Consider the following 142,465-nt stretch of genomic DNA (forward strand, 5'->3'; position numbering starts at 1 on the left):
CCCTTGTTTTTCTCTTCATTTGGTATTTGGTGGCATGAACACTATTTATCATTTGTGTTGAACTTTGTGTATCGTGTTGAACTTGTTTCCTTGTAATGAACTAAGTGTGAGGAACCCTATTATTATTTTCTATGTCTGCAAGGTTGATGTTGCTTATGTTGGTTTAGTGCATAACAGTTACATTGCTTCCTCTCCTTGCTCATGACTAATTGTTCAACCTTCACACTTTAGTGCATTTGAGTCACTTTGATCAAACGATAATAATGGTTGAAAGAGTATGGGGAGTTCTCTCTACAAATGCATCTTGCTTTACGTCCAGATCTTTTATGCACATGTAGATAGGGGGCTCTCCTATTCTCAATATACCGCTCTCCTAGTATAACATATATCTGTCATTGAGAGCTATATGTGTTTTGTCATCAACAACCAAAAAGTGGTAGACTCGAAGTGCAATCATGCCCTTGATCGTATTTTGATGTTGATGAGAAAATATATATATATATGACTAATTATGTTTGCTAAGTGAATACACTGGTTATTATTCTCCCTGGCATGGTTGTGTGGGGATCATGGACACATCAAACGAGTTATGAGTCAAGAAGAGGACAACAAGCGAACAGGCGTAGATTATTCTTTATATATAACTTCAGTTATAGGGATCCCACACTATTAAGAGGGTCCATATGGTATGTTCAAGATTTTCTCAAGTTCAACTTATTGTCACCATCTTCCTACACGTACATTGACACAAACTAGGTTTTGGAAATACCCCACACCTTCAAAAACTCCTTAGCCAAAACCTATTGCCAAAAATGACTTCACTCTGCGTTCTCTACCGGATCATCCGGACCTAGTCCTAGGTCGTCCGGACGTTGCCCAGATCATCCAAACATTGTCTAATATCATCCGGCAAGAGCATCAGAAACCAACAGAAACTCACCCTCTGGAGCTGGATCAACCAGACCGGGTCTCGGATCATCCAAACCACGTCCCGAATAATCCGGCTAGGTGTCAAGGAACCAACAAAAGCCTCCTCCCTAGAGCTGGGTCAACCGGACGGGCTTTCGGATTATGCCCGGGTAGTCCGATTGTCCTTTCGGATGAGTCAGGCTCCCCACTGCACTTTACCTTCCCAGAATCATCCGGTGTCCCTTCCAGACATCCGGACTCCCTGGAGTGGTACATTGATCTGGCCAGATCACAACTACAAATACAAGGTTTAAAATAAACTTCAGTCACTACATGTCATGGAAAATAGTTCAACCACACATTGCTTCGTGATTAGGAGCAATTGTTCGACCACGTAGTTGAAAATTACTGGCACGGATCACACTTAGCCGGTTCATATCGAGGTGATCACATGAGTTGGTTATATGCATGCAAAGATACCCGTAAACTCCAGCGATGCCACACCCATGCACCTACTATAAAGAGTAAATTCGAAAAAAAAATAAAAAAAATTGTGGCAAACATTGGTGAAAGTTTTTAGTGCTTCCAAAGTTTCATTATGGTGACATTCGTGAAAGTTGTGTTAAAAAACCAAAATTGATGCTCAAACTGCTTTCAAAAATAGCACATTTTGACCAGTATTTTGTTTTGTCGTGACTTTCACAAATGTTATTCCATGTCAGACTTTGCAAGCACTCGAAACATTCATCAACGTTTGCCACAAAAAAACTCAGAATTTTTTACTTTATTTCTTGACTTTTTTTTTGGATTGAATGTTTATCCGAGCTCGAGCTCGAGCTATATATTCTGCGTACCAGGACATGACACGATCTGTATGTAAAAAAGATTAGGGCTTGAGGTACGTTGAAATTCAGGACGAGAGTTTTGTGGTTAGGAGAAAGCCACGTCTCGCTTTAAAAACAGTCCGTACCAATATGTCGTGGGTGTGGCATTTTTACTTTATCACGGATCAGATCGCTCGCGCGCTGTCTCAGCATTGCCAAGGCATCATTACGCGCGCGTTGTCTCATCATTTATGTGTGATATTTAGCCAACAGACATGACACACAGTTAATAAACTTCAGCTATTGGTTGCTGCCTTAAAGAACAATCGTATTTCGGTTGCTATCTTGCTTTTGGGATAAAGAAATAGTTGCATTTCCTTTAACGCCGTGCTGATCCATCTCCTAACCATGTGATGTATCATCTTATAGTTTTCTTTGAGAAGAGTGAATTTCCGTTTTTGCCCTCTATTTTGACATTTTTAACATTAATTACCCAACTTAGCGGGATTTCATCCGTTTTATCCCATTTAGCAAAGGTGTTACCATAATTTACCCTGTCTAAAATTTTGAGAGTGTTTCGACCGATGGGTCATTGTAAGGTCCAGCTGGCATGCCACATCGGCAGGGTTTTTTCCTGATGGTTTTTCTGCACGCCGAACAGCATCGCCTAGCTTCTCCTGACCGGCCAGGATTGATATGACGCATCGGAGCAGCCGGGCGGATAGCCAAGTCGCCCAGGTCGGCCACACCAAACTAGCCTCCATTATTCACGGCACACGTCCTCGCATTCCAATCACACGCACGATCGTGCCCCTAGTCAAGCCCAAAACCACTACTTCATTTGTTAGGAGGGGGTAGGACGACATAGGCGACGAGCGGCAGGCAAGACTTCAAGGCGTGGCCGCTGGCGACTGTCGGAGCGGGCGGTAGCCAGTACGGCAATCTTCTCCCCTCCCATGCATGGTCGCATCCTCTATTTCTCACCCATGGTGCTTAGGTTTTTTGTGGCTAGATTTTCTCTCAGTCTGGGATGTATATTAGAAAGGTTTAGGCTAGTCGTTTTTAGTTCGACAAAGTGTTGTTATGAAATGATTGTACTTGATCAGTGTGGCATGTTCCTGTTGAATAAATTATAGGAAAAATTGTTACTGATATAATCTGAAATCATGTATGTTTTTCTTCAGTATTATCATATACGACTTTAAGTATGCATGATTCTGTGTATCGGATTAAAAGTGGTGTAAGTATACCACTTCAATAACTCTGGTGCACATACATATCCGAATACCTAGTCAAGCATGAACTAGGTAAATGATGTTCTAGAAGTTTCCTTTCCCGTGGTAGCACATATGTTGACCGGTAGAGAGCTAGTGTATGTTTCTTGAGTTGCTCTGGTGCGATCATATCGAGCCTGAACGGTCAGGAGAAACTAGGGCGATGCGGTTCGCCGTGCAGAAAAACCATCAGGAAAAACCGCCGATGTGACATACTAGCTAGACCTTAAAATTGGGACCCATCGGTCATAACGCTCACAAAATTTTAAGCAGGATAAATGGTGGGAACAGTTTTGCTAAATAGGGTTAAACGGATGAAATCAAGCTAAATGGCATAATTACTGTCGAAAATGCCAAAATAGAAGGTAAAATATTTGGCCAACAGACATGACACACAGTTAATGAACTTCAGCTATTGGTTGTTGCCTTAAAGAACAATCGTATTCCGTTGCTATCTTGCTTTTAGGAGAAAAAAGTAGTTGTATTTCCTTTCACGCCGTGTTGATCCGTCTCCTAACCATGTGATGTGTCATCTTATAGTTTTCTTTGAGAATAATGAGTCCCTTTATTCGATTTTGAGAATGTTTAGAGGTACAAAAGTAAAATTCGTAAGGTATAAAACAACGAGACATGAGTATCGAAGCTAGTAGAAGCATCTCCACGAGTCCGCATCCCTGAAGAGCAAACAGTCAAATGAGGTGATTTAACTCTTAAGAGTGATGCATGAAAGGTAACATGCCATGTGCACCAACCCAACGCGGTCCCTAAGGTCAAGGCACTAACAACTAATCTTCGGGTATCAGAACAAGTGTTGCGACGATTTCACAGCAATATGTATGATTTGGTGATTTGGTGGAGGCAAGAATGCACATTGAAGAGTGAAGACTCGTGTCCTCGAAGGAGCCGAACTCTTCGAGCACCTCCCCCGCCTCGCTCCCGCGAGCGACCGAGGGGAAACCCGGCGGCGCGACGGCAGGCCTGCGGGATGGCGGCGAATTCGCCTAGCTGGCGACGGCGCAGTGATGTCTTGGAGACCTGGTGTGGTGCGGAGGTTTCTCCTTTCTTGGGCGGTGTCGTGTGGGACGGGCTGACCAGATCTGGCGGGATCTCGCTACGGTGGGTCGTCTTGTGGCGTGGGCTACGGGCAGCAGGTGTTGTGGGTGGCTGGCTCCGCCATGGCTTCCTTAGGCTGGTGGAGTGGGAGGCGTGGCGGTGGCGGGGTTGGTGTGTGTCCGGATCGGCGGATCCTTTCCTTGCCCATGGATGGCACGGGCTGCGGGACAACACAAGCTACGATCGGCAGCTTCCTCCATGGCTCGGTCGGGGGAGGCAGCTGCGTGGTGGCGATGGTGCTGGCCTGGTGGCGCCGGGTTGGTGTTGATGTTCTTCTCCACGGTTGCATGGCAACGGGGCTTTGCAGGGTACCGTGGAGGTCCTCGACTTTGCGGCGACGGTGTCTGAACGGGTCGTGGGGAGCCGACGGAGGTGGATGCTTGACGGCCGGAGGTACCGGCTACCACTGGGTGGCGAGAGGTGTCGGCTGCCACGGGGCTCCTTGTCTGGATCTGGAGTTGCCAGATCTCATGGAGCGATGCCCCTCCCTCCCGGTAGCACTTACTCGTAGATAGTCGACGGCATGTGCTGACCTTTGGTGACAGGGGCGGAGCCAGGATATTGGTATAGGGGGACCAAGTCAAGTTCCTAAAAAATTTCTAGACCAAAAAATAATAATCATCATACTGTAATACATGCCACACGATTCCAAAACATTGATACAATTGTATAAGTTCAAATTTACCTTTACAATTGCCAATAACATGACAAAAATTTAATAATTTCACTGGAAGAGAACTTACCTGTTAAAAATTTTCGACGTTTAACCCAAGTAAGTCTCTCGTTTGGCGATTAAAATAAAATCAATATTTTGAAGGCACTTCTTAGAGCTTCAACTTGCTTGTCTGGTGGCGGCTCCCAATTTGACATCATGAGTGTCAATTGGACCAGATTTATGACTTGCACATCAGCCTTATTAACATTTTCAATGGAGAACTAGAAGCAACCTGCTTAAATAATGAATTAACCTGGACAGTGTTTGACAACGCTTTTCTCTTCATAGCTGCTGAATTGCAGTGTGACAATTAGCTATTGGATAAGTTTGACATAGGGAAAATTTGCATCACAAATAATTACTCATACAAGATAATTTGCATCACGGTCACTATAATTTTTAGGACATGTACAGGATAGAAATTCTTCATAGAATCGTAGCATTAGAAGTCAGATAACCAGAACATGTAAACTAGTAAAATCTGATGTATATGTTCAACAATGATACAAGATGAGAACTGAGATTAGTAGGTGCATGGTGTGATGTGCTGATGTGCTAAACCTTGGGTCCTTGGCTAGTTTCTGTTGGTTGGAATCAGGCTGCGTGCCTGCGACACGCGGTCGCAGTTATGCCGTATGAATAGGATCGGGAGCAGTAGGTCAGGGAGAAGAGCTAGAGCTAGGGCGGGCGAGGGCACGGAGCAGCGGCGACTAATCCACGTACATGTTTTTTTATGAGCCTATTCCACGTACAAGCTAATATTTTTCTTGAGCTTTTTTGGAGCTAAACGTACGTACAGGATGATCACGCGAGAACGCAGAGCCCAGGCCGCTAGTGTGGGCTTGACATGGGCCGTCTCCCTTTTCCTTAAATTAACGCCATATAGGGGGCCAAATACCTATAAGTGTGAGGAATACATGCGTTCCTATCGCTAATTACACAGCATCGTTCGATCATTGGGGGGGGGGGGCAGGCCCCTGCTCGCCCCCCCCCCCCCCCCCTTGGCTCCGCCACTGTTTGGTGATGCATGGATTGGACTTGGCCCTCCTATCGGAGGTTCGTTGCTCCACACGCGTGCTCTGGTCTCACTCTGTCTATGTTGAGGCGGTGTCTTGTGGCTCGGTTTGGGTGGCGGTCGTGTGTTATGGCATCGGTGTCGAGTTCGTCTTAGGATGCCGAGGCGACGGCCCCGGATGATGGGTTACACAGTTGGCTTCTTCGGCAGGCTCCATGGTGGCCATGGTGGCCATGGTGGCGCTGCACCTCTCGGTCATATGGGCGGCAAGGGGTGTAGTGGCGGGAGGCTCTGGCTTGCTTCGACAATGCCCAAATTTGGTGTAGCTACGATGGCCCTCATTGCAGAGGTGTTCGAGATGCCTCTGGTGGTGCAAGCAAAAGCTTCGCGCTTGGCGCCGGCATCGGCGGCGCCCGTGGGTGTCGTTATCTTCTTGAAGGCGTCGTCACGGATCTCGATCATGTACCATAGCTCCGCGTGAAAACCCTTGTCTTCTTGCTCGGACTCGATAGCGGCGACGGTTCGTGCCATCACCCTCCTGAGGGCGTTGTCGTGGAGCCCAGGCATCGTCGTTCGGGCCTCGGCGAGGTGTTAGGCTAGTAGCTTTAGGCTTCATGTTGTATGTTTGATCTGCTTTTGTGAGGGTTTCCCTATCACAATGTATCATCCGGTCGTGTACCTTGGTATGTTGCTTTATATATAAAGCGGGGCGAAAGCTTGTTTTGAGAGATGCACATTGAAGATCTAGGTATGGGATTTCACATACTCCTGCTTGAATGTTTCTCTCTTATGTGAACCAGTGCTTACAACTTATTGGATCTAGCCTGTTGGCTTCTGAGTTTATGTTCACATGGCTCATCATTGTCGAGGTATCATCACACATGCGCTGTCTCGTCGGTTACGTGTGATATTTTGCCAACAGACATGACACACAGTTTATGATTTTTAGCTGTTGCTTGTTGCCGTCATGAACAATCGTATTCGGTTGATATCTTGCTTTGAGAAAAAGTAGTTGTATTTCCTTTCATGCCATGCTGATCCATCTCCTAGCCATGTGATGTATCCTCTTATTATTTTGTTTGAGAATAATGAGTCCCCTTACTCAAATTTTTAGAATGTTTAAAGGTACAAAAATAAAACATAAGGTATAAAACAACGAGACATGGAGTATCGAAAATAGTAGAAGCATCTCCACGAGTGAGCCTTCCTGAAGAGCAACTAGCCAAACGAGGTGATTAGCGACATGATTTTTCTCCGGCGAGTGAACTCTATTAATAATAGGATAGGTTACACGTAGTCCCTAGGTTCAAGGAACTAACAGCTAATCTTTGGGTATCATTACAAGTGTTGTGGGGTTTCTCAGCAATATGCATGATTTGTTGATTTAGTGGGGGCAAGATGAACAATGAAGAATGTTTCTTGTGTGAGCCGAGTGATTACAACATATCTTATCTAGCATGTTGGCTTATGGGTCTATGTTCACATGTCTCATCCTTGCTGATGCATCATCACACGCGCGTTCTCTCATCATTTATGTGTGATATTTGGCCAACAGACATGACACACAGTTAATGAATTTCAGCTATTGGTTGTTGCCTTAAAGAACAATCGTCCTCGTATTCGGTTGCTATCTTGCTTTTAGAAAGAAAAAGTAGCTGCATTTCCTTTGACGCCTTGCTGATCCATCTCCTAACCATGTGATGTACCATCTTGTTATTTCGTTTGAGAACAATGAGTACCTTTACTCAATTTTGAGAATGATTAAAGGTACAAAAATAAAACTCTTAAGGTATAAAACAACGAGATATGTGATGAGCCTTTATGATCCGGTTTTGGTCTACAGAAAGTCCCTACTTATTAACCATGGAGTGACTCTGGGTATCTAACCCACTGGGAAGATGTCCTCCATGAAAAATATTCAAGCAAGTAATTATTCTTGACAATTGTTCCAATTTTTCGGAGCCTTTAAACAACCTTTAGGTGTAAATAATGTTATGGAAGTGGGCCTGGGTATGAGGACTTACAGTCACAACCTTTTAGTTCTGTGTGGGATCTCGTCTTGATCAACAACATGGTTAATGTGCTCAAACGCGATGAAGTGGGGGATGTGTCCAAAGTTTGTAATTTTTAACAACCATTCACGACCTGCATCGAGAGTCAGTTGTCCAACCCATGGCCCTTACCGTCGCGCGGGTTACCTCGGTTATTAAGGATTTCTCCAGACAAGAGCACTGGGTGTTTAAAAACTACACCTCATATATCCCCAAGGAATTTCTTTGGGCTACGTTACTATTCTCTAATGTCATTGATTTTCATGATAGTGTTCCAGGCATCCTCACTTTTTATCTCCTTCTTGATCAATCTACGGGATCCCAAGTACCCGCGGAGCCCTAGAACGAGAAGAAGATAAAAGATAACTCCAATTGTGAATCACACATACAAATCACGTCAATAAGGCAAAGTCATCCAACAATAGCATGCACAAATACATAGGGTTGCAAGGTCTTGACTCAACCCATTTCCTTACTTAATTACTCACACATCATGATCGTATCGCAAGAAGAAATCATCGAAAACGACATAAAGATGAATGATTAATCGATGAATAGTCTTACAATGTTGTTGATTGCCATGCATCAATTACAAGTATGCATAACTTAGGGGATTGCCTACGATGGTGATGCAGGTGATGGCTATGGAGATGAGATGGGAAATGGTGGTGGCTAGGGTTTGTCAATGGCTTCTGGTGGTGGTCTGGCTCTCTGCGGTGTTTCTTGGTGCCTCCTTTGTGAATTAGGCTAGGCCCCCTTTATAAAGTGTGTTCTTTTGGACATTGCGGAGCTCCTGGCAGCTAGTATGAGCGGGTGTGGTCGTACCAACGTCGTCTTTTGTTTTTTCCTTGCTGGCGACTCCATTTGGCTTGGTTTGGTTCCCACACTTGGTACATATTTCATTGTATATGATGATTTTCTTCCACCTTTGGGTCTATTTCCCACGGAAACACATTAAATATTGGATTTCAGAATTTCTTACATTCATTAGTCATCAGTGGCAATATTTAAGTGCTTCTCTTAGATATTATGAGATTATCTAGTTTGAAAAATGGTGAAATGAGTGCAAAAGTATCACTCATCAACCTCCCCTACCTTAAACCTTGACCGTCCTTGAGCAAGAAACAAAATCACTCGCAAGAAACTCAGTTGTTTAAACCAAAATAATGAAAAGGCTTTGGTTCACTTACGATCGGTATGCCTAGATAGCCATGCGCTTCCTTCACCTGAAAACTTAGTATAGTTGTAGCGGTGGCATGGTTATTATTCAAGCTTAGATAAGCCAAGATAATCAACACAAAACTTTTCTTTGTCTAGACAAAACAATCAGCTAGCTTTTATTCTATTTCTTCTAGCTAACACGTGCTTGCTTGGAACACTTTAGAAGCGCTTCTCTTTTTGCAATAAAAACATCTATACCTCTATACCATTATATAGTGTGTGAATAAGAGTGAATACTAGTTGTTCGGTCTGCTGCATCCAATGGTTGAGAAGTGGCAAATCCGGACGTTATAGGTCATTGGATCATCTCCTCCGTAGTGCAGGGTTTCTCCACGCGTATGCCAATTTTTGCTATCCTGGGGTGTGAGAGGTGGGAATCTCTTCTCAATTTCTCCAGAACCTCTTTTTTTGTGTGTGACTCAAACAAGAGCTTCATCACTAACTAATAACATGATTACAGTCTTGTCTAGTACACAAAAGGATGTTATCCGGCACCTGGTGTATCCAGGCACACTCCGGATTTGATTTTGAAGCAAATTTGGCAACTTTGTGAGCTGCTATATTTGCCTCCCTCTTAACATGATAAACTAGGTGATTTTCCTGCGCATTGCTGCGGGATTTTAAAGATTAATTTTGGATACATTCTATATGAATGAAATGATCTAAATCGAAAGGTATTATTCTCAAAAGTAATTATATGTGAACAAAGAGTATGCATGTACGTTGGACTATTGGAGATAGAACAATTAAACTGAGGTATGCATGTGCTACAAAATAGTTCTAGTGGATGATGATGTGGGGGACTATTGGAGAATTAGACTTAGTGGGGATCAACTATTTATGTATTATAGATATCAAAACCACTAAATCCTTCTACCAGCTCTTATATTTCATTGATAATTGACAAGATGCTAGCTCTATGATGTTTCCTGGATCTCCAAAAGGACATAAGCTCCCGAGAACCAGTCTCCATTGTTCCTTGCCGAGTATTGAGAATCTTCATCATCTTAGCTCCATCTGCAGGGGCGAAGCCAGGATTTGGGTATAGAGAGGGCCAAGCGAAGCTAGTAAAAAACAGTGCAAAAAGTAACTATCATAATATTCCGCTTCATGTGAAGAAAACACAATTAAATTTGTATTAGCTTGTTCCAACAATGTATGAGCTTAAATTTGCCTCTTGATTGCCAATATAATGATTCTATTTTATCAAAAGAGATCTTACCTGCTAATTTTCTTACACCATACATTATCATGCAGTGTTGTAGTTTATCATTTTACTTAGAGACCTTAAAGCAACATGCTTAAAATTTGAATTCATCTTTATGCCGTTTGGCGGCACTTTTTTGTTCATATCTGCTAAACTACAACTCTCCCACTTAACACATGTCAGAAAACCGAAAGAGTTATAATCTGAGCTTAATATTTTGACACGCGAGATCAAAAGTGAGATGTGTTAGTAGTGGTATATTTGACACGCGCGAAATTCCATAAAACATGTTAGCGAAGGATCGAACACAAGACCTCCCACCAAGGAACCACGTCCATAACTACTATACTAACTAAAGTTATGTGTATAAAAGGGCAGCCAGGAGCATATGAACTATAATAGGCAGCAGACTAAAACTTCAAAAATATTCAAACAAGATTTAAAAAAAGGAAAAACTTATTAAGCGCAAACATTATTTGGGAACAAATATAAAAAGCAAATAGGAACATAAATTAAATACGAGAACATTTTTTGAAATTATGAACTACTTGTAAACGCAAAATATTTTTTGAAAAAATAACAAAATTGAAAAACTATACATTTTTAAAAATTACAAACTATTTTTACAAAACTCGAGCATGTTTTAAATTAGCCAATTAATTTTGAAACATGAACATTTTTCGAATTTTTGAAAACTTTTCGAAAACTGTAGCATTTTTTGAATATATGAGAAAATTTGGAAAACAAGAACATTTTTTGAAATCCACAGACAATTTTGAATTTGTGAACAAAAACTAAACATGCGAACATTGTTTGAATTTGTAAGAAAATTTTGAAACATGATATTTTCGAATATGTGAAAAAAAATTCGAAAAGGAAAATATTTTTTGAATATGTGAGAAAAATTTGTAAACAGGAATATTTCCAAAATTCCCAAACATTTTTCAATTTGTGAAGAAAATGATGTGAGCAAATTTTGGAAATGGGAACTTTTTTGGAATAAAATATTTTTTGTTCTGTGCACAAAATTTTAAAAGGTGAATTTTCGAAATTATTTGTAAACATGAACATTTTTCGAATTTGTGAAAAAAAATTAGAATCATGAACATTTGTTGAATTTTTAGAACTAACTCCGAAATGGAGAACAATTTTTAAAATCCCAAATAAATTTCAAACACGAACAATTTTGGATACATGAACGAAAATTTGAAAACAAGAACATTTTTTGAATTTGTGAACAAGTTTTCAAAACCGGGATATTTTGTGAAATTGCTGTCATAATTTGAATTATTCTGATAAAATTGAAAAAAACATTCCGAACAATTTTTTAAAAACATTCCGAACAAGTTTTGAAAAAAAAACATTTTTTGAACTTTCTGAATTTTTTAATGGGCCCGGCCAGGTGATCGCTTGACCATTTGTTATGATCAATTTTGGAAAACACGAACATTTTTAAGAATATTGAACGTTTTCTAAAAGCACAAACATTTTTTAAAAGTTTCCGAACAATTTTCAAAACATGAACTCTTAAAAAAGAACAATAGAATTTAAAAATAAAAATGATACAAAAAAGGAAAAGGAAAGTAAAAAGAAAGAATAAAAGTAAACAAAAAAACAAAAAAAGAGAAGCAGGAAAACCGGTTCACAGAGCCTTCGAGAAGGAGCCCAAAACCAGAAAAACCGGCTGGGAAACTCTAGAAAGTTCCCAAAACTGGAAATTGCTGCCACACTTTAATGGGCCCGGCCAGGTGATCGCTTGATCGCCAGGTCTTTATGCGAAAGGTCGACACCCTGACGCGGAAAATCCTACTTGACGCACATTGCATCAAGTTGTCAGGCTTTCGCACAAAGGTTTGCCAGCGAGGGATGACTTGGGCCGGCCTGCCCACCACTTCTGCCATCCCGGTTTTGGGAACCTTCCAGGGGTTCCTGAACCGGTTTTCCTCGGTTTTGGAAACTTTCTAGAAGGTTTAATCGTAGGAAACATGTCGAACAACGGAGAAACCGGGCCTTCTAACCACGATGCAAACAAGTGCAAATGGGCAAAAACCGATACAGGTAACCAAACACGCCTTAATACTCCCTTCATTTCACAATATAGTGCGTTCATGTTTCTCGAGATCTAAGTTTGACCATAAATTTAACTAACGAGACCGATTGCGGCGGAAGCAAAAATTATACGACTAAATTGTACCGGTTGATATATAATTTTTGCTTCCGTCGCAGTTAGTCTTGTTTACTAAATTTATAATTAAATTTAGATCTCGAAAAACGCGGACACACTATATTATGAAATGGAGGGAGTATATGATACTCCTTCCCACTATTAGAAACAAACGCTTGAATTTCGTGATGTTTCTTTCTGTCATCCGGCCGTTGGATTTTTCGCCCCACATCCAAATCCCCGGCTCCGCCACCGTCACGCTCTCAAGTCTCGCCGGCGGCGCCATGCTCCTCGCCAATCTCCTCCCGCCGGCGCGCTGCCCACTGGCCTCCCCTCTCCGCTGCCAGGCCCCGGCCCACCACCACCAGCCCGCCGTCTCCCGCGGCCTCCTCCTCCGCGGCGCCGGCTCCCCCGTCGTCAAGCGCCTGCCCGCCGGCGACTGGCTCCTCTGGTACCACTCCGGGGCGCGCGTCGCGCTCGCCACCTCCCCCGACGGCCTGCGCTGGAGCCCGCCCGTGGCGCCCGACCCGCTGCTGCCCTCCACCGACTGGTGGGTCTTCGACACCGCCGCCGTCCGCCCCGGCGACGTGCTCGTCATCTCCGGCCCCGACGCGCCGTCGTCCCGCCGCCTCCCGCCCTCCTCCTCATCCGCCGTGTACTGGCTCTACTACACCGGCTCCAACGACGCGCGCCTCGCGTCGTCCCCGTTCCCCGCCGCGGACGTCGCCGCGCTGCCCGGCCTCGCCATCAGCCAGGACGGTCGCCACTGGGCGCGCATCGAGGGGGGCCACCACACCGGCGCGCTCCTAGGGGTCGGGGAGGACCACCCGCAGGGGTGGGAGAAGCGCTGCGCGGCAGCCCCCAAGGTGGTGATGCACGCCGACGGGGACCTCCGGATGTACTACCACTCGTTCGATGAAATGTCGCAGAGGCACGCGGTCGGGGTGGCCAGGTCCAGGGACGGCATCCGGTGGGAGAGGGTGGGGAAGGCGCTTGAGGGAGGCGGGCCTGGGTCGTTCGACGAAGGCGGGGTGCGGCAGGGGCATGTCGTCCGTGACCGCGCCGCCGGTCGGTACATGATGGCGTACGAGGGTTTGGATGGCAATGGTGGGGTGAGCATTGGGTTGGCCGTGTCGGAGGACGGGCTGAGAGGGTGGAGGCGGTGCAGTGAATCACCAGCGCTGCGCCCGTCAGAGGATGATGATGAGTGGGACGTCGCTGGGGTCGGCGCCCCGTGCCTGGTGCAAATGGATGGGCCGTATGATTGGAGACTCTATTACATGGGCGTAAGGAAGGATGGTGAGGCTGCTATTGGGATGGCATATTCAGAGGGTCAGGGTCTTCCGAGGTTCAACAAGTGTGACGCTCTTCTCATGTAAGGTGAGCTGTGTTATCTATGTTTCAGGGAATGTATGTTGATGCGGAACTTCTGCATGGCTCATTTGACAATGCTGATCAAGTGATCATGATAAAATTTGATGTTGGTTTTACTTAGCGTCTTGATTCAACCTGCTTCGGTGCTTTGTAACACCAATGTATTTACACTACTCTCAATTTCCTAACATTGCTATCCCCCACATCCGTGATCCGTCAGAGCATGTCAGACAAGCAATGGTGTTTGGCAAAATAGTAAGAAAGAATTCCTTATATAGCACTATTTTAAATGTTGTTTCCCTATTTAACACTGAAAAACTTTTCCTTCCTCATATAACACCAAATCTAAATTTTGTCCCCTTTGTGACACTTTCATCCATTTTGAGTACTAATGGTGTTAATTGACATGAGAAAAGACGATTTTACCCATAGTGCATTATTCGCAGGAATAAAAAGGCAATTTTTTTTTCTGTGGTTACATGAACAATGAAGTTTCAGTGCGCCATGACACCGTCGGGTATTTCAGGTACATGGAGAAACTGTATACGTGTGCAAATGCTGAGGTACTATAGGACAATAGACAAACCCTTTTTTTTTCTACGAGTGTAGAGCATACCTTTTTGAGCTCGATCATCTCCCGCCCTTATGGACTGAAGCGGCCGGACGGAGGACGGGCATGTTGGTTTCTAAAACTCTAAATCAAGTCATCGGAAATTGTGTGCGTGCAAAGTTAGCTCAAAGAAGCAGACTAGCAAGCAGCTTGACTGATTGCTGTATCAATAGCACACACGATTAACATCATAAACTTTGCATACGTGCACGTGGCCTGGGCTGGCTAAGCTTGCTCTCTAGCGAGGCTATGGACCTCATAGATCCGGTTCACGCTAGTACAGGCCAGTTTCACGTGTACGTGTGTTTGTACGTGTGCATCAGGTATAAAAACGGCTCTGCTTTCGTCTGCCACCTTCCACGACCATGTAAATAACGGCTTCTTTGGTCATTTGAATCATTCTTTTCACAAATTGCAGCAGGGGTAAAGCCGTATTTTCAGGTGCCATTTAACACCGTTAGTAATCAAAATGAATGGAAGTGTCGCAAAAGGAACAAAATTTAAACTTTGTGTTATATAAGGAAGATTTTTTTTCCAGTGTCGAATAGGGCAAGAAAATTTAAGACAGTGTTAAATAAGGAATTCTCTCAAATAGTAATGGTATGCTTGGGTCTGAACTGTTACCAAGACCGGATGGAACCTGTCTGGGCACTGATTGTATATTCTGCCTAATAAAGTTCTACTGTCAGTTGTTTGAAAAGGTTTTACCACCATATTTGCTAGAGAGCATCTTCATAATCACAGGTGGATCTAGAATTATAGTATGCACGTAGCAGCGTGAAAGTGTGGAGTCTGTTCCTGTCATTTACCATTTGTTGTGCTCTTGTTTATCTTCTTCTACTTAGTTTTTGCTAATTCTTTTACACTGAATGCATAGCTGGTGGCTTTTATGTTGTCCGGAACCTTCCAGCTTACAATAAAATCAACTTGTGCATATCATGCTAACGCTGTATCATGCACAAGTGGCAGGGGTTAAAGTACGCACAAATTTCCACGAGTTCTTGTCTGTTGTTGCTACTACCATCTAATACTGGTTGTTGGTTCAGTATGACGCACACAAGTTGGTATTGGTCCATCGGCTTCTCTAGTCTAGATTACAATAGTCATAACAGCTGCCCTATTTACTAACATGGCAGGACACCAGCGTCAGTTCTCACTAATCAATTCTTCCTCCAGGTATGCATATCACTTCTTCACAACTTACATATTAGAGTAGAAGAGGTTACGGACAATGATATTCTGCAAATTAGATGTCTGTGCTGAAAAAGTGACTGTTTTATAAGGGCCTTTATGCAGTCATATCAAGGTTATGCATAATATCATGGCAGTCTGTCTGAGAGTAGATATTTAAGTGCTTTATTTGCCATCGGTACTTCTATCCTGCAGTGCATGTCTTTGTAATAGATGTATTTGAGAAGAGATATTTGCATTGGAATCACATGTACTTTTCCAAACCCATAGGATTACCATATTTCAAAAAATCACTTTATCTGTATGGTTGCAAATTTACTAGTTGTAGTTATTGTTGGTATGTCATCCTGTGCTGGAAATTTCAACAGTCTAGGACCATCTAAATTTAATGAAAATAATTTCCACTTATGCCTGCAATTTTTAACCTGATTGCAAATTAATGCCACCTGTCAAATCGCCATAGCTTCAAAGAAGCAGACTAGCAGTGTCTGATTTCATGATTTGTGTCATTTAGCAATTTCATTGTGATAACAGTTGTTAATTGGCCTTTATTTGAAATTGCAGTTAAATCTCTAGCTATATGCCACTCAAGCATTTGTGAACTTATTCATTGTTCCATCGACAAGTTTGGTTCAGGCCAACATGTTAGACAGCGGTAAACAACAGCTTCCCAGCAGATCATCCAAGCTTTCCTTTGCAGGAGGCAACCATGGTGATAAACAAGATGGTACAATCTTCCACTGGCACAAGGGGTTGATCTAGTCTGAAAAGCCATGTGCAGATGGAAGAACCTGTACCACAATCTTGAATAATGTAATGTTACATAGTTATTTCAATGGGGTCATGGATGTCCTTACTTCCTTCGCAATGAGGTAAGTGTTTCATCCCTGACCTGTCTCCAGTTAGTTTGTTCACATGTTCTCTATTCTAACACAGTGCAAATGTGCTGTTATAAACACAAATTATGTCTTTAAGATGTCATAATGCTTATTTTTCTTAGGCTGAATAATGATTCTTGCCATGAAATAGTTTTGGCATCCTTCTTTCCCCTCTCTTTGCTGTACTTCAGTTGAAGTATCCCCATATCTTACTCATACACTGGGCATGTATTTTTAGGTTGAGACTACATGTTATCCTGTCTACTTCTCTACAGTGGACAGTGCAGCTCTTATATCCATGTGTGCAGTATTACGTTTATTGACGGCTTCTTTGGATCACAGGATCTGCAAAACAAAGGAATAGGAAAAATGGAGGATTTGATTGCCATGCCATAGCCAATCCTATGGAATTTTTCCAGAGATCGGACCTCATGTGTAAATTCCTCTGGAATCAGCACCTTGGAGTCCCAATCCTAAGGAATTTTAATGACCCAATCCTGTGATCCAAATGCGTTTCATAGGAAACAATCCTGAGGATTGATATCCCGTGAAAATCCTATGAAAATCCTCCAATCCAAAGAAGGCCTGACGAACATTTTGTGTTCTTCCCATTTCCCCCACTATTCAGTAAGTGTTTCCTTACACAGAACTGCAAGTAAAGTTACTCATGTAGTTTGATGTTGACTATTCACTGCCGTAGTGGTCCCATATCATACCAATACATGTTTATCCAGGTGTCGTCTTTGTACTTTTTCATCTGCAATGCTTCCAGTATCTTCCTACATCTCACAAAAAACATTGATTTTTTTTTAGTTCATATAAGCTGTTCACACTTCAGTTTCAGTTTTTTTTTTGCATGAAATAAATTCAATTATCTGCGCTTCCAGTTTAGAATTAAACAAAAATGGAATCCATGATCAGTAAGGCATTGGTGACATTACTGAAAGCACCTTCTAATCCATGAATTACTTCACCAGTATAAATGGCATTTGCTAGAGAAACTTGCACTTCATCTACAGCTGTATTGTACACCAAACAGTTCACTCTGAGAGAGATTATAATTAAATCCTTAATTCCAAGCATTGGTAGACATTGCATGTTAATAAGCCTATGTTTTGTACTGGACTGCCAGAATGGCTGTACCAAATGGATTGCTCCTCTAAGAGGACTCATCCCAAAATGAAGCAACATACGTAACGAACATTGACCCTCAATAACTTTCAGGCAAAAAGAAAATTACCTTACGGTCTCACCAACCTGGACTTGGTGTCACAGTGGAGGGGTCCGGTCACCGCTTGGAGTTATAGCAGCTTTTATTTCGAGGGCCATAGCCGTGGACCTGAATGCTAAACTCATACTCAACTGAAAGTCACTTGCTTGTTACTCTTACATTCAGTCGATCGGTGAGGAGCTGTACGTCTTCTTGCACCCAGTAACCTGCACCAAAACCAAACCGTCAAAAGGGCATTTATGTCATCATGATAAGGCGTGGAAAGTTCAGTTTTCATACCTTCATATCGTGCTAATGACGTATAGCTCTAACCTGCCTTCTCCTGCTGCTCTATTTAGCTCCTCTGCACTCAGCTGTCAGCTCTTGGCTTCCTAAAGGTAGCATAGTACTCTACTCCAATGGGGAGATCACCATGCTGTGACAAGGTTGGCCTAAAGAAAGGTCCATGGACATCGGAGGAGGATGAGAAGCTTCTTGCCCACATCGAGGAGCATGGTCATGGGAGCTGGCGTGCATTGCCTTCCAAGGCCGGTGAGTCTACAAAAGCTTGATTTTCATCCGGTTGCTGAGGAACAGAGGCGTCTTTCTACGGAGTTGATGAGGGTTCGACCAACATCTTGCAGGTTTGCAGAGGTGCGGCAAGAGTTGCAGACTGAGATGGACCAACTACCTGCGGCCGGACATCAAGAGGGGCAAGTTCAGCTTGCAGGAAGAACAGACCATCATCCAGCTTCATGCTCTTCTTGGCAACAGGTGTGTAGTGTTTTTTATGTAGGTTTTTTACTCAGGTTATCACAGCACAGTTACCAACTTAAGCTCCCTTTCAGAGTAGTACAGATCCTTCTGTTGCCGCGTCATCAATGTCTTACCTGCATTCTTTTTCGGGTCTAAGATCAAGTGCAGAGTCTCTGACCTTGTCAGACTGCTGTATGAATATTCTTTTTCAGAGTCTCTCGACGGGTGTTTCGGATAATTTGTAGTGTTGAATGCACCAAATATCAGCGTTTTCATTCTGTGTATTCAGAATCCTCCTGATTTTTTGCACTTCCAGAATAAAGAATTTTGGCTGGCATTCTGTGTATTCTGTTCAGCAATGATAATGCATGAATACATATATGATCATCTCTTATTAAGTGTTGCTTCCTGGGACTGTGCAGGTGGTCTGCCATCGCGACGCACCTGTCGAGGCGCACCGACAACGAGATCAAGAACTACTGGAACACCCACCTCAAGAAGAGGCTGGCCAAGATGGGGATCGACCCCGTCACCCACAAGGCCACCAACGGAGCTCCTGTAGGCACCGCAGCCAGTCTCAACCACATGGCCCAATGGGAGAGCGCCCGGCTCGAGGCCGAGGGGCGCCTGGCTCGAGAATCCAGGATGCGCACAGCAGCCTCCACACCAACCTCAATCCCTCTGCATCCAATAAACCTGCCAGAGCCTACCACTCCCCCGTGCCTCGGCATGTTGCAGCCATGGCAGGGCGCGAAGCTAGACCTGGAGTCACCCACCTCCACACTGACGTTCATCGGTAATAATAACAGTGTCAGCCTAGGGGCGTCTGAAAGCAACTCCGCGATGTGGAAGTTGAGAAGCGATGATCCGGAGTGCGAAGAGAACAGCGTCCACAAGTTCCTCCGCGAGCAGCAGATGCAAGGACTGGAAGGCGAGGAGAGGGGAAGGCACATCATTGGCTGCGAGGAGCCGTGGTTCCAAGGGACCGTAGGCGTCGGAGCTGGCTTCACAGACATGCTGCACGATGCGTTAGATTGCTGGGGTGAGTCCAGCAATGGCCAAGCCGAGCTCAGCGGGCAGGTCTCCGGGGACGGAGAGAGCGGCAGCAGCAGCTACTGGAGCGGCATCCTCGGCATGGTGGTCACCTCGGAGCTGCCACCATCCCACCCCCACCCACCAGCATTTCTCTAGGACAACGGCCGTCTCTACATTCTTCTTCTTTTCTTTCCGGCCAGGGCTTGCAGCATTTCTCTAGGACGACGGCCGTCTCTACATTCTTCTTCTTTTCTTTCCGGCCAGGGCTTGCAGCATTTCTCTAGGACGACGGCCGTCTCTACATTCTTCTTCTTTTCTTTCCGGCCAGGGCTTGCAGCATTTCTCTAGGACGACGGCCGTCTCTACATTCTTCTTCTTTTCTTTCTGGCCAGGGCTTGCAGCATTTCTCTAGGACGACGGCCGTCTCTACATTCTTCTTCTTTTCTTTCCGGCCAGGGCTTGCAGCATTTCTCTAGGACGACGGCCGTCTCTACATTCTTCTTCTTTTCTTTCTGGCCAGGGCTTGCAGCATTTCTCTAGGACGACGGCCGTCTCTACATTCTTCTTCTTTTCTTTCCGGCCAGGGCTTGCAGCATTTCTCTAGGACGACGGCCGTCTCTACATTCTTCTTCTTTTCTTTCTGGCCAGGGCTTGCAGCATTTCTCTAGGACGACGGCCGTCTCTACATTCTTCTTCTTTTCTTTCCGGCCAGGGCTTGCAGCATTTCTCTAGGACGACGGCCGTCTCTACATTCTTCTTCTTTTCTTTCCGGCCAGGGCTTGCAGCATTTCTCTAGGACGACGGCCGTCTCTACAGTCTTCTTCTTTCCGGCCAGGGCTTGCGCCGAAATCGACCGAATCCTCCGAAATCGGAAGAAAATAGCAAGAGGATTCTACAACTACTACTGGCAACAGGTCGCTGTTTTTGGCTCATCCTCATGTGTAATTAGCCACTACGTACTACTGTATTGTGACCCTGAGGATGCAGTAAATAAATGCATATTGCTTTCTAGTGTTGACTCATCAGTGTAGAATTAGAAATAACCAAGATGAGTGCGTGTTAGGTGAGTCATGCAGGACCGACGACACCATAGTTAATGGCGCACGGACTTCACAGTTGGTTGGTTGAATGCTCGAGCTGCCGTGCTTCCCTTGCCTTCATCCAGATCAAAAACCAGAATGATTGACCGGTACTGCTCATGCTCAGATCGAAGCTTTCACAGTAATTTTGGCATAAATGAGGGAATTTCCACAGTAATTCAACTCTGAGATCTAGGACTGTTCGGTGAAGGTAAACAAACGCCTTTACTCCATTTGGATACAAATGTGCTGGAAATGAAGCAATTCGCACTGAAGCCATCAATACAAGATAATAGGGGTAATTTACAGCTCCAGTAACAGACCATTAGCTAAAACCTGTAATAGAAGAACATGTATCAGATCACCGCAGTCTACTCGCTTAGATCACCGCTCTTATATTATGGGACGGAGGGGGTAGCTTATAAGAAGAGAAGAAAAGAGAGAAATGAATATGATGATTGCAGCCTTTCTGGATGAGCAGTGCTATCGATGCTGTTTGCAGATAGTGCACTGCACACCATAGTAGCATAAATGTCCTTTTAAGGTAACAATATATGTTGTATCAAATACTAAAAAGGCAGGCTAGAAATATAATCATAGAAACTCACACCCTCTTCATTTTTATTTTTTTTGGAACTGCACCCGCTTCAGTTTTTACACATACTCCACATGCTACTGGTACAAACCATATTTGCCCCCAAAATTTACAGGTGTGCTTGCTCTTGCTCGGTTATATGCGGTATCTATTATATACAGTTAATTTCTTTTTGAACTTTCTAGCATCCCAGTGATCCTGCCTGCAACTCATTCTCTGTTCTGAATTTCCTGTGGCATGAGTTGCACTTGATGTTACAAATAGAAATAGATCCGGCTTTGGAGTTGCTATGTACTCCTTCATACATTGGATGAACTTCATGTCCTTTTCTGTACATTGGAGATTTCACAGTTTATGAAGAAAGTAACTGGGAACCAAGAACATCCATTATATATAGCCTGGTAACTCAGACGACTGCATACCATCTTATACCATCCATCCCTACACCACTCTAGTGTTTCCGGTCCACGTTTCCGTCTGCTTGTAACCCCCATCCGTTTCGTTTTACTTCGCATATTCTCAAGTTTGACAAAGCTTACAGAAAAAAGATGTCAATGTTCACAAAACCACATCAATGTATCAGTAGGTAATTAGGTCCATCATGGGATAGAATTGTTTTTTCATACTGTATTTATCTGGTATAGTAGATGTTGATATTTTTTCAACATTACAAATTTGGTCACCATACTGTAAAGACAAAACTAACATGCGAAGTAAAAAGATCAGAGTACTAATTCCTTCCTCTGCGCCTGAAAATGTAGCTGACAGCTTTTGCATCATCAGTTATAACACTGCACTGTCGACCAGTCATGAAGCAACAGTTTCACAGGACGGCAAGAGCAAAGAGGGGAAACCGGTGAAAGCTCCGCAATCCCGGCTGCCAATCTTGCCCATTTACCTTACCTGACTCTTAACCAGTGATTGACCGGTACTGCTCGGATCAAAGCTTCGGTCCCCAGAGACCTGGCTGCTGTGGACCTTTGTCTTGGAATAACTGAGGGAATTTTCACAGTAATTCAACACCGAGATCTAGGACTGTTCAGTAAAGGTACTGATCTATACTTTATAAAACCTAATAGATGAACATGCGTCAGCTCAATGCAGCCTAGCTTTCGAAAGGAAAAGGCTAGAGATGAATATGATTCCAGCCTTTTCGGATGAACAGTGCTATTCATGCTGTTTGCAGCTAGTGCGCACCGGAGTAGTATAAATCTCACTGAAATATTAAGGAAGCATATGCTGTAATCAAATATACCAGCTGTATAAAATCAAACTGAAATAGCCAGGCTAGAAAAATAATCATAGAAGTCGGTCGCCATCACGCCCTCTTGGGTTCTTACACATGTTCTGGTCTCATATTGTACCTGTTCCATGTCCCACATACTGATGCAAACCATGTTTGCCCCAAAGAATTTACATGTCTGCTTACTCTATTATATGCGGTATCTATGATATCCAGTTTTTTTTTGTGTGTGTTTGTGTGTGTGTGTGTGGGGGGGGGGGGGGGGGGGACTTTCTAAGATCCCAGCTGTAATGGCAGACCCAGAGCGCTGGTAACACGAGGCTGAGAATGATCCCGCCTGCAAATCATTCTCAGTTCTGAATTTCCTGTGGCATGAGTTGTACTTTTGTCACAAATAAAAATGAATCCCGCTTTGGAGTTTCTATGTACTCTTTTACACAGTGTTATATTTATCTGGTAATTCTTTTCGTAGTGTTCAGAATACCAAATCAACATCATTAGATCCATCATGGAACGGTATTCTTTTTCATAGTGTTAATATTTATCTGGTATAGCAGATGTTGAAAATCTTCAATATAAATTTGGTCAAACTGTACAGACAAAACTAACATGCGAAGTACTCTCTCCCTCCCACAATATAAGATGTTTTTGCAAACTGGAGCTCAATGCTTTTGTGTCATCTCGCAACAGTTGCACAGGACGACAAGAGCAAACAGGGGACAATGGTGAAAGCTCGAAGTCCCAGCTCAGCTGCCACTCTTGCTCATTTACCTACCTGACTAATAACCAGTGAGTGACCAACACGCAGCAAAAACCAAAAGACCAGCGCAACACATCAGGCAAATGAACTTACAAAAGGATATGAGACTAGGTATCACATCCAACAAGGCAAGCAGCCCTTCCAGCTGAAGAACTTGTTGCCCTTGGCCACAATCATCCTCCTCGACACCCTGGTACCGGCAGGCCCCTCGCCTCCTTGCACGCCCTCTCAAGCTACGCCACCCGCCCCTGCACCCTCCGGAGGTTCAGCCCCTGCACCAGCCCCAGCGCCTCCTCCTCGCCCACCACAACCCGCCTCTGCTTCGTCATTGGGGTTTGGAGCTTCGGCAGCCACTGAGAGGACGGACCCTTCCATGCCTCCAGCGTCGACTTCTTGTGGTTCAGGCACCTGCACAGCTCCCCCCTCTCCTCGGACGTCAGCGTGGGGTGTGGCTGCATTGCACAAGGTCACACCATTACATTGACACAAGCTAGTGCTAATTTCCACTTGTCTGACAGTTTCACTTAAAGATGCACACTACCAAGGCTGAAATCACTCTATTTTATGGCGTACAACTATTAGTCTTTAGATTTGAATGGTTGTATATTGATTAAGAAACAGTAGTAAATGAAGTGATCAAGGTTTAATGAAATTGCAGGTAAGCTATGAATAGAGAACCCGGTATCAAAATCCAGCAATTCTATACTCCCAAAATAAAACCAAGTTTTGTAAACATTTTTTCTTAATGGTACTAGAGCAGTTAAGCTCAATCATGAAGCAAACAAGGGCAATTGTGTAGTACCCTTCAATTTGTGTGTTTCCATGCTTCAAAGGAAGGGTGTGCATGAGAAAGAAATTAAAGGAGGAAGCACATACAAAAAGGAGAGGACGATGATTAAAGGAGAGAAAAAAAATTAACATTTGCACATAGAAAGCATCAATGGCAATCTGGTAGAAGGTTCCCAGGTTCAATTGCAACAGTAGGCTAAACAAAGGCAATATCTTGGTTGTAAAATTATCAGAGTTCAATACCAAAGAGGATAGATTCGAAAGACTAATGGCAGCATGAATCACAAAAGTGCACTGCCAACAGGGGAAGGTGTAAAAAGGTTTACATCTGCGTGCAGGCAAACAAAGTTGGGTTTTTGATAGAAAGTACTGATGTACGGGTGAATTTGTTTTTTGTGTGGAATCTTAGTAACTTACTATAGATAAAATAAAGTGCCCCAACATGCGGAGCTACAACTCAAGATATATGTGTGAATTGAAAACAATTGGCATTTCTAAGGAAAGGAGGTATTACTTTGCATGACAAATATTTTGTTTAGGGGAGATAAATATTGTGACCATTTGAACTGTAAGCTTTGTGATAGTAATATGAAGGGAAGGAGGTTTCTGGCATTCAACAGAAAGCTTACCACTTGACACTGTCGGTGACGATAATAACGACGGTGGAAAGTTGCAATATACATGAGACGGCTTGGGCAATGAAGCAGAACCACACACCCTCTCAAACTGGAATGTGTCGACGCCGCGCGTGTAACAACCTCGCCTGATTGACGAGCTTCCCACATGATATAGGAGCAAGTGCCTCCCCACTGCACCCGTGAGCAAGGACCCAGAAGGCAGCAAGATTGTTTCATTCTCCATCTGCCACTGCCACTGGGTGGAAATCCCACCATTGTTTCGCCAAACCGTAAAACTACGGCGAGCTGTGTTGGGTGTAGGCACAAACATCCGAATCGTGCCTTGGCCTGCCTCCGCAATGGCCACATCATCGCTCGGAGCTCTGGCACAGGGTGGGTGGTCAGCCATGGAGAACTCCATCCTCTGAATGTCAAGCACCAGCAATTTTTCACCTGAAATCCAGTAGAAGCAGCCATGGGCGTAATGGCGTGACCTGAAGCAAGCCATCCATGTGAAATCCGGTAGAGGTAACGACTCGCTCCGAGTCAGGGCTCGCCATTGCCCTGTGCGGGAAGAGAAGACAAGGGCCATCTGCTTAGCTTGGAGCAGCACCACCCAGATCACCCTGAATGACGTCTCCTCCGTAGCCGTAGCAGCTTCCTCCTCGTCGACGCCGGGAGGGACGAGGAAGGTCTCGGCGAAGCTCTGCCCATATATCATGAGGTGGTCCGCTACCGAAGCGGCCATGTCATCGGGGATTGAGGGGAGCAGGAGATACTGCCGGTGCAGGGGGTCGCACACCACCATCTCATTGAAGAGGGGTCCGAGCCCATCACCGGAGTCGTGGCGGCGGGGTCTGTCGAGGAGGACGCGGCCGTCGCGGACTTCCCGCACGGTCCAGTCCCGGGCGGGGGCGGGGAGGAAGGCGAAGGGGGGGCCGGGGGCGGGGAGGAAGGCGAAGGAGAAGTCGGCGGCGAGCGCGACGGCGCCGGCCGCCGGCGCGGAGGGGTGAGGCCGAACGGCGGGGTGGAAGCGGCGAACAACTGGGTCGAGGAAGCCGAGGAGGGGCGGGGGGTGGATCTTGCGGAAGCGCCGGAGGAAGGAGCGGTCGGTGATGAGGCGGCGGAAGGAGACGCAGGCGGCGGAGGCGCGGATGAGGTCTTCTGGGGTGGGGAGGCGGAGGAGGATGTCCACTAGTAGCTCGTCGGGGATCGCCAGCGAGGCCATCTTCCGGCCGCCGTCCGGCGGCGGCGGCGGCGTGTGTGTGGGTCTGTGGGAGTTCGCACGATGCAGCGTGTGCTGTTGGGGAAGTAAGCCCACGGTACACATGGGCTGCAGAATACGGGCCGAGAACTCAAGTGAATAAGTTAAGTTTAGTACTCGTAAAAAAAAGAGTTAAGTTTAGTTGTCTAAAAAAAAGTGTCCCGGTCGATTCTTTCAATCTTTCCTAGGGTTTACCTCCTCTCAACGGCGACGGCCGTCGTTGAGTGTTTGCTTCCTTCCTGTTGTGCCTCGCCGTGGAATCCACTCGGGTTGACCAAGGGACGGTCCTTGCACTGTTCCCCGGCCTTGGTGGTCCGCCGGAGGGGTCGTTGGGTTAGGGTCCTCTCACAGCCCGAAGTTTCTTCTCGGGCTAGGGTTTCAAGGATGGCAGTGGATGAATCGATCTCGACGGGGGTGCCCCACAAGGTTGATCCAGGGAAGCAAATTTCAGATGGGGTTGGAACCTCTGCGACGGATGGTATTAACAACAAGCACACAACTGTTGTTGGGAGTGTTTCTTTAGTTGCAATTCTGCTTGTATTCAGCGGAGACACAGAGGAAGGCATGCTTGCGCTTCCATCACCTGATGTACCACATCCCAAGAGATCAAGGACCAGTTTAGTTAGAAAGGAAGGCAATGTTATAGTGGCAAAAACACATCTGGCGGGCTCCCTAGAGGGGCGTCGCCAAGCCCATTGAGTGCACTCTATTGGAACTGCCGCGGCAGTTCGAGAAATTCGTGAGTTCACGAATAAATTTGCCCCTACCCTTTTATGCATCGTTGAAACTCAGATAAAAGGCTCAAGGGTAGATGCATTAGCAAGTACTTTTGGTTATGATAATGGTTTTGCAATTGATATTAGAGGCGGAAGTGGTGACAAGTTGATTTTCTTGGTTACTTGGAATATCATATCAATTGCTCAGTATTGGAAGAGGGTTAGGACCCGTGGAGGTGCACTGTTGTATATAGAGAGGCCCAGACCGATCTCAGACATCAAACTTGGGACACCCAGAAGAACATCAGTACCACTAGCAACCTTCCGTGTGGATGTGTTTAGGGGGGGGGGGATATCTGGTACTCCCACCCCTACGGTGCTCCCGGTGCTCCAAAACTCGGTAGCACATTTTTGTATCTCGAGCAATGTTTCGAATTTTGATTTAATTTTTTTTTGACAACATACTTTGATGTTGTGTCAATGTGCTGGATTTTTTTCAGAATTTTTCGAACATTTAAAAATGTGCTGCCGGGTTTGGAGCACCGGGAGCACCCTAGGGGTGGGAGTACCGGATATTTACCCGTGTTTAGGGGATTTCAATGAGGTTCTGCGCCCCGAAGAGCAGGAGGGCGTAGGAGAGAGGAGTAACGCTTAGCCTCAGGCTTTCTGTGACGCCATCGATGTTTGTATGTTACTTGACGTTGGATATATTGGCAGGTTTTGGACCTTCGAGAAGAAAGTAACAGGGGGAACGTATAACAGGGTGCATCTTGATCGAGCCCTCGCAAATGCAGATTGGCGAGCAAGATTTCCCCTAGTGGACCTAACCCATTTGACAGCGGCCACATCAGATCATTGTCCAATACTATTGAGTCTGAACAGAGAACACCCGAGATGCCAGAACCCTGGAAATTTTCGGTACGAAGTGATGTGGGAAGGCCATGAGACATGGCAAGACAACATCACTACACCGTGGACAGGGGGAGAACTATGCAGCAGGGCGAACCAGCTCGGAACAAAACTGCAGGCGATCTCACATGATCTTGGAAGGTGGTACACAAACACCTTTGGAAATGTCCGAAAAGAATTAAAAAAGATTGAACAAAGAATTGGAGAAGCTAAGGTCTGATCCGAGCCGGATAGCACCATCACATGTTGAACTAAAGATTAATGAAAAGCTTGTGGAGAGGTATCATCGAGAGGAGCTACTATGGAGGTAGAGGTCCAGGATTGATTGGCTAACCTCGAGGGACAAGAATACTAAATTCTTCCACCTGAGAGCTGGCATCCGCCGAAAGAAAATTTTGATGAAGGCATTACAAAATTTGCTAGGGGTAATGACTAATGATCCCGAGCAGTTGAAGGGACTAGTACACGATTCTTATAAAACTCTATACACTAGCGAGGGGGTCAGCAATATGGAGGCAGTCCTTGAAATAGTACCAACCAAGGTCTCCGCCGAGATGAACGAGGTGTCGGTGGCTCCTTACACAGCCGAGGAGGTAAAGAGTGCACTTTTTCAAATGTTTCCTACCAAGTCTCCCGGTTTGGATGGCTTTCCGGCTCACTTCTACCAGCGCCATTGGGATCTTTGTGGCCCCGAGGTGACTAAGGCGGTACTAAGGATTGTCAGATGAGAGGACAGTGTAGAGTGCATTAACGACACGGTTTTGGTGATGATCCCTAATAAGGTAATGAACTCGTCTTTATTGTCCCAATTTAGACCCATAAGTTTATGTAATGTGCTATACAGGATTGCATCCAAAGTTGTGGCAAACAGGCTGAAGCAGATTCTATCTGACATCATCTCAGAGGAGCAGTCTGCTTTTGTCCCCGGAGATTGATAACTGACAACATAATTAGCGTATATGAATGCTTCCTTTTATGAAACGCAGCAGAGCAAAGGTGAACAGTTACAGTGCACTTAAGCTCGATATGGTGAAGGCATATGATCGCCTTGAGTGGGACTATCTTCAGGCCATGTTGTTGAAGTTGGGTTTCACACCATCGTGGGTACAAATTTTGATGAACATGGCGCAGTCAGTTTCGTTCTCGGTGCTCATTAATGGTGAGAGGCTTGATCAATTCACACCTAGCAAAGGCATCCGGCAGGGAGATCTGATATCCCCTCATATCTTCTTAATTGCAGCAGAGGGCCTTTTCGTGCCTCATGAAATCCAGTTCTTCGGCATCTCAGTTGGGGGTATCAAGGTGGCTCCAACGGCCCCGACCGTCAACCACCTACTCTTCGATGATGACAACCTGCTGCTTTTTAAGGCGAACATTGAAGGGGCTAATGCAGTTTCAAACCTACTGGAGAGCTATTGCTTGGCATCAGGTCAGCACATAAACTGTGACAAGTCTTCTATATTATTTAGTCGTGGTTGCCCACGGGCCACTAGAGATAATGTCAAGAATATTTTGAACGTTCAAAACGAATCTCTTAGTGATAGATATCTTGGCATGCCAACTGAGGTGGGTCACTTGAAGAATGGGACTTTTAAGTACCTATGAGATCGTGTATGGGAGAAGGCTAGGGGATGGATGGAGAAGCTTTTATCTGCTGCAGGAAAGGAGGTATTGATCAAATCTGTAGTGCAGGCAATACTGGTGTTCTCCATGTCATGTTTCCGACTCCCTCGAGGGCTTTGTGAGAGTGTGACTTCTCTGATCAGGCAGTTTTGGTGGGGCAGCAAGCAAGGCAAACGTAAAATCGTGTTGGGTAGCATGGGATGTTATGACGAAGCCCAAACACTTGGGTGGGCTTGGCTTCCGCAACCTGGAACTCTTTAACCTAGCATTGCTGGCAAGGCAGTCGTGGCGGATCCTTCAAAATCCATCATCCTTGAGCGTTAGGATTTTAAAGTCCGTTTACTTCCCGGAACAAACATTATTTAAAGCCACTTTGGGCCCTCATCCTTCCGAGATTTGGAGGTCTATTCTTGATGGCAGAGATATAATGGTACATGGTCTTGTTAAGAGAATAACCAATGGAGAAACAACTAATATTTGGTCTGAGGATTGGATTCCCAGGGAAAATATGAAGCGGCCACCGACATCACTCATGCGTGCGCCTCCAAGTAAGGTGTCTGAGCTGATTAATAGCACAACCTCATCTTGGAACGAGCAACTAGTGCGATCAGTTTTCATCCGTATAGATGCAGAAGCGATCTTGGCTATTCCTCTCTGCACTAGGCAAGTGGAGGACTTTTGGGCATGGAGTGAAGATAGAAGGGGAATCTTTACTGTCAGGTCAGCATATAAGATGATCCAGCGAGTCAAACTCAGCAGGGAGGCGTGGTTAGATGGAGAGGAGGGTTCGCCTCACTTTGATTTGGACAGCATGGGATGGACAAAACTATGGGGGATCAAGGTCCCATCAAAGCTGAAAAACTTTCTTTGGAGATTGGCACAACACTCTATACCTACAGCGGCTCTGCGTTACCCTTTGGGCGCTGTGGGGAGTTCGTCGAAAGGCAATTCACGAGCAAATTTATCAGTGTCCTTTCTCCATTCATGGCTTTGTCCAGTCTTATTTATCCGAACTGAAATCCATCGAGAAGAAGTCAGTACAACAAGTTAACCCACGATGGACTCAACAACTACCTTGGATCGCACCACCTGCAGGTATGGCAAAACTAAACGTTGATGCAGCCGTAGGGAGAGGAGGAAGATATGGTGCAGTGGGGCGCGCAATAGCTAGAGATGCCGAGGCGTGTTCCTGGGGGCTTCAGCAATAGTCTGTCCCAACAATGGAGACCCAACTGTCCTCGAGTGTTTGGCAATAAGAGAAGGTCTGGCCCTATCAGATGATCTATATGAGCGGAGGATCAAGGTGGGGTCGGATTGCAAAGTGGTAATCGATGATATCTGTAGCAAGAATCTGACTTCTTATGGCGCAATCATTCATGAAGTAGTAGATCATAAGAGTACTTTTATTTCATGTATTCTTAGTCATGAATCTAGGAGTTTGAATGTCGAGACTCACAAACTCGCGAAGCATGCTTTATCCCTATCGGCTGTCCGGCATGTGTGGCTTGGGCAGCCGGATGGTCTTACTTTCGTCCGTGTAAACATTGTGACGGTTTGATTAAAGCTTCGGAGTTTGTCTAAAACAAAGTTGTCTAAAAAAGTGAATAAGTTTAGTTTCTCTCTGTCAAAAAAGAGAGTGAATAAGTTGTTATAAAAAAAAGCTATTATAAGAAAAGTGAATAAGTAGGTGCATTATAGTACTTCACTGATCATTTTATTTAACCAATGTGGATAGATAAAAAAACTGCACTTCCCTAAAAGAAGCACAGTACCATATCATCGATTAAGACTTAGTTTTCGGTTGCTTAACTATGATGTGATGTCCTTCTTTTTATGATCTGATGTAATAAAAATAGGTGTAAAAATAGGCAAAGCAGATCAACAAGACACTAAAGTAGTACTATAAAATAAGGAAAAACGACTGGAACAACAAGATTACGAGAATCCATCAAACACCAAGCGTAATCTATGTCTACACAATGGTAGCAAAGACGCTGGTGAAAAACTTCACATCCGGACAATCTTGCTCATATATATAGCTCACTCACTGCAAGTGGCAATAATGCAAACAATCAACACAGCACATGCACAAACCGAATGAAAAGTCAACCGAATGTAATCAACTTTACAAAAGGATCAAGAAAGATGGAGAAAAAGAGAGGAGGCACCCTACTTAGCGGTCTCAGCCCCAAAAATGTCACTCCCTTAGCTAGCTATTACTCCCTCCGTCCCAAAATTCTTATCTTAAATTTGTCTAGATACGGATGTATCATTTGAAGATCACATTGTACGTGGTAGCACATCCTAGGGAAGATCACATTGTCCAAGGACTTGTTGCCCTTGGTTGCAGTGGTCTGGACACCTCTGGTACTCTAGCCCCTCATCACCTTGCACATCCTCTTTAGCTCTGTCATCTAACCACGCATTCTTCGTAGGTCTAGACTCAATTGATGCCTCCTTCTCTTGTTATCGGTCATGACTCGCCTTGGCATCCATGCCAATTGTGGTCTTCGACACATAAGGTCGGTAGCTGAGTGATTTTTTTACGCAAATGTGCAAGGAATGAAGCAGTTAATTGACTTGACGAAAATGCTGGTGGCGTCTTTTTTAATGCCAAGAAAAATGCAAGAAATCATCTATCTATTCAGTAAACGTAGCAGTACAGTACAGTGCGTACTAAATTTGTAGTTTCAGTACCGAATCATGAGTTAAAACGTGACAGATGAACACGTGTCAGATAGATCATTGCTTTTCAATCATCAATCAAAAAAGAAAAAGAGATGAATGAATATCATTTGCATCCTTCTCGGGTGAACAGTGCTGCTATTGATGCTGTTTGCTTGCAGCCAGTGCACACCAGAGTAGAGTAAATATTGTCCTTTTAAGGTAACAGATGTTATAATCAAATACTCCCACCGTCCCAAAATAAGTGTCTCAACTTTGTATAGTAAAAAGTGTACAAAGTTGATACATTTATTTTGAGACGGAGGGAGTACTATGCTGCTAGTTGTATAAGTCAAACTAGAAAAGGCAGGCTAGAAAGAGTCATAAAAATTCATCGCCCCACACTTCTCAGTTTTTTTACACATTTTGTTTGGTCTCACCTGTCTTTTCCACATGCTGACACAAACCATATTTGCCCCTCAAAAATCTACAGCTGTGCTGATAACAACTTGATATAAGATGTTCACAAGTATAGCTTGCAAAAGCATCGTATATTGTGGGACGGAGGGAGTAAACGGGCAGTAACATCAACTTCATCCGCATGACATGAATACCCACACAAACTTCTGTGAGCTCCAAATCACAACAAAATAATACAGTACGTACTTGCCAAGTAGTACTGCATACCAATTCCAAAGCTGGATTTGTTTCCCACTGGGAATTTCTACTCAACTCATTCCAAAGTCCACTACAACTACTCAACTCATTCCAAAGTCTACTAAAACATATGCCACAGGCAAATGACCTTGATTTTACCATCAGACAAAAACTGGATGTTAACTCAGATGAATGTCTACTCACAACAGTGGGGGCTGAATACCAATCTTATACACCATGGACGAGCGTTGCCTCACGGCCCACAGCCACGCAATGCAGCTAATGAGTCGAGACCGCAACAAAATCGACGATGACACGGCGACCAACAGGGCAGCTAACGGTGAAAGCTTTGCAATCCAACCTTGCTCATCAACCTCATAACCAGCGACCAACACACAACAAACTTACAAAAAGGAACGAGTCACTCATCCAACCCTGACGCCCTTGGTCGTCGTGGATGCAATGGTACTGCTACTCTGGCTCCTTGTCTCCTCGCGCGCCCTCTCTAGCTCGGCTACCAGCCCCTGCACCCCCCACAGGTCCAGCCCCAGCGCGCCGCCTCCTCTGCCCGCCACGACCCTCCTCAGCATCACTGTCGACGACGAGCAAGGGGTTTGGAGCTCGAGCGGCCACTGCAAGGGCAGGTCCTTGCACGCCTCCAGGGTCAGCTTCTTCCACTTGGGGCACCGGCACAGCGCTCCCCGCTCCCTGGACATCAGCAGCATGGTGTGTGCCTGCATATGCACAAGGATACACCATTACATGGACACAAGCTCAGTTGTTGTCTGACAATTTCACTTGATGTTGCACACTACTACTGAGGCTGAACTTGCTCTCTTTTACAGTACGCAACTATTAGTCTCTCGCTGGGTTATATATGAAAACCTTCATATGAGAATGGTTGGAAGGCTTAGTAATGTGATTGACATTTAAGAAAACTGAAGGCAACTTATGAAGTGAGACCTGTCCTCCTTTCCCTCGCCACAGCACAACGCGCCTCGGCATCGTTGACGACGGCGAACAAGTGGTTTGAAGCTTGAACGACCACTGGGAGGACAGTTCCTTGCGCGCCCCCAGGGCCAGCTTCCTGTACTTCAGGCACTGGCACAGATTCCCCAGCTCCCTGGACGTCAGCATGGCGTGCGCCTGCATGCACAAGGGGCTCAATCTATTGCTAATTTTCTGTTGTCTGAGAATTTTCACACAAAGCTGCACACTAGCAAGGCTCAACATACCCTCTTTTATGGTGTGCAACTGCTAGTTAGGCTATATATGAAGTGACCTTTGAGATGAGAATGGTTGGATGTTGATTGAAAATCTTAGCTATGGGATTAATATTTAAGAAAATCGCAGGTAACTTTGAATAGAGAACACTATCTAGAATGCAGCGAAGTTCTGTAAACAATTTTTTTGTTAAGGATACTAGTACAGTTAAGCTCAATCATGCAGCAACCCGGGCAATTGTGTGGAGATAACTATGAAGGGAAGGAGGTATCTGTCACTCAACGGAAAGCTTACCACTTGACACTGTCGGTGACGATAACAACGATGGTGAAAAGTTGCAATATACGTGTGACGGTGCAGGAAATGAAGCACACACCCTCTCAACCTGGGATGTGTCGACGTCGAGGGTGAAACCACCTGTCTGGACCGACGAGCTTCCACACTGATATAGGAGCAAGTGCCTCCCCACCGCACCTGTGAGCAAGGACCCAGAATCCAGCGAGAACGTCCTCTCCTCCATCTGCCACTGGGTAGAAATCCCAGCATTGTTTCGCCAAACGTTATATTTAAGGCGAGATGTGTCGGGTTTAGGCACAAACATCCGAATCATGCCTTGGCCTGCCTCCACGATGGCCACATCATCGTCCAAATGTCTGGCACAGAGTGGGTGGTCGGCCATGGAGAACTCCATCCTCTGAATGTCAAGCACTAGCAACTTTTCAATTGAACCTGAAACCCAGTAGAAGCAACCATGTGCATAATGGCGCGACATGAAGAGATCCATCCACGACCATAACAGGAAGCCCAGCAACAACTCGCTTGAAAAGGCTCGCCATTTCCCTGTGCCGGAAGAGAAGACAGCGGCCACTAGCTTAGCTTCAAACAGCCCCATCCAGATCACCCGGAATGATGTCCCCTCCTCCTCGTCGCCGTTGCCGGGAGGGACGAGGAAGGTCTCGGCCAAGCAATGCCCTTCTACCAGGAGTTGGTCCACGACCGAAGCGGCTAGGTCATCGGGGATTGGGGGGAGCAGGAGATACTGCCGGTGCAAGGGGTCGCACACCACCATCTCCTTGAAGAGGGCTCCGAACCCATCGACGGAGTCGTGGCGGCGGGGTCTGTCGAGGAGGACGCGGCCGTCGCGGACTTCCCGCACGGACCAGTCCCGGGCGGGGGCGGGGAGGAAGGCGAAGGAGAAGTCGGCGGCGAGGGCGACGGCGCTGGCCGCCGGCGCGGAGGGGTGAGGCGGCACGGCGGGGTGGAAGAGGTGCCGACCTGAGTCGAGGAAGCCGAGGAGGGGCGGGGGGTGGATCTTGCGGAAGCGCCGGAGGAAGGAGCGGTCGGCGACGAGGCGGCGGAAGGAGACGCAGGCGGCGGAGGCGCGGATGAGGTCTTCTGGGGTGGGGAGGCGGAGGAAGATGTCCACTAGTAGCTCGTCGGGGATCGCCAGCGAGGCCATCTTCCGGCCGCCGTCCGGCAGCGGCAGCGGCGGCGGCGGCGGCTGTGTGTGTGTGTGTGTGCTGCTCTGTGGGAGTGAGTTCGCAGGAGGGTGTGTGTGTGCTGCTGGGGAAGTAAGCCCACACACGGTACACATGGGCTGCAGAATACTCCTAGTTCGTCGCGGGCCGAAACTTAAGTGAATAAGTTTATTTTCTAAAGTTTCTCAAAAAAAGTTTATTTTCTAAAAAAAAGAATATGCATATAGAGGACGGCGTTTCGATGCACAAGATTGAAATTTCAGAAAATAGCAAACAAATCAAAAGAAATTGAATTTTTTTGGCACCAAAGATGCACAAGTTTTCTAGGTGTATGCAATTTTTTGTGGTGATTTGACAGAGGATCAGTCCTTGACAAAAGAAAAATCGGACCCTTACCTTATAACTTGGAATTCCTCTCCCTATGATGGTGTTTGCGATGAATGAAATGGAAATGGAGTGAATGAGCAGGAATGAATCTCCGGATCGCTTCTCCTATATTCCAAATGTAGTGGCGTCGGCTCTCTCTGTCTTCCTCTCATGTCGCCTCAAGAATCTCATTTAAATCCCCGGCACAGAGCCAAAGATAATCATACTCTCTCCTCGAATACTTCAGCAATTCCCATCTATTTTTCCTTTTATATCTTGTCGACTCTTCATAGAAATTGGTGAACCTCCACTCCTTCTCTTCTACCTTTTCATTCTGGATCACTACATCAATGTGAGAGTTGCTAAACAAGTTTAGGCCAACCACCAAGTTGGTGTTCCAGAAGAGAACCAGACCGCCGCTATGTCCAACACTCTTAACAGCAAAATTGATAGAAAACCCAAACCTGAACTGCAAATCTTGAGCTCTCGTGGTAGACAACTTAGTGTTCGAGAGAAAAACTAAGCCCAAGTGATACAAGTTAACCAAGTAGTTTATTCATTAACTATCTCCGGCCGCTCGCAACCCGGCAATTTAAGCATAGGGTATTCATTGCTTTTGAGTCTCTCTTTGGTGTAGTACTAGAATTTTGGCTCATTGATCCTACTACCGAAGATCCCTCTAGATAAATTAGGGAGCTGCCTTTAGGAGCATTAGAGTCGGGAGAGTTAGAGCCAACAACTCCCTTCAACATCAAGCATATCTTTGTTACCCTTGTTTTGGCTCCTTTGGGTTGTATAATGATCTGACTATTCTTCCTAGCAGTCACAGCTTTCCATTGCCTAATATGATCTAGCCTTCTCTCCAATTCCTCCTACGATTCATCGTCCTGGCCTTAGAACTCCTCTTCATCTCCAACATAATCATTGTCCATGTGATCATGATTGCCGCTACTTCGGCCAGATCTCCCTCTGCCTGTTCCACAAACCCTTCCTCATGGTGTTCATATACTCCCTGAAGTTTTGATATCCTTGAAAACTAGCGCATTTGGATGGTGGATATGGTTGCCACACTCTTTTGTAAACATGACCTAATATACCGCAAACTGCACACCATTCCGGCAACCATTCATACTTCAACGGAGAAGATGGTGTTTGTTGTCTTTCACAATGGATGGTGTGTTTTTAAGCGGTTTCCCTAGATTCAATTTAACCCAAGCCTGAAAGAAACTCTCAGAGAAATCTTGTGGTGCTGGTTCAACGTATATGAATTCTCCCACTTTACTTGCAAGCATTTTTTAGCAGCCCCATGAAACCATCTAGGAGATCATAGATCTGAATCCAAATGGCTATATTGAATAGTTGAATTGAGCTCAGCTTCGTGAACTCATCGTAGGGTGCAAGAATGACAAAAAAATATATACATCCACGAGCCGTTGTCCATAACTTTCTCCCGGTTACCGAGACATGAGAATGGCATCGTGTACAAATTTTCGTCGAAAGATTTGATTTAACCTCTTGAGCAAGATCTCGAGCAGATCACATATTCTTATAGAACCAAAATTTACCATACTCCATGTCCGTGTTGACCCGAGTGATGGCCATCCAACGAGTAGCCTCAGTCGGGTTTTGATCCTCCTTTTTCATGTCATAATCCAGAGATCGTCCTCCGTCAATCCCAACTCCATCATTGGCTCAAGATCAAATTGTTCCTTCACCGTAGAAGTCAAAGATTCCAGCGCCATGGCTTCCTCTTCCGAGAAGAGATAACTGTTTATGGGCTTTGGAGAAATACTGACTCTCATATCTCCGAGGAAACCCACCAAGGACGGGAAAAGCGCTGCAAAGAGTGCCTCTGGGTCAGCCCGAGTGGAACCTAAACAGCTCTAGGGAGGAGGGAATTGGAGATCTCAACGCTGGCACAGTTGCGGCAAGAGAAGAGGAAGCCCTAATGATAGAGAACCGACAGTGTCGCTTGAACCATGTCATGTTGTGGATTTTTTACTAAGTGCATTAGAGCATCTATAGTCGGGTGCCCCAAACCCGCCTCAAACGCCTGGACGGACGGCTCGTTCACTGTCCCATCACAAAAATGCGATCCGGACGGGCACCTTAAACAGGTCTCAAACGCCCAGGCGGACGGCTCGTTCACTGTCCCGTCACAAAAATGCGACCCAGATTGGCGCCTTAAACGGGCCCCAAATGACCAGGCTGACCGGCACCCCTCATATCCAGGCCAAATATGTGGCGGATATGGAAGCGCCCGGCGCCTCCACCACGTCAGAGCCGACAGCCCGACCCCATCGCAAATTGCACCAAATCCACCCCGGACCTACCGGATCCATTTGCTCGTCAGCGGGCGAGACCACAACATGGGATACTATCTTGCGATGGTACCTATCCTTAGTGGGTGGGGTTTGTGAAGACCATATACGAACCATAGGGCGGGAAACAGAGCCACTTTACAACAATGCAGGAAGCAGGTAGGAAGGATGCAGAGAGGGCATCCGGAGTGCTTCAAGCTCGTTGGAGAATTGTTCGTGGGTCTGCAGCGAATCTGTGGCAGCTCATGACATGTTGTGTTATTTTGCACAATATGATTGTGGAGGATGAGGGTGATGGTGTTGCCCAAGCCAATGATTTTGAAGCATTTGGAGAACAAGTTCAAACCTCGGAAGGTCAAGATGCAGCTCAGCTTATGAGCTTTCTACAGATGTATCAGAATCTTCGAGATCATCATGTGCACGCGCGGTTACTCGATGATCTCGTGGAGCATATTTGGACCCATAATGGAAACCAAAAAGCTGATGTTTGAGTTGTACACTTCAAATAATTTTTATGCAACACTATTTATGTTTGGTACCAAACTTAGTCATTTACGTGTGACATTGGCTTGTATGATCGGTGTGAATGGATTTAAGAGTATGAATTTAAGACATGTGGATACCGGGAGTGAAATATGACTGCCCGTCCGGATGCGTCTGCGAATGTGCCCGGATGTGTCGCCGGACGTACGGGGGGCCGGATTTGACAAGTCCAACTGCTCTTACTGGTCTATACTTTTGGGTTAGTTCAATATACAGTTGCATCATTTTGGTTAGCGACCGCACGGGCATGACCAGTTAACAAACCGGCGCCCGGTGTTTCATCGTCGCCGGCTCCACTCCTCCCCTCCCAGACCCAGAGTCGAAACCCCCAAACCAAAACCCTAAACCCATGGCGGCGCTCGCCCCCTCCGCCGGCGCCCGCTTCCTCCGCCGCCTCCTCTCCACCGCCGCCGAGGTGGCACGGGAGGCGCCGGCCCCCGCCGCGAAGAACCCGAAGAAAGCGGCGCGCCCCGTCGGGAAGCGGGCGGCGCGCGCCGTCGCCCCCCAGGACGCGGAGAAGGCGGCGCATCCCGCAGCAGAGGCGGCGCCGGATGCGGAGGGCGCGAAGAAGGCGGCGGCGGCGGGGACCAAGGACTCGCGCCCGCTGTACCGGCGGCTGTCGGCCCTGGGGAACGCCGGGGAGGGGAGCGTGTCGGCGGTGATGAACAAGTGGCTGCGGGAGGGCCGGGAGACGCGCTCCGTGGATCTCGAGCGCTACGTCAAGGAGCTCCGCAGGTACAAGCGCCATTCCCAGGCCCTCGAGGTACGAATGACTATATCCCCTGTCGCGTTCTCTGCTTGTTGGTTAATGTCGGTGCTCTGCTTAGGACGGGATTGGTACCGGAAAGATGGTTTTTTGCAGCGTTATTCTGCAATGTGCTCAATTAATTTGGAACTGAATGAGTAGATGAAGTGATTCGGCTTTGCCTCCTCCAACTAATTTAGGTATTGGCCGTCCATTATTAGATTGCACGAAGGGAATAGAAGTAATCGTTGTGAAATCTTAGCTTTGCACGGTTCATTCGGCGCCCTTGGTGCAAGGACTTTCCGGATTCATGATGGAACTAAACTGTTTCCTCTGAAATTGACTTTCAAAAGCAGAGCTCTGTATTATGGGCATGTTTCGTTGATGCCCCAGTGCAGATTTTCGGCCAAGGAATCCTGTGCCCTCACTTGGTCAATTATTTTTAGGAAATTGTGAGGGGAATGGGTGGGCACTCATAGAAATCCAATTTTTCGCAACGAGCCAAGCAAGAATTGAAATATGAATGGGCTGCCAGAGGTTTGGCAGTGCTAATGTGAGCACCAACCAAACACAGCCTACATACGTACAATCCGCAAATAATTTCGCAGGCTATATCAGCAAATGGTTGGGCAACATTGATAGCCTCTTTCTTAGCTAGCGGTAACAGAAATATTTTGATAGAGCTTTTAAAGATCCTCTGAACTAGATTCTATGAGCATTTCTGCAGCACATCACACCACAGAAGCGGCAAACCAGTCTGCTGAGTGCTGACCCTAATTAGAATGCTTGTTCTGTTTCAGAGTTTTCTGATGTGCGTATAAAATAATATGTTTTCAAGCAGAGTAGGGAGGAGATTTGATATGTTTAATGTTCCATATTTCAATATCTGTAATAGTATGTTATCACAACTATGTGCACAGTTGTCTTCAATGCCAGAAATTTTTTACTTGTAGTATGGCTGGAGTTCTCAACTCATCTTTGTTTCATACCTTCTGTTTGTACTTCTGCAATTGGTGTTTAATCATGTCTGCTGTACTTATGCAAGGATTTGTCTTTTCTTATGGCAGTTGATGGATTGGATGGTTCATACAAAGGGCATGAACATGTCTTACACTAACCATGCAATACGTTTGGATCTCATCTACAAAGTGCGTGGCATCGAGGCAGCTGAAAAATATTTTGAAGGCCTTCCTGATCCAGCCAAAAACCATCGAACCTTTGGGGCACTTCTGAACTGTTATTGCTCATCGAAAAAGGAAGAGAAAGCAACAGACCTTTATCGCAAGATGGATGAGCTAGGCATCGCATCCAGCACTCTGCCCATCAACAATCTCATGTCCCTATACATGAAGTTAGGCCAGCATAAGAAGGTCTGTAGCCTGTTTGAGGAGATGAAGGAGAAGAATGTTAAGCCGGATAACCTGACGTGCTGCATTCTGATGACCAGCTGTGCGGCATTGAACAAGATAGATGACGTTGAACAAGTTCTAAAAGAAATGGAAGAAAAGGGTGGGGTTCTAGGGTGGTCTGCATACAGCACACTGGCTTCCATCTACCAGAGTGCTGGTTTGGTTGAAAAAGCAGAGTCTGCTCTGAAGAAACTTGAGGGCCTTGTTCAAGATCGTGATGGCAGACAGCCTTTTGATTTCCTTATGAGTCTATATGCTTCCGTAGGCAATTTGAGCGAGGTCAAGAGGGTGTGGGGCGTGGTTAAGGGCACTTTCCCCAAAGTGACTAACACGAGCTACTTCAGCATGCTGCAGGCTCTTCTTAAGCTCAATGATGCTGATTACATGAAGCAGGTCTTTGAGGAATGGGAGTCTAATCATGAGTGCTATGACGTGAAGCTGACTAACGTGATGACTCGAGCCCACCTGAAGAATGGCATGGCCAAGGAAGCAGAGCAGCTGTGGGAAAAGGCCAAGGAAATGGGTGCATGTTTTGACTCTAAAACATGCGAGCTGTTTCTCGATCACTACATGGGGACAGGGGACATGAAATCAGCGCTGAACTGGGTCGAGAATGTGACGAAGCTCCCCAAGAAAGCAGGGAAGCTGGATCCTGATAAGATCCCGAAGTTCTCCAAGTACTTCGAAGAGCAGAAGGACGTGCAAGGCGCCGAGAGGTTCTGCAACTGCCTGAGGGCGCTCGGGTGCATCGACGGCAAAGCATACGAGTCCCTCCTGCGGACCTATCTGGCGGCCGGTGAGACGAGCCGCTCCGTCCGGCAGCAGATCAAAGACGACAAGATTGAGATTTGCTATGACATTGGGAAGCTGCTCAAGAGGTTGGGCGACAAGGGGCGATGAAATGGTACCTGTTTCTGCCCCTAGTTTACACCGTTGGTTTCTTATGATTCCTTCCGTGAACGAATAGCAGAAAGCAGGTATTATATAGTCCGAGGGGATCTTTCTCCTACGTTTGGTGCTTCTGATGCCCTTGTTCTGGCTCATCGGCGTTTGGTGCTTGTGCAAGAAGAAGCAGAAAGCAAATAATTTTTGTATTAGTACAACTTGTAGCCTGAGGGGATCTTTCTCCTACATTTTTCCTTTTTCCTTTTTTGCCTTTCTTCTGTATGTATTGGCTGTTTCAGACTTTTGATGAGTACTGGAGCAAGGATGCTACTACAGGATCGTTCCTTGTTCTCTTTCTCTGCGTGCCATCAGTTTCCATGCTTGTGTCTTTGTGAATATCAGGTGATAACCACAAACAACAACCAGATAACAAGATTGTACTAGCAATGTTCATGTTCATAGTGAAAACATGTCTAAAAACCAAGGGAATAATATTGCCCTCCTTTACTTGAACTTCCATTGGGGTGCAGAGAGGTCTTTAACAATGAAATCTGAAAGAAACACACCAACTTGGGTTCTTCAGTTAACCCAATTCGGTTCTTATGTTCTCATTATGCTCAAGATTGCCGCCGGAGCGGGAGCGGCAAGGGGCTGGGAGCTTTTGCAATTTATGAAGACGAAGTTCATGTTACTGTTGTCGGTTACTCCCCAACATCAAGACCAGCCCTCTCCTCTGTACGTTGAGGTTGAGAGTTGCACAATGTATGAACTGAAGAGAGCAAATAATTCATCAGAAAGAAAGAAGCCCATCCATTACAGCCTGACAACTCAGATAAACGCGCCAGATTGTGATGTTATACAAACCATTGTGTCGCGTTCGCGGCGTCATGACTCGCAGCTACGCAATGCAGCTAGCGAGGTCGAGACCACAACAAAATCGACAGTGCGGTACTTGTTGCCAAGTAACAATGGTGAAAGCTTTGCAGTCCCAGATGCCACTCTTGCTCGTACCATCACGGCAAGGAGACAGGACTAGCTGGGTCCGGCATGGTGCTTAGGGATTCCGAGGGGGAGGTTATCTTCTCGGCTTATCAGTACCTGTTCAACTGCAAAGATGCCCTTGAAGCAGAGATTAGCGCTATTCTTGAAGGATTGTCAATGAGTATACAGCGGTCAGAATTGCCAATTGTGATCCAATCCGATAACGCGACCGTTGTTGCTGCAACATCCTGGACGCCTACTCTGGTCCTTGGTCTCCCCATCAGCTACCTGGCCCTGCACCCTCCGCAGGTAAAGCCCCAACGCCTCCTTCTGCTCGCCCCACCACGACCTGCCTCAGCATTGCCATCCTTGTTCACGACGAATAAGGGGTTTGGAGCTCGGGCAACCGCTGCTCGGACGGGCCCTTGCATGCCTCGAGGTCCAGCTTCTCGAAGTCGAGGCACCGGCGCAGTGTCCCCCGCTCCCCGGATGTCAGCATGGGGTGTGCCTGCATTGCACAAGGATACACCATTAAATGGACACAAGCTACTGCTGATTTTCGATCGCCTGACATTTTTCACTGGATGTTGCACTTGCACACTACTAAGGAGGAGCAGAATACTCTCTTTTACGGTGTGCAACTATTAGTCTGCAGCTAGGTTATATGTGGAGTGACCATCAGGTGAGAATATGGTTGTGTGACTATCGCAACTCCATGATGGCACTGAAATTCCATTCGTAGATACTCTCTCCGTCCCAAAATGTAAGACGCTTTTTGACACTATACTCATGTTAAAAAAACGTCATACATTATGGGACGGAGGGAGTAGATTGTAAGATCAGTTCTTTCACTTGTCTAATTACCTTCAAATGGCAAATAGAAATAGGCAAAATGGACGCCCCTATCCTCGCCGCCCATGGAGACGGCATGAATCTACACCGGAGCTTCGTCAACTACATCCAAGATGGACGAACTTGAGGAGGATTGGAGACTGAAGGACAAAAACTCAAAGAAGAAGTGTGGCCATGCGCCTGAGCATCGCACCTGCGAGGATTAAAAAAAATACTAATTTAAACTACTAGCCGGAGCGAAAGCGAAGGAGAAAGGCGAAGAAGAATTCTATGGGCACTGGCGACGACGCTAGTTGATGGAGCAGGGTGGGGAGAAAGGCGAAGTTGATGGAGCATCACACCTCATCATAGTTGTCTCTTGTATGGAGCAGGGTGGGGAGAAAGGCGAAGGAGAATTCCACAGGTGTTGGCGACAATGCTAGTTGATGAGTGTAATTTTTTACGCTCATCGCCCCGTTGTTTAAACCATTTTATCTTAGAAAATCATAGAAATACACTCTGATATTACCATTAATGACTAATAAATGCGAGACATTGCAAAATCCACTCTTCATTTTGTTTCCGTGGGAAAAGTGGTCATACATGTATAAAAATCATCATTTACAAGGAAAGAAGCAAAAATGGAGGAAGAACGAATTAAATTGGAGGCACAAGTCAACTAGAAGGGAAGTCGGCGTCTGGTACGAGCGCATGCGCTCGTACTATGTGCCAGGGGCTCCATGGCGTTGAACCCAACTTTTATAAAGGGGCCAACACCTGATCCGAAGGGCAGCATCATCGAAAACCTACATCGTTGCAACAGAAGCCATTCTCTAGCATTAGCCGCCATCATTTTCCATCTCATCTTCATAGCAACCACCATCACCGCAACAATCCACCTCCAAGCTAGCCATAATTGTAATCGTGTACTGCATCTGGCAACCATTTATAAGACACATTGTCAATAAATCATTAATCTCTATGTCTTCTCCAATGGTTTCCTCTTGTGATCCGGGCGCCATGTTTAAATAATTCGGTAAGGCAATGGATGGAATGAGGAATGGATGGAATGACTTTGAATTAAAATCATGTATGTGTACAATTGCATCATAGTTGTCTCTTGTCTCTTTCTCATTCTCCGATCCTGCAGGTGCCCAGGATCACGGAATTCAATCAAGGAGGAGGTTAGGAGCGCGGATGATGCGGAATGCTATTCTGAACATCAGTGACATACAAGTTTAGTGCAGTAGTGGAAAGCCAATCCTTGACGCGGGACAGTAAGGGTTGCGGTTGGACAACTGACTCTTGACGCGGGTCGCGAATCGGTCAAGCCGTAATATGGACACATCCCCCGTTTCGTCTCATTGCAATCACATCTTAATGGGTGTCCTCCAGAGCACAAATTAAGATCATGATGAGCCAAATGACAAATTTGGTTGTAAGAAACAAGTTCTCATACTCAGGCCTATTTTAATTATAAGTGTTTACACCCTAAGGCTGTTAAGGTTCGGTTATAAAAACTAGAATTATTTCACTTGCAAAGACTTGGTAGAGCCTCAGTTGTAATAGCCATCCACTCATGGGTCCTGAGAACTCATGGCCACTCCTTGGGGAAAGGGCGGGAATACCTTCGTTATCCAATCGGATCCCAAAGGGCAAAACTAGCTACCGGCGCGCAGGTGTGAAGCAAGATGGCAGGGTTGAAGTGGTTTCGGTGAAGCTTTGGTTAAGGAAGCTGAGGAGGGGCGGGGATGGAGCTTGCGAAAGCGCCATGGGAAGGACCGGTCGACGACGAGGCGATGGAGGCGTGGATGAGATTGGTTGCGGTGGGGAGGCAATGGATTTCCATCAGGAGCCTCTCAGTGATCGCCTGCAAGGCCATTTTCCGGCCGCTCTCCGGTGGCGGTGATGGTGGCGATGGTGGTTGTGTGCGCTGCCTTTTTCCTTTTCTTTTTTGAGGGGTAATGTGTTGCTGCTAGGTTGCGACCTCCTATTTAACATTGTACGCGTTGGGAAGATGCCGAACGCACCCTCTGTTTTTTTTTCTTTTTTCGTCTTACATAAATAATTAAGGATTTAAAAAAGTTCCATGTTTTTAAATTTGATTTTGGAAAAAAAGTTTGAGAAACTATAAATGTTCATGAATTAATTTTTTTAGGATTTGAAATAAGTTTGGGAGATCATAAAATATTCGCAGATTAAAAAAATGTTCATAATTTTGAAAAATTGATTGGGGAATTAAGCAATGTTCATATTTCTCAGAACAAATTCATGTATTCAAAAAATGTTCGTGAATTTCTATAAATGTCCGTGAATTAGAAATATGTTTGCAAGATTCAAAAGAATTCATTGATAAAAAAAATGTTCGCTGATTCAATAAATTTTCATGAATTTAAAAAATGTTCATGCATTTCAAACAATCTTTGTTAATTTCCAAAAATGTTTGTCGTCTTAGAAAATGCTCCCTGATTCATAAAAATGTTTCTCGAGTTTCAAAAAAAAACGTTCATATTTCATCAATTGTACGCAAATTTGCAGAAAAAATGTCCACGGATTCAAAAAAATTCATGATTTAAAATAAATCACGATTTTTTTCAAAATATCATGAGTACTTAATTTTATAAATACTAAGTATTTTAATAAAAAATGTTGGGAAATTCTGAAAATGTTCATGAATTCAAAAAATATTAGAAAATATGAAAGATGTAACCAAAATGAAAAATAAAAAGTAAAAAAGTTAACGAAAATAAAGGAAAAACAAACATGAAAATAAAAAATAAAATAATAATTAAAGAACAAAGAAAGGGAAAAACAAAGGAAAGAATGAAAAATTAAAAAGCGGAGACAAACCAAAAGAAATTACCTTCTGGGAAGGAACCTTCCCCAAAACGCAAAAAATTAGTTGGGTCGGTCCAAATGTACCCTGGGGAGGGGGGCTTACACGTTTTGTCCTAGTGCGCGACCTACGCGCCAAATAGGAGACACGCTGCTGCTGTATTTCAAATGGGTTAAGTGTTGGAAGTGGCAATGGGCTCATAATCCTCTTTTTTCTATCGGCTGAGAACTTTATCCTTGTTCTTTTAGATAGTAGAGCTGAGGCCTGGATCTAAAATAGTGATGCTCTTACAAATGTTCATCATACTATTAGTGGAAGTAATTTTGCATCAACTGTTTGGACTGTTAATTTTTTGCAATGGATGTTCTGTTTTTTTTTTTTGAAAAAGATTCATGTATATTATAAAAGTTCATCACAAGTATAAAGCACCTCAAACACACAAAAAATTACATCGAAACCTCTAGAACACCAAACGACCACTACCACTTGAATAACGACCCGCCGACGCGCCGTTGTCACCACTCCCCTATCGGAGCCTTCTCGACCTTGTCGATGACAACATGGAAGTCTTCGTGCACGCACCCTAAGGACCAACACCCTGAAGCTGCATTGATCGTTGTTGAACCCTTGAATCAATGACTGCCCAGAGCCTCTGGACACCATGTGGTCAATGACAACATGGAAGTCTTCCATTCCATCATCTCTCTACCTTCACTATGCCCATAGAGAAAGCGCAGAGCCCCTGGACACCGTGTGGTCAATCTAGCCACCAGTGAGTAAGTATGAAGGAAATCTTCGTCTTTTTGGGGTATAACCCTTGTCTACAAGCCATGCCTTGTACTTTTCAATAATGACATTGAACTTAAGCTTTTTCTTGAACACACATTTATATCTTACAGGTTTACATCCATAAAGACGGTCAGTAATCTCCCATGTCCCATTAGCTATGATGAAATCCATCTCACTACATATACCTTCCTTTTCATAGTCAACATCAGGAGATGCATAAACTTCTGAAATGAAAGCGGGAGTATTATCTACGAGGTACACAATGAAATCTCCACCAAAATGCTTTTGCAGTCATTTTCCCGTTGCTCTTTCTTGGAGCTTTATTGTTATTATCCTCAAGGATCTCATCAATGGAACAGAGGGTTCATAAGGTGTGGATGATCTCTGACTAGACGAGCTAGACATATCTTCCGTAGAAAACATATTCTCAAAGAAAATCGTATCATTCGACTCTATAATCGTACCAGCATTCATGTCACATATCTCATATTTCACCATGTACAAGCTGGATATGTGAACCAATTCACCATTATGTGCGCATCTATTCGAGTTGAACCTGCATATATGCGTCATTTCTTTTTTTCTTTTTTAGTTTAGCTCTGTTCGACGCGGCAAAAAGAAGTGACTGACCCAAATTAGAAATACGGTGTCGCAATTTGTAACGGAGCCGGCAAAGTGGCCTTGATTTGATGGATCAATGGCCGATGACCAATGTTTAGGAGGGTTGTACCGAGGCAGAAGTGATAGCTCGCTAGGGGTAATTTTGGGCTACCAAATAGCGTTGGCGTACATTTTCTTAATAAAAGAAAAAAGATAGCGTTAGCGTCCCGCGTCGGGCCCAAAAATTTCTGTTCAAAAAGAAAACAGCACGGGCCGGCTGAGGACTGCTCCTCTCGAGCCAACCCTATCCCCACCTCTCAAGGCAGAACGCTGGCGGCGGCCGGCCAACGAGCAGCCACCTGCGACTGACCTCCCTGGCCACTTCCTTCCGGCCACGGCGAGGCAGCTCCCGGCCAGTTCGTTGCGGCTGCTCCCTCCTAGCAACTTTCTCCGGGCCGCCAGTCCACACTGCCGCCGGCGACGAAGGCATCCACCAGGCGACCATGACCTAGCACATCTCGTCGGGAGGCAAGCTCCTCTACCCTCTGTTCATCTCTTCTTGTGAATGCTCGCTAGATCCATATAGGAATAAATGGTTGCTTGTATGCTCAAATGATATTGCTACAGAACAATGGTGAATGCTCCTGATTCTAATGATTCGCCAGAATAAAAATGCTCTATAACAAGAACAACTACTGTAGTTCTTTCGTAGAACAAATAAGAGCATCTCCAGGCACGCCCCCAACAGCCCCCCAGGCCTTTTTTAGCGCCGGTACCGAAAAATCGGTCCAATCGCGTCCCACGAGCCTGTTTTTTGCCGGATTGGGTCAAAATTGGCGCCAGCGCACCCAACCCGAACCCGGCGTGCTGGGGGGCGTCCGGAGGCGCCGGCGCGAACGTTTTGGCGCGAAAGAGTGGCGGGACCGGCGCGTCAGCGAGACGAAGGCTGGTCGTCCTCATCGTCTCGGTTTTCTCACGGGGAATCAATGCCAAGGCTGCCGCTGGTCAGCCTGCCATTGATTCACGGGCGGCGAAGTGCGGCGACGCCGCCCCGCCTTCCGCCACGCGTTCGCATGCGGCCGCCCCCGAGCCGCTATAAAAGGCGCCCCTGGCCGCGTCGGTGAGGCACCCAACCATCGGCAGTCCTCCCCCTCCTCGCCGCCGCACTTCCTCCCCTCTCTTCGCTGTTCGAGCCCCCCCCCCCCCCCCCCCCCCCGCAACCATGAGCGCGAGGTACCCCGACGACGAGGCGGCGGCCAACGGTTTCGGCCGCCGCTCGCTGCATGCGTGGGAGGCCTACCTCCTCCACGAGGCCAACTACCCCGCGCCCCCCGACGTACGCACTCCGTCGCGGTGGAGGCTCAGCGCCGGCGGGGTCCCTGTCCCCCCTCTGCCCGTCCCTGAGACGCCCTATTTCCACGCCGAGATCGAGCGGGCGCGGGCGTCCCTGACGGCCGCGGAGCGGGCGCTCCCGGAGTACGCCGCCGACAACCACGCGGCGTGGGCGGCGTACTTCGAACGCCGGCAGGAGGAGCGGCTCGTCTTCACCAACAACGCGCCGATGCCGCGCGGCCGCAACAACAGCGAGGGCCGCCGCCTGTGGTGGGGCGTCCCTGGCCGCACGCTCAGCGGCGTCCTCGGGCACGTCGAGGGCGGCAACAACCCGCCGCTCGAGTGAAGCAGTGCGCCGGGGCGAGGGGTCGAGCAGCGGCCGTGTCAAGGAGGAGAAACATCGGCCGTAGTTTAGGTTTTTTTTCATCCCTTTTATTCGTGTAAAAAACGCCTAAATTTCGCCAAAATTTGGCCATGTTTATTCAAATTTGATCGTGTTTGTTGAAATTTGGACGAACTGTGGGGGCGTCTGGGGGCGACCTGGGGGCGGCGGCTGGGAACGTGCTCGCCCTCACACCGAAAAAAACGCCGGCTCGCCCCCAAGCGGCACTTTTTCGTGCCCTTGGAGGGCCGAACGGTTGGAGATGCTCTAACTCTGCCAGTACAACTGTAACAGTTCTGATTATCATCTTGGCGCTTTTGCTTGAATGAAAAAAAACACCAACCATTGTGAGGCCTTAAATTAATCAGCACATGATCCTGAGTCCGGTCTGCAATCAGGTCTGAATCGTTAGGCATGAGAAATCACACCTCCTTTGCAATTGGCTGATGCTAGTCCTCTTTAGAAGCAGGCCCACTGTTTATACAAATTCAGTTGACTTAATCTGCCTAAACAATAAAGAAATTCAGCAGTATATGTTAAATTGTTGCCTGATTGTATGTTTGTTTCCATTTTTATATTGATTTATGTTGAAACGCTAAATGGGGCTTAGCACGCTATAGCTGCATTTCATAGCTTTTGGCCGAGCCGCCGCTAAGAGGCATAGCGCGCTATTTAAAACTTTTGTTTTTAGAAATATTTTACTAGGAACACTGCTGGTACAATCTTATTATATGGTTGTTATTTGTAGTTTTCATCTGCTGTTCACACAGTCACGAGCATGGAAATTAATATCATAGAATAAGAAACAATCATGTAGTAGCATCCTTGCTCCAGCACTCAAAGTCTGGAACAGCCAATACATACAGAAGAAATGAAAGAAGAAGAAAAACATGTACTGGAAATTGCCTTTGGAACTCGGCCTCCATGGAGGCCTCTAAATTCAATTTTCAAAGTTCATATTTGTACATTTCAATTTTTTTAAATACAGATATACATGAAGGCATAACACACATGTGTGTAAATTTTCAGGGCAAAATATGTTGAAATGAGGGCTGTGTAAAAAAGACGAATATCTGAGGCTTTTTAACACATAATACTGTTCATCCTCCCAAGCCATGAATTTGTCTTTTTTGTACAGATCACATTTTAACGTATTTCATCATGAAATTTTACACACCTACACATAAGATTCTTGTTTACTTGCACAAATTTGTTCATATTTTTTTGAAACCAAAAAGTTTGAATTTTAGAAAAATCTCCGTGGAGACCGAGAGCCAAACGTACGTTCTAAAAAATTGTAGTCCCTTTATATCATAATATAAGACAGCCTTTTGACATTATGACCGTGTAAAAAAACATTTTATATTATGTTACAGAGGTAGTAGGAGAAGCATCCTCAGATTACAAGTCGCACTTGTAAATAAAAATTCTTTGCTCCGGCCGGGTTCCGCTTCGTGCAAAAGCACCAAATGCTGATGCGTCAGAACAAGGGCCGGCAATACTTCTCACTTACAATATCTACTTTCTTTTATTCGTTCATGTAAAAGCATCTATAACCGGACTCGGCAAATTCGACCCCTTAAAAGTCCGACGGTTTTTCGGGACTTTTCTACAAGGTCTGCTGGGACATAATTTCGCACGATTTTATGGCGGTAATGCTCGAGTTGCACAGGAATAAGTTTTTGTCCTTTGGCTTATTGAACTCTTCCATCATCACTTTGCTGCACAAGAAAGAGTGTTCCCTGGAGGTGGCTGATTTCAGACCGATAAATTTGATTCATGGTGCAGTGAAAATCTTTGCCAAAGTGTTGGCTGTTCGGCCCGCTCCCCTACTGCCGGCCCTCGTCTCTCAAGTGCAGAGTGCGTTCATTAGCCGTAGGAGCATACATGAGAATTTTAAGTTTGTGCACAATACAGCCAGAGTGTTTGCACAGGAAGAAAGTCTCGTCGGTGTTGATGAAAATTGATATCTCTAAGGCATTTGACACCCTGTCTTGGGAATTCATTATTCAGATTTTAAAGAGGAGAGGTTTTGGGAACCGTTGGTGTTCTTGGATCTGCGGCCTTCTACGCACTGCTTCCTCCTTAGTGCGGGTTAATGGTGAGACTAGTGAGCCTTTCTCTCTGGGCAGTGGGGGTGAGGCAAGGTGACTTGCTATCCCCAGCTCTTTTCATCTTAGTCATGGACGTCCTACAAGTCATGATCAGTTGGGCTGCACAGAACAACCTGTTATCGAGCTTGGGTCTCAATACCAATGTGCCGAGGGCCTCCTTTTTTGCAGACGACGCGGTTCTCTTTTTCAGAAACTGCCCTAGTGATATGGAGGTGATTGCTGCCATTCTGAAACTTTTCGGAGAGGCTTCCGGGCTTCGCATCAACCTGCAAAAGAGCACGGTTACTTGCATCAGATGCGATGAGTCCTCCTCGGCGGCTGTGGCTCAGTTCTTCGGCTGCCAATCCAAACTATCCCCGCTGTAGTACCTTGGACTGCCCCTCTCTATTTACCTCTTAAAGAGACAGGATGTTTGGCCCCTCATCGACAAATATTCCAGCAAGAAGAAGGGGTGGAAACCAAGGTTGATGGCACCGGCGGGGCGCCTGACGCTCACTCAATCAGTTCTCATGGCGTTTCCAATCCATTTCCTCTCGGTTATGCAGCTGCCGGCGTGGGCGTTGAAGATTATTAAAAGGAGATGCCGGGGCTTCTTATGGAAGGGGGATTTGGATATTAATGGGGGGCACTGTCTCCTGCCATGGTCACGAGTTTGCATGCCCAAAGAATGTGGTGGCTTGGGGATCTTGAATCTCAAATGGTTTGGATTCGCCCTCCGTTGTCGCTGGCCGTGCTTGAGATGGGAGGCCGAGGAGAGGCCTTGGTGTATGCTGCCAGAGGAAACGGGGAAGGGAGTCTCTGCCATGGTTAAAGCGGCGACGCTAATACGTTTGGGCGATGGCCAGAGGGCCAAATTTTGACGGACAAATGGCTGCCAGGTGGGCGGTCCATTGATGAGCTGGCCCCTGCTTTGTTTTCCTTCGTCAAAGACTCTGGTCGCTCGGTGAAGGAGGCCCTTGCTAATAGGGGCTGGATTAGGGTGATCTCAGGAGGCATCTCGGCACAGGCCATGACGCAATATCTACAAGTTTGGGACCTCGTTCAAGACACAGTTCTAACTACGGAGGCTCCGGATAGTTTGGTTTGGAGGCTGACGGGTGACCTGAATTTCTCGGTCAGCAGTGCTTACGGTATGTTCTTCGCTGCAAATATGCGCTTTGCTTGCCATAAACCAATCTAGAAATCAAAAGCTCCACCTAGATGCAAAATTTTCATGTGGCCTTCGCTGCAAATATGCGCTTTGCTTGCCATAAACCAATCTGTAAATCCAAAACTCCACCTAGATGCAAATTTTTCATGTGGCTGGTCATTCATAAGAGATGTTTGACTGCGGATAACCTGCAAAAAAGGGGCTGGCCCTCAAATGATGTATGCCCGTTGTGTCTCTCGGTGGCCGAAGACTGCAATCATCTGTTCTTATTTTGCCGATTCACACAGCAGGTTTGGTCCAGGTTCAGAGACTGGACGCGGGCTTAGTTCTCGATCCTTGATGATCACTATGACAGCTCTGAATCTTGGTGGATCAATACTCGAAAGGAAATTCCCAAGTCAGCTCGAAGAAATTTTGACACCATCACCATTCTGATTCACTGGAGAATTTGGAAAGAAAGAAACGCGAGGATTTTTGAGCATGTGGCCAGCAATGTGGACAGGGTGATGGAGCTGACAAGAGAAGATATTTCTGTCTGGAGAGCTGCTGGTTGTGTAGGCGATGTGTACTGATGTTGGGCCCTTGCTGGGTTTCATTTTAGGTTGTTTCTTCTCTGCACGGAGCTTCGACTCTGCCGATTAACAGCTCTAGATTGCCTAGACCGTGGATCGCTGTTGTACTCTCTTTCTTTCTAATAAAATTCGGCCGATGGCCCTTCGTAAAAGCCCGTGGATGTGTCTAGACGCGTCCACGGACAGTGACCGGTCAATCCTCAGTTTTCCTCTCTCACAATCGGACATCTCAATTAGCATATCTTAAATTCATACAAAGTCATGCAACTACGTAAACGATGCAACCCACACCGTGTGGCTCAGGACATGCCATTGGACTACCAATATTTGCCATGTTTTCCCTACATACTAGCTATGGAGAAGATCATCCAAGGTTGTCCTTGCCCTTCCCGGCATCCTTGCCGTCCATCTCGCGGAATTAGCGGTCGAAAGCAGTATGGATCAAGCTGGATCTGCTCTTCGCCAGAGCTGTCTGACCCATCGCTCTACTCATTCTCCTCCTTGGGGGGGGGGGGAGGGGGGCAGTCCGGCTATGGCACGACAACCCGTTTCTGCTTTAGGGTGATGGCGCGCGTGTTCCTTCGCTGCCGCTTTAAGATGCTAGCGTGGATGGCTTCCTCCTCTGGGCACCGCGCGGTGCCACCTCCGCCATGTCGATAGCGACTAGCGAGGCAGGCCTCGACCATTCTCATCCTCTCCTTCCCACCGTGGGCACACTGGTCCCGGTAGCACTCATACTCCGATAGACTGGTGATGGGAAAAAGGAGATTGGAAGGCTCCTGAGAGGACCGTGATGATCCAGCCTCGGAGGATCTGAGCGTCCAATGTGCTGACACAATGGACTCGCGCCAGATAAATCTCGCCGTCCGTCGGGCGCACTCCTCCTGTAAGCGGCGGAGTGCAATGCGGATGGCTATTGCCTCCTTCAACCCGCACGGAACGACACACCTAGTCGACGGGTCTGGACTGGTTGTGGTCAGATCCGTTGCCCGCCATGACGGGGAAGGCCGGAGATCGCTGAACGAGAGCTTAGGGGGGTGAGGGGGGAGTGCAGTGGAGTGGCTAGGGTTTGTTCGGGGAACGGATGAGGACGAACATAAATGGGGTCCGGTGGACCAGCATGGGCTGGGTACAACGCGCTGACACGCCTGGTCATGTCCGAGCCTCCTCATATCCGCCCTATATTTGGGCTTGATGTGAGGGGTGCCGATCAGCCCAATATAAGGCGTCAGTCTGGGTCAGCTTTTTGTTTACCAGATAGTGACCGCGCCGTCCGCCCAGGTGTGTGAGAAGGGTTTGAGGTCTCCGGCTATAGATGCTCTAGGAAGATAAATAGAATCAGTCCTGGGTTTTCTTGACCACTAACATGACACACGTACGTGTCATTTTATCGCTAGTCTCAGCGGTCCACATACGTTCCCACGCCGTGCTACTACAGTTGAAGCTCCTGGACTCAATTCACTCCCATCATGCATATAGATAGACCAGACCAGGAGAGAAGAAACACCTAGGAGAAGAGCAGTTTAGAAGAGGAAAACGTGGAAGTGAGCGACGATGATGGTCCTTCTTCCCTGGCACCGGCGGGACCTGAAGCTTGCAGTAAGTCTGCCGTTGCCAGGTCTGTTGCGCTGCATCCTTGTATTGGTGACAGTCTTGAGCCCCTGCACCGCAGCACCACTCTTACTCCGATGTGAAGGGCGGCGACGTCTGCATTTTCCAGCTCGACCTGCCCATTATTGGAGTTCTGCAGAGCTCCTGGGACGCAGGAGTCATAGACGGCGCCCTCCACCTCACCACCGACGACGTCTACCAGCCGCCCGTCTATTACCCACCTGACCCCAAGAGGCGGGCCGGATGTGCCATCCTCCCGGTGGAAGTCATTCTGTGGCAGCCGGTCGGTGAACCATCCGACATCAACTTTAAGTGGCAATGGCCGTGGAGGTACGACGAGCCAAAGCTTGAGGCGTCCTTCAACGCCACATTCACCATGAGCGCCAACACATCACGCGAAGGCGACGGCGGCCTTATGTTAGGGATACTGTCTCCCATTTTGGATGGCTTCCACAGAGCCACATACGCATCCTTGGCCAGGTCTAGGACCACATTCCCCGACGGCCGCCGCGTCGCCGTCGAGGTCAGTCAAGCAGAGTACTACTATTCTCAAGGTACCACCAGCATGTACGTTTCCATCGAGCCGGAGCTGAACACGACGTCCATGGCGATCTACACCGTCTGGGTCGATTACAACGCCGCCGCTCACAACCTATCGGTGTATGTGGTCGAGGGCGGCAAGCCCAAACCTGAGGAACCCACGCTTCACATGCCCCAAGGCGCTTCGGGTTACTTCGGTTTATTCGCCTCAAAGAGCAGATTCTTGCCCACTTGTCAGGCGGTGGTCTATAGCTGGAACATCACCATGGAGAAGCTCCCGCCGGAACCCATCATACTCCCGGAACCACCCATGCTCCCTGAACCCAACCATGGTCGTGAACTGCGAAGAGAATTCTTGGCCATACTGCTGACGGTGGTGCTTCCTATAGCCGTTATCATGGCCATCGTTTTCGTGGCGGCCTGCTACTTCTCGTCGAGGTACAAGGCTCTCAGGACGAGGCTCAAGCTCTCAGAGGTGCTGAGACAGCTCCCGGGTGCCCAGGGAGTTCAAGCACGCCACCATCAGGAAGGCGACCCACAACTTCCATGAGATGATGAAGTTGGGGAGAGGCGGTTTCGGCGCCGTGTACAAGGGAACGCTACGGTCAGGGAAGCGCGGCGAAGGGCGAGTCGATGTGGCTGTGAAGAAGTTCACCCGGAAAGATGACCGTGGCTACGAGGACTTCCTCGCCGAGGTCGACATCATCCACCGGCTCCGTCACAAGAACATTGTCCCTCTTCTTGGTATGTCATTACTTGGTCCATGCATGTCTACATCTTATTAGACACTACCAATGTTGACTCTGACTAGTATGTCTTTGGAACTTTGAACCGTCTTTACAAACTTAGTCCTCCTCCTCCTCCTTTGCTTCATAAGATAGAAATATGGTCGAATAGAAAAGCTATAGCAAGTAAGATGACATGTATCTCAAATCATATAAATATGTATAAGAAAGAGAAGTCGTTTACTAGTTCATAGTGTGTATGGTAAGTGTTTTCCCATTGAGTCCGAGCTTCTTTTCAAATATGAAGGATAGGAACCATTCCCATGTATAGTACTCCCTCCTCCAACTGTCGCTGGTTTAATACAGTTTTCTACTAAATCAGCAACAATTAATATGCATCGGAGAGAGTTTTTTTCCCGAGAGTATGACAAAGACGTACCGTATCTTTATAGAAGGGAGCAAATAGATTATAAGAGTCCAACATTCGATGCGAACATCAAATGTGGATACACTCGCATCACACAAAGAGCACAAAACGATCTAATCCTCCACACCTACAGCGGCACGCTCCAATCTTTAATTTCATCAAGAATTTGCACGGTAAGACCAACAAGCGACTTGAACTGCTCTGGTCTGCATCGGAGAGACTAACAAGATATTATTCCTGTAAAATAAAGGTCTCTAAAGAAGAAATTTCTTACAGAAATTCTATCTTATAGAATTCCTACAAAATTCTTGTAAACCAAATAAGGCCTTAACAATCTCTATTCCTTGGTGGCTTGGTTGATGACGGCAGCAGACGGAAGCCCAGCTGCCCAAGATCACTCTGTAAATGATTTTTTTTAATTCCTGTTTTTTAATCTGGTGGCGAACTGCTTGTCTTGGAACCTTTTTTGTTGTAAATTGACTATGTACGTGAACATAGATTTCAGCAAAGAAAGTAATGCGTTAAATAGACTATGCACTATGCCTTTTCACGGCAAACTTAGCGTCGATCTATTTTTGGTTGCAAATTTAGATTCCATTTGAACTTCAATTGCAAGCAGGTTTAAATCTATTTAATTTGATTGATACATAGAAGTTACTTCCTCCTTTCTAAATATATGATGTTTTACACTTTGGCACTGGCTCTAGCAAACTTCGCTGAGCATTACATTTGATGCATATATACACAGAAATTGTGAAACGATGTCATGAAATTATCGTTCCCTTCCAATTAATAATTTATTAATTGATCTTATAAATCAAAACAATTTCTTTTAGTTAGGATCCAATGTCAACAAGTATTATTATGTATAGTTTTGGCCATCATCTACTTTGAAATTTCATACTACTTTTTTATATTTTGTTAATATTATGTTTGTACAACTATACTATGCGTGCCTTGATGCACTGACGTAAAAATTAGTGGTCCAGATTAGCAACCTGAATATTTGACAAGGTTAAAAACGTCAAGTAAAATGGAACAAAGATAGTATAATTTTATCTAATTTGAACTGTGGTATATATGATGAAAATAGCATAACCAGATTTCTTGTTCGTAATATTTTCATGTTACTCTATTTACAAAAATTGTCATATTTTATCCCTTAACTTCATATATTAGTGCCACTGCTTGCTCCACTTCTTTTGTCACAATGCCCCTAACTTCACATCTGTGGCCATACTTGTAGTATTTTTTTTAAGTACTCAACTATAAATCTGACGTTAGATTTTTTTATCATGGCAAATTGAACGTTTTTATGACAATTTATATTTGTCGAGGATGGCAAGCATGACAAATCCCTTTCAGTTCATTGTTTTGCCAGAAAATTGCCATGCTTGCAAACTAAATTCTCCATCCTCGCACCAACATAAAATTGCCATTAAAAACGTTTGATTTGTCATGCTTAAAAATCTGAATCAGATTTTAGCATTACCGTTTTTAAAATCTTGTATATAAGAGTACTGTATATGAGTTATGACGTAGCAAATTTCAGGTTGGTCTTACGAGAATGGAGAGCTGCTACTGATCTACGAGTACATGCCCAATGGCAGCGTAGACAAGCACCTGTTCCACGAAAAGCAGCAGCACCGTGGCCACCAACAGCCAGTTCTGCCCTGGGGGAGACGCTACGACATTGTGAAGGACGTCGCCGCTGGTTTGTGCTGAAATCTGAGATGGGCTTTAGGCCCATATTGCAATTTCTGAAAAATCTCTAAGGGTCCATGTGGGTTATATGGCACTAGGTGTGGTGGGAAGTTTAGTCCCACCCCGGAAGTGGAAGGAGAGTTGGAGTGGTTTATAAGGGTTTCTCTTCTACATGCTATTGGAGCTTGAGAAGAGAAGAGCCCTCGCGCACTCCTCCTCCGCCGCCCGCCTCGCCACGCCACGCCTCGTCACGACGCGCCGCGGGTTGCGGGATTGAGCCGAGCCGAGCTCACACCTACGCGCTTATTTTTGCCAGTCACTAACGGAGAGTTTTCTGACAGCTGGGCCACGATCTGAGACGTCGGATCGTGGGCTGTCACGGACTCGGACGTGGGTCGAGCCCACGTCTCTCCACGCGGCTGCGCCTATAAGTATGCGGTGTCTCCTAACCCTAGCCGCCACGAACAGATCACATCTGCTCACGCGCACGCCCACCGTCGTTCCTTTGCTGCTGCTGCCGCCGGTGACTCCATCCCGTCCGCCACGTACACGGTCGACGGGAGAGCAGGTCTCGGAAACCACGCCCTTCTGGTTCCTGTACGGGGTGAGGGGCGAATAGGTTTTTGGCAGCGATTACGCGACTGCTCGCTTCCGATCGTCTACTTCCTCTACGTCCGCGTCGCCTTCGTCATCACCATGTCCACCGACGCCGACCGTGCCGCCGCCGAGAAAGCTGAAGCCGACAAGAAGGTCGCCGAGGACGCCGCTGCTGCCACCAAAGCCGCGGCCTCTGCGTGGCCTACTGGAGGGTATAACTCGTTTATCCCGCTCCTGATTATTTTCATATTAGCAGTACTAGCAGTATGTGTAGATTTGTCTACTGTTTGCTTAGTACGTGCATGTTTAGATCAGAGTCAGTACGTCATCAACTTAGTCAATGCCATGCTAGTGATTTACTCATGGATTAATTTAATCGAGAAATTGCCTATTTACTCAACAATCCAAAAACCTATTATGTGTAGGAATTTCTCGGCAAGTGGCTTTGCCGCTGCACTGAAACCGGATAAGTTTACCGGTACATACTTCAAGCGTTGGCAGACTAAGACCACGTTATGGCTCACGGCTATGAACGTGTTCTGGGTCACCGGTGTCTCCACGGGAACGATTGCTCCTGAACAGGAGAAGGCGTTCAAGGAGGCTACCGTTGTGTTTCTCGGAGCAGTTCTTAGCGTGATCGGAGATAAACTGGTCGACGCATATTTACATGTGCATGTCGCCAAGGACTTGTGGGAGGCGCTCGAATCTAAATTCGGGGCCGCCGATGCAGGGAGCGAGATGTATATTATAGAGCAGTTCCACGATTACAAGATGGTTGAAAACCGTCCTGTATTGGAGCAGGCTCATGAGATAATATGCATTGTTAAGGAACTTGAGCTTCTCAAGTGCGAGTTACCGGGCAAGTTTGTCGCGGGCTGCATAATCGCTAAGCTCCCTAATTCCTGGAGGAACTTTGCCACCACTCTGAAACATCAGAGGCGTGAATTCTCTGTGGAGGATGTCATTGGCCATCTGAGTGTTGAGCAGAATTCGAGGGCAAAAGACTCGCACGGAAAAGGGGCCGAAGGGACTTCTGTTGCCAACATGGTGAACCAGAAGAACTTCAACTCCCACAAGCCCAAGGGAAAGAACGGTGTCCAACACAATACCGACTTTAAGAAGAAGGGTAAGAAGACCTTCAAGAAGAACAAGAAGGACGAGGGCTGCTTTACTTGTGGTTCGGTTGAACATTGGGCCAACAAGTGCCCAAACAAGTACAAGAAGTCAGGACAGGACTCCAAGTCTGTCAACATGATTGTGGGCAACAATGAGAATGGTGCATCTGGGTACGGTAATTTATTTACTGTTTTTTCAGTGTTTCAACCCAACGATTGGTGGGTGGACACAGGTGCAGGTGTTCATGTGTGTGCTGACATTTCATTGTTCACTTCTTACCAGGTCACAGGTCACGGGTCCGTATTGATGGGGAATGGCGCGAGTGCTTCTGTTCATGGTGTTGGCACGGTCGATCTGAAGTTTACTTCGGGAAGGATCGTGCAGCTGAAGAACGTGCAGCATGTCCCCGCCATCAAGAAGAACCTCGTTAGTGGCTCCCTTCTATGTAGAGAAGGGTTTAAGTTGGTTTTCGAGTCTAATAAATTAGTTGTTACAAAATATGGACTCTTTGTTGGAAAAGGTTATGAGAGCGGAGGGATGTTCCGCCTTTCCCTCGCAGATTTTTGTAATAAAGTCGTGAACCATATTCATTCGAATGTTAATGAATCTGAAGTTTGGCATTCACGTCTTTGTCACATTAGTTTTGGTGTTATGACGCGGCTAGCCAAGTTGGATTTAATCCCGAGTTTCACTTTAGCCAAAGGTTCTAAGTGCCTTTCATGTGTGCAAGCTAAGCAACCTCGCAAGCCTCATAAGGCCGCGGAGGAGAGACACCTGGCACCATTAGAACTCATACATTCTGATCTTTGTGAGATGAATGGTGTGTTGACTAAAGGTGGAAAGAGATACTTCATGACATTGATAGATGATTCCACTAGATATTGCTATGTGTATCTGTTAAATACTAAAGATGAGGCTCTACACTACTTTAAAATCTATAAGGCAGAAGTTGAAAATCAACTTGAAAAGAAAATTAAACGAGTCCGGTCAGATCGTGGTGGAGAGTACTTCTCGAGTGAGTTTGATTCCTTCTGTGCGGAACACGGCATTATTCATGAGAGGACGCCTCCCTATTCACCCCAGTCAAACGGGGTTGCCGAGCGGAAAAACCGTACTCTAACTGATTTGGTTAACGCCATGTTAGATACATCGGGTTTATCCAAGGCATGGTGGGGGGAGGCTATATTGACGGCATGTCATGTCCTGAATAAAGTTCCGACAAAGGATAGTGAGATCACTCCCTATGAGAAATGGGCAAAGAGAAGGACGACACTCTCGTACTTGCGCACTTGGGGCTGTTTGGCGAAAGTCAACGTGCCGATCCCCAAAAAGCGTAAGCTTGGACATAAGACCGTGGACTGCATTAATTTGGGCTACGCTAAGAACAGCGTTGGCTATAGATTTCTAGTAGTGAAATCTGAGGTACCTGACCAGAAGATCGGTACAATTATGGAGTCTAAGGATGCTACATTCTTTGAGGATATTTTTCCTATGAGAGATATGCAAAGCACTTCTAGACAGGAATCTGAGGAGACTCCTGAACCTGCCATCCCTATGGAATATTATGAACAAACACATGATGAAAATCCCGAGGAGGATGACGAGGAAACCCTTGGTAGGGGCAAGAGACAAAGGACTGCAAAGACCTTTGGTGATGATTTCTTCGTGTACCTCGTGGATGATACTCCCACTTCTATTTCAGAAGCGTATGCCTCTCCAGAAGCTGACTACTGGAAGGATGCGGTCCGTAGCGAGATGGATTCCATCATGGCTAACGGGACATGGGAGATCACTGACCGTCCCTATGGTTGCAAACCACTGGGATGTAAGTGGGTGTTCAAAAAGAAGCTTAGGCCCGATGGTACGATTGAAAAGTACAAGGCTAGGCTTGTGGCCAAGGGCTATGACCAGCAAGAAGAGGAAGATTTCTTTGATACTTATTCACCTGTGGCTAGACTGACCACCATTCGAGTATTACTCTCGTTGGCGGCCTCACATGGTCTTCTCGTCCATCAGATGGATGTTAAGACGGCTTTTCTAAATGGAGAGCTAAAGGAGGAAATCTACATGCAACAGCCTGATGGCTTTGTGATAGATGGTCAGGAAAGAAAGGTGTGTAGGTTGATAAAATCTTTATATGGCCTGAAACAAGCACCTAAGCAATGGCATGATAAGTTTAATACAACTCTGACATCTGTTGGTTTCGTTGTTAATGAGGCTGACAAATGTGTATACTATCGCCATGGTGGGGGCGAAGGAGTTATACTGTGCTTGTATGTTGATGACATACTGATATTCGGAACAAACCTCAAAGTCATTGAGGAGGTCAAATCGTTTCTATCTCAGAACTTTGAGATGAAAGACCTTGGTGTGGCTGATGTTATCTTGAACATCAAGCTACTGAGAGATAATGAGGGTGGGATCACACTTCTGCAATCCCATTACGTTGAGAAGGTGTTGAGTCGTTTTGGATATTCGGACTGCACACCATCTCAAACACCATATGATCCTAGCGTATTGATTCGAAAGTCCAAAGGCATGGCTAAAGATCAATTGAGATACTCTCAAATCATTGGTTCACTGATGTACCTAGCGAGCGCAACGAGGCCTGACATCGCGTTTGCTGTGAGCAAACTGAGCCGGTTTGTTTCCAAACCGGGTGATGTACATTGGCATGCTGTTGAGAGAGTTATGCGCTATCTGAAAGGTACTATGAACTATGGACTTCACTATACCGGATACCCGTCGGTACTTGAAGGGTATAGTGATGCGAATTGGATCTCTGATGCTGATGAGATGAAGGCCACAACTGGGTATATGTTTACTCTTGGAGGTGGCGCTGTTTCCTGGAAGTCTTGCAAGCAAACGATCTTAACGAGATCGACAATGGAAGCAGAATTAACGGCATTAGACACATCTGGTGTTGAAGCGAGATGGCTTCGAGATCTTTTGATGGACTTGCCATTGGTTGATAAACCGGTTCCGGCTATCCTTATGAACTGTGACAATCAGACTGTCATCACCAAGGTGAAGAGTTCAAAGGACAACATGAAGTCCACCAAACACATAAGAATGAGATTAAAAGCTGTCAGAAAATTAAGAAACTCCGGAGTGATAGCGTTGGACTATGTCCATACGGCTAAGAATCTGGCAGATCCCTTTACAAAAGGGCTATCACGTGTTGTGATAGATAATGCATCGAGGGAGATGGGTATGAGACCCACATGAGTTGCCATGGTGGTAACCCAACCTATATGATCGGAGATCCCGTGAACTAGGACCTGGGAAAACAAGCCAGTGGTGAACTGAGGAGAGTAACTATACTAACCCACTCCGTTGGAGATGCAATACTCTCGATACTGTATGGTAGGATGACTACGGTCTCAATGTGTTCCAAAGCTTATAAAAGCAAGATGCTATCCTACAGAGCGATCTTTGGAGGAACACACCTATATGAGCCCGACTGCTGGTCACAGTCTATGAGATTGGGGTGATCTCTAGTAAGCTCATGAATAGGCCAGGAGTGTGACTTATATGCTCCACCCGAGGGGTCAGCCTTCGGCAGCCTAGTACTAGTAAGACATGTAGTGAAACTTCTTTACGCCAAACTGACAATTCAAGGCATAGTCCATTGTTCAGTTGTGAAGGAGTGTAGCCACTTGTTCTAGGTGAAGTTCAACCTTAACAGGTCTTTACTGAAACACTGGTATATCGAAACAGCAATTGGAACAGAGGACACAATGGGCCCTCGAGATCTGGTGGGGGATTGCTGAAATCTGAGATGGGCTCTAGGCCCATATTGCAATTTCTGAAAAATCTCTAAGGGCCCATGTGGGTTATATGGCACTAGGTGTGGTGGGAAGTTTAGTCCCACCCCGGAAGTGGAAGGAGAGTTGGAGTGGTTTATAAGGGTTTCTCTTCTACATGCTATTGGAGCTTGAGAAGAGAAGAGGCCCTCGCGCACTCCTCCTCCGCCGCCCGCCTCGCCACGCCACGCCTCGTCACGACGCGCCGCGGGTTGCGGGATTGAGCCGAGCCGAGCTCACACCTACGCGCTTATTTTTGCCAGTCACTAACGGAGAGTTTTCTGACAGCTGGGCCACGATCTGAGACGTCGGATCGTGGGCTGTCACGGACTCGGACGTGGGTCGAGCCCACGTCTCTCCACGCGGCTGCGCCTATAAGTATGCGGTGTCTCCTAACCCTAGCCGCCACGAACAGATCACATCTGCTCACGCGCACGCCCACCGTCGTTCCTTTGCTGCTGCTGCCGCCGGTGACTCCATCCCGTCCGCCACGTACACGGTCGACGGGAGAGCAGGTCTCCGAAACCACGCCCTTCTGGTTCCTGTACGGGGTGAGGGGCGAATAGGTTTTTGGGCAGCGATTACGCGACTGCTCGCTTCCGATCGTCTACTTCCTCTACGTCCGCGTCGCCTTCGTCATCACCATGTCCACCGACGCCGACCGTGCCGCCGCCGAGAAAGCTGAAGCCGACAAGAAGGTCGCCGAGGACGCCGCTGCTGCCACCAAAGCCGCGGCCTCTGCGTGGCCTACTGGAGGGTATAACTCGTTTATCCCGCTCCTGATTATTTTCATATTAGCAGTACTAGCAGTATGTGTAGATTTGTCTACTGTTTGCTTAGTACGTGCATGTTTAGATCAGAGTCAGTACGTCATCAACTTAGTCAATGCCATGCTAGTGATTTACTCATGGATTAATTTAATCGAGAAATTGCCTATTTACTCAACAATCCAAAAACCTATTATGTGTAGGAATTTCTCGGCAAGTGGCTTTGCCGCTGCACTGAAACCGGATAAGTTTACCGGTACATACTTCAAGCGTTGGCAGACTAAGACCACGTTATGGCTCACGGCTATGAACGTGTTCTGGGTCACCGGTGTCTCCACGGGAACGATTGCTCCTGAACAGGAGAAGGCGTTCAAGGAGGCTACCGTTGTGTTTCTCGGAGCAGTTCTTAGCGTGATCGGAGATAAACTGGTCGACGCATATTTACATGTGCATGTCGCCAAGGACTTGTGGGAGGCGCTCGAATCTAAATTCGGGGCCGCCGATGCAGGGAGCGAGATGTATATTATAGAGCAGTTCCACGATTACAAGATGGTTGAAAACCGTCCTGTATTGGAGCAGGCTCATGAGATAATATGCATTGTTAAGGAACTTGAGCTTCTCAAGTGCGAGTTACCGGGCAAGTTTGTCGCGGGCTGCATAATCGCTAAGCTCCCTAATTCCTGGAGGAACTTTGCCACCACTCTGAAACATCAGAGGCGTGAATTCTCTGTGGAGGATGTCATTGGCCATCTGAGTGTTGAGCAGAATTCGAGGGCAAAAGACTCGCACGGAAAAGGGGCCGAAGGGACTTCTGTTGCCAACATGGTGAACCAGAAGAACTTCAACTCCCACAAGCCCAAGGGAAAGAACGGTGTCCAACACAATACCGACTTTAAGAAGAAGGGTAAGAAGACCTTCAAGAAGAACAAGAAGGACGAGGGCTGCTTTACTTGTGGTTCGGTTGAACATTGGGCCAACAAGTGCCCAAACAAGTACAAGAAGTCAGGACAGGACTCCAAGTCTGTCAACATGATTGTGGGCAACAATGAGAATGGTGCATCTGGGTACGGTAATTTATTTACTGTTTTTTCAGTGTTTCAACCCAACGATTGGTGGGTGGACACAGGTGCAGGTGTTCATGTGTGTGCTGACATTTCATTGTTCACTTCTTACCAGGTCACAGGTCACGGGTCCGTATTGATGGGGAATGGCGCGAGTGCTTCTGTTCATGGTGTTGGCACGGTCGATCTGAAGTTTACTTCGGGAAGGATCGTGCAGCTGAAGAACGTGCAGCATGTCCCCGCCATCAAGAAGAACCTCGTTAGTGGCTCCCTTCTATGTAGAGAAGGGTTTAAGTTGGTTTTCGAGTCTAATAAATTAGTTGTTACAAAATATGGACTCTTTGTTGGAAAAGGTTATGAGAGCGGAGGGATGTTCCGCCTTTCCCTCGCAGATTTTTGTAATAAAGTCGTGAACCATATTCATTCGAATGTTAATGAATCTGAAGTTTGGCATTCACGTCTTTGTCACATTAGTTTTGGTGTTATGACGCGGCTAGCCAAGTTGGATTTAATCCCGAGTTTCACTTTAGCCAAAGGTTCTAAGTGCCTTTCATGTGTGCAAGCTAAGCAACCTCGCAAGCCTCATAAGGCCGCGGAGGAGAGACACCTGGCACCATTAGAACTCATACATTCTGATCTTTGTGAGATGAATGGTGTGTTGACTAAAGGTGGAAAGAGATACTTCATGACATTGATAGATGATTCCACTAGATATTGCTATGTGTATCTGTTAAATACTAAAGATGAGGCTCTACACTACTTTAAAATCTATAAGGCAGAAGTTGAAAATCAACTTGAAAAGAAAATTAAACGAGTCCGGTCAGATCGTGGTGGAGAGTACTTCTCGAGTGAGTTTGATTCCTTCTGTGCGGAACACGGCATTATTCATGAGAGGACGCCTCCCTATTCACCCCAGTCAAACGGGGTTGCCGAGCGGAAAAACCGTACTCTAACTGATTTGGTTAACGCCATGTTAGATACATCGGGTTTATCCAAGGCATGGTGGGGGGAGGCTATATTGACGGCATGTCATGTCCTGAATAAAGTTCCGACAAAGGATAGTGAGATCACTCCCTATGAGAAATGGGCAAAGAGAAGGACGACACTCTCGTACTTGCGCACTTGGGGCTGTTTGGCGAAAGTCAACGTGCCGATCCCCAAAAAGCGTAAGCTTGGACATAAGACCGTGGACTGCATTAATTTGGGCTACGCTAAGAACAGCGTTGGCTATAGATTTCTAGTAGTGAAATCTGAGGTACCTGACCAGAAGATCGGTACAATTATGGAGTCTAAGGATGCTACATTCTTTGAGGATATTTTTCCTATGAGAGATATGCAAAGCACTTCTAGACAGGAATCTGAGGAGACTCCTGAACCTGCCATCCCTATGGAATATTATGAACAAACACATGATGAAAATCCCGAGGAGGATGACGAGGAAACCCTTGGTAGGGGCAAGAGACAAAGGACTGCAAAGACCTTTGGTGATGATTTCTTCGTGTACCTCGTGGATGATACTCCCACTTCTATTTCAGAAGCGTATGCCTCTCCAGAAGCTGACTACTGGAAGGATGCGGTCCGTAGCGAGATGGATTCCATCATGGCTAACGGGACATGGGAGATCACTGACCGTCCCTATGGTTGCAAACCACTGGGATGTAAGTGGGTGTTCAAAAAGAAGCTTAGGCCCGATGGTACGATTGAAAAGTACAAGGCTAGGCTTGTGGCCAAGGGCTATGACCAGCAAGAAGAGGAAGATTTCTTTGATACTTATTCACCTGTGGCTAGACTGACCACCATTCGAGTATTACTCTCGTTGGCGGCCTCACATGGTCTTCTCGTCCATCAGATGGATGTTAAGACGGCTTTTCTAAATGGAGAGCTAAAGGAGGAAATCTACATGCAACAGCCTGATGGCTTTGTGATAGATGGTCAGGAAAGAAAGGTGTGTAGGTTGATAAAATCTTTATATGGCCTGAAACAAGCACCTAAGCAATGGCATGATAAGTTTAATACAACTCTGACATCTGTTGGTTTCGTTGTTAATGAGGCTGACAAATGTGTATACTATCGCCATGGTGGGGGCGAAGGAGTTATACTGTGCTTGTATGTTGATGACATACTGATATTCGGAACAAACCTCAAAGTCATTGAGGAGGTCAAATCGTTTCTATCTCAGAACTTTGAGATGAAAGACCTTGGTGTGGCTGATGTTATCTTGAACATCAAGCTACTGAGAGATAATGAGGGTGGGATCACACTTCTGCAATCCCATTACGTTGAGAAGGTGTTGAGTCGTTTTGGATATTCGGACTGCACACCATCTCAAACACCATATGATCCTAGCGTATTGATTCGAAAGTCCAAAGGCATGGCTAAAGATCAATTGAGATACTCTCAAATCATTGGTTCACTGATGTACCTAGCGAGCGCAACGAGGCCTGACATCGCGTTTGCTGTGAGCAAACTGAGCCGGTTTGTTTCCAAACCGGGTGATGTACATTGGCATGCTGTTGAGAGAGTTATGCGCTATCTGAAAGGTACTATGAACTATGGACTTCACTATACCGGATACCCGTCGGTACTTGAAGGGTATAGTGATGCGAATTGGATCTCTGATGCTGATGAGATGAAGGCCACAACTGGGTATATGTTTACTCTTGGAGGTGGCGCTGTTTCCTGGAAGTCTTGCAAGCAAACGATCTTAACGAGATCGACAATGGAAGCAGAATTAACGGCATTAGACACATCTGGTGTTGAAGCGAGATGGCTTCGAGATCTTTTGATGGACTTGCCATTGGTTGATAAACCGGTTCCGGCTATCCTTATGAACTGTGACAATCAGACTGTCATCACCAAGGTGAAGAGTTCAAAGGACAACATGAAGTCCACCAAACACATAAGAATGAGATTAAAAGCTGTCAGAAAATTAAGAAACTCCGGAGTGATAGCGTTGGACTATGTCCATACGGCTAAGAATCTGGCAGATCCCTTTACAAAAGGGCTATCACGTGTTGTGATAGATAATGCATCGAGGGAGATGGGTATGAGACCCACATGAGTTGCCATGGTGGTAACCCAACCTATATGATCGGAGATCCCGTGAACTAGGACCTGGGAAAACAAGCCAGTGGTGAACTGAGGAGAGTAACTATACTAACCCACTCCGTTGGAGATGCAATACTCTCGATACTGTATGGTAGGATGACTACGGTCTCAATGTGTTCCAAAGCTTATAAAAGCAAGATGCTATCCTACAGAGCGATCTTTGGAGGAACACACCTATATGAGCCCGACTGCTGGTCACAGTCTATGAGATTGGGGTGATCTCTAGTAAGCTCATGAATAGGCCAGGAGTGTGACTTATATGCTCCACCCGAGGGGTCAGCCTTCGGCAGCCTAGTACTAGTAAGACATGTAGTGAAACTTCTTTACGCCAAACTGACAATTCAAGGCATAGTCCATTGTTCAGTTGTGAAGGAGTGTAGCCACTTGTTCTAGGTGAAGTTCAACCTTAACAGGTCTTTACTGAAACACTGGTATATCGAAACAGCAATTGGAACAGAGGACACAATGGGCCCTCGAGATCTGGTGGGGGATTGCTGAAATCTGAGATGGGCTCTAGGCCCATATTGCAATTTCTGAAAAATCTCTAAGGGCCCATGTGGGTTATATGGCACTAGGTGTGGTGGGAAGTTTAGTCCCACCCCGGAAGTGGAAGGAGAGTTGGAGTGGTTTATAAGGGTTTCTCTTCTACATGCTATTGGAGCTTGAGAAGAGAAGAGGCCCTCGCGCACTCCTCCTCCGCCGCCCGCCTCGCCACGCCACGCCTCGTCACGACGCGCCGCGGGTTGCGGGATTGAGCCGAGCCGAGCTCACACCTACGCGCTTATTTTTGCCAGTCACTAACGGAGAGTTTTCTGACAGCTGGGCCACGATCTGAGACGTCGGATCGTGGGCTGTCACGGACTCGGACGTGGGTCGAGCCCACGTCTCTCCACGCGGCTGCGCCTATAAGTATGCGGTGTCTCCTAACCCTAGCCGCCACGAACAGATCACATCTGCTCACGCGCACGCCCACCGTCGTTCCTTTGCTGCTGCTGCCGCCGGTGACTCCATCCCGTCCGCCACGTACACGGTCGACGGGAGAGCAGGTCTCCGAAACCACGCCCTTCTGGTTCCTGTACGGGGTGAGGGGCGAATAGGTTTTTGGGCAGCGATTACGCGACTGCTCGCTTCCGATCGTCTACTTCCTCTACGTCCGCGTCGCCTTCGTCATCACCATGTCCACCGACGCCGACCGTGCCGCCGCCGAGAAAGCTGAAGCCGACAAGAAGGTCGCCGAGGACGCCGCTGCTGCCACCAAAGCCGCGGCCTCTGCGTGGCCTACTGGAGGGTATAACTCGTTTATCCCGCTCCTGATTATTTTCATATTAGCAGTACTAGCAGTATGTGTAGATTTGTCTACTGTTTGCTTAGTACGTGCATGTTTAGATCAGAGTCAGTACGTCATCAACTTAGTCAATGCCATGCTAGTGATTTACTCATGGATTAATTTAATCGAGAAATTGCCTATTTACTCAACAATCCAAAAACCTATTATGTGTAGGAATTTCTCGGCAAGTGGCTTTGCCGCTGCACTGAAACCGGATAAGTTTACCGGTACATACTTCAAGCGTTGGCAGACTAAGACCACGTTATGGCTCACGGCTATGAACGTGTTCTGGGTCACCGGTGTCTCCACGGGAACGATTGCTCCTGAACAGGAGAAGGCGTTCAAGGAGGCTACCGTTGTGTTTCTCGGAGCAGTTCTTAGCGTGATCGGAGATAAACTGGTCGACGCATATTTACATGTGCATGTCGCCAAGGACTTGTGGGAGGCGCTCGAATCTAAATTCGGGGCCGCCGATGCAGGGAGCGAGATGTATATTATAGAGCAGTTCCACGATTACAAGATGGTTGAAAACCGTCCTGTATTGGAGCAGGCTCATGAGATAATATGCATTGTTAAGGAACTTGAGCTTCTCAAGTGCGAGTTACCGGGCAAGTTTGTCGCGGGCTGCATAATCGCTAAGCTCCCTAATTCCTGGAGGAACTTTGCCACCACTCTGAAACATCAGAGGCGTGAATTCTCTGTGGAGGATGTCATTGGCCATCTGAGTGTTGAGCAGAATTCGAGGGCAAAAGACTCGCACGGAAAAGGGGCCGAAGGGACTTCTGTTGCCAACATGGTGAACCAGAAGAACTTCAACTCCCACAAGCCCAAGGGAAAGAACGGTGTCCAACACAATACCGACTTTAAGAAGAAGGGTAAGAAGACCTTCAAGAAGAACAAGAAGGACGAGGGCTGCTTTACTTGTGGTTCGGTTGAACATTGGGCCAACAAGTGCCCAAACAAGTACAAGAAGTCAGGACAGGACTCCAAGTCTGTCAACATGATTGTGGGCAACAATGAGAATGGTGCATCTGGGTACGGTAATTTATTTACTGTTTTTTCAGTGTTTCAACCCAACGATTGGTGGGTGGACACAGGTGCAGGTGTTCATGTGTGTGCTGACATTTCATTGTTCACTTCTTACCAGGTCACAGGTCACGGGTCCGTATTGATGGGGAATGGCGCGAGTGCTTCTGTTCATGGTGTTGGCACGGTCGATCTGAAGTTTACTTCGGGAAGGATCGTGCAGCTGAAGAACGTGCAGCATGTCCCCGCCATCAAGAAGAACCTCGTTAGTGGCTCCCTTCTATGTAGAGAAGGGTTTAAGTTGGTTTTCGAGTCTAATAAATTAGTTGTTACAAAATATGGACTCTTTGTTGGAAAAGGTTATGAGAGCGGAGGGATGTTCCGCCTTTCCCTCGCAGATTTTTGTAATAAAGTCGTGAACCATATTCATTCGAATGTTAATGAATCTGAAGTTTGGCATTCACGTCTTTGTCACATTAGTTTTGGTGTTATGACGCGGCTAGCCAAGTTGGATTTAATCCCGAGTTTCACTTTAGCCAAAGGTTCTAAGTGCCTTTCATGTGTGCAAGCTAAGCAACCTCGCAAGCCTCATAAGGCCGCGGAGGAGAGACACCTGGCACCATTAGAACTCATACATTCTGATCTTTGTGAGATGAATGGTGTGTTGACTAAAGGTGGAAAGAGATACTTCATGACATTGATAGATGATTCCACTAGATATTGCTATGTGTATCTGTTAAATACTAAAGATGAGGCTCTACACTACTTTAAAATCTATAAGGCAGAAGTTGAAAATCAACTTGAAAAGAAAATTAAACGAGTCCGGTCAGATCGTGGTGGAGAGTACTTCTCGAGTGAGTTTGATTCCTTCTGTGCGGAACACGGCATTATTCATGAGAGGACGCCTCCCTATTCACCCCAGTCAAACGGGGTTGCCGAGCGGAAAAACCGTACTCTAACTGATTTGGTTAACGCCATGTTAGATACATCGGGTTTATCCAAGGCATGGTGGGGGGAGGCTATATTGACGGCATGTCATGTCCTGAATAAAGTTCCGACAAAGGATAGTGAGATCACTCCCTATGAGAAATGGGCAAAGAGAAGGACGACACTCTCGTACTTGCGCACTTGGGGCTGTTTGGCGAAAGTCAACGTGCCGATCCCCAAAAAGCGTAAGCTTGGACATAAGACCGTGGACTGCATTAATTTGGGCTACGCTAAGAACAGCGTTGGCTATAGATTTCTAGTAGTGAAATCTGAGGTACCTGACCAGAAGATCGGTACAATTATGGAGTCTAAGGATGCTACATTCTTTGAGGATATTTTTCCTATGAGAGATATGCAAAGCACTTCTAGACAGGAATCTGAGGAGACTCCTGAACCTGCCATCCCTATGGAATATTATGAACAAACACATGATGAAAATCCCGAGGAGGATGACGAGGAAACCCTTGGTAGGGGCAAGAGACAAAGGACTGCAAAGACCTTTGGTGATGATTTCTTCGTGTACCTCGTGGATGATACTCCCACTTCTATTTCAGAAGCGTATGCCTCTCCAGAAGCTGACTACTGGAAGGATGCGGTCCGTAGCGAGATGGATTCCATCATGGCTAACGGGACATGGGAGATCACTGACCGTCCCTATGGTTGCAAACCACTGGGATGTAAGTGGGTGTTCAAAAAGAAGCTTAGGCCCGATGGTACGATTGAAAAGTACAAGGCTAGGCTTGTGGCCAAGGGCTATGACCAGCAAGAAGAGGAAGATTTCTTTGATACTTATTCACCTGTGGCTAGACTGACCACCATTCGAGTATTACTCTCGTTGGCGGCCTCACATGGTCTTCTCGTCCATCAGATGGATGTTAAGACGGCTTTTCTAAATGGAGAGCTAAAGGAGGAAATCTACATGCAACAGCCTGATGGCTTTGTGATAGATGGTCAGGAAAGAAAGGTGTGTAGGTTGATAAAATCTTTATATGGCCTGAAACAAGCACCTAAGCAATGGCATGATAAGTTTAATACAACTCTGACATCTGTTGGTTTCGTTGTTAATGAGGCTGACAAATGTGTATACTATCGCCATGGTGGGGGCGAAGGAGTTATACTGTGCTTGTATGTTGATGACATACTGATATTCGGAACAAACCTCAAAGTCATTGAGGAGGTCAAATCGTTTCTATCTCAGAACTTTGAGATGAAAGACCTTGGTGTGGCTGATGTTATCTTGAACATCAAGCTACTGAGAGATAATGAGGGTGGGATCACACTTCTGCAATCCCATTACGTTGAGAAGGTGTTGAGTCGTTTTGGATATTCGGACTGCACACCATCTCAAACACCATATGATCCTAGCGTATTGATTCGAAAGTCCAAAGGCATGGCTAAAGATCAATTGAGATACTCTCAAATCATTGGTTCACTGATGTACCTAGCGAGCGCAACGAGGCCTGACATCGCGTTTGCTGTGAGCAAACTGAGCCGGTTTGTTTCCAAACCGGGTGATGTACATTGGCATGCTGTTGAGAGAGTTATGCGCTATCTGAAAGGTACTATGAACTATGGACTTCACTATACCGGATACCCGTCGGTACTTGAAGGGTATAGTGATGCGAATTGGATCTCTGATGCTGATGAGATGAAGGCCACAACTGGGTATATGTTTACTCTTGGAGGTGGCGCTGTTTCCTGGAAGTCTTGCAAGCAAACGATCTTAACGAGATCGACAATGGAAGCAGAATTAACGGCATTAGACACATCTGGTGTTGAAGCGAGATGGCTTCGAGATCTTTTGATGGACTTGCCATTGGTTGATAAACCGGTTCCGGCTATCCTTATGAACTGTGACAATCAGACTGTCATCACCAAGGTGAAGAGTTCAAAGGACAACATGAAGTCCACCAAACACATAAGAATGAGATTAAAAGCTGTCAGAAAATTAAGAAACTCCGGAGTGATAGCGTTGGACTATGTCCATACGGCTAAGAATCTGGCAGATCCCTTTACAAAAGGGCTATCACGTGTTGTGATAGATAATGCATCGAGGGAGATGGGTATGAGACCCACATGAGTTGCCATGGTGGTAACCCAACCTATATGATCGGAGATCCCGTGAACTAGGACCTGGGAAAACAAGCCAGTGGTGAACTGAGGAGAGTAACTATACTAACCCACTCCGTTGGAGATGCAATACTCTCGATACTGTATGGTAGGATGACTACGGTCTCAATGTGTTCCAAAGCTTATAAAAGCAAGATGCTATCCTACAGAGCGATCTTTGGAGGAACACACCTATATGAGCCCGACTGCTGGTCACAGTCTATGAGATTGGGGTGATCTCTAGTAAGCTCATGAATAGGCCAGGAGTGTGACTTATATGCTCCACCCGAGGGGTCAGCCTTCGGCAGCCTAGTACTAGTAAGACATGTAGTGAAACTTCTTTACGCCAAACTGACAATTCAAGGCATAGTCCATTGTTCAGTTGTGAAGGAGTGTAGCCACTTGTTCTAGGTGAAGTTCAACCTTAACAGGTCTTTACTGAAACACTGGTATATCGAAACAGCAATTGGAACAGAGGACACAATGGGCCCTCGAGATCTGGTGGGGGATTGCTGAAATCTGAGATGGGCTCTAGGCCCATATTGCAATTTCTGAAAAATCTCTAAGGGCCCATGTGGGTTATATGGCACTAGGTGTGGTGGGAAGTTTAGTCCCACCCCGGAAGTGGAAGGAGAGTTGGAGTGGTTTATAAGGGTTTCTCTTCTACATGCTATTGGAGCTTGAGAAGAGAAGAGGCCCTCGCGCACTCCTCCTCCGCCGCCCGCCTCGCCACGCCACGCCTCGTCACGACGCGCCGCGGGTTGCGGGATTGAGCCGAGCCGAGCTCACACCTACGCGCTTATTTTTGCCAGTCACTAACGGAGAGTTTTCTGACAGCTGGGCCACGATCTGAGACGTCGGATCGTGGGCTGTCACGGACTCGGACGTGGGTCGAGCCCACGTCTCTCCACGCGGCTGCGCCTATAAGTATGCGGTGTCTCCTAACCCTAGCCGCCACGAACAGATCACATCTGCTCACGCGCACGCCCACCGTCGTTCCTTTGCTGCTGCTGCCGCCGGTGACTCCATCCCGTCCGCCACGTACACGGTCGACGGGAGAGCAGGTCTCCGAAACCACGCCCTTCTGGTTCCTGTACGGGGTGAGGGGCGAATAGGTTTTTGGGCAGCGATTACGCGACTGCTCGCTTCCGATCGTCTACTTCCTCTACGTCCGCGTCGCCTTCGTCATCACCATGTCCACCGACGCCGACCGTGCCGCCGCCGAGAAAGCTGAAGCCGACAAGAAGGTCGCCGAGGACGCCGCTGCTGCCACCAAAGCCGCGGCCTCTGCGTGGCCTACTGGAGGGTATAACTCGTTTATCCCGCTCCTGATTATTTTCATATTAGCAGTACTAGCAGTATGTGTAGATTTGTCTACTGTTTGCTTAGTACGTGCATGTTTAGATCAGAGTCAGTACGTCATCAACTTAGTCAATGCCATGCTAGTGATTTACTCATGGATTAATTTAATCGAGAAATTGCCTATTTACTCAACAATCCAAAAACCTATTATGTGTAGGAATTTCTCGGCAAGTGGCTTTGCCGCTGCACTGAAACCGGATAAGTTTACCGGTACATACTTCAAGCGTTGGCAGACTAAGACCACGTTATGGCTCACGGCTATGAACGTGTTCTGGGTCACCGGTGTCTCCACGGGAACGATTGCTCCTGAACAGGAGAAGGCGTTCAAGGAGGCTACCGTTGTGTTTCTCGGAGCAGTTCTTAGCGTGATCGGAGATAAACTGGTCGACGCATATTTACATGTGCATGTCGCCAAGGACTTGTGGGAGGCGCTCGAATCTAAATTCGGGGCCGCCGATGCAGGGAGCGAGATGTATATTATAGAGCAGTTCCACGATTACAAGATGGTTGAAAACCGTCCTGTATTGGAGCAGGCTCATGAGATAATATGCATTGTTAAGGAACTTGAGCTTCTCAAGTGCGAGTTACCGGGCAAGTTTGTCGGCGGGCTGCATAATCGCTAAGCTCCCTAATTCCTGGAGGAACTTTGCCACCACTCTGAAACATCAGAGGCGTGAATTCTCTGTGGAGGATGTCATTGGCCATCTGAGTGTTGAGCAGAATTCGAGGGCAAAAGACTCGCACGGAAAAGGGGCCGAAGGGACTTCTGTTGCCAACATGGTGAACCAGAAGAACTTCAACTCCACAAGCCCAAGGGAAAGAACGGTGTCCAACACAATACCGACTTTAAGAAGAAGGGTAAGAAGACATCAAGAAGAACCTCGTTAGTGGCTCCCTTCTATGTAGAGAAGGGTTTAAGTTGGTTTTCGAGTCTAATAAATTAGTTGTTACAAATATGGACTCTTTGTTGGAAAAGGTTATGAGAGCGGAGGGATGTTCCGCCTTTCCCTCGCAGATTTTTGTAATAAAGTTGTGAACCATATTCATTCGAATGTTAATGAATCTGAAGTTTGGCATTCACGTCTTTGTCACATTAGTTTTGGTGTTATGACGCGGCTAGCCAAGTTGGATTTAATCCCGAGTTTCACTTTAGCCAAAGGTTCTAAGTGCCTTTCATGTGTGCAAGCTAAGCAACCTCGCAAGCCTCATAAGGCCGCGGAGGAGAGACACCTGGCACCATTAGAACTCATACATTCTGATCTTTGTGAGATGAATGGTGTGTTGACTAAAGGTGGAAAGAGATACTTCATGACATTGATAGATGATTCCACTAGATATTGCTATGTGTATCTGTTAAATACTAAAGATGAGGCTCTACACTACTTTAAAATCTATAAGGCAGAAGTTGAAAATCAACTTGAAAAGAAAATTAAACGAGTCCGGTCAGATCGTGGTGGAGAGTACTTCTCGAGTGAGTTTGATTCCTTCTGTGCGGAACACGGCATTATTCATGAGAGGACGCCTCCCTATTCACCCCAGTCAAACGGGGTTGCCGAGCGGAAAAACCGTACTCTAACTGATTTGGTTAACGCCATGTTAGATACATCGGGTTTATCCAAGGCATGGTGGGGGGAGGCTATATTGACGGCATGTCATGTCCTGAATAAAGTTCCGACAAAGGATAGTGAGATCACTCCCTATGAGAAATGGGCAAAGAGAAGGACGACACTCTCGTACTTGCGCACTTGGGGCTGTTTGGCGAAAGTCAACGTGCCGATCCCCAAAAAGCGTAAGCTTGGACATAAGACCGTGGACTGCATTAATTTGGGCTACGCTAAGAACAGCGTTGGCTATAGATTTCTAGTAGTGAAATCTGAGGTACCTGACCAGAAGATCGGTACAATTATGGAGTCTAAGGATGCTACATTCTTTGAGGATATTTTTCCTATGAGAGATATGCAAAGCACTTCTAGACAGGAATCTGAGGAGACTCCTGAACCTGCCATCCCTATGGAATATTATGAACAAACACATGATGAAAATCCCGAGGAGGATGACGAGGAAACCCTTGGTAGGGGCAAGAGACAAAGGACTGCAAAGACCTTTGGTGATGATTTCTTCGTGTACCTCGTGGATGATACTCCCACTTCTATTTCAGAAGCGTATGCCTCTCCAGAAGCTGACTACTGGAAGGATGCGGTCCGTAGCGAGATGGATTCCATCATGGCTAACGGGACATGGGAGATCACTGACCGTCCCTATGGTTGCAAACCACTGGGATGTAAGTGGGTGTTCAAAAAGAAGCTTAGGCCCGATGGTACGATTGAAAAGTACAAGGCTAGGCTTGTGGCCAAGGGCTATGACCAGCAAGAAGAGGAAGATTTCTTTGATACTTATTCACCTGTGGCTAGACTGACCACCATTCGAGTATTACTCTCGTTGGCGGCCTCACATGGTCTTCTCGTCCATCAGATGGATGTTAAGACGGCTTTTCTAAATGGAGAGCTAAAGGAGGAAATCTACATGCAACAGCCTGATGGCTTTGTGATAGATGGTCAGGAAAGAAAGGTGTGTAGGTTGATAAAATCTTTATATGGCCTGAAACAAGCACCTAAGCAATGGCATGATAAGTTTAATACAACTCTGACATCTGTTGGTTTCGTTGTTAATGAGGCTGACAAATGTGTATACTATCGCCATGGTGGGGGCGAAGGAGTTATACTGTGCTTGTATGTTGATGACATACTGATATTCGGAACAAACCTCAAAGTCATTGAGGAGGTCAAATCGTTTCTATCTCAGAACTTTGAGATGAAAGACCTTGGTGTGGCTGATGTTATCTTGAACATCAAGCTACTGAGAGATAATGAGGGTGGGATCACACTTCTGCAATCCCATTACGTTGAGAAGGTGTTGAGTCGTTTTGGATATTCGGACTGCACACCATCTCAAACACCATATGATCCTAGCGTATTGATTCGAAAGTCCAAAGGCATGGCTAAAGATCAATTGAGATACTCTCAAATCATTGGTTCACTGATGTACCTAGCGAGCGCAACGAGGCCTGACATCGCGTTTGCTGTGAGCAAACTGAGCCGGTTTGTTTCCAAACCGGGTGATGTACATTGGCATGCTGTTGAGAGAGTTATGCGCTATCTGAAAGGTACTATGAACTATGGACTTCACTATACCGGATACCCGTCGGTACTTGAAGGGTATAGTGATGCGAATTGGATCTCTGATGCTGATGAGATGAAGGCCACAACTGGGTATATGTTTACTCTTGGAGGTGGCGCTGTTTCCTGGAAGTCTTGCAAGCAAACGATCTTAACGAGATCGACAATGGAAGCAGAATTAACGGCATTAGACACATCTGGTGTTGAAGCGAGATGGCTTCGAGATCTTTTGATGGACTTGCCATTGGTTGATAAACCGGTTCCGGCTATCCTTATGAACTGTGACAATCAGACTGTCATCACCAAGGTGAAGAGTTCAAAGGACAACATGAAGTCCACCAAACACATAAGAATGAGATTAAAAGCTGTCAGAAAATTAAGAAACTCCGGAGTGATAGCGTTGGACTATGTCCATACGGCTAAGAATCTGGCAGATCCCTTTACAAAAGGGCTATCACGTGTTGTGATAGATAATGCATCGAGGGAGATGGGTATGAGACCCACATGAGTTGCCATGGTGGTAACCCAACCTATATGATCGGAGATCCCGTGAACTAGGACCTGGGAAAACAAGCCAGTGGTGAACTGAGGAGAGTAACTATACTAACCCACTCCGTTGGAGATGCAATACTCTCGATACTGTATGGTAGGATGACTACGGTCTCAATGTGTTCCAAAGCTTATAAAAGCAAGATGCTATCCTACAGAGCGATCTTTGGAGGAACACACCTATATGAGCCCGACTGCTGGTCACAGTCTATGAGATTGGGGTGATCTCTAGTAAGCTCATGAATAGGCCAGGAGTGTGACTTATATGCTCCACCCGAGGGGTCAGCCTTCGGCAGCCTAGTACTAGTAAGACATGTAGTGAAACTTCTTTACGCCAAACTGACAATTCAAGGCATAGTCCATTGTTCAGTTGTGAAGGAGTGTAGCCACTTGTTCTAGGTGAAGTTCAACCTTAACAGGTCTTTACTGAAACACTGGTATATCGAAACAGCAATTGGAACAGAGGACACAATGGGCCCTCGAGATCTGGTGGGGGATTGCTGAAATCTGAGATGGGCTCTAGGCCCATATTGCAATTTCTGAAAAATCTCTAAGGGCCCATGTGGGTTATATGGCACTAGGTGTGGTGGGAAGTTTAGTCCCACCCCGGAAGTGGAAGGAGAGTTGGAGTGGTTTATAAGGGTTTCTCTTCTACATGCTATTGGAGCTTGAGAAGAGAAGAGGCCCTCGCGCACTCCTCCTCCGCCGCCCGCCTCGCCACGCCACGCCTCGTCACGACGCGCCGCGGGTTGCGGGATTGAGCCGAGCCGAGCTCACACCTACGCGCTTATTTTTGCCAGTCACTAACGGAGAGTTTTCTGACAGCTGGGCCACGATCTGAGACGTCGGATCGTGGGCTGTCACGGACTCGGACGTGGGTCGAGCCCACGTCTCTCCACGCGGCTGCGCCTATAAGTATGCGGTGTCTCCTAACCCTAGCCGCCACGAACAGATCACATCTGCTCACGCGCACGCCCACCGTCGTTCCTTTGCTGCTGCTGCCGCCGGTGACTCCATCCCGTCCGCCACGTACACGGTCGACGGGAGAGCAGGTCTCCGAAACCACGCCCTTCTGGTTCCTGTACGGGGTGAGGGGCGAATAGGTTTTTGGGCAGCGATTACGCGACTGCTCGCTTCCGATCGTCTACTTCCTCTACGTCCGCGTCGCCTTCGTCATCACCATGTCCACCGACGCCGACCGTGCCGCCGCCGAGAAAGCTGAAGCCGACAAGAAGGTCGCCGAGGACGCCGCTGCTGCCACCAAAGCCGCGGCCTCTGCGTGGCCTACTGGAGGGTATAACTCGTTTATCCCGCTCCTGATTATTTTCATATTAGCAGTACTAGCAGTATGTGTAGATTTGTCTACTGTTTGCTTAGTACGTGCATGTTTAGATCAGAGTCAGTACGTCATCAACTTAGTCAATGCCATGCTAGTGATTTACTCATGGATTAATTTAATCGAGAAATTGCCTATTTACTCAACAATCCAAAAACCTATTATGTGTAGGAATTTCTCGGCAAGTGGCTTTGCCGCTGCACTGAAACCGGATAAGTTTACCGGTACATACTTCAAGCGTTGGCAGACTAAGACCACGTTATGGCTCACGGCTATGAACGTGTTCTGGGTCACCGGTGTCTCCACGGGAACGATTGCTCCTGAACAGGAGAAGGCGTTCAAGGAGGCTACCGTTGTGTTTCTCGGAGCAGTTCTTAGCGTGATCGGAGATAAACTGGTCGACGCATATTTACATGTGCATGTCGCCAAGGACTTGTGGGAGGCGCTCGAATCTAAATTCGGGGCCGCCGATGCAGGGGAGCGAGATGTAATTATAGAGCAGTTCCACGATTACAAGATGGTTGAAAACCGTCCTGTATTGGAGCAGGCTCATGAGATAATATGCATTGTTAAGGAACTTGAGCTTCTCAAGTGCGAGTTACCGGGCAAGTTTGTCGCGGGCTGCATAATCGCTAAGCTCCCTAATTCCTGGAGGAACTTGCCACCACTCTGAAACATCAGAGGCGTGAATTCTCTGTGGAGGATGTCATTGGCCATCTGAGTGTTGAGCAGAATTCGAGGGCAAAAGACTCGCACGGAAAAGGGGCCGAAGGGACTTCTGTTGCCAACATGGTGAACCAGAAGAACTTCAACTCCCACAAGCCCAAGGGAAAGAACGGTGTCCAACACAATACCGACTTTAAGAAGAAGGGTAAGAAGACCATCAAGAAGAACCTCGTTAGTGGCTCCCTTCTATGTAGAGAAGGGTTTAAGTTGGTTTTCGAGTCTAATAAATTAGTTGTTACAAAATATGGACTCTTTGTTGGAAAAGGTTATGAGAGCGGAGGGATGTTCCGCCTTTCCCTCGCAGATTTTTGTAATAAAGTCGTGAACCATATTCATTCGAATGTTAATGAATCTGAAGTTTGGCATTCACGTCTTTGTCACATTAGTTTTGGTGTTATGACGCGGCTAGCCAAGTTGGATTTAATCCCGAGTTTCACTTTAGCCAAAGGTTCTAAGTGCCTTTCATGTGTGCAAGCTAAGCAACCTCGCAAGCCTCATAAGGCCGCGGAGGAGAGACACCTGGCACCATTAGAACTCATACATTCTGATCTTTGTGAGATGAATGGTGTGTTGACTAAAGGTGGAAAGAGATACTTCATGACATTGATAGATGATTCCACTAGATATTGCTATGTGTATCTGTTAAATACTAAAGATGAGGCTCTACACTACTTTAAAATCTATAAGGCAGAAGTTGAAAATCAACTTGAAAAGAAAATTAAACGAGTCCGGTCAGATCGTGGTGGAGAGTACTTCTCGAGTGAGTTTGATTCCTTCTGTGCGGAACACGGCATTATTCATGAGAGGACGCCTCCCTATTCACCCCAGTCAAACGGGGTTGCCGAGCGGAAAAACCGTACTCTAACTGATTTGGTTAACGCCATGTTAGATACATCGGGTTTATCCAAGGCATGGTGGGGGGAGGCTATATTGACGGCATGTCATGTCCTGAATAAAGTTCCGACAAAGGATAGTGAGATCACTCCCTATGAGAAATGGGCAAAGAGAAGGACGACACTCTCGTACTTGCGCACTTGGGGCTGTTTGGCGAAAGTCAACGTGCCGATCCCCAAAAAGCGTAAGCTTGGACATAAGACCGTGGACTGCATTAATTTGGGCTACGCTAAGAACAGCGTTGGCTATAGATTTCTAGTAGTGAAATCTGAGGTACCTGACCAGAAGATCGGTACAATTATGGAGTCTAAGGATGCTACATTCTTTGAGGATATTTTTCCTATGAGAGATATGCAAAGCACTTCTAGACAGGAATCTGAGGAGACTCCTGAACCTGCCATCCCTATGGAATATTATGAACAAACACATGATGAAAATCCCGAGGAGGATGACGAGGAAACCCTTGGTAGGGGCAAGAGACAAAGGACTGCAAAGACCTTTGGTGATGATTTCTTCGTGTACCTCGTGGATGATACTCCCACTTCTATTTCAGAAGCGTATGCCTCTCCAGAAGCTGACTACTGGAAGGATGCGGTCCGTAGCGAGATGGATTCCATCATGGCTAACGGGACATGGGAGATCACTGACCGTCCCTATGGTTGCAAACCACTGGGATGTAAGTGGGTGTTCAAAAAGAAGCTTAGGCCCGATGGTACGATTGAAAAGTACAAGGCTAGGCTTGTGGCCAAGGGCTATGACCAGCAAGAAGAGGAAGATTTCTTTGATACTTATTCACCTGTGGCTAGACTGACCACCATTCGAGTATTACTCTCGTTGGCGGCCTCACATGGTCTTCTCGTCCATCAGATGGATGTTAAGACGGCTTTTCTAAATGGAGAGCTAAAGGAGGAAATCTACATGCAACAGCCTGATGGCTTTGTGATAGATGGTCAGGAAAGAAAGGTGTGTAGGTTGATAAAATCTTTATATGGCCTGAAACAAGCACCTAAGCAATGGCATGATAAGTTTAATACAACTCTGACATCTGTTGGTTTCGTTGTTAATGAGGCTGACAAATGTGTATACTATCGCCATGGTGGGGGCGAAGGAGTTATACTGTGCTTGTATGTTGATGACATACTGATATTCGGAACAAACCTCAAAGTCATTGAGGAGGTCAAATCGTTTCTATCTCAGAACTTTGAGATGAAAGACCTTGGTGTGGCTGATGTTATCTTGAACATCAAGCTACTGAGAGATAATGAGGGTGGGATCACACTTCTGCAATCCCATTACGTTGAGAAGGTGTTGAGTCGTTTTGGATATTCGGACTGCACACCATCTCAAACACCATATGATCCTAGCGTATTGATTCGAAAGTCCAAAGGCATGGCTAAAGATCAATTGAGATACTCTCAAATCATTGGTTCACTGATGTACCTAGCGAGCGCAACGAGGCCTGACATCGCGTTTGCTGTGAGCAAACTGAGCCGGTTTGTTTCCAAACCGGGTGATGTACATTGGCATGCTGTTGAGAGAGTTATGCGCTATCTGAAAGGTACTATGAACTATGGACTTCACTATACCGGATACCCGTCGGTACTTGAAGGGTATAGTGATGCGAATTGGATCTCTGATGCTGATGAGATGAAGGCCACAACTGGGTATATGTTTACTCTTGGAGGTGGCGCTGTTTCCTGGAAGTCTTGCAAGCAAACGATCTTAACGAGATCGACAATGGAAGCAGAATTAACGGCATTAGACACATCTGGTGTTGAAGCGAGATGGCTTCGAGATCTTTTGATGGACTTGCCATTGGTTGATAAACCGGTTCCGGCTATCCTTATGAACTGTGACAATCAGACTGTCATCACCAAGGTGAAGAGTTCAAAGGACAACATGAAGTCCACCAAACACATAAGAATGAGATTAAAAGCTGTCAGAAAATTAAGAAACTCCGGAGTGATAGCGTTGGACTATGTCCATACGGCTAAGAATCTGGCAGATCCCTTTACAAAAGGGCTATCACGTGTTGTGATAGATAATGCATCGAGGGAGATGGGTATGAGACCCACATGAGTTGCCATGGTGGTAACCCAACCTATATGATCGGAGATCCCGTGAACTAGGACCTGGGAAAACAAGCCAGTGGTGAACTGAGGAGAGTAACTATACTAACCCACTCCGTTGGAGATGCAATACTCTCGATACTGTATGGTAGGATGACTACGGTCTCAATGTGTTCCAAAGCTTATAAAAGCAAGATGCTATCCTACAGAGCGATCTTTGGAGGAACACACCTATATGAGCCCGACTGCTGGTCACAGTCTATGAGATTGGGGTGATCTCTAGTAAGCTCATGAATAGGCCAGGAGTGTGACTTATATGCTCCACCCGAGGGGTCAGCCTTCGGCAGCCTAGTACTAGTAAGACATGTAGTGAAACTTCTTTACGCCAAACTGACAATTCAAGGCATAGTCCATTGTTCAGTTGTGAAGGAGTGTAGCCACTTGTTCTAGGTGAAGTTCAACCTTAACAGGTCTTTACTGAAACACTGGTATATCGAAACAGCAATTGGAACAGAGGACACAATGGGCCCTCGAGATCTGGTGGGGGATTGCTGAAATCTGAGATGGGCTCTAGGCCCATATTGCAATTTCTGAAAAATCTCTAAGGGCCCATGTGGGTTATATGGCACTAGGTGTGGTGGGAAGTTTAGTCCCACCCCGGAAGTGGAAGGAGAGTTGGAGTGGTTTATAAGGGTTTCTCTTCTACATGCTATTGGAGCTTGAGAAGAGAAGAGGCCCTCGCGCACTCCTCCTCCGCCGCCCGCCTCGCCACGCCACGCCTCGTCACGACGCGCCGCGGGTTGCGGGATTGAGCCGAGCCGAGCTCACACCTACGCGCTTATTTTTGCCAGTCACTAACGGAGAGTTTTCTGACAGCTGGGCCACGATCTGAGACGTCGGATCGTGGGCTGTCACGGACTCGGACGTGGGTCGAGCCCACGTCTCTCCACGCGGCTGCGCCTATAAGTATGCGGTGTCTCCTAACCCTAGCCGCCACGAACAGATCACATCTGCTCACGCGCACGCCCACCGTCGTTCCTTTGCTGCTGCTGCCGCCGGTGACTCCATCCCGTCCGCCACGTACACGGTCGACGGGAGAGCAGGTCTCCGAAACCACGCCCTTCTGGTTCCTGTACGGGGTGAGGGGCGAATAGGTTTTTGGGCAGCGATTACGCGACTGCTCGCTTCCGATCGTCTACTTCCTCTACGTCCGCGTCGCCTTCGTCATCACCATGTCCACCGACGCCGACCGTGCCGCCGCCGAGAAAGCTGAAGCCGACAAGAAGGTCGCCGAGGACGCCGCTGCTGCCACCAAAGCCGCGGCCTCTGCGTGGCCTACTGGAGGGTATAACTCGTTTATCCCGCTCCTGATTATTTTCATATTAGCAGTACTAGCAGTATGTGTAGATTTGTCTACTGTTTGCTTAGTACGTGCATGTTTAGATCAGAGTCAGTACGTCATCAACTTAGTCAATGCCATGCTAGTGATTTACTCATGGATTAATTTAATCGAGAAATTGCCTATTTACTCAACAATCCAAAAACCTATTATGTGTAGGAATTTCTCGGCAAGTGGCTTTGCCGCTGCACTGAAACCGGATAAGTTTACCGGTACATACTTCAAGCGTTGGCAGACTAAGACCACGTTATGGCTCACGGCTATGAACGTGTTCTGGGTCACCGGTGTCTCCACGGGAACGATTGCTCCTGAACAGGAGAAGGCGTTCAAGGAGGCTACCGTTGTGTTTCTCGGAGCAGTTCTTAGCGTGATCGGAGATAAACTGGTCGACGCATATTTACATGTGCATGTCGCCAAGGACTTGTGGGAGGCGCTCGAATCTAAATTCGGGGCCGCCGATGCAGGGAGCGAGATGTATATTATAGAGCAGTTCCACGATTACAAGATGGTTGAAAACCGTCCTGTATTGGAGCAGGCTCATGAGATAATATGCATTGTTAAGGAACTTGAGCTTCTCAAGTGCGAGTTACCGGGCAAGTTTGTCGCGGGCTGCATAATCGCTAAGCTCCCTAATTCCTGGAGGAACTTTGCCACCACTCTGAAACATCAGAGGCGTGAATTCTCTGTGGAGGATGTCATTGGCCATCTGAGTGTTGAGCAGAATTCGAGGGCAAAAGACTCGCACGGAAAAGGGGCCGAAGGGACTTCTGTTGCCAACATGGTGAACCAGAAGAACTTCAACTCCCACAAGCCCAAGGGAAAGAACGGTGTCCAACACAATACCGACTTTAAGAAGAAGGGTAAGAAGACCATCAAGAAGAACCTCGTTAGTGGCTCCCTTCTATGTAGAGAAGGGTTTAAGTTGGTTTTCGAGTCTAATAAATTAGTTGTTACAAAATATGGACTCTTTGTTGGAAAAGGTTATGAGAGCGGAGGGATGTTCCGCCTTTCCCTCGCAGATTTTTGTAATAAAGTCGTGAACCATATTCATTCGAATGTTAATGAATCTGAAGTTTGGCATTCACGTCTTTGTCACATTAGTTTTGGTGTTATGACGCGGCTAGCCAAGTTGGATTTAATCCCGAGTTTCACTTTAGCCAAAGGTTCTAAGTGCCTTTCATGTGTGCAAGCTAAGCAACCTCGCAAGCCTCATAAGGCCGCGGAGGAGAGACACCTGGCACCATTAGAACTCATACATTCTGATCTTTGTGAGATGAATGGTGTGTTGACTAAAGGTGGAAAGAGATACTTCATGACATTGATAGATGATTCCACTAGATATTTGCTATGTGTATCTGTTAAATACTAAAGATGAGGCTCTACACTACTTTAAAATCTATAAGGCAGAAGTTGAAAATCAACTTGAAAAGAAAATTAAACGAGTCCGGTCAGATCGTGGTGGAGAGTACTTCTCGAGTGAGTTTGATTCCTTCTGTGCGGAACACGGCATTATTCATGAGAGGACGCCTCCCTATTCACCCCAGTCAAACGGGGTTGCCGAGCGGAAAAACCGTACTCTAACTGATTTGGTTAACGCCATGTTAGATACATCGGGTTTATCCAAGGCATGGTGGGGGGAGGCTATATTGACGGCATGTCATGTCCTGAATAAAGTTCCGACAAAGGATAGTGAGATCACTCCCTATGAGAAATGGGCAAAGAGAAGGACGACACTCTCGTACTTGCGCACTTGGGGCTGTTTGGCGAAAGTCAACGTGCCGATCCCCAAAAAGCGTAAGCTTGGACATAAGACCGTGGACTGCATTAATTTGGGCTACGCTAAGAACAGCGTTGGCTATAGATTTCTAGTAGTGAAATCTGAGGTACCTGACCAGAAGATCGGTACAATTATGGAGTCTAAGGATGCTACATTCTTTGAGGATATTTTTCCTATGAGAGATATGCAAAGCACTTCTAGACAGGAATCTGAGGAGACTCCTGAACCTGCCATCCCTATGGAATATTATGAACAAACACATGATGAAAATCCCGAGGAGGATGACGAGGAAACCCTTGGTAGGGGCAAGAGACAAAGGACTGCAAAGACCTTTGGTGATGATTTCTTCGTGTACCTCGTGGATGATACTCCCACTTCTATTTCAGAAGCGTATGCCTCTCCAGAAGCTGACTACTGGAAGGATGCGGTCCGTAGCGAGATGGATTCCATCATGGCTAACGGGACATGGGAGATCACTGACCGTCCCTATGGTTGCAAACCACTGGGATGTAAGTGGGTGTTCAAAAAGAAGCTTAGGCCCGATGGTACGATTGAAAAGTACAAGGCTAGGCTTGTGGCCAAGGGCTATGACCAGCAAGAAGAGGAAGATTTCTTTGATACTTATTCACCTGTGGCTAGACTGACCACCATTCGAGTATTACTCTCGTTGGCGGCCTCACATGGTCTTCTCGTCCATCAGATGGATGTTAAGACGGCTTTTCTAAATGGAGAGCTAAAGGAGGAAATCTACATGCAACAGCCTGATGGCTTTGTGATAGATGGTCAGGAAAGAAAGGTGTGTAGGTTGATAAAATCTTTATATGGCCTGAAACAAGCACCTAAGCAATGGCATGATAAGTTTAATACAACTCTGACATCTGTTGGTTTCGTTGTTAATGAGGCTGACAAATGTGTATACTATCGCCATGGTGGGGGCGAAGGAGTTATACTGTGCTTGTATGTTGATGACATACTGATATTCGGAACAAACCTCAAAGTCATTGAGGAGGTCAAATCGTTTCTATCTCAGAACTTTGAGATGAAAGACCTTGGTGTGGCTGATGTTATCTTGAACATCAAGCTACTGAGAGATAATGAGGGTGGGATCACACTTCTGCAATCCCATTACGTTGAGAAGGTGTTGAGTCGTTTTGGATATTCGGACTGCACACCATCTCAAACACCATATGATCCTAGCGTATTGATTCGAAAGTCCAAAGGCATGGCTAAAGATCAATTGAGATACTCTCAAATCATTGGTTCACTGATGTACCTAGCGAGCGCAACGAGGCCTGACATCGCGTTTGCTGTGAGCAAACTGAGCCGGTTTGTTTCCAAACCGGGTGATGTACATTGGCATGCTGTTGAGAGAGTTATGCGCTATCTGAAAGGTACTATGAACTATGGACTTCACTATACCGGATACCCGTCGGTACTTGAAGGGTATAGTGATGCGAATTGGATCTCTGATGCTGATGAGATGAAGGCCACAACTGGGTATATGTTTACTCTTGGAGGTGGCGCTGTTTCCTGGAAGTCTTGCAAGCAAACGATCTTAACGAGATCGACAATGGAAGCAGAATTAACGGCATTAGACACATCTGGTGTTGAAGCGAGATGGCTTCGAGATCTTTTGATGGACTTGCCATTGGTTGATAAACCGGTTCCGGCTATCCTTATGAACTGTGACAATCAGACTGTCATCACCAAGGTGAAGAGTTCAAAGGACAACATGAAGTCCACCAAACACATAAGAATGAGATTAAAAGCTGTCAGAAAATTAAGAAACTCCGGAGTGATAGCGTTGGACTATGTCCATACGGCTAAGAATCTGGCAGATCCCTTTACAAAAGGGCTATCACGTGTTGTGATAGATAATGCATCGAGGGAGATGGGTATGAGACCCACATGAGTTGCCATGGTGGTAACCCAACCTATATGATCGGAGATCCCGTGAACTAGGACCTGGGAAAACAAGCCAGTGGTGAACTGAGGAGAGTAACTATACTAACCCACTCCGTTGGAGATGCAATACTCTCGATACTGTATGGTAGGATGACTACGGTCTCAATGTGTTCCAAAGCTTATAAAAGCAAGATGCTATCCTACAGAGCGATCTTTGGAGGAACACACCTATATGAGCCCGACTGCTGGTCACAGTCTATGAGATTGGGGTGATCTCTAGTAAGCTCATGAATAGGCCAGGAGTGTGACTTATATGCTCCACCCGAGGGGTCAGCCTTCGGCAGCCTAGTACTAGTAAGACATGTAGTGAAACTTCTTTACGCCAAACTGACAATTCAAGGCATAGTCCATTGTTCAGTTGTGAAGGAGTGTAGCCACTTGTTCTAGGTGAAGTTCAACCTTAACAGGTCTTTACTGAAACACTGGTATATCGAAACAGCAATTGGAACAGAGGACACAATGGGCCCTCGAGATCTGGTGGGGGATTGCTGAAATCTGAGATGGGCTCTAGGCCCATATTGCAATTTCTGAAAAATCTCTAAGGGCCCATGTGGGTTATATGGCACTAGGTGTGGTGGGAAGTTTAGTCCCACCCCGGAAGTGGAAGGAGAGTTGGAGTGGTTTATAAGGGTTTCTCTTCTACATGCTATTGGAGCTTGAGAAGAGAAGAGGCCCTCGCGCACTCCTCCTCCGCCGCCCGCCTCGCCACGCCACGCCTCGTCACGACGCGCCGCGGGTTGCGGGATTGAGCCGAGCCGAGCTCACACCTACGCGCTTATTTTTGCCAGTCACTAACGGAGAGTTTTCTGACAGCTGGGCCACGATCTGAGACGTCGGATCGTGGGCTGTCACGGACTCGGACGTGGGTCGAGCCCACGTCTCTCCACGCGGCTGCGCCTATAAGTATGCGGTGTCTCCTAACCCTAGCCGCCACGAACAGATCACATCTGCTCACGCGCACGCCCACCGTCGTTCCTTTGCTGCTGCTGCCGCCGGTGACTCCATCCCGTCCGCCACGTACACGGTCGACGGGAGAGCAGGTCTCCGAAACCACGCCCTTCTGGTTCCTGTACGGGGTGAGGGGCGAATAGGTTTTTGGGCAGCGATTACGCGACTGCTCGCTTCCGATCGTCTACTTCCTCTACGTCCGCGTCGCCTTCGTCATCACCATGTCCACCGACGCCGACCGTGCCGCCGCCGAGAAAGCTGAAGCTGACAAGAAGGTCGCCGAGGACGCCGCTGCTGCCACCAAAGCCGCGGCCTCTGCGTGGCCTACTGGAGGGTATAACTCGTTTATCCCGCTCCTGATTATTTTCATATTAGCAGTACTAGCAGTATGTGTAGATTTGTCTACTGTTTGCTTAGTACGTGCATGTTTAGATCAGAGTGAGTACGTCATCAACTTAGTCAATGTCATGCTAGTGATTTACTCATGGATTAATTTAATCGAGAAATTGCCTATTTACTCAACAGTTTGCACTATGTCCACCACGAGTACGAGCGCACGGTGCTCCACCGCGACATCAAGGCCAGCAACATCATGCTCGACCCGGCCTTCCGCGGCCGCCTCGGCGACTTCGGCCTCGCGCGGGTCGTCGGCTTAGACAAGAACTCCTTCACCGACATCGGCGTCGCGGGCACCTGGGGCTTCATCGCGCCGGAGTACCCCGTCAGCCACAAGGCCACCCGGCAGACCGACGTCTACGCGTTCGGGGTGCTGGTCCTCGAGGTCGTCACCGGCAGGAGGTCCCTCGGCAAAGCGGACGACGAGTTCCCGCTGCTGGTCGATTGGGTTTGGTGGCTCCATCAAGAGGGGAGGCTGCTGGACGCGGGGTTGGACGCCGACGATGCCGCCCGGCTGCTGCTCCTTGGCCTGTCATGCAGCAACCCGAACCCATCGGACCGGCCGACCCTGGCCAACGTGCTGCAGGTTGTCGCGAAGACGGCGCCGCTGCCGGACGTGCCGCTGGTGAAGCCCGCGTTTGTGTGGCCGCCGGAGGGGGCGTTACTGGACGACGACGTTGATGATGGTTTTGCGGGGACGAGCCGTGATGATTCTCGGTACTGGGAGGAGGAGACCATGCCGAGCTTCATGTCGTCGGAGATCACCAAGCGCAGCCACTCCGCAGATTCTGGGAGGCGATGGATTGCCGAACAGGGCCTTAAATACGTATAAATTAAAAGGAGAGGCAGAACATGGGTATAAAGTATAAACCATCAATGTGATGGGGAACAGGTTTGCTGACATGCATAGCAATGTACATACAGCATCTTTAGTCATCTCTGGAAGCAACCCTGAAGCATGGTAATGCTCAGCTTTATTACCAGCAATGTAAATAAATAACTGCTCTTAAGACACTAGTATTTAGAAACAGTAACAAGGGCACAACCAAAAGGGAGAAAAAAAACAGCCGTTGTACCTCCTTGGACCTAGATTCAGAAGGAAAAAAATGGAACAATTCTAGATTCCTAACGTAATAGTATATCAAGCTAAAATATACCGATCTGTACGAAGGAAAAAAGAAGAAGGAACATGTACTTCAGGTCAGCTTATCATTAACAATATGTAGGATCATGCAGACTTCAATCCTAATACTATGTACTCAAAACATAGTGCCGTGCAGTTCCCCAGCAAAGAGTCATAATCCCCGAATCAAATCAACATGATATATGTAGTGGAACAATTATGCTTCTTGTTATGTGGCCTCAGACGTTGGTTAGAAAGGAATAAAAATCAAAATTACTCCTAGCAAAAAAATGGTTAAACATAATTAAACTCTTTTTTCAGACGCAAACAGGAGTAAACTCAGCACACTGAGAAACAGGCAGAAAATAAACTGAAGTTCTAAACATTAACATATATGTAAGTTTTCTACCTAACTTAGAATACTTTGCCGTCGGGCTAGCCATGTAAGCCACGATCTAGTTGACCTGCCGCCCAAACTTCTACATAAATCCAGAAACAAAGCATCACAAATGAAAATTGTTTCAAAGAAAGAGATGTTTTGTGGTGCTTTGTTTTCATCTCGTCGTTTATCACAGATGAGAACTTCAACATCTAAAGTGCATCACTAATTTCCCCTCCCTATACACATACAACAAATTTTAGAGCTCCGTCGTTCCGACTGGAAAATGTAACCTTCCACCATAGATAAACCAAACCTCTTTGCTTTCTGGCTTTTCCTTCCAATAGAGTACCAACTTGTATAGGGGGTGCTCAATTTTGTCTGCCACTTATCCTATAGTTTGTGGATGTCAAGCTTGCCGCTTGAGTATTCTGGATCTGTTTCTCCTTATAATGGACAAGTGCACCATGAATATATTTTCTGATGAAACGCAAGCTAAATGGTCGGGGCTCATCACGACACGACCTACATATATTTTCTTTTCTCGTAATTAACTGCCTGGCACGTTGCAACTTGCATTTCTTGAAAATATACACAACAAAAGAAAAAAAAATACAAGTGGCAACCCAATCAAGTTATAGGGTCGTGGCATTATAACAAAAACACCAAAACATAATATAGATAGAACTAAGCATTATTCCAAAAACTAATTAAAATAACAAGTTCAGTGAGCAGAGTGCCTGCCACGTTGGCCAGAGCTGGTTCTCCAAGAAAGAATATGAACACTTCATGTTTGTTCATACCCGCCGAAAAGCAACAAAGGAAACCGCAATACTGTCGTCATGACCAAACATCAACCAAATCCCACACGCAGAGCCAGAGAGGGAGAGACCGCTCCGGTCCAGAGCTCAGATCAGATCGGCGACATTCATCGGCATCTCGTCGATCTGCGTGCTGTAGTACTGCTCAATGTCCCTCAGGATGCGGATGTCGTCCTTGCGCACAAAGTTGATCGCCACACCCTGCACATAATTTTTTTTCATATAGGTCAAGCAACAAGAGTATTAATTGTGCAAATATTTGGGATGCAGAGAGCAAACATTTGTTTCAGATGAGCGAGTCACACGCTACATATTGACTTTTCATAGAGTTTAAACAAAAACAATCCTAGGCAGTCCCATAAGAGGGGTGACTTGAGTTTCGCAGGAGGGGTGGGTGTGTAACTTTACCTTGCGCCCAAAACGCCCAGAGCGACCGATGCGATGGATGTAAAGCTCACGATTATTCGGGAGATCATAATTAATGACAAGAGAGACCTGAACAAAGGCAAATACATTCAGTCAGTAACCAAAATAAGAATCATGCAACAGCATGCTTAAGGGTACCAAGACTTGCCTGCTGAACATCCAGCCCTCGAGCCCAAACATCTGTTGTGATCAGAACATGGGTCGTGCCACTCCTGAACTCACTCATAATCGCATCCCTTTCCTTTTGAGGCATGTCACCATGCATAGCTGATACGGTAAAGTTGTTGGTGCGCATCCTTTCAGTAAGCCAATCCACCTGGCCAAAAGGGAACAACTATCGTTTAGCAAGCTGTGAACCATCAATTATGTCAACTGGACATGGTTAACAAATCTGGACAATATTTCATACACTTTTGAGTCAAAGAAGCACATCGCTGCAGTTTAATAGTGCAACCAACAGCAATCAACTGAGCTATACATTACCTTTCTCTTGGTATTGCAGAAAATGACAGCCTGGGTGATGGTCAGTGTATCATAAAGATCGCACAGCGTATCAAACCTCCATTCCTCCTTCTCAACAGCAACAAAGAATTGTTTGATGCCCTACAAACATGATATGAAAAATGTAAGAAAATGTAAGTGCTAAGTAGGACAAAATGCACTAAAGCAAAACAAGTGGTGACATTTACCTCTTAGGGTCAACTCATCACGCTTTACAAGGATCCTGACTGGATCAGTCATGAACTTGCTAGTTATCTCCAAGATGTCATGGGGCAGAGTTGCAGAGATCAAGACAACCTGCAGATGGTTCGAAAATACGCAATTAGAAAAGTATGAGATCTCTGCCAGGGAGATGTCTTTATTTCTAGCCATGAGGCTTAGTGCTCATGTTAAGTTTTAACTCTAAAATGCCCGCTTTTCCCATTAACAGTTCCCTGCTTAGAGAATGTTACAAATGCTCAACCAATAACATGCTGAAAAAAAACAAAGAATAACAGAAAGGAACAATAAACTGAGGAGCACACAAATCTGTCCCCATAGTTAAAAACAAACCATTCATGGCTAGCTACTGGCAGATGATTATAGTAAAAGGTGCAAGACAGACTGATAAGTCAGAAAGGTGAAAGAGATAAACATATGAGCAGGTGACAACTTGAAATCTGTAGTAAAAAGCATCAGCACGATGACAAGACGACTGATAAACTACACAAAAGAGTAGTTTGAGAAAGGTTTAATTTCAATGACCGACCTGAAGTTCTGGGGGGAGGTATCTGTAGACATCATAGATCTGATCCTTAAAACCTCTGGTCAACATCTCATCGGCTTCATCCTAAAAGGGCAACCTGGTGCATGTAGCTCCCGCTTGCGCAGGGTCCAGGGAAGGGTCCGACCACTTTGGGTCTATAGTACGCAGCCTTTCCCTACATTTCTGTAAGAGGCTGTTTCCAGGACTAGAACCCATGACCTCATGGTCACAAGGCAGCAGCTTTACCACTGCGCCAAGGCTCCCCTTCAGAATGTTACTACTTGTAGAACTTGGAGAAAACAAAAAAAAAATGCAGTATGGCAACGGCAAACTAACCAGGACCAGGAGCTTGATGGCTCTTGTGCGCAAGGTCCTTCTCTTGATCATATCACATACTCTGCCCGGGGTTCCTGAAACAACATGCACTCCAGCCTCAAGCTTCCTAATATCCTCGCCGATACTTTTGCCACCGACACAGGCATGCACAGAGACACTCATGTAGTTCCCAACAGCTTGCATCACCCTCTCTGTTTGCGTGGCAAGTTCCCTAGTTGGTGACAGTATCAATGCTTGCACCCTGCAGAATCAAAGTTGTACCCAATATTAAGTTGAGCTTTCACTTTCTGAGCAAGTGCTATATTATACATTATCAAAGCTAGTGCCCCACAGAGGTAAACAATGGTGAATCGCACAGTAACACACTGGTAAAAGCATAAGAAAATAAATATGTGGTGGCGCTAGCACAGATGGGGAACCACAATGTTCGCCCATAAAACAAGGAAAGCCCAAAGCTATGCCAAGAGATATGCACATCCTTAAGAAAAGTAGCGACATCAGAAAAGCAAATCAAAGGAATTGATTGCGGAGACAAACAAAATTGAAGCTATTACATCAGGACAAAACAACACAAGTTAGGAGAGTTACCTGAAAGAAAACATCCACCTGGAGTTAGCCACCCTTCAACTTTCCTGAAAAACAAACAATTCCTCTGCATCTTCTTTCATGTTGAAAGAATCACTGATGGTAGGAAATGTAAAAGTTACAGAGTAATAAACAAGCAATTACAGTTCTAAAGAAAAAGAAATTCCTACAAACATATGTTTGAAGGCATATACACAGGACACTATGTTGTCTAACAGTAGCAAGCTCTGATGCACTTTTCCATCAAATTACTACAAACAAATGATGAAAATGTAGGAATTTTCAGCAGTTCTACAGTGACAAACAAAAAAAAAACGAAGTTGCAAGGGGGGAGATGATGTGGTTTCAACAGATTGACTAAGTTGATTCATACAGCCTGAAATTGACCCAAATACAGGAGCATTTGCATTTTTAACCTAGGAAGAACAAATACACAATCTAACTGCAGCGAGTCTTACAGTGAGGAAGAAGGCAAAAAAAAAATTACAAATGGAGCAGTCAGTTTTATTGAAACTACAGTAAAATCAACTGAAATAGCAGTTACCCAAACTGCAGGTACAACATAAATTTGGCATTCAAAGCTTACATGGTTTAAGAGGGACAGATAGAACAAAAGAAAGCAGTAAAAATCTTATAAACCAAGTGTAGATGGAGCACTAAGTTGTATGAAATTTACAGTTAGGAATGACTAAAATTACATGCAAGCTAAGTTGCAACAAGTAACACCAAAGTGTAAACCACAGTCTAAGAACGGTAATGGAATGTTTGAAAATTACAGTTACAAAGAACTAAAAATACAACAAAGCTAGGTTGTGATAACAATAAAATCCAAGTGAACCACAGTGCAGCTTTGAAAATAAAGCTAGGTTGTAATAACAGACCAGTAATAACAGTGCTGGTGGTCTTTGAAAATTAAAATTTAGCATAACAAAAAATACAAAATAAACTGCTCCACATTACTGTGATAACCAAGTGTAAACCAGGGTGTAAGAACATTACTGTCAGCTTTGATCTTAGCAAAATACGTTCTAACAAGTACACTACTCCCTCCATCCCATGATGTAAGACACTTTTTGACACTAGTTAATAACAATACTATCCAAGTGTAAAGCAAAGTGTAAGAACAGTACCGGGAGATCTGAATTTTATAGTTTAACAGAACTAAAAATACAAAGATACTAGTATGATTTAGTAATCGAGAAATCTAACCACCAGTCGGCTGGTGGTTTGCAACAGGCACGTACAATCTGGCGACCGCTCGATCCGCTCATCCCGCGCAACAGCCGCTCGATACAATTTTTTTTCCAGTCTCCCGCGCAACAATCGCTCGATCTGTTTTTTTTTTTCAGTCTCGCACGTGAAAAAGAAAAAAAGGGCGCTAGCAAGAATCAAACCTAGAACCTGTTGGTTGAGGCCATAGCACGCTACCAACTGAGCTAACTCTCTCTTCTTGTTTTCTATGCAGATTACATGTTTTTTATACCTTATTAAATGAGTGGAAAGGAAAAACAACTCGATCCGTTTCTCTCAGCCGACAAAACCGGAAACTTGTGTGTAAATAGCATGGTATTTGACGCATGCGGACCTAGTAAATTATGATGCAAAGACCGTGATAACTTATGGGTAAATAGCATGATTATGCATCGTAGATCTGATAATTTACATACAAATACCATTGGTAATTTTGACCCGAAAAAATGTTAAATAATCTAGTCCGGTAACTTGTATGTAAATAACATGATAATATAGACACAACAAAGTTGATAACTCACGTACAAACACTCTGGTAACCATTTGACCCGAGAAAAAATATTGAAAAACAACCCCTGATAAATTCTGTGTAAATAGGATGATAGTATACACACAACAGAGCTGATAACCCACGTAAGAACACCGTGGTAACTCCTTTAACCCTAGGATAAAAGTTGCTGGAAATCATACGCCGGTAATTTCTGTGCAAATAACATGATAATATACACACAACATAGCTGATAACTTTGACTTTGAAAATTTTCTATTTGGAAAACATTACTCCGATAATTGTTGTGTAAATGACATGATAATTTATGCACTGCAGCCCTGATAATTTAGATACAAATATGATGGTAATATTTCAACGCGAGGGGTGCTTGAAACATACCCTGATAATTACTATGTAAATAGTATGATAATTTATGTACCGCTGTCATGATAACTTATGTACAAACACCACGATAATGTTGACCTAGAAAAAAGTTTTTAAAAACATCTCTTGATAACTTTTGTGTAAATATCATGATTTTTACAGACTGCAAAGTATAATAATTTTGTACAACATCCAGCCGTATCTTTGACCCAAGAAAAAATATTTAAAATATTCCCCGATAACTTATGTATAAAAAGCATGATAAGTTACGTACCAAATGGTTGATAACTTTTGTACCCTCGCAAAAAAAAACTTTTGTACCCTGGCATGCTTTTTACAACGAAGTTATCATGATATGTCAACAATTTTTACTACGTTAAAATTACCATGATGTTGTAAATATTAACAGAGCAGCCGGGCCATCTATATAGGATAAAAATATAAAAGGAAAGAAAGAACAAATATTCGTTACCAGGTCACGCTAAGTAGCAGTACAAATACTATCTAACCTTAATCTAATCACTGGCTCAATCTAGACCTGGTGGTTGTGAACTACTGCGGACTACCAAGAGGTGGTGGGTTCGATTCCCCACTTCTGCCAATTCTTTTTATTGCGCTAGAAGAAAAAAGAAGATGCGGTGGATCAATTCCCACATCGAGAGTGGAATCGTCCGGATCTGTCGCTAACGACCAGTCGACTGGTCGTTAGCACAGTCCTTTAGTAATTAGTAACAGTTATAAAGAAACTACTCCAGAAATATGTTTGTGGATATAATTTTAACAGTTTATTAGCGTGCGGATGCTTTAACAGATTCCACCCACAAATCTATTGCAAAATCACACATGCCACCACAAAATCGAGAACACGACTGGAACGGATCTAGGCTAACGAGACAGGTTGTGGCATCGGGCGACGGCAATCCAAGACGAAAGTTTGAGGATCTAGCGAGAGCGAGGGTAGCAGAGGGAGGGGGGTGGGCATGGGCTTACTCGTGGATGTTGGTGTCGATGACCTGGCAGACGGAGAGGGAGACCATGGAGGTCTTGCCGGTGCCGGACTGGGCCTGGGCGATGACGTCGCGGCCGGCGATGATGGGGACGACGGCGCGCTGCTGGATGGCGGAGGGCTTCTCGAAGCCGTAGCCGTAGATGCCGCGGAGCAGGTCCTCGCGGATGCCCATCGCGTCGAAGCTTCCCACGAACTCCACCCGCGCCGAGGTCTCGAAGGTGAGCTTGTCGTCGTCCATCGGCCCGCGCCTGGAGGAGCCCGCCGCCGCCGCCGCCATTGGAGAAACCCTAGCCTGTTGGGGGTGAGACGTGGGGAGCGGCGGAGGAGGAGGAGGATGGCTCTTTTGCGCCTGGGTACCTGGCGGCTCCGGCTTTCTCGGTTTTATAGCCTGGACTGCGATGCGAGGTCGGTTTGAATGGAGGGAAGAGTCTCGTCGGACTCCGGGGTGGTTTGTGTGAAAATGGCGTCACGGGCCGTATGCGGTCCGGCCATGGGCCCAGACCTGGCCAAACGGGCCGGCCCGTGCTAATCGTGCCTGGCCCGCCGTGACACGTTTAATAGCCGGGCCATGCCATGCCGGCCCACATGCGTCGCTCCTTGGCCCAGGCACGGCCTGATTATTAAACGGGCCGGCCCGTGGCACGCTTAGCACGCCGGGCCACCTGTTTTTTTAGCCTGTTGGGATGTATTTTAGGCCTATCGGGCTGTAATTTAGGTTATATATATATAAACAATTTCTAGAAAAAATAAATAAACGGGTCATGCCGTGCCGGCCCGCGTGCCTAGCCTCTAGGCCCAGGCATGGCCCATGGCGTGCCGCGTGCCGGGCCTGGCCCATTTAGCTCGGGCCATGCCGTGCCTGGGCCGTGCCGTTCTTGCGTGTTATGGGCCGGCCTAGTTAGCATGACCCGTTTGGCCAGCTATGCATGGGTCGTTGTCGAGCTTCATTTCCGCTCTATGAGCAAGCAATAAATCAATTTCTCAAAAAAAAATTGGCAATAAATCTTACATCGAAATGAACATGGTAATTTTTTGTTTTGAGAAACATATGAACTTTATTCAACTGATATGAATGTACAATTTCATTCATAAGCTCCTCAAACCAATGAGCAGTAGAAGAAAATCTAGCTAATCTAGCGAGCTTGTTCGTAACTTTATTTGCTTCTCTATTACAGAGGGTGTAGGGACATCCGGGAGTTATCATACATTTCTCATACAAAATGTAACACTGCTTGTGAAACAAGGCTACTAATGAAATATTATCATACTATACAGCACACCATGCATGTAACCAGCAACCTCATTTTGACAAAAGGAATCCTAGAAAGATGAAAAAAAACAGTAGGTCCGTGCTGCATTGAAACACCACTCCGAGTTAGGTGAAATTAAGCCCATGACTTGAAGAAAAGGCACATTCAAGTCCTGCTGCAAATGAAGCACAACTACCCGTCTGGAGAACAACATTCATGCTACTGTGAAGCCCCAGATCACCCCCTCTCAGCTCTCGCACTGGATTTGATCTCACTTGGGATTTGTTGCGCTAGCTGCGGATTCACTACTCAGAAAACAAAGGAAAGCCACCACACACGCGTGATCTCTACGTTGCAGCGGCAACCCCCATCCCCACCCCCCAATCGCCCCTGACCTAACCACTCGCGATGAGCCCCTCTGGCCCATAATCGTTGTGCCGTTGACCCCCCCCCCCCTCCGCCCACAAGTGCTGCTCATCGAACCCCTGATTTTGCACCAAGACCTAGCATTTTTAGCTCGTTTTGGGCGAGGCATGTGGAATACCTGCGCCGACGGAGCGTTATTGTCGATTCTCTCAATCATCGTCGTGCGCACCTCCATTTCCCGTCGTCGTCGTGGCTCGCCGTCATGTGGCCTCTCTTCATCAGCTACTGCCTGAGTAGCACCTGGATCCGACACCCTTGCTACGATGTCCTCGAGACGCCAGGCAGTTGAGCGTGATGGGGTCGAAGCTGGGCCCGTGGTGTTGTCCAGGCGGGCATGTGGGAGACACCAGCATTGCACGATTAAACTCGATCAGACGACTCGCGAGAAGGTTTGTGCCAGCTAGAATCAGTCGGTTGAAATAAAGGGTTTCCTGTAACTTTTCTTTTGAGACAATTCCTTTCTTTTTTAGGATTTTTGAGACAATTTCCTTTTTTGAGAGAGAGAGAGTTGAGACAGTTTCCTATAACTTATTTTTTTGAGAGTTCTTTCCTATAACTTTTTTTTGAGGGGCCTTTCCTATAAACATTGGTCATGCCACTACGCGCACACAGGCCCATCTTAATTATTATTTTTCGAGTGACAGGTCCATCTATCTCAATTTGTCGGCCCATAGCCAGTCCAACACATTTTTCAGCCGACATGCAGATTGCCCATTCTACAGCCCATTTAGGCCGTCGCCTACGGTGGATCCTATATGACGCTCGTTAGCGTCCAAACGTCGTGCCTTCGCTGAGGCTAGCGTCTGGTTGGGCCGGCCCACGTGCGGGATTCGCCTGTTTATCCCTTCCCTGCTGCTTTCCCTCGCTGTTTCGTGTTTTTTTTCGTTTTTCTTCTGTGCTGTTTTTGCTTCCGGTCTTTTCACTGTTCTGTCCGGTTTTCAGTGGTTTTGTTATGGCTTTTTTGTTCCCTTTTACCTTTTCATTTATTTTCTTATTTTCCTTTTTCTTCTCATTTTTTGGTATTATATAAAAAGTTCACTGTGTATTACAAAAAATGTTCACCGTATATTAAGAAAATGTTCAACTATATTGCAAAAAAGTTCACCTTGCGTTTATAAAAATGTTCATTGTGTATTACAAAAAAATAATCACACATTTAACAAAATGTTCAACGTATTTATAACAATGTTCATTGTGTACTTACAAAATGTTCAGTGTATATCACAAAAATGTTCAGTATGTTTTTAAGAATTGTTCAGCATATATCAAAAAAATGTTTAATGGTCAAAAGTTTTGATTTTTTTCTTCCGCTGCTCTTAGTTCTTAGAAATTCGCGTGGCGTGTATACATTAAACAGGGAGCAGCTCAAGTGGTATTGGACGCTTGCCCACTACTGTCGGGTGTCGAGTTCGATTCCTCGATGCCCCATTTTTTTTTTTGGATTAATAGCAGCTCGTTTTGACGCCACTGAATGGGCCGGCCCATTTTGATCGTGTGCCTGCGCGGAAGCTCGTGTGGTTGACGCTCGCGAGCGTCAGCTAGGAGCTCTCGTCGCCTACCAGTCTCGTGCTAACTCCCAAACACAGCCGCCGTCCTGGCGGATATCTTCCTCCGCCTTCCCACCCCAGAGGACCTCATCCGCGCCTCCGCCGCCTGCGTCTCCTTCCGCCGCCTCGTCGCCGACCGCTCCTTCCTCCGGCGCTTCCGCAAGCTTCACCCTCCGCCCCTCCTCGGCTTCCTCGACTACAGCGGCTTCCACCCCGCCGAGCCGCCTCATCCCTCCGCACCGGCGGCCAGCGCCGTCGCCGCCGACTTCGACTTCCTCCCCGGGTCTTCCTTGGACTGGACGGTGCGGGAAGTCCGCGACGGCCGCGTCCTCCTCGACAGACCCGGCCGTTTCGAGCCCCTCTTCAAGGAGACGGTGGTGTGCGACCCCTTGCACCGGCAGTACCTCCTGCTTCCCCCGATCCCCGCTGACGTAGCCGCTTCGGTTTGCGGTCCAACTCCTGATAGAAAGGGGGGGCTTTGCCGATTGCTTCCTCGTCCCTTCCGGCCACGACGAAGAAGAGGCACACGCAACGGAGGAGACGTCGTTCAGAGTGATCTGGCTGGTGGTGCTTGAAAATAAACCGGTGGCCCTTGTCTTCTCTTCCTGCACAGGGCAATGGCGAGCCATTACACCCCTGATTTGGAGCTTATCTGGCTTACAGTTATCGACATGGAAGTTTTGGTTCGTGTCACGCCATTAAGCACATGGCTGCTTCTACTGGATTTCAGGTTCGATTGAAAAATTGCTCGTGCTTGACATCCCTAAGATGGAGTTCTCCATGGTTGATCACCCACCCTGTGCCAGACATTTGGGCGATGATGTGGCCATCGCGGAGGCAGGCCAAGGCAGGACTCTGATGTTTGTGCCTAAACCGGACACATAACGCCTTATTTATACCGTTTGGTGGCGAAACAATGGTGGGAATTCCACCCAGTGGCAGATGGAGAAGACAATCTCGCTGGATTCTGACTGCTTAATCGAGGGTGCAGTCGGGAGGCACTTGCTCCTATATTATGTCGGAGTCTCGTCGGACAAGCAAGGTTGTTACACGCAGGACGTCGACACATTGCAGCTTGAGAGGGTGTGTTATTCATGTCCAAAACAGTCCGAAGTATATTGCAACTTCCCACCATCGTTATTATCATCACCGACAGTGTCAAGTGGTAAGCCCTCTGTAGCATGCTACTCCCTCAGTCCCATAATATAAAAGCGTTTTTGACACATAGCTTGTCTGATACTCCCTCCGTAAATTAATATAAGAGCGTTTAGATCCTTGCTGCACACTCTTATATTAGTTTACAGAGGGAGTACTTCCTTTCATTTATAGTTATAACTATCACATAGCTTGTCTGATACTTCCTAGCTCATTAATGTGATCAGTAAGTATTTGTTACATAGTTTAGTGATTGGTGATTGCTGCTTTTTTTGTGCTTGTGGCAAAGCTGATCAAGCTAATTTGTTTGCCTTTCCTATGCGCCCTCTTGAGGTAATTAGAGAAGTGAAAGGGAGGATCTAACACACTATAAGTAGAATTCTAGGGGTATTGCGAAATCATAAAAAACACTGGATCATAAGTCACAACAATTGATTCAGTTTTTATGGCGAAGATAATGGAGATTGACTACAAGTTTAAATCAGGACATTGCTGCCAGTTCATCTTTGTAGTGTTCTTTCTTAGACACATTTATTCCAGTCAAGCAGGACTTGTGTTATCTGGAAGTCTTATGTGCTCACCGTTACAGTTGTAAATTTATCTTTATTGATTTCATATGAAAATTATCTTTAGATATAAGATGCAAAAATGTCTTTTTGGTTTCCGATGTGAAAATTTATTCATTCTTTATAATAAATATACGACACTAAAGTTTTGAATTAAATGCAGAATCACAAGCTATTTTGAATGACGTACCAAATGGTATTATTTGCATTTTTAAGATCAGGATAATCCTTGCTGCACCTCACAATGCATCTTTTTTAGCAAGAATTTTGCTGAACTTAATAGAGATTGGTAGTACTTTGATGGGATGCTAATGATGGCATATTGATTGTGTCGTAGTTTGCAGCTTGGCTGGAATTGAGCAATTTTCTTTGCCATGCCATTAACCCTTTTTTGCACTGAGCATTGTGCACTAGCTTTTGGTCATCAGATTTGGGAACCTTGTCACTAGGCCACAATGGTCGTCTGCTTATTCCCTGTCTTATCCTTTCACTGTATCTTCCTAAAACATATGTCAGGCCCCAAAACAGTATCGTGCACATCTGGCCATTCATTGGAGATTTAAAGACTCGAGTCCTGAAGTGCTTTTGGTCCATCAGATTTGGGAACATGGTCAGTAGGCCACACTAGTCGTCTGCTTAGTCACTGTCTTAACCTTTCATCGTGTCTTCCTGAAACACATGCCAGGCCCCGAAACGGTATCATGCACATCTGGCCATTCACCGGAGATTTAAGGGCTCGAGTCGTTAAATGAACTCATTGCTCACTTCCACTTACTGCTTCTAGTCGTCTCTCTTCATCCGGAGCGCTTGGAGACAATCCAACGGCTACAGTTCACCTGATGAGCACTATTTACCGACCAACAAAAACTGCTTTAGACTGAATCCTCTTTTACTTTTACCAAAGTGATTATAATCGTTGATTATTCTTATATGATTATGTTAGCAAATATTATAAATATTTTTCTTGACAAATCTATTAATACTACTTCTTTCAATCATATATTTTTAATGAAGGCTTTTCCAGAGAAACTAAATAGAGGTTGCTATTACTATCATGGGATGGTAATTATGGACAGATGGATTATGTAATACTTTTTGTCATGTACAGATGGAGCAATATCTGTGCTATGCCTTCAACCCTTGTTGTGATCTGCATTGTACTCCTTTGGTCCATCACATCTGAAAACCCCTTCACCCGGCCACGCTGCACTTTTCTGCTCTATCCACGCCACAATCCTTGCATCCTGTCCTGCATAAGTGAAGCCCTTTCCAAAGCCATCAAGTCAATCCATCCAACCTGTGGCCATCAAGTCAATCCCTCCAATCTATGGAACTTTGCTTTCTGGATTAATGCACTTACCTCAGAGAATTACTCGCTACGGATCCGAATTTTGTCATTCTTTTCCGTGCAACATTTTTTTTGTTTCTTTAGAATACCAAGTTGTTTTCAGTTCACACCTATGTCTAGTTCCTATTCTCCTCCGCATGGCATCTATCTTGAGTTGCACCTCTGCAAGTTGGGGCACTCTATTTCACCTATAGCAAGTTACTAAATTTTCACCCATGAAAACAAATTCACCTATAGTGATTTACAGCAGTACTTTCTTCTGACATGCCTGTCAAAGCTCGAACTTTGTTTGCCTGCATGCAGACGCAACCTTTTACATTTCTTCCTGTTTGCAGTGCACTTTTGTGCTTCATGTTGTCATTAGTCTATAGAACTGATTCCTCTTTGGTACTGAACTCCGATCATTTTACAACTAAGCCTTTGTTTAGTCTACTGGTGCAATTGAACCTGCAACCTAGGAGCCTCTGGCAGATTGCTGTTGGTGCTTTCTATGTGCAAATGCTATTTTTCCCCCTTTAATCACCTTCATCTCCTTTATGTCCATGCTTCCTTCTCATCCATGCCCTTCCTTTGAAGCAGGGCAACAGAGCACGGCACCGTTGCCCTGGTTGCTGCATGACCGAGCTTTAACTACAAGTATCACTAAGAAAAAAATTGTTTGCAGAACTTTGCTGAATTTTGTCAGTATTTAATTGCTGGATTTGATGTTGGGTTATCTATTCATAAGTTGCCTGCATTTGTTTTGGGGTAAAATAAATCTCAATTGCATTACAAAGCTTTGCAATAAACATCCAACCATTCTCATCCCAAAGTCACCTAGTCTTCAATGTAACTGTGTAATCTTGTGCATGCAGTCCCACGCCACACTGACCACCGAGGAGTGGACAATGCTGTGTCGGCACCAGAATCACGAGAAGCTGACCCTGGAGGCGTGGAAGGACATACTAGTCAAGAACTGACGGACGTCGCCGGGGTACCGTCGTGCAAGCACGGTCGTCGCAGCGGCCGCTCGGGCTCCAGAACCCGCGGAGGTGGGTTGCGGTGGACGGGGAGAAGGAGGCTGAGGCTTGACCTGTGGTGGACGAGGGCCTGGGGGCGGATGAGGGGCCAGATCAAGGTGTTGTCCAGGACGACTGCAGCCAAGTCTTTGGGCGGCAGTTAGCTAGATGGCCGCTGTGGCCAAGTACATTTAATATAAGTTTATACTGTCGTCTACTGCGTGTTGGTCTTTTTGGTTTGCCGCCTGGTTTCAGAACACAAAATGGTACCGTTGTTTCTTGTTTGTCAACACGCAAACGCCCGTTTTAGGTATGATGAACTGCGGTTTCACAGGATCCTATGCTGGCTGAGCTGGGCTCAAGACTGCAGCTTTCCGACTGCTATGAACTAGTATCTCCAACTTGATTGTTCCAGTAACTTGTGCTCCTGGGTGGGTGTTGCAACTTCATGGTGTCTAGAATTAGCACCAAACCTGGATGAAGTTCCAATTGTCACTTGTCAGTGGACACCTGTTATGATGGTGGTTTATGGATCTTGAAATCTTGCAATCTTGGCCCATCTTTATATGGTATAAGTTGGACGGTTTAATTTGGTTGCCTTGTGTTTTCACCTATTCCTGTTTAATATGCAGACTGTCGTTTTATGATATTTGATTTGATCGATCTCTTGAATTTTTCTTTTTATGGCCTGGTGATGGCCTGTTGGACGCCGTCAATTAACTTGGTGTTGATCCGTTGGTTCATGTAATCAATCATATCCTGTCCTGTCAGCACTTGGCGTTCAATAGATCTGCATTGCATTGCATTGCATTGCTGCTGATGTATAAGTGCTGCACGCCAATGAAGAAGCCTATTCAGGTTTGCAGTTTTGGCCTTTTCTTTTGGCTGCATTCTCATTGCTGCTATTTATGCTCTTTGTCAACTGAAACATAAAAGAATCAAGAGTACACACCGCCCAATTGAAGATTAGAAATACTAAAATAGGTGGGGTTTTTTTTTGCATGCTTGACGAGATATATTTAACCAGTTATTGCTTACGGCCGTTGATGGATGAAGTGATACAGCTCGGTATTTTTTGACCTATTTAGTTTGTGGAATCAGTTATAGGTTTCCTCACAAACTGGGAGTACCTTTTAGCCTCAGGTGTGGTGGTTTCATTGGCGGCACAGTAGCGCAACCAAGACAACATCACAACAGTCAGTTGCGACTTGCGAGGAGGAAGAGAAGAATGGAGGAATGAGTTGCCCTGCTGTATTCCTCGAGTGAGCCAGTACATATACACGGAGAGGCCACGATCCCTACATGCAGAGAAGTGGGCGATCAGGCGCCGGTGGGTTAGCTAACTATACCTGGAGACCCGGCCCTGTGGTTACAACGGAAACACATCTCATACACACACATGCTCATGTACAGTAGTCACGTTACAACTCAACACCCCCCCCCCCCCCCACAGTCCGAACGTCGCTGGGACGGACGTTCAGACTGACTCTAAAGTCACAAAACACCGATGACGGCAGCCCCTTGGTGAAGATATCCGCGAACTGCGAGGAAGTCGGAACATGAAGAACCTGAGCTTCACCGAGGGCAACGCGATCCCGAACAAAGTGAAGATCAATTTCGACATGCTTCGTCCGCTGATGCTGCACCGGGTTAGACGAGAGATACATCGCGCTGACGTTATCACAGTACACCACCGTAGCGCGACGTGGGGGGCGATGTAGCTCGGTGAGGAGTTGTCGTAGCCAGCAAGACTCGGCGACACAGTTGGCCACGGCACGATACTCCGCCTCTGCACTGGAGCGAGACACTGTCGGTTGTCGCTTGGACGACCAAGAGATGAGGTTGTCACCGAGGAACACGCAAAAACCAGAAGTGGACTCGCGAGTATCTGGACACCCGGCCCAATCAGCATCGAGCGATAGAACTGGAGCCCGTAGTGAGTGGTGCCGCGGAGGTAGCGCAAGACGCGCTTGATCAACTGGTAGTGTGAGTCAAACGGGGCATGCATGAACAGACAAATCTGCTGGACGGCGTAGGTGAGATCTGGCCGTGTGAGGGTGAGATACTGAAGAGCTCCGGCAATACTGCGATACTTGGAGGGGTCGGAGAAGGGCTTGCCACCCGTACTGGAGAGCTTAGAGCGAGTGTCAATGGCGTGGTTACGGGATGGCAGTTGAGCATGTTAGCCCGCTCCAAAACCTCAAGGGCGTACTGCTCCTGTGATAAGAAGAGACCAGCGGTGTTGCGATGCACATTGACGCCGAGAAAGTGGTGGATATCCCCGAGGTCAGTCATGGAGAACTCACGGGAGAGTGATGACACGAGCGACGTGAGAAGGGTGGTGCTGTTGGCTGTCAAGATGATGTCATCGATGTAGAGAAGGAGATAGGCCATGGATGTCCCTCGGCGAAGAATAAACAGCGAGGTGTCACATTTGGAGGAGATGAACCCAAGAGTGTGGAGAAAATGCGTGAAGCGGAGGAACCAAGTTCGAGGAGCCTGCTTGAGGCCATACAAGGACTTGTTGAGGCGACAAACATGCGTGGGACGAGCAGAGTCAACGAACCCGGAGGGTTGCTGGCAGTACACGGTCCGGCGAGGTCACCGTGTAGAAAGGCATTTTTAACGTCCATTTGACGAATCGGCCAACTATTCGCTGTGGCAAGACTGAGGACGACTCTGATTGTGGCGGGTTTGACGACAGGGCTGAAGGTCTCCCCATAGTCAACACCGGCATGTTGTGTGAAGCCACGAACCACCCAACGTGCCTTGTACCGGGCCAACGAGCCATCAGGGTGAAGTTTATGCCGGAAGATCCACTTGCCCGTCACCACGTTTACACCTGCAGGACAAGGCACCAAAGACCAAGTGTCATTCCATATTAGCGCATGAAATTCGTCCAACATTGCGGCATGCCAATGGGGGTCTTTGAGAGCAGTACGGTAGGAGGAGGGGAGTGGCGAAGGGGTGGTGATGACAGACAAGTCAAAGTGTCGTTTGGGCATGGCAAAACCCGTTTTACCGCGCGTTCTCATCGGGTGTGGATTAGTGCGAGGTGGTACGGGAATGGCACATGGAGGTAGTGGCAGACCCGCAGAAGACAGGGGCGTACGTGGCGCAGAAACCGGTGTGAGCGATCCTGCAGCAGGAGAAGCGAGCGAGGAAGCGGGAGGAGCGGGAAACCGGGGTGTGCGATCCCGAAGGGAATCCCGCGTCAGATCCACGTGCGGGCGTGCATGCAGCGGCGTCCTGGGCGAGGCACGGGCGGATTGGCGGGCATGCATGGGGTGTGAGTCCGGGAGAGGGGCGCGTGGGGGTGCTGGTGGGCGTGGGCACGGAAACCCCAGCGGGCCCGGCAGGGGCACAGGTGGACGGGTGAGGTGGATGCGACCCGTACGAGGTGCAGGGAATGAGGGAGGGAGCGCCGTCAGGGGCGGCAGGTACGGCAGGGCGCACCGGATCGGCTGGATTTTCTGCACCAGAAACATAAGGAAACACCGTTTCATCAAAAACAACATGCCTAGAAGTGATGACCTTGCGCGAGGAGAGATCAAAACAACGGTATCCTTTCTGCTCACGGGGATAACCTATGAACACACAACGTGTAGAATGCGGCGATAGCTTGTGAGGAGCTGTGGCAGACAGGTTGGGGTAGCAGAGACACCCAAAAGTACGCAAGTGATCATAGGTGGGATGCATGCCGTAAAGAAGAAAATGGGGGGGTAAAGTGATGGATAGCACGCGACGGTCGAATGTTGAGGAGACTGGTGGCAGTGTGGAGGGCTTCGACCCAAAAGGCAGGAGGGAGCTGTGCTTGAAATAAGAGAGTGCAGACGACGTCATTTGTGGTTCGGATGTGGCGTTCGGCCTTACCATTTTGGGGCGAGGTATGTGGGCACATTAGACGAAAAGAGATGCCGTTGGAGGAGAAGGAGTCACGAAGCGCGGTGGTGAGGAACTCTCCGCCATTGTCACACTGCAAACATTGGACCATCACATGAAATTGGGTGAGGACGAAAGAGAAGAAACGGCGAAGCGTGGCACATGTATCGGATTTGGCGCGTAGCGGGAAGGTCCAAGAGTAATGCGTGTAGTCATCCAAAACAACAAGTTAATACCTATAACCCGAGAAACTAATGATCGGAGAGGTCCACAAATCACAATGTAATAATTGGAATGGCGCAGTGGTATAAGCGGTGGAGGTGGAAAAAGGGAGACGAGTGTGTTTGCCTAATTGGCAAGCGGTGCATAATGGCGACCTAGATCTTTTATTACATTCAGTGGGAATATCAAAGGGAAAATAAGCTAATGACGAAATGCCGGGGTGCCCGAGCCTTTTATGCCAAAGATCCGAATGGGAAATAGTGAAAGCCGCCGGAAGAGTGCTGCCATGGTCGCCGGTGAAACGGTAGAGGTCGCCGGAACTATTGCACCTCAGAAGCACCACCTTGGTTCGAAGATCCTTCACGGAAAAACCGAGGGGGTCAAACTCCACAGAACATAAATTTTCGCGAGTAAACTTGCGAACGGAGATAAGGTTTTGCACGATGTTAGGGGATAACAAGATATGAGTGAGATAGAATGGGCGGGGATGGAGACGCGTGTTACCAATGGCGACGACTGGAAGACGAGCCCCATTACCGATAACAATATGACGAGAATCATGTGCTAATAAGGGATGAGACTCGAGCAGTGTACCTGGGTCCCCGGTGATGTGGGATGAAGCCCCTGTGTCCATTATCCACTCAGCCTGGGGAGGAAACGCGGTGTCGTGGCTTGGAGCAGCCTGGTACATGGCCGCGGCATCCCAGGAGTACGGCGAGGCGGTGTAGTGGGCCAGTGGCGCGGACGGGAGCGGAGCGGGCGGAAGCAGCACCGGATAGGCATGGTGCGACGCGCCGGGCCGAGGGCCGAGTACCCCAGCCGAGTTGGGAGGGACCCAGGGCGCACACGGGGGTGGGAAGGGCAGCCCCATAGGGGCAAAGTACCCCAGCCACGGCTGCTGGGAGCCGCGTCCGCCGCCTCCAGGAACGTCCCCGCGACCACGTCCGCGGCCACGACCTCGTCCACCGCGCCCGCCAGCGCGGTTGCCATCGCCGGGCTGAGCACCACGACCACCAGCAACGCCAGGAGCACCACCACCACCGTCGGGCGGACCACCACGATCGCCACGGTCGCCACGATCCGCGCGCTCGCCGCCGCCGCCGCCGCGCTCATCATGGACGGCGAGGACCTGAGCACCCTCCGCGCGCGCCCGCTTGTCGAGGGCGAGCTCGGCGAGCACGAGGCGAGAGCGCGCCTGCGCGAAGGTCGGCAGCGGCACCGTGGACTGAAGGATGGCAGACTGAAGCTCGAACTTCTTCCCGAGGCCGTCCAGCATCTGGAGGGTCAGAGTGCGGTCGGTGACCGGCTCCTGGACGTCGGCAAGGGCGGCGGCGAGCCCCTGGAGATGGCGGCAGTAGTCATTGATGGAGCGGTCGTCGCGGAATTCTTGCCCGAGATGCATGGCGAGCTTAGCCTCATTCTCGAGGAAATACTCGTGAAGGCGCGTCCAGATGGTGTAGGCGGTGGAGCCGGCCGGGGCGACGATGTCGAGGAGATCGCCGGCGACCGTGGAGTAGAACCACAGCACAATCGTGTTGTCATCATCATCGCGCCACAGCGGATCGGAGAGGCGCGCGGCGGCGCCGGCCTGGATGTGCGCCTCGGCATGGTGCCTGGCGAGGATGAGGTTGAGGTAGTTCCTCCACCGGGCAAAGTTGGAGCCATCTAGCGCCAGCTTGAAGTCGACAATGTGGGTTATGCTAGCGGGAAGACCACCAGGAGGTGCGGCGACGACAGGCACGGAGAGAGGGATCTGTGGCGGGGTGGGTTGGGTGGGATGGGAGCGAGGGGTAGGCCGTCGGAGGAGTCAGGAGTAAGGACCGCGCGCGGGCGCGCACCAGCAGCGGTTGCAGCGTCGGCGGTCTCGTCGGCCGAGAGGTGGCCATCACCGGCATCGCCGGTGTCAATCGGGGGCGGGGGAGCCTGAGGGTGGGTCGACATGGGGAGAAAAAGACCTAGAGCTCTGATTACCAAGAAGAATGGAGGAATGAGTTGCCCTGCTATATTCCTCGAGTGAGCCAGTACATATACACGGAGAGGCCACGATCCCTACATGCAGGGAAGTGGGCGATCAGGCGCCGGTGGGTTAGCTAACTACCTGGAGACCCGGCCCTGTGGTTACAACGGAAACACATCTCATACACACACATGCTCATGTACAGTAGTCACGTTACAACTCAACAGATGGTACACCAGAAAGCTATGGCTAAGCACGTCCAAGGGGCACCAATGCTGTCTTTTTCAGAGTGGCCACATTATCTTTTGTCCAGGGCCGTGGTGATAACATATAGCATGATGATCATCGTGCTTTGTTTAGAGAGTCTTGTTTACAGGGAAATGAAGCCTTGAGTGCGTGAGATGAATTTGGTTCAATGTCGTGTATCATAAAAAGGTTAACGATGTAACTGTCGGTGAGGAAATAAAGCCTCGAGTGTGTGAAATGAATTCAGTTCAATGTTGTGTACCACAAAAAAAAATTCAAAAGGTTAGCGATGTAACCGTTTGTGAGGAAATGAAGCACTATTGGACGTCTGATATGAAAATATTTGGTGCTATATTATCACAGAAATGTTACTTACGGAAACAATTTATTTTGATGTGCAGTGTGGCACCTCTCTCTCTCTCTCAGTCTATACTAGAAACTTGCAATATTATCTTTACAACGCATGTACAAAATCACACACTTTCACACTATGCTTGCAAACAGAACACGCCGCGCGCCTGTCATTTATTTTTTGAAATCAGCTCTTTTTTTTTTCTGGAGGGGAGCCTGATTTTTTCTTTAGGTGAAGCCTGCTAGTTTTTTTCGCACACATGTCCATCTATACTCGGCCCATAGTTGCTCATATTTTCAGCCAACACCCATTCTACAGCTCATTTAGTTCGTCGCCTACCAGTCTCGTGCTAACTCCCACAAAGCTGGGACAAAATCATTGTTTTGACCTTGTCAAAAAACTATAGCATAAAGTGAACTCTCTTTGAAAGTATTTCACAATCTGACTCTTTTAGCAACGCCACAGACCGTGACATTTTTGTTCCATACAAAAACACCGAACTAGCTAGCGCTGCTGCTTCTCATGAAAACGCCAAGCTACCTAGCGTTGCTGTCTATATAAAAACGCGAGGGGCGTTGGCGTTGCCGCCTATATGGAAACGCCAAGGGCGTTGACGTGGCTGCCCAGATATTTAAGTGTTCTGACAATGATTTCAGCCGCTGCTATGCCGATCTGACACAAAGGCCTGAAACCCATCACCCCATCTGACCCGTGCATGCATGCAGCTCGAAATGCTCGTTCACCCGTCGGACAAACAACTGCTACACAACTAGGTTTTGTTTATTCGTTCTTTCAAATGTACTCATCAATCAAGCCCACTAAGCACTAGCAAGATATCTATTAAAAACATGTTTAGGGCAGAAACCCCTGGCGTTTCCATATGGGCAGCAACGCCAATGTCCTTGGCGTTTTCATATGGGAGCAATGCTAGCCAGCTCGGCGTTTTCACGTGGAGGAGCAATGCTAGCTAGCTCGGCGTTTTTATATGGAGTAGAAACGCCATGGTCTGTGGCGTTGTTAAAAGGGTCAGATTGTGAAATACTTTCAGGGAGAGTTCACTTTGTGCTATAGTTTTTTAACAAGGTCAAAACAGTGATTTTGGCCACAAAGCCGCCGCCGCCGCCGCCAGCACCGACGCCAGAGAACGGCCGGGAAAATGGCCTTGCCGGCGATCCCCAAGGAGCTCCTGGCGGATATCTTCCTCCGCCTTCCCGCCCCGGAGGACCTCATCCGCGTCTCCGCCGCCTGCGTCTCCTTCCGCCGCCTCGTCGCCGACCGCGCCTTCCTCCAGCGCTTTCGCAAGCTCCACCCTCCGCCCCTCCTCGGCTTCCTCGACTACAGCGGCTTCCACCCGCCGAACCGCCTCACCCCTCCGCGCCGGTGGCCAGCGCGGTCGACAGCGCCGCGGACTTCGACTTCGAGTTCCTCCCCGCCCCCTACTGGGACTGGACCGTGCGGGAAGTCCGCGACGGCCGCGTCCTCCTCGACAGACCCGGCCGTCACGTCTAGCTCGAACCCCTCTTCAACGAGATGGTGGTGTGCGACCCCCTGCACCGGCAGTACCTCCTGCTCCCTCCTATCCCCGGTGACCTAGCCGCTCCGGTTGCGATCCAACTCCTGATACAAAGGTCGTGCGTCGCCCAGTGCTTCCTCGTCCCTTCCGAGGCAGACGCTACGGAGGAGACGTCATTCAGAGTGATCTGGCTGGTGGTGCTCGAAAATAAACCGGTCGCAGCTGTCTTCTCTTCCACCACAGGGCAATGGTGAGCCATTACATCCCTGAATTGGAGTTGGAGCTTACCTGGCTTACAATTATCGACATGGAAGTTTTGGTTTGTGTCGCGCCATTATGCACATGGCTGCTTCTACTGGATTTCAGGCACCATTGAAAAATTGCTCGTGCTTGACATACGTAAGATGGACTTCTCCATGGTTGACCACCCACAGTGTGTCCGATTTTCGGGCGATGATGTGGCCGTCGTGGAGGCAAGCCAAGGCAGGACTCTGATGTTTGTGCCTAAACCGGACACATCTCGCCTAATTTATACGGTTTGGCGAAGCAATGGTGGGAATTCCATCCAGTGGCAGATGGATAATGAGACATTCTCGCTGGATTCTGAGTCCTCGATCATAGGTGCAGTGGTGAAGTACTTGCTCGTGTATCATGTCGGAAGCGTGTCGGTCAAGCCAGGTTGTTACACGCACGACGTCGACACATTCCATCTTGAGAGGGTGTGTGATTCATGTCCCAATCCGTCAGAAGTATATTGCAGCTTCCCACCATCGTTATTATCATCACCGACAGTGTCAAGTGGTAAACCTTCTGTGCATGCTAGTTACCTCCTTTCTTTTATAGTTATAACTATCACATAGCTTTTCTGATACTTGCTAGCTCATTAATGTGATCAGTAAGTATCTGTTACATAGTTTAGTGGTTGCTGCTTATTTTTTTGTGCTTGTGGCAAAGCTGATCAAGCTAATTTGTTTGTCTTTTCTATCTATGTGCCATCTTAAGGTAATTAGAAAAGTGAAAGGGAGGATGAAACACTCTATAAGTAACATTTTAGGGGTATTGTGAAATCGTAAAAAACACTGGATCACAAGCCACAACAATTGATTCAGTTTTTATGGTGAAGATAATGGAGATTGAATACAGGTTTAAATCAGGACATTGCTGGCACTTCATCTTTGTAGTGTTCTGTCTTAGAGACATTTATTCCAGTCAAGCTGGACTTATGACATCTGGAAGTCTTATGTGGTCACCGTTACATTTGTAAATTCTTTATCGATTTTATATAAAAAAAATCTTAAGATATACTCCCTCCGTCCCAAAATAAGTGTCGCTGATTTAAGAGGGAGTAAGAGGCAAAAAAGTCTTTTTGGTATCCGATGTGAAAATTTATACATTCTTAATAAATATATGATACTGAAAGTTTAAATGAAATGTAGAATGACAAGATTTTTTGAATGACGAACCAAATGATATTATTTGCATTTGTCTGATCACGATAATCCTTGTTGCACCTCACTTAATAGAGATTGCTAGTAATTTTATGGGATGGTAATGATGCGCATATTGATTGTGTTGTAGTTTGCATAGTGGCTGGAATTGGGCAATTTTTGTGCCGTGCCATTAACCCTTTTTTGCACCGAGCATTGTGCACTAGCTTTTGGTCCATCAGATTTGGAACATTGTCAGTAGGCCACAATAGCCGTCTGCTTAGTCCCTGTCTTATCCCTTCACCGTATTTTCCTAAAACACGTGTCAGACCCTGAAACAGTATCGTGCACATCCGGCCATCCATTGGAGGTTTAAGGGCTCGAGTCCTGAAGTGCTTTTGGTCCATCAGATTTGGGAACCTTGTCAGTAGGCCACAATATATAGTCATCTGTTTAGTCCCTGCCTTATCCTTTTGCCATGTCTTCCTAAAACATATGTTAGGCCCCGAAAAGGTATCATGCACATCTGGCCATCCACTGGAGATTTAAGGGATCGAGTCATTAAATAACTCATCACCGACTTTCACTTACTTCTTCGAGTTATCTCTCTTCATCTGGAGGGCTTGGAGACAATCCAATGGCTGCAGTTTAAATTACCCGATGAGCACTATTTACTGACCAACAAAAACTGGTTTAGACTGAATCCTCTTTTTCTTTTACCAAAGTGATTATAATCGTTGATTCTTCTTATATGATTATGTTAGCAAAAATTATAAATATTTTCCATGACAAATCTATCAATACTACTTCTTTCAGTCTTATATTTTTAATGAAGGCTTTTCCAGAGAAACTTAATAGATGTTGCTAGTACTATCAAGGGTGTGATTATGTACAGATGGATTGTGTAATGCTTTGTGTCATGTACTGATGTACAGATGGAGCAATATCTGTGCCATGCCTTTAACCCTTGTTGTGATCTGCATTGTATTCTTTTGGTCCATCACATCTGAAAACCCCTCCACTCGGCCACGCTGCACTTTTCTGCTGTATCCCCGCCACAATCCTTGCATCCTATCCTCCATAAGTGAAGCCCTTTCCAAAGCCATCAAGTCAATCCATCCAACCTGTGGCCATCAAGTTGATCCATCCAATCTACGGAACTTTGCTGAGTAATGCACTTATCTCAGAGAATTACTCGCTACAGATCTGAATTTTGGCATTCTTTTCTGCGCAACATTTTTTTTGTTTCTTTAGAATACCAAATTGTTTTCAGTTCACACCTATGTCTATATTTTTTTTCCTCCGCATGATATCTATCTTGAGTTGCACCTCTGCAAGTTGGGGCGCTCTATTTCACCTATAGAAAGTTACTAAATATTCACCCATGAAAACAAATTCACCTATAGTGATTTACAGCAGTACTTTCTTCTGCCATGGCTGTCAAAACTCGAACTTTGTTTGCCTGCATGCAAACGCAACCTTTTACGTTTCTCCCTGTTTGCAGTGCACTTTTGTGATTCATGTTGTCATTAGTCTATTGAATGATTCCTCTTTGGTACTGAACTCCAATCATTTTACAGCTGAGCCTTTGTTTAATTAGTCTAGTGGTGCAGTTGAACCAACAACCTAGGAGCCTCTGGCAGATCGCTGTTGGTGCTTTCTATGTGCAAATGCTATTTTTTTCTTTAACCACCTTTGTCTCCTTTATGTCTTGTGCTTCCTTCTCATCCATGCCCTTCCTTTGAAGCAGGGCAACACACATACTATAGAGCACGACACGGTTGCGCTGGTTGCTGCATGACCGACCTTAACTTTACAAGTTTCACTAACAAAAAAAAAATTTGTTTGCAGAACTTTGCTGAATTTTGTCAGTACTTAATTGCTGGATTTGATCTTGGGTTATCTATTCATAAGTTGCCTGAATTTTTTTATCGCATTACAAAGCTTTTCAATGAATATCCAACCATTCTCATCCCAAAGGCACTTGGTCTTCAATGTAACAGTGTAATCTTGTGCATGCAGTTCCACACCACGCTGACCATCGAGGAGTGGATGACACTGTGCCGGCACCAGAACCACGAGAAGTTGACCTCGCCGGGGGACCGCCGTGCAAGCGCCATCGCCGCTGCGGCCGCTTGGGCTCCAGAACCCGCGGAGGCGGGTCGCGGTGGACGGGGAGAAGGAGGCTGAGGCTTGACCCGTGGTGGACGAGGGCCTGGGGGCGGATGCGGGGCCAGATCAAGGTGTTGTCCAGGACGACTGCAGCCAAGTCTTTGGGCGGCAGGGGCTTGCCTTGACCAGGATGTGCTAGCAGCTAGCTGATGGGGACATGGAATGACTCGATTCTTTTTGTAAGGTTTATACTATTGGTCTGCTGCGTGTTGACCCTTTTTGGTTCGAAAACACAAAATGGTACCGTTGTCAACACGCAAACGGCATCAAGCCACGGTCTTCTAGAGCCAGTGTAGATCGACTGCTGCACGGCTATGTCGCTGTGAGGATGGTGCTGTATCATCGTTTTCAATCGCTTGTCAGTATTGGTATATCTGATTTCTTCGAGTTACCTTCTAGGGAACTGATTTCTAGTTAAGAAATCAAGCCACAGTCTTCTAGAGCTGCAAATGGCATTGATCTGATTTCTTTGATTTACCTTCTGGGGATCTAGAGATTTTTTTTTCCCATCCAATCATCAACGCACTACTTGCACTTGATCCTCGTTGATCCACTTCTTCGGTCCCTGTGTGTTGTCGTAGCAGGCAAGGGCTAAATACCTGGCATCCTGGTCGATCTAGCCAGCATGTGGATCAGTCAGCACCAACAAAGTGAATGATCCCTATTTCATACAGTACAATTTCTAATTTCTGAATCTTGGCTTCAGTAGGTGTAGAGATGGGCATTCTGGGTGAAATGCGACTTGAGATGAGTATTTCTAATTTCTGAATCTTGACCTGTGAGGACTTGGATTGTATTTCTCGGTAGGTTTTCTGTTTAATGTGCAGCAGGTCAATCTGACGACCTGCTGTTGCTTTAGATGAGTATTCGATCAATCTCCTGCATTTATATTTTCTATGGTCTGCTGGCTTGTTGGAGGCTGCCAATTAGCTTTGTGTTTATCTGTTGGTTCATGTAATCAACCATATCCTGGCAGCACCTGGCGTGCAATAGATCTGCATTGCACTGCTGCTTATGTAAGGGAAGTGCTTATGCTGGATGCAATGATTATTATTACTCTATTATACATTGTCTTTTGTCGTGCGCTTCTGGCTGCATTCTGATGTCACTGTCGCGGCAAATCCTGCTGGTTCAGCGATCGATCTTGTTGTCTTGTCCTAGTGTGTGCGTGTCGTGTGATGAATAATACATTACGGTTGCAGATCCAAGGAGGAATGGAGGATAGGAAGGCAAAGCAATCAGGCAAGCAGATACTGAACTCAACAGCATCGAGCCAGGCCGAGCAGAGATGTTTTTAAAATTTGTGAACATTCTTAAAAAATGTTTAGCATTTTTAAAAATGTTGAAAATTTTATAAATTCAAGTAATTTTTAAAGTTCAAGAAAAAATTCTAAATTCATAAATTTTTAAAAAATTGCAAACAATTTGAAAATTCTTGAAGGATCTTTGAAACTCACCAACGTTTTTAATTCAACAATTCCTCAAAAATTCTTGGTTTTTTAAATTTTAATTTTATTATTTTGCAAAGTATTTTTTTAAAAAAATTGCTAACATTTTTATTTTACGTAATAACATTTTAAATATTCTCTGTGTTTTTTGTCCGTTTCGCTTTTGCTCTGTTTTTTTTTCCTTCTCTTCTCTCGATGGACCAAGGCCAACTAGAGGCTGACCAGCCAGCTAGCCCAAGCGAGCATCACATTCGTCTTCTTTCTCATCATACACGTTTGGTCGTCCTTGCACGCCTAGCATGTGGGCAAGACGTCTCAATTTCCTACTTGATGCTTTAAATTCTCGGTGATTTGCATAGTGCAAAAATAGCTTGGTCATGCCCAGTAGGAGGCAAGGAACAAGAGCGATTTCTCCCAATTGATTTTTCCAACTGTTTGGTAGTGGTTTTTATTGTATTTTTTGTTATTTGTTTTGAGTGTTTTTCTTTCTGTTTCTTTTCTTCCACCGATTTTCCTCATGTTTATTTATTCGTTTCCCTATTTACATTCTTCTTTCTTTATTTGGAAAACTAGCTTACATCTTTTAAAAATCAAGAATATTTTCTAAAAATACATGAATATATTTAAAATTCAGGAATGTTTTTTAAATTTTAGGGCAACTTTTGAAAAATGATACTTTTTAGTTTTTTGCAAACTATCTCTAAACTTGAGAACATTTTTATGACATGAAGATTTTCCAAAATTATTGAACATTGTTTAGGTCAATCTGATGACTTGATGTCGCTTTATTTATAATTCTAGCGATCTCTTGTAGTACTATTTATTTATTTTTTCTATATATGGTCTGATGGCTTGTTGGAGGCCGATAATTAACTTGGTGTTTTTCTGCTGGTTCATGTAATCAACCATATCATGTCCTGTCAGCACTTGGCGTGCAATAGATCTGCATTGCATTGCTGCTGATGTAAGTGCTTATGCTGGATGCAATGATAATTATTAGGATTATTATTACTCTATTATACAGTGTCTTTTTGTCGTGCGCTTCTGGCTGCATTCTCATGTCAGTATGTCACTGTCCCGGTAAATTGTGCTGGTTCAGCGCTCGATCTTCTAGTCTTCTCCTAGTGTGTGTGTGTCTTGCGATGAATAATACATTACGGTTGCAGATCCAAGGACGATAGGAAGGCAAGGCAATCAGGCAAGCAGATACTGAACTCAACCCATCAACACTCAACAGCATCGAGCAAGGCCGAGCAGAGATGTTTTTAAAATTCGTGAATATTTTTAAAATTAGTGAACATTCTTAAAAAATGTTTAGATTTTTAAAAGGTTGAAAGTTTTATAAATTCAAGTACTTTTTAAAGTTCAAGAACATTCTCTAAATTCATAAATTTTTAAAATTTTGCAAACAATTTGAAAATTCTTGAAGATTCTTTGAAAGTCACCAACGTTTTTAATTCAATATTGTTCTAAAAAATTCTTGATTTTTTAAATTGACATTTTATTATTTTGTAAAGTTTTTTTTAAAATTAGCTAACATTTTTATTTTATGTAATAACATTTTAAATATTCTCTGTATTTTTTTATCTGTTTCGCTTTTGCTCTGTTTTTTCCCTTCTATTCTCTAAATGGACTGAGGCCAACTAGGCTGACCTGCCAGCTAGCCCAAGCGAGCATTACACTTGTCTTCTTTCTCCTCATACATGTTTTTGGTCGTCTCAGTTTCCTACTTGATGTTTTAAATTGTCGGTGATCTGCATAGTGCAAAAATAGCTTGGTCATCCCCAATAGGAGGCAAGGAACAAGAGCGATTTCTCCCAATTGATTTTTCCAACTGTTTGGTTGTGGTTTTTATTGTATTTTTTGTTATTTGTGTTGAGTGCTTTTCTTTTTGTTTCTTTTCTTCCACCACTTTTCCTCATGTTTTTCTCTCTATTTATTCATTTCCCTATTTATTTATTTTTCTTTATTTGGAAAACTAGCTTACATCTTTAAAAAATAAAGATTATTTTATAAAAATGCATGAATATATTTAAAATTCTGGAATGTTTTTCAAATTTGAGGACAACTTTTGAAAACACGATACTTTTAGTTTTTTTTGCAAACTATTTCTAAACTAGAGAACATTTGAATGACATGAGATTCCCCAAAATTATTGAACATTGTTTAATAATTTGTGAACATATTTTTATAATTCATTCTATTTAAAAAATTCTAGTGTTCTTAAATTCCTATTTCTTAGATTTTGGTTTTGGTAAATTCCTTTTTCTTAGATGTTAAAATAATTTTTTACTGCAACCGATTAGTTTGAGAAAATCGCTTGTAGGCTAGGCATCGTTTTGACGCACAGCACTTTCAGCCCAACGTAGCCCATTTTTATGTCGTCGGCTCATTTCGCACTCCGCAGCAGCGCACACACACAGCCTAGTGCGAACTCCCACTGCCGCCGCCGCCGCCGCCGCCCGCAGCCCGCACCGACGCCGGAAGATGGCCTTGCCGGCTATCCCCGACGAGCTCTTGGTAGAAATCCTCCTCCGCCTTCCCACCCCAGAGGACCTCATCCGCGCCTCCGCCGCCTGCGTCTCCTTCCGCCGCCTCGTCGCCGACCGCGCCTTCCTCCGGCGCTTCCGCAAGCTCCACCCCGCGCCCCTCCTCGGCTTCCTCGACTACAAAGGATTCCACCCCGCCGTACCGCCTCACCCCTCCGCGCGGGCGGCCAGCGCCGTCGCCAGCGCCGCCGACTTCGACTTCACCTTCCTCCCCGCCCCCTACTGGGGCTGGACCGTGCGGGAAGTCCGCGACGGCCGCGTCCTCCTCGACAGACCCTGCCGTCACGACGAGTTCGGACCCCTCTTCAAGGAGATGGTGGTGTGCGACCCCCTGCACCGGCGGTACCTCCTGCTCCCCCCAATCCCCGATGACCTAGCCGCTCCGGCTGTGTGCCAAATCCTGATAGAAAGGGATTGCTTCGCCGACTGCTTCCTCGCCCCTTCCGGCGACGAGGAGGAGGCAGAAGCTATGGAGGAGGAGACTTCATTCAGAGTTTTCTGGCTGGTGCTGCTCCAAACTAAACGGGCGGTACTTGCCTTCTCTTCCTCCACAGGGCAATGGCGAGCCATTACATCCCTGACTTGCAGCTTACCTGGCTTTGTCTTGTCTACATGGACGCTTTTGTCCGTGTCGCGCCATTACGCGCATGGCTGCTTCTACTGGATTTCAGGTTTGAGTGAAAAGTTGCTCGTGCTTGACATCCGGAGGATGGAGTTCTCCATGCCTGACCACCCACCATGTGTCAGAGTTTTGAGGGGTGATGTAGCCATCGTGGAGGCAGGCCAAGGCGTGACTGTGATGTTTGTTCCTAAACCTGACACATCTCGGCGTGTTTATACTGTTTGGCGAAACAATGGTTGGAGTTCCACCCAGTGGCAGATGGAGAATGAGGCATTTTCGCTGGATTCTGGGTCCTTTATGATAGGTGCAGTGGGGAGGCACTTGCTCCTACATTATGGCATGATCTCATCGGTCAAGACAGGTTGTTACACGCGGGATGTCAACACACTCCAGCTTGCGAGGGTGTGTGATTCATGTCCCCACCAGTCAGAAGCATATTGCAACTTCCCACGATCGTTATTATCGTCACCGACAGTGTCAAGTGGTAAACTTTTATGCTGCATGATAGTTACCTCCTTTCATTTATAGTTATAACTATCACATAGCCTGTCTGATACATGCTAGTTCCTTGGTGTGATCAGTAATTATTAGTTACACAGTTTACTGGTTGTTGCTTTGTTTGTGCTTGTGGCAAAGCTGGTCAAATCTGATTTGTTTGCCTTCTCTATTTTCCATCCTAAGGTAATTAGACAGGTGAACGGGAGGATCTAACACACAATAAGTAGCATTTTAGGGGTATTGAAAAATCGTAAAAAACACTGGATCACAACAATTGTTTCAGTTTTTATGTCCAAGATAATGGAGAACGGACAGAAGTTTAAATCAGGACATTGCTACCTTGAATAGAAGTTTTTATGTTCATCTTTGTGTTGTTTTATCTTAGAAACTTTTATTCCAGTCAAGCAGGACCTATGCTATCTCGAAATCTTAATTATTTGGTCATCGTTACACCTATAAATTTATCTATATCAATTTCATATAAAAATTATCTTAAGATAGTAAGAGGCAAAAATTTCTTATTTGGTCTCCGATGTGAAAGTTAATTCATTCTTTTAATAAATACTCCATATGATGCTAAAGCTTTAAATGAAATATAGTATTACAAGATATTTTGCATGATGAATCAAATGATATTATTTGCATTTGTTTGGTCATGATAATCTTTATTGCACCTCAAAATGCAAATTTGCAGACACTGACTGAATAGAGATTGATATTACTTTCATGGGATGCTAATGATGGGCATATTGATTATGTTGTAGTTTGCGTCGTGGTTGGAGTTGAGAATTTTTTTTGCCATGTCGTTAACCTTTTTTTGCATTGAGCATCGTGCACTAGCTTTTCGTCCATCAGATTTGGGAACCTTGTCAATAGGCCACAATAGTCGTTTGCTTAATCCCTGTCTTATCCTTTCGTCGTATCTTCCTAAAACATATGTCAGGCCCCGAAACGGTATCATGAACATCTGGCCATCCACTGGAGATCTAAGGGCTCGAGTCATTAAGTGAACTCATCCCTGACTTCCACTTATTGCTTCGCGTCACCTCTCTTCACCTGGAGTGCTTGGAGATGATCCAACAGCTACAGTTCAAACTACCAGATGAGCACTATATACTGACCAACAAAACCTGTTTTAGACTGAATCCTCTCTTACTTTTACCAAAGTGACTATAATAGTGGATTCTTATATGATTATATTAGCGTAAATTATAAATGTTTTTCATGAAAAAACTATTAATATTACTTCTTTCAATCATATATTTTTAATGAAGGCTTTTCCAGAGAAACTAAATAGAGGTTGTTAGTACTATCATGGGATGGTAATTATGGACAGATGAATGGATTGTGTAGTACTTTGTGTTATGTACAGTACATATGGAACAATATCTTCTGCCATGCCTTTAACCCTTGTTGTGATATTCATTGTGCGCTTTTGGTCCATTACATCTGAAAACCCCTTCACTTGGCCACACTGCACTTTTCTGCTCTATCCCCGCTACAATCCTGTCATCCTGTCCTGCATAAGTGAAGCCCTTTCCAAAGCCATCAAGTGAATCCATCCAACCTGCGACCATCAAGTCAACCCATCCAATCTGCGGAACTTTGCTGTCTGAATTAATGCACTTATCTCAGAGAATTACTCGCTATGGATCTGAATTTTGGCATTTTTTTCTGCACACCATTTTGTTTCTTTTGAATACCAAATTGTTTCCGGTTCACACCTATATCTATGTCCTGTTCTCCTTCACATGACATCTATCTCCTATAGTAAGTTACTAAATTTCCACCCACGAAAACAGATTCACCTATAGTGATTTACAGCATTACTTTCTTCTGCCATGCCTGTCAAAATTCCAGCTTTGTTTGGCTACATGTAGACACAACCTTTTACTTTTCTCCCTGTTTGCAGTGCACTTTTGTGATTCATGTTTCATTAGTCTATCAAATCGACTCCTTTTTGGTACTGAACTCCAATTATTTTACAACTAAGCCTTTGTTTAGTCTACTGGTGCAATTGAACCTACAACCTAGGAGCCTCTGGCAGATCGCTATTGGTGCTTTCTACTGCCTCCGTTCCTAAATATAAGTCTTTGTAGAGATTTTAATATGGACTACATACGGAGCAAAATGAGTGAATCTACACTCTAAACTACGTCTATATACATCCGTATGTAGTTCATATTGAAATCTCTAAAAAGACTTATATTTAGGAACGGAGGGAGTATGTGCCAATGCTATTTATTTTCTTTAATCACCTTCCTCTCCTTTATGTATGTGCTTCCGTCTCATCCATGCCCTTCCTTTGAAGCAGGGCAACACACATACTATAGAGCACTACACAGTTGCCCTGGTTGCTGCATGACCAAGCTTAACTTTACAACTATCATTAACAAAGAAGTTGCTTGCAGAACTTTGCTGAATTTTGTGAGTACTTAATTGCTGAATTTGACCTTGGGTTGTCTATTCATAAGTTGCCTGCATTTTTTGTAAATCTCAATCACATTACAAAGCTTTTCAATCAACACATCCAATCATTCTCATCCCAAAGTCACCTAGTCTTCAATGTAACAGTGTAATCTTGTGCATGCAGTCCCACGCCACACCAACTACCGAGGAGTGGACGACGCTGTGCCGGCACCAGAACCACGACAATCTGACCCTGGAGGCGTGGAAGGACCTACCGGTCAAGAACCGACGGACCTCGCCAGGGAACTGCCGTGCAAGCGCCGTCGTCTCAGCGGCCGCTCGGGCTCCAGAACCCGTGGAGGCGGGTCGCGATGGACGGGGAGAAGGAGGCTGAGGCTTGACCCGTGGTGGATGAGGGGCCAGATCAAGCTGCTGTCCAGGACTGCTGCGGCCAAGACCTTGGGTGGGAGGGGCTTGCCTAGGGTGTGCTAGCAGCTAGCTAGATGGAGACTTGACCCGTGGTGGATGAGGGGCCAGATCAAGCTGCTGTCCAGGACTGCTGCGGCCAAGACCTTGGGTGGGAGGGGCTTGCCTAGGGTGTGCTAGCAGCTAGCTAGATGGAGACATGGAGTGACTCGATCCTTTTTGTAAGGTTTATACTATTTGCCTGCTGCATATCGATCTGATTTCTTTGAGTTACCTTCTAGGGATCTAGAGAATTTTTGCATCCAAGCATGAACACGCTACTTCCAAATTCCACTGGATTCTTGTTGATCCACTTTTTTCGGTCCACGCGTGTGATGTTGTAGCAGTCAGGGGCTAAATGCATGGCATCCTGTTTGATCTAGCATGTGGACCAGCACCAACAAAGTTGACCGCTGCAGAAAATGAATGATCACAAAATGAATCCCTTTCATACATTTTTCTCATTTCTGAATCCTGGCTTTCAAATGAATGGTCGCTGCACCATTTAGAGGGAAACAGATCTGGTGCTGCAGCAAAGTCTGATGAAATTGCTGGAAACCTGGACGAGTTGAAGGAGTTGGTACCGAGGATAGAGTCTGCCATGTCCCGAAAGCAAAGCAGAGCAGATTGCAAGGGATACACATGGCCCAGGAAGCATGTGTTTTTCATATATATCAAACTTAATTGTTCCTATAACTTATGCTCCGGGGTGTTGGTTCGTGCTACCAAACCTGGATGGCTGGATCAAGTTCCAATTATCATTCGACACCTGTTATGATGGTGATTATGCACCTTGAATTCTTGCAAATTAATCTGAAGATTTGCTGTTGCTTTATAATATTCGGCGGATCTTATTTTCTATATATGGTCTGATGGCTTGTTGGAGGCTGTCAACTAACTTGGTGCTTATCTGTTGGTTGATTATGTAATGAAACCATATCCTGTCCTGTCAGCACGCAATGAAGAAGCCTATTCAGGTTTGCTGTTTTGGCCTTTTCTCTTGGCTGCATTCTCATGTCACTGTCCCGGCAAATCGTGCTGATTCATTCAGCGAATGATCTTGTAGTCTTCTCCAGTTGCAGATCCAAGGAGGGGAGGATAACTAGGCAAGCATACTGAAGAACTCACAACATGAACAACACCGCGCACGGCCGAGCAGGGATGCTTCCTTGGTCGTGGGCCCGCCCTGCAGGTGCCGCGGCCTTGACGGCGCCGCAGCTGAGGCAGATGAGGGCGCAGTGCCTCGTCTTCCTCGCCTTCAAGTACGTTATTACTGTTGGGTAGCAAGCATCTCACTCTCTGCAAGAATTCCGTTGTTTCTTTCATTCATCTCGTCGTGCGTGTGTGATTAACTGATTATATATGTGCCAGGAACCAGATGGAGCCCAGGAAGCGGCACCTCGAGGTCGCGCTCGGTGAGGATGAGAACGACGGAGCCGGCTGCCACGGCGAGACGCCGACGACGACGAGCTCGCCTTCTCAAGCCTCGTCGTCCTCTGCCGCACCGTTGCCGCTGCCACACCTCCTGCCCATCTCCTCGCTGCGGCTGTCCCCGCCCGTGACGGAGCAGGAGCAGGAGCAGGAGCAGGAGAATCGCCACCGCAACGACGACCCGGAAGCAGAACATGAGTAATTGATGGTTGTATCCTCTTTCTCCCCACGACTGGGCCATCGACCAAAAATGAATGAGAGGCTCCTTTTGGATACAAAGTGTTGTTCTCATACATACCTATAACAACTTTGATTAGCCTTCTCATACACACACACATATAAACTTTGGTTAGCTTTCTAGCTCATTAGTTTTGTGTTTTGTCGCATCTTTGTAGGTCTTTGTGCGTTGTGTATATCTAGCGAGGAGATGCAAACAAACGACATATCTGTTAAAATCTTTATATGTACAAGATATAGATTAGCTAAGCCGAATTGTGTACACCATCACGCATATTTGTCCAAACTGAAGTACTCTTCCAAATGGTTGGTTAGTTCAACGCACAAGAAAAATACTCAACTGCAGAATAGTCTAGTACTTGTATATTGTGATGATATTTCATGCCTATATGTTGTAACACTGGTTTTTTGATACTATGGCTAAGAGTAAGGACGATGACGGCGGCCAGCTTAAAGAAAAATCTACATGACCTTTATAAGCTCATATAGTTACACGGCGAATGAAGTTAAGAGTATAGCGGGAAAAGAAGAGTAAGGAGAATGACGGGACTAGTTTAAACAAAAATCCATATGAGCTTATATTGTTACACGGCGAATGAAGTTAAGAGTAAGGACCATGACAGGGACTAGTTTTCAATGACACCATTTCCTTAGACGCATATAAACGCCAATCAAAAGACATGTGAGGTTGTTTATATGGACATTCTAGAAAGGTCGCAATGGCACACAAAAAGTTGATCTTTTCTCTACCTGATTTGATTTGAAGAAAAAAAAAGACCCAGGGCCACCCGGTGAAATTCCCGGGGGGGGGGGGGGGGGGGGGGGGGGGGCTAATTAGTTGCAAAATTAGTTTGATTCAACATTTTTGGTGTCGCTAAATGTGCATACATCACATGATTCCGCCACGAGACGAGCTAGATCAAGCTCGTGCGTCGTCGGATGTGCTTCCATTTGGGCACAGTTGCAAAATATTTTCAGGTTCAGAATTTGCATTCTGTGAAGACAACAGCTTCAAGGCCACGCCTGTAGGAGTCCGTCCTGGGTGACGGTTCCGTAATTTACGCTGTGGCGCTCGGGAGGCGATCCGATCGGCCTAGGGTTTCCAGCGCTCGTCTGGACGCCGCCACCATTGTCACCACCAAGGTCTTGTGCGATCTTCCTTCCCCCCGGAGTAAGACGCACGGGATCATCCTGCTCCACCACTGAGCCTTTCGTGGGGTTTCTAGGACTCACGATCGTACACACACTAGTACCTAGAAGGTTAGGCGGAGTGAGGGGAGTAGTAGGGTAGATGGAGGACGTGGAGGGCTTGATGAGAGGTCTCAAGTTGTCCGGGGTGGAGAAGAAGGGGCTGAGGATGGCGGAGATGGAACCGGAGAAGGGGTGCGACTGGGCGGAGGAGGAACCACAGGCGATAGGGAAACTGTTCTCGGAGAAGCTTGCGCATGCGCACGTTGTCGGTAACACATTGGGGAGGATCTGGTGTCCCATTAAGGGAGTGGGCTGCAAGGAGATTGATGAGAATGTGTTCCTGTTCACTTTCCGGCAATATGCAGGGTGGAGGAGGGCGCTAGAGGATGGGCCATGGTGGTTTGACAAGGAACTATTGGTCATGGAGGATTTCGACCCGGATAAAACAGTGGACGAGTATGATTTCAACCAGATACCTATCTGGGTCAGGGTTTCTGGGCTGCCACTTGGATCCATGAATAGGACAATGGGGGAGCTGATTGGGAAGGATTTTGATGAACTGCTGGGGGTGGATGTTGGGCAGGATGGAAAGGCAGTGGGAAAGTACTTACGAATCAAAGTCAAGCTGAATATACAAGAGCCCCTGATGCGTGGTTTCTTGCTAGATAGAGAGAAAGGCCAAGGAGATGATGATGAGGTAATGGAGGACAATGTCAACAGCAAGCGGAAGAAAAAGCTATTGTGGTGCAAGTTTGCTTATGAACATCTGCCAGACTTCTGTTATACTTGCGGAATCATTGGACATGTGGAAAATGACTGCATGGTTAAACCCTCAAGTGGGGAAGCACCACAGTTTGGGCCATGGCTAAGAGTTGAAGATACTGGTAGGAGGGCTGAGGAGGGAGGAAGAGGTCGCTGGCCGGCGGGGAGGGATGGTACTGGGAGCGGTAGCAGAAGCTGGAGTGGAGGGAGAGGGGGTAGTGCATACTCGGACGGCGATGATAGAAGGAAATACAGGCTGAGTAGGGGTGGTGGAGCTGGAGGAAGTGATGCGCCTTCTTGGCGGAAAGAAGCACATGCATCAAAAAGCCTGGGCTCAAAGGGGTTGGACGACGGCAAGGAGGTTACCCGTCCGCTGAAAGAGATTACAGATGGGGGCACAAAGGGCACAGCCCCAGGCGGTACAGCACAGAGGAAACTAGACCTTGATGCGGCCCAAAGAGAGAGCCTGGCGATCAGGAGGGAGGATGGGAATAAGTTGGTAGATGTGCTGATCCACAAAGCAGGTGATGGGAAGGGGGAGAAAGGAGGCTTGAGGGTGCAGAACGAGAACGACAAAGAGAAGGAGGCCAGCAACAAGCAGCAGGAGAAAGCCAAGGAGGGGACTTTTAGGAAAAAGTTCAAGCGGAAGCCTAGGGCAGAGACAAGCACGGCCAGTGTGGTTCCTACAACTTTGCAAACGACAGGCAAGAGGTCGTGCGAGCGTATGGATATTGAAGTGTCTGAGCCGGGGAAAAAGGGACGCTTTGAGGAAGGAGTGGAGTTGGGCAGGAAGGAAGGGAGTGCTGTGGAGGAAGAAACAATATCGAAGACGGAGGAGGCTAACGGAAGGGCTGAACACAACACAATCATATCGGCAGGGCTGCAGGAGCAGCCCCGCCGGGAACAATGAAAATTATCAGTTGGAACTGCCGGGGGCTCGGGAACGGCCCGACAGTTCGCTCTCTTCTCGAATTGGGAAGAATGGAGGATCCCGACATTTTATTTCTGTGTGAAACTAGGCTGACGGAGAAAGAACTTGATAGATTCAAATGGCTGCTGGGATTGACTAATATGGTGGCATGGAAGGCGGAAGGAAGGAGTAGGGGGGTGGCACTGTTTTGGCGACGGGGGGTGGAAGTAGAGTTGCGGTCATACGGCAGGCGGCATGTGGATGTGGATGTGGTGCAGGAGGGAGGAGTGAAGTGGAGGCTGACGGGAGTCTATGGAGAGTCCGAGGCAGGGAGGAAGAAGGAGACATGGCGCACTTTGGGCTTGCTAAACCAGCAACATCAAGAGGGACGTCCATGGCTTTGTCTGGGCGACTTTAATGAGATCTTAAAAAGCACATAGAAATTAGGAGGAGCTGAACGGCCACAAAATTGTATGGATGCTTTCAGGGAGGTGCTGGACCGGTGTCAAATGCGCGATCTAGGCTTTGAGGGAGACATATTCACTTGGAGAAACCATAGTAAGGAAGTGCAAACTTATATTTGTGAACGGTTAGATCGAGCGACGGCGAACAAACAGTGGTGTGATAGATTCCCAGGGCACGCAGTTGTTAACGGTGACCCGAGACACTCAGATCACCGGCCAGTCATCGTGCACACGGAGGGGCCTGATCCAGGATGGCGCAAGGGGGAGGCGGGGTTTTGCTTTGAGGCAAAATGGCTGAAGGAAGAAGGGTGCAGAGATGTTATTAAGGAGGCATGGGAGGAAAGTAGGGAACTGGAGGGAGGTGGAGTAGCACAAACATTACAAAAAGTTGTTGGAAGCCTTACAAAGTGGAATAGGGAGGTTGTAGGTGAGCTAGAAGGTCGTTTAAAGAAAGCACGGCGAGATTTGGAGAGATGCCGATGTGAACCCGTATCGGCACAGAAGGTTTCTGAGGAAGCTAAATTGCGCCAAGCTGTTCATTATCTGGAGGAGCAGCGTCATATACACTTCAAACAACGGGCTCATATGTGGTGGCTGCGTGATGGAAACAGAAACACTGGGTACTTGAAAGCCGTGGCAACCGCAAGGAGGAAGTCAAATAGGATCAAAGAGCTTAGGAAGGAGAATGGGGAAGTAGTGAAGGAAGAAGGAGAACTAACCATTTATGTGCGCTCTTTTTTTCAGGAACTTTTCACTTCCCAATTTGGCGATCGCATACCCGAGCTCATTGCAAAAGTGAAACCCCGGGTTACGGAGGCCATGAATGCAGTTCTGGAGGCCGAATTCACCCCGGAAGAAATCAAGGCTGCACTCGACCACATCGGGGACCTTAAAGCCCCGGGGCCGGATGGTATGCCCTCGATTGTTTTCAAGCGCCATTGGGATTTCATGGGTGACCAAGTGGTGCAAGAGGTTCTTGCGGTCTTGAATGGCGGAGACATCCCGGAAGGGTGGAACGACACTTCGGTGGTGCTTATTCTGAAGGTGCGCAACCCACAACGGATCAAGGACCTCCGGCCAATCAGCTTGTGCAATGTTCTCTATAAGCTAATCTCCAAAGTTCTTGCTAATCGGTTAAAAATAGTGCTCCCTAAGATCATATCCGACAACCAGAGTGCGTTTGTGCCCGGGAGACTTATAACTAACAATGTTCTGATAGCTTATGAGATCTCACACTACCTAATGAACAAGAGGAAGGGAAAAGATGGGTATGCGGCGGTCAAAGCAGATATGAGCAAAGCGTATGACAGAGTTGAGTGGGACTTTCTCGAAGCAATGATGATCAAACTTGGCTTTACCAGGGCATGGGTGAACATAATCATGAAGTGTGTCTCAACAGTCCGATATCAGATTAAAGTTAATGGAACCCTCACAGAACAGTTCACTCCTTCGAGAGGACTCCGGCAAGGTGATCCTCTCTCGCCGTATCTCTTTGTTATTTGTGCGGAAGGGCTTTCCGCTCTGTTGCATGAGGCGGAGGAAAATGGCACCATCCATGGAGTTAAGGTCTGCCCAGCAGCCCCACGGGTGTCACATTTGCTCTTTGCGGATGATTCCATGCTTTTGCTTAAGGCAAGGCAGGAGGAAGCCACAGCCCTACATGAGGTGCTGGCCCTATATGAAAGCTGCTCCGGGAAGTGCATAAACTTAGAGAAATCCGCTATCATGTTCAGCCCCAATACGCCGGAGGAAGAAAAAGATGCAGTTAAGGAGGCCCTTGAGATTCATAGCGAGGACTGGAATGAGAGATATCTAGGCCTCCCAGTTCATGTTGGTAGATCCAGGAGGAAGTCTTTTGCATACATTAAGGGCAATATATGCGGGAAACTTTATGGCTGGAAGGAGAAGCTGCTGGCCAAGGAAAGCAAGGAGGGGCTGGTGAAAGGAGTTGCACAAGCCATTCCCACCTATGCCATGTCTTGCTTCGACCTCACCAAATCGCTGTGCTCAGAGATCGATAGCCTACTTGGCAAGTTCTGGTGGAATCAGCAAGATAAGACTAACTCGATGCACTGGATAAGTTGGGACAAGCTGACACAGCCAAAGGCACGAGGTGGACTAGGGTTCAGAGACATGCACGCGTTTAATATTGCCATGCTATCGAGACAGGGATGGAGACTGCTCCAGGACCCAGGGAGTCTGTGTGCGAGAGTACTAAAAGCTCGATATTACCCCCACGGTCATGTGCTTGAGGCAGAACCAAAGGAGGGGATTTCGTACTCATGGAGAAGTACACTTCAGGGCCTGGAGCTGATCAAACATGGCTATATCTGGAGGATTGGAGATGGCACGGGAGACAAGATTTGGACAGACCCATGGATTCCCCGAGCATGGTCTCGGACAGTTATCACTCCGAAAGGAGCAAACTTATTGACACATGTTAATGAACTCATCTGCCCAATCACCGGACGATGGGATGAGCAACTGGTTACAGACACATTCTGCTCTGAGGATGCTCGATGCATTTTACAAATCCCGCTGCGGGATGGAGTGGAGGATTTTATCGCATGGCACTATGATAGCAAGGGGAACCATTCGGTTAGGAGCCCTTATAGAGTGCAAACGCATCTCAAGAAGCAGGCACGAGACGGGGCTCCAAACAGCAGCTCGGACAGAGCTGGCCAGCTTGAGGGAGGCGGGGATGATACGTGGAAAAGAGTATGGAAATTACCATGCCCGAAGAAGTTGCAGATGTTCAGGTGGCGCCTTAAGCATGAATCCCTGCCACTATGCACGAATCTGTAGAAGAGAGGAATGAGGTTGGAGAACAACAAGTGTTTCTTTTGCAGCCGAGCAGTAGAGGACGGGGGACATCTGTTCATCAAGTGCAAAGAAGTGAAGGAAATCTGGCGATCTCTGAACCTCGAAGCTGAAAGGGAAGAACTAGAGAAGATAACCAGCGTACATGCAATGATGGACTACCTCTGGCTATTGGACGAACAGAAGCGGCTGCTGATTGTTACAGTCTGGTGGCTATGGTGGAATAATAGGAATAAGCTGAGGGAGGGAGAGATGGTTGTGGCTGCCCCGGAAATTGTGCGGCGCGCACAAAGCCGGGTTATGGAGTATCTTCAGTACTTCTCTAATAAAGGAAAGCAACCAACTAGAACAAAATGGCAGCCGCCGGAGGAAGATGTTCTGAAGATCAACGTAGATGGATCCTTCTTTCCGGGGGAATCCTACAGAGGATGGGGTGTAGTGGTCCGAGACGCTGCTGGAGATCTTATAGCCGCGCATGCAGGGAGAGGGGAAAATATTTCAGATGCCTTTGGTGCGGAGGTCAACGCCATGGCAGCAGCGGTCGACGTAGCAATAGGCCTTGGAGCCATCAGAGCCGTTTTTGAAACAGATTGTCAGTTGCTGGTAGAGGCGCTGGATCCTCGGAAGGTGGACTCATCTCCATACGCCGGCGTCATTGAAGACCTTAAGCTACAGCTCAAACTGTGGTTCTCTAGTCAAAGAGTGCATCATTGTAGACGTGAGGCCAATTCAGTAGCTCATGAGCTAGCTTCGATAGGCCATTTATGTTCTCCAAATACCAACTCTAGCTGGACCACCGATGTACCGCCCCGAGTGGCTGTTTGTGTCTCTGCTGACAGGCTGGGGCACCGTTAATCTATAAAGCTTTGCTTTACTCTAAAAAAAAGCTTTTTTTTTGAGGATCCGTGAAGACGACAGCTTGAGTTTTTGAACCACAACACTAAACACTTTCAGCCCACAGCACAATTTATCCCACTTTTATATAGGCCGAAGTTGTATTCTGCAGCCCATTTAGGCCGTCGGCCCACTTACGCAGTACTCCAGACTCCAGTACACACTGCGTCGTGCGGACTCCTACAGAGCAGCACACAGCCCCACACACACACAGCCGCCGCCGGGAGATGGCCCTGCCGGCTATCCCCGACGAGCTCCTGGCGGAAATCCTCCTCCGCCTTCCCACCCCAGAGGACCTCATCCGCGCCTCCGACGCCTGCGTCTCCATCCGCCGCCTCGTCGTCAACCGCGCCTTCCTCCGGCGCTTCCGCAAGCTCCACCCTCCGCCCCTCCTCGGCTTCGTCAACTACAAAGGCTTCCGCCCCGCCTTACCGCCTCAACCCTCCGCGCCGGCGGCCAGCGCCGTTGCCCGTGCCGCCGACTTCGACTTCGCCTTCCTCCCCGCACCTGCCTTGGACTGGTCCATGCGGGAAGTCCGCGACGGCCGCGTCCTCCTCGACAGATCCTCCCGGCACGCCGGTGACGGGCTTGGATCCGTCTTCAAGGAGATGGTGGTGTGCGACCCCCTGCACCGGCAGTATCTCCTGCTCCCCCCGCTCCCCGGTGACCTAGCCATTTCGATTGTTGTCGCACTCGCGATTGAAGGGCCGTGCTTCGGCGAATCCTTCCTCGCCCCTCCCGGCGACGACGAGGAGGCAGCTGCTACTACTGAGGGGACGTCATTCAGAGTGATCTGGATGACGCTGCTCCAAACTAAGCCAATGGCCGCTGTCTTCTCCTCCGGCACAGGGCAATGGCAAACCCTGAGTCGGAGCGAGCCGTTACCTGGCTTTTTGTTATCGACGTGGAAGTTTTGGTTCGTGTCGCTCCATTACGCACATGGTTGCTTCTACTGGGTTTCAGGTACCAGTGAAAAATTGCTCGTGCTTGACATCCGGACAATGGAGTTCTCCATGGTTGACCCAGGGCCGGCCCACAAATATACGGGGCACAGGGGCAAAACAACAAGAAGGGGCCCTTGTTTATTACTCAAAAGCTCACGTATTTTCTATTCCAAAATGCAAAGTAAATATTCAGTATATAGCATAGCCGGATGATCTCAATCTGGACTCTAAAACTAACAGCACAATTTATTTATCAATCAAGTGAACTACAATATTTATAACAGGACTCTTCTCAACTAAATATCCCTAGCCTTATCATCCAGATTGTTCCAGTGTCATGTACCAAAAATATCAACAGTGAATGATTGTTGTTCATCAACACTCGGTGATTTGGAATTTGGTGAATGAGCTACGTTTTCATGCTCACTGGAATTATTATCACCCTCGTTCATATCCTGGCCAGCAGCATTTGTATTCTCAGCTGGTTGCTCTTCAAAACTTACTATGACCAATTCTCTTCTTCTTAATTAATCGATGAGGCAAAATTTTTGCCTCCGTTTCGAGAAAAAAAAACTTACTATGACCAATTCCAGGGGACCTCTAGAAGAACTACTAATTCTGAAAACTTGTCGATTGATCCTTTTAGGGATCTGCTTTTTTCTCTTCCTTTTGTCACTACTGGATAAATACTTTCTAGAGGACATGTCATTAAACAAAAACAAGCAGCATAAAATGATAAATACAGGGAGCAAAAGCACCTGGATATGGATTGATGTGTATGTAAGTGGCCAGATCAGCGGAGGTGCAGGTTGCAGTCATGAACTGAATAATCCCCTTTTCTCCGGTTCTCCTTATCTCCTGATCATGAGGACTCTCTCCCACTTAGATCCACTGAAGTTTAAAGCGCAGAAGAAGACCTATGCAGGCAGATGTGGAGTCGTCGGATGGGCAGAGCTATTTAATAGAGGAGGAACGAGATTATGGGAAGAAGAAAAGAAGAACGCGTACCGTTTCCATGTCTCCAAAGTCTAGTTGACGGGGAACGAGCAGAACTTTGAGAAGAAGGAGAGCCCTTTGGGGAGCGGATTTGCGCCTTTAGTTTCATTAATGGCCTGCGGCGACCATGGAATCGGTGAAGGGAATGGCTGCGCTGTTTGTGCGAGTCTGGGATTTGGGGAAGAGGAGGAGTCGAGGAGCACGGGAGCGAAAGACGCTGAACGGGCCTCTTTAGGCTTCATATACATTAGACGAAATAGAACCTGGGCTGGGGCCCCTTCCTTCTGGGGGCCCAGGGCGGGCGCCCCGTTTGCCCGGCCTATGGGCTGGGCCTGGGTTGACCACCCACCCTGTGCCAGATTTTCTGGCGATGATGTGGCCATCGTCGAGGCAGGCCAAGGCATAACTCTGATGTTTGTGCCTAAACCGGACACATCTCGCCTAATTTATACCGTTTGGCGAAACAATGGTGGGAGTTCCACTCAGTGGCAAATGGAGAATGAGCCATTCTTGCTGGATTCTGGGTCCGTGATCAAGGGTGCGGTGGGTAGGCACTTGCTCCTATATTATGTTGGAAGCTCGTCAGTTGAGCGAGGTTGTTACACGCGGGACGTCGACACATTCCAGCTTGAGAGGGTGTGTGGTGCATATCCCGACCCGTCAGAAGCATATTGCAACTTCCCACCGTCGTTATTATCGTCGCCGGCAGTGTCAAGTGGTAAACTTTCTGTTGTATGCTAGTTACCTTCTTCCTTTCATAGTTATTACTATCACATAGATTGTCTGATCTTTCTACTCCCTCGTCCCATAATATAAGATCGTTTTTCAAGCTATGTTAGCTTGAGAAACGATCTTATATTGTGGGACAAAGGAAGTAGTTTCTTATTGTGTTCAGTAATCATTATTTGCAAGGTTAAGTGGTTATTGGCTTTTTGTGCTTGTGGCAAAGCTGATCAAGCTAATTGTTATGTTTGTCCGTTCTATTTGCCATCTTGTACACTAGGAGTAACTTTTTAGATGCATCATAAAACCGTAGAAAAGCACCGGGGATAGGTCCATTACATCTAAAAACCTTGTCACTGGGCAATTTCTTTTCATCCTATCTTGCATAAATGAAGCTCTTCCAAAGTCATCAAGTCAATCCATACAACCTGCTGCAATTTGCTGTCTGAATTAGTGCACTTGTCTCAGAGAACTACTTGCTACAATTCTAAATTTTGGTATAAATTTTCTGCACATCTTTTTATCTCCTTAGGCCTTTGGACTTTTGGAGAGCTGCCGAGAGTATTGCGAACAGAGCATAATCCAGACATTTATGTTATCTTTTACCAAATATTGTATGGCACTTGGATTAGGTTTAAAATAATAATTGTAGTGCACACCCTCCATTTCATTGCTTAGTTCACCACTGCCTGTCAAAACCCAACTTTGTTTGCCTGCATGCAGATGTAACCTTTTACATTTTCCCCTGTTGTCGGTGCACTTTTGTGGTTCTTGCTGTCATTAGTCTGTCAAATTGACACCTCTTTGGTATTGAATCATTGTACAATCAAGATACCGTCTGATGCATACTGTTGCAATGGAACCTATGACTCTTCTGCCCGATTGCCATGGTTGCTTTTTATGTGCAAATGTTATTTTTTTTCTTTTCTCCTTTGATCATCGTCCTCACCTTTATGCATATGCTCCCTTTAATTTTCTTCCTTTGAAGCATGGAAACGCACAAATTGAAATTTCCCTGGTTCTAGCATGATTGAGCTTGACTGTACTAGTATCATCAACATTTTTTTTTAATGAACTTGGTTGAGTTTTGTGAGTGCTCGATTGCTGGATTTGACATGGGGTTCTCTCTACATAAGTTGCCTGCTGCAACTTTCTTAAATCTCAGTGACATCACTAAAGCTTTTCAATTAAAAATTTAAAATTCACCATCTCATCTGAAGGTCACTTCACTATAACCTACCTACAGACTATTAATGATGCACCGTCAAAGAGAGTAAGCTATCTAAACACAAAATTCTACGGACCTAGTTTATTAATTTTCTAACCCAAACAAAGTTCTCTGTAAACATGTTTTTCACAAAATGGATAGCGAAACCGGTTTTCCTAGAACTCAGCTAAAAACTCGTTCTCTACAATATCATCACTAATCCTCAGTATCCAAACGACCACTAAATCTCAGTCACATTACTAAGCTTTTCAGTTAAAATTCACCATTCTCATCTGAAGGTCATCTCATATATTACCTACCTACAGACTATTAATGGTGCACCATCAAAGAGAGTAAGTTCAGCCTTAGTAATGTGCAACATTAAGTGAAAATGTCAGACAACCGAAAATTAGCAATAGCTCCATTTAATGGTGTATCCTTGTGCATGCAGGCGCACGCCATGCTGACGCCCAGGGAGCGGGGGATGATGTGCTGGCGCCTGAACTACAGGAAGCTGACACTGGAGGCGTCCAAGGACCTGTTGTCGCAGCAGCAGCCCAAGATCTGAACCGCTTGTTCGTCGTCGAAGGTCAGACAGCCATTCTCATCTGAAGTCCACTCCATATATAACCTTAGCTATAGACTAATAGTTGTGCATCGTAAAGGGGGTAGGCTCAGCCTTACTGCTTTAGTAGTGTGTAACTGTAAGTGAAAGTGTCAGACAACCAAAAGTTAGCAACAACTCCATTTAATGGTGTATCCTTCTGCATGTAGGGACACACCATGCTGATATCCAGGGAGCAGGGGAGCCTGAAGTACGAGAAGCTGACCCTGGAGGCGTGCAAGGACCTGTTGTCGCAGCAGCCACCCAAGCTTTGATCCCCTTGTTCGTCGTTGAAGGTCAGACAACCATTCTCATCTGAATGTCACTTCATATATAACCTAGCTACGGACTAATAGTTGTGCACCATAAAAGAGAATAACTTCAGCCTTAGTAGTGTGCAACATTTATTTAGTAAAAATGTCAGATAACCGAAAATTAGCAATAGCTCCATTTAATGGTGTATCCTTGTGCATGCAGGCACACACCATGCTGACGCCCAGGGAGCGGAGGATGATGTGCTGGCGCTTGAACTACGAGAAGCTGACCCTGGAGGCATGGAAGGACCTGTTGTGGCAGCGTCCACCCAAGGTCCTGACCCCTTGTTCGTTATCGAAGGTCATACAACCATTCTCATGTGAAGGTCACTTCATATATAACCTAGCTACAGACTAATAGTCGCACACCATAAAAGAGAATAAGCTGAGCCTTAGTGGTGTACAATATCAAGTGAATTTGTCAGACCCCGAAAATTAGCAATAGCTCCATTTAATGGTATATCCTTATGCATGGAGGCACACGATTATTAGCAATAATCACATGAAAGCAATATACGGCACACGATTTCCATACCCCCATTACAAATCCTGATGCACCTTTTGGGCCAACCGTTAAGTGGTGTGAGACAAATGAAATCTAGCAATAGCTCCATTTTAATGGCGTGTCTTTTTCTCAAAAATAAATAAATAGAATTAATAGGGTGTCTTTGTGGAATGCAGGCACACCCCATGCTGATGTTGTACATGGAGCGGAGATCGATGTGCTGGTGCCTGAACTATGGGAAGCTGACCCTGAAGGCGTGCAAGGACCTCTTGTCGCAGCGGCCGCCCAAGCTCCAGACCCCTTGTTGGTCGTCGAGAACGATGACGATGCTGAGGCGGGTCACGGCGGTGCAAGGAGGAGGCGCTGAGGTTCGGGCTGGGGCTGGGGCTGGACCTGCGGAGGTTGCAGAGCCGTGTAGGCGAGGTGGAGACTGCGGCGTGTCGGGAGGCGAGGGGCCAGAGTATGTGGTGGTAGAATTGTAGCTAGATGGAGCGAGCAAGAGTGACTCCATGCAGCCTTTTTGTAAAGCTTACTTGTTTGATCTTGTGCCGTGCTGGTCTCTGCTTGCTCTTTCCTGTGCAATTGTCGCTTGCGCATTGTCGTTTTTGTTGTGATATCAACTCAGTCAGCCGTTTGTTTCGAAATGATGGATGTTCACTCATAATTTTAGGTGTTGAGCCAAGTTACTAACAGGCTATCGTGGATGTGCTTCTTTCTTTCTGAATTATTATCTGCTCTATTCATAAACTGAGCAATAAACTGAACGTACAGACAAGAGAGCTAGGCTGAACTTGATCTTTAGAAGTAACCGACGACAGTAACATGAAATTCATCTTCATAGACTTCATCCTCATCTGAACTCATGCTCGGGCATGCTCACCGTAGCCACGCCTGCTCCTCTGTTCCATTTCCAATATTAATGTGATTTTGTTCCATTTCCAATATTAATGTGATTTTGTTACACTTTATGCGCCTTCCATCCCAAAATAAGCGTCCCTGATTTAATACAATTTCATACTAAATCAGCGACACTTACTTTGAGACGGAAGGAGTAGTATATTAGGTTGTTGTTGTCATTTAATTTGCTTGTGTAAGTGATATGAGATGATTTACAATTATACTAAGGACATCTCCAACGCGTACCCTCGAACTGCTGCAACCATCTATTTGCCATCCAACGCGGTACCCCATCGGTTCGTGGATCGGTCCGGTTGTCCATTTTCCCATAAACCGGGCGCAAATAGGGGGCTCTGCGGGAGTCTTGACCACTGCCCCGCACGTGTCCATCTCAAGCCACCGCCGTCTGGAACGGTAAGTGCGGCGATAGCCAGGGAGGGCCGGCGGCCAAGGAGTTCCTCACGGTGGAGGCCGCGACAAGGAGTACATGGTGGAACTCCGCCCCCAGTACCTGGAGTTGGTGGACGCAGAGCGGCAGCGGTTGGCCGACGAGGCGGTGGACGGGGCAGTTGTTAACATCTCCGACGACGAGGAGGAGATCGACGTCCAAGAATGGCACCACATCTTCCCCAACATTATTGACGACGGCAGAGGGCTGGACCGCAAGATCGGTGGTATGAGGCAGGCACAATGAATAGCACTGTATAAGAAGAATTAGTTTATGTAGAATCTATGTTGAACTTTAATCTAAGTAGAATCTATGTCTAGCTTATGTACTCCCTCCGTTCTTAAACGAGTGCACTTTCAACTTTGTTGGAAAATCAATTTTTTTATTTATGTTTGTACGTATTTATACAATAATACACCAACATTTATGCCATCAAATTAGTAGCATTAAGTTCATGATAAAATATATTTTTATTATATATCTATTTGGTTTCACTAATATTTATATTTTTTTACACAAACTCGATTAAATTTTGAGATAGTTTGACCCTCCAACAAAGTTGGAAGTACACTCGTTCAAAGATGGAGGGAGTATAATTTTTGTTGAGTTTAAGCAGAAGTTTAAATTAAGTAGAATCCATGTTGAACTTCGGTTGAGTATATGTAGATTATGTCAAATTTAGGTTGTTTTAATCTAGTCTATGTTGAATTTTATGCGCCTTTGATTTTTACTATGTTATATATGGGGAATTTGATTTTCTTTTTGCCACAACTTACTTTAGACTTTGACAATTTGCCACTACTTACTTTGTAATTGATTTTTTTACCACAATTTAGTTTGGACTTTGATGCATCCGCTCACCTTTAAGGATGGCAATTTTACCCACGGGTACGGGTACCCGCGGGTACGATACCCGCATGGGCAGGGTACGGACACACTTTTATACCCATGGGTAGGACCCATACCCTACCCGTTAAGTGCATGGGTAGGGTACGGGTATAGCCTTGTACTCGCGGGTATACCCATACCCTGCTCTCTTGTGAACTAATGTTAAGTTGTCGTTAATTAATCATTAACTTGTCATGTGACTTGTCTACTCCTATTGACTTTTGAGTATGTTGTACTCATGTACTCCCTCCGTTTCAAAATAGATGACCCAACTTTGTACTAAAGTTAATACAAAGTTGGGTCATCTATTTTGGAACGGAGGGAGTACCTGTTATTGAGCTGAGATAATTGTTTTTTTATCAAATGTGCTATCAATGAGTGTAAAAATGTGAACAACTCGTGTACTATTTGTTCTACCCGCCGGGTACCCATCGGGTATGGGTACGGGTAAAGTTTCATACCCATGGGTACGGGTATGGGTAGAATTTTGTACCCACTGACTATACGGGCATAGGTATGGTATTGCTCTACCCTGCCCATACCCTACCCATTGTCATCCTTACTCACCTCGCGCCCGCCACCGATGTCGTGGACATCTC

General features: G+C 46.5%; 8 protein-coding genes and 1 pseudogene across 15 annotated transcripts; 6 read left to right on the forward strand and 3 right to left on the reverse strand.

The window, feature by feature from the left end:
• Positions 1-12,644: 12,644 nt before the first annotated feature.
• On the forward strand, positions 12,645-17,167 carry LOC123191009 (uncharacterized). 5 transcript variants are annotated; one of them, XR_006496659.1, is made up of 4 exons: positions 12,645-13,873; positions 15,614-15,653; positions 16,233-16,540; positions 16,889-17,167. XR_006496659.1 is itself a non-coding variant. In XM_044603756.1 (2 exons), the coding sequence occupies exon 1, from the start codon at positions 12,682-12,684 to the stop codon at positions 13,870-13,872; it is 1,191 nt and encodes a 396-aa protein (XP_044459691.1). In that variant the 5' UTR covers positions 12,645-12,681; the 3' UTR covers position 13,873; positions 15,614-16,903. The 5 variants fall into 5 exon arrangements, 3 of the variants coding, with proteins under 3 accessions (XP_044459691.1, XP_044459692.1, XP_044459693.1); XR_006496658.1 differs by having other exon boundaries at positions 15,614-16,540; XM_044603756.1 differs by having other exon boundaries at positions 15,614-16,903.
• Positions 17,168-17,186: 19 nt separating this feature from the next.
• Positions 17,187-20,558, forward strand: LOC123191010 (transcription factor MYB16). The gene is made up of 4 exons (XM_044603759.1): positions 17,187-17,949; positions 18,116-18,308; positions 18,401-18,530; positions 18,935-20,558. The coding sequence occupies exons 2-4, from the start codon at positions 18,176-18,178 to the stop codon at positions 19,701-19,703; spliced, it is 1,032 nt and encodes a 343-aa protein (XP_044459694.1). The 5' UTR covers positions 17,187-17,949; positions 18,116-18,175; the 3' UTR covers positions 19,704-20,558.
• Positions 20,559-22,968: 2,410 nt separating this feature from the next.
• LOC123191011 (uncharacterized) lies at positions 22,969-25,952 on the reverse strand. Of its 2 annotated transcripts, XM_044603761.1 has the most exons (3): positions 25,084-25,952; positions 24,643-25,013; positions 22,969-23,676 (listed from the first exon to the last, which is right to left on the reverse strand). In XM_044603761.1, the coding sequence occupies exons 1-3, from the start codon at positions 25,856-25,858 to the stop codon at positions 23,458-23,460; spliced, it is 1,365 nt and encodes a 454-aa protein (XP_044459696.1). In that variant the 5' UTR covers positions 25,859-25,952; the 3' UTR covers positions 22,969-23,457. The 2 variants fall into 2 exon arrangements, with proteins under 2 accessions (XP_044459696.1, XP_044459695.1); XM_044603760.1 differs by having other exon boundaries at positions 22,971-23,676; positions 24,643-25,952.
• Positions 25,953-32,580: 6,628 nt separating this feature from the next.
• LOC123191012 (uncharacterized) lies at positions 32,581-35,257 on the reverse strand. Its single transcript, XM_044603762.1, has 3 exons — positions 33,982-35,257; positions 33,427-33,609; positions 32,581-33,197 (listed from the first exon to the last, which is right to left on the reverse strand). The coding sequence occupies exons 1-3, from the start codon at positions 35,144-35,146 to the stop codon at positions 32,935-32,937; spliced, it is 1,611 nt and encodes a 536-aa protein (XP_044459697.1). The 5' UTR covers positions 35,147-35,257; the 3' UTR covers positions 32,581-32,934.
• Positions 35,258-38,639: 3,382 nt separating this feature from the next.
• On the forward strand, positions 38,640-41,787 carry LOC123191013 (pentatricopeptide repeat-containing protein At4g01990, mitochondrial). Its single transcript, XM_044603763.1, has 2 exons — positions 38,640-39,158; positions 40,208-41,787. Exons 1-2 carry the CDS (start codon positions 38,745-38,747, stop codon positions 41,447-41,449), a joined length of 1,656 nt encoding a protein of 551 aa, XP_044459698.1. The 5' UTR covers positions 38,640-38,744; the 3' UTR covers positions 41,450-41,787.
• Positions 41,788-54,575: 12,788 nt separating this feature from the next.
• On the forward strand, positions 54,576-91,480 carry LOC123186547 (probable L-type lectin-domain containing receptor kinase S.7; annotated as a pseudogene).
• A 1,181-nt stretch (positions 91,481-92,661) lies between these two features.
• LOC123191014 (eukaryotic initiation factor 4A-III homolog B) lies at positions 92,662-98,939 on the reverse strand. Its single transcript, XM_044603764.1, has 8 exons — positions 98,561-98,939; positions 94,861-95,101; positions 94,528-94,608; positions 93,971-94,076; positions 93,762-93,883; positions 93,427-93,594; positions 93,261-93,347; positions 92,662-93,053 (listed from the first exon to the last, which is right to left on the reverse strand). Exons 1-8 carry the CDS (start codon positions 98,854-98,856, stop codon positions 92,940-92,942), a joined length of 1,215 nt encoding a protein of 404 aa, XP_044459699.1. The 5' UTR covers positions 98,857-98,939; the 3' UTR covers positions 92,662-92,939.
• Positions 98,940-121,476: 22,537 nt separating this feature from the next.
• On the forward strand, positions 121,477-126,080 carry LOC123191015 (uncharacterized). Of its 3 annotated transcripts, XM_044603765.1 has the most exons (3): positions 121,477-122,743; positions 125,072-125,184; positions 125,351-126,080. In XM_044603765.1, exons 1-3 carry the CDS (start codon positions 121,576-121,578, stop codon positions 125,558-125,560), a joined length of 1,491 nt encoding a protein of 496 aa, XP_044459700.1. In that variant the 5' UTR covers positions 121,477-121,575; the 3' UTR covers positions 125,561-126,080. The 3 variants fall into 3 exon arrangements, with proteins under 3 accessions (XP_044459700.1, XP_044459701.1, XP_044459702.1); XM_044603766.1 differs by lacking the exon at positions 125,072-125,184; XM_044603767.1 differs by lacking the exons at positions 125,072-125,184; positions 125,351-126,080 and adding an exon at positions 123,701-125,065.
• A 569-nt stretch (positions 126,081-126,649) lies between these two features.
• Positions 126,650-127,626, forward strand: LOC123191016 (uncharacterized). Its single transcript, XM_044603768.1, has 2 exons — positions 126,650-126,893; positions 127,003-127,626. The coding sequence occupies exons 1-2, from the start codon at positions 126,763-126,765 to the stop codon at positions 127,262-127,264; spliced, it is 393 nt and encodes a 130-aa protein (XP_044459703.1). The 5' UTR covers positions 126,650-126,762; the 3' UTR covers positions 127,265-127,626.
• Positions 127,627-142,465: the final 14,839 nt, after the last annotated feature.

The sequence above is a fragment of the Triticum aestivum genome, chromosome 2A (assembly GCF_018294505.1).
Source record: "Triticum aestivum cultivar Chinese Spring chromosome 2A, IWGSC CS RefSeq v2.1, whole genome shotgun sequence".
NCBI classification, from domain to species: domain Eukaryota; kingdom Viridiplantae; phylum Streptophyta; class Magnoliopsida; order Poales; family Poaceae; genus Triticum; species Triticum aestivum.

Bases quoted from the DNA above. Each gene is read 5' to 3' on its own strand.
- LOC123191009 (XM_044603756.1), top strand. From the start codon at position 12,682: ATGTTTCTTTCTGTCATCCGGCCGTTGGATTTTTCGCCCCACATCCAA.
- LOC123191010 (XM_044603759.1), top strand. From the start codon at position 18,176: ATGGGGAGATCACCATGCTGTGACAAGGTTGGCCTAAAGAAAGGTCCA. The intron at 18,309-18,400 runs GTGAGTCTACAA...AACATCTTGCAG, and splicing joins TGCATTGCCTTCCAAGGCCG to GTTTGCAGAGGTGCGGCAAG. The intron at 18,531-18,934 runs GTGTGTAGTGTT...GGGACTGTGCAG, and splicing joins CATGCTCTTCTTGGCAACAG to GTGGTCTGCCATCGCGACGC.
- LOC123191011 (XM_044603760.1), bottom strand. From the start codon at position 25,858: ATGGCCTCGCTGGCGATCCCCGACGAGCTACTAGTGGACATCCTCCTC. The intron at 23,677-24,642 runs GTAAGCTTTCTG...TGTGCAATGCAG, and splicing joins GTCACCGACAGTGTCAAGTG to CCACACCCCACGCTGACGTC.
- LOC123191012 (XM_044603762.1), bottom strand. From the start codon at position 35,146: ATGGCCTCGCTGGCGATCCCCGACGAGCTACTAGTGGACATCTTCCTC. The intron at 33,610-33,981 runs GTAAGCTTTCCG...TTGTGCATGCAG, and splicing joins GTCACCGACAGTGTCAAGTG to GCGCACGCCATGCTGACGTC. The intron at 33,198-33,426 runs GTCTCACTTCAT...GTGCATATGCAG, and splicing joins GGCGAGGGAAAGGAGGACAG to GCACACACCATGCTGCTGAT.
- LOC123191013 (XM_044603763.1), top strand. From the start codon at position 38,745: ATGGCGGCGCTCGCCCCCTCCGCCGGCGCCCGCTTCCTCCGCCGCCTC. The intron at 39,159-40,207 runs GTACGAATGACT...TTCTTATGGCAG, and splicing joins GCCATTCCCAGGCCCTCGAG to TTGATGGATTGGATGGTTCA.
- LOC123191014 (XM_044603764.1), bottom strand. From the start codon at position 98,856: ATGGCGGCGGCGGCGGCGGGCTCCTCCAGGCGCGGGCCGATGGACGAC. The intron at 94,609-94,860 runs GTTAGTTTGCCG...TTGCCCTTTTAG, and splicing joins CCATCAAGCTCCTGGTCCTG to GATGAAGCCGATGAGATGTT. The intron at 93,348-93,426 runs GCAAGTCTTGGT...GCCTTTGTTCAG, and splicing joins GAGGGCTGGATGTTCAGCAG to GTCTCTCTTGTCATTAATTA.
- LOC123191015 (XM_044603765.1), top strand. From the start codon at position 121,576: ATGGCCTTGCCGGCTATCCCCGACGAGCTCTTGGTAGAAATCCTCCTC. The intron at 122,744-125,071 runs GTAAACTTTTAT...CCTTTGAAGCAG, and splicing joins GTCACCGACAGTGTCAAGTG to GGCAACACACATACTATAGA. The intron at 125,185-125,350 runs GTGAGTACTTAA...TTGTGCATGCAG, and splicing joins GCAGAACTTTGCTGAATTTT to TCCCACGCCACACCAACTAC.
- LOC123191016 (XM_044603768.1), top strand. From the start codon at position 126,763: ATGAACAACACCGCGCACGGCCGAGCAGGGATGCTTCCTTGGTCGTGG. The intron at 126,894-127,002 runs GTACGTTATTAC...TATATGTGCCAG, and splicing joins CTCGTCTTCCTCGCCTTCAA to GAACCAGATGGAGCCCAGGA.